The sequence below is a fragment of the Budorcas taxicolor genome, chromosome 16 (genome assembly GCF_023091745.1).
Source record: "Budorcas taxicolor isolate Tak-1 chromosome 16, Takin1.1, whole genome shotgun sequence".
Taxonomy (NCBI): Eukaryota; Metazoa; Chordata; class Mammalia; order Artiodactyla; family Bovidae; genus Budorcas; species Budorcas taxicolor.
Genome location: NC_068925.1, coordinates 25,198,239 through 25,342,417, shown reverse-complemented (window position 1 = coordinate 25,342,417; position 144,179 = coordinate 25,198,239). Strand labels below are relative to the sequence as shown.

The window sequence follows — 144,179 nt, the reverse complement described above, 5'->3', positions numbered from 1 at the left end:
TTTTCCCTCTGAGGTTCCAAGTCTCCAAAGCACTGGGGATCAAATCAAGAAGTAGAAAGAAACACGCAAAGTGAAATTCAAGATGCTGGAAAAGATGGAAAGGCCTCTTCTCCCTGGAGTCTCCCCTTCTCCTCTCCTTCCGGCAGGCAGGAAAGGGAAGGCTGTTCCAGGCGGGGAGGAGAGGGCTTCAGAGGGTCTTCTGGGGCAACTCAATCAAAGAAATTATTTTCCCACAGACGAAGCCAAGAAAATCTTAATGGCTTTTTCCTGATTGAGGAATAAATCTATTAATTTATGGCCCAGCCCCAAACCAGTTGTGTCGACCCCACCCATCTCCTCAAAAAAAAATGCGAGAAATGCTTCAAACTTTATTTTCATGATTTCTATCTTCTTTCTCCTATTTCTTGTTCTTTGTTCACACACACTGTTCTTCCATACCCCACCCTGCTCCGCTCACTCCTGCCTATTCACCTATTTTCCAATAAATTGCCACCTTTGTCAATGCCGTGTTCCTATCCCAGGACGCACTAAATCTGAGGTGCTAAAGCTTCAGAGGTATGACCCTTCACATCCTCCAGGCAAAGTAAAGACACCACGGATAAGAATAATTAGTTGCCCTTGCAGAAACCTCAAGGTGCCTCATACCTAAATGGCCTTCCGCACCCTGGAGCATGCGTTGTAACCAAAACTGGGGTCCAGGAGAGTTTTAGGATACAGAGACCCGGCCCCAGAGAGTCTCAATTATTACTGCAATTAACACGCTGGGGGGGGGGGGAAAGGGGGGGAATGAGGGGCGAGTGGGGGTGGTAATTGCTAGATGGCTGGTGTTTACCACACTCTGCCACCCTGCTGGCCTGACCTTGAGAGCCCCAAGCTCTGAGAGCCAGGGTGAGTGTCCTACCCCTTCGCAGAAACACTAGGAATGGGGAACTCTGGCTTTCTGCGGCACTTCAGCGCCCTGGCGCCTGCATGACCCATTACTCTGCATAAGTATTTCTTTCAGTAGTACTATAGATGTCTTCCCTGGTGGCTCAGACAGTAAAGCGTCTGTCTACAATGGGCGAGACCCGGGTTCGATCCCTGGGTTGGGAAGATCCCCTGGCGAAGGAAATGGCAATCCACTCCAGTACTATTGCCTGGAAAATCCCATGGACAGAGGAGCCTGGTAGGCTACAGTCCATGGGGTCGCAAAGAGTCGGACACGACTGAGCGACTTCACTTTCACTTTCATAGATGATTTAGATAATGTAGGCTATGGCGAAAGGGAGATGTAAATTACTCCCGACTCCTGTTGCTAAGGGGTGTCCTTCGAAACGTCTATTAAATATACTTTGCCACAGTTTACTCATCTGTAAGATGGGGATAATATAAGACATCACCTAACCGGAGTTTGGTAAAAAGCAAATGAGTTAATACATAGGAAGTTTTTAGAACAGCGCCTGACACGGAAGCACGCCACAATTTTCTACGTGTTAATTGAAAAGTCGTTCCCAGTTTTATTGGTTGAACTATGTTAGGCTAAACCGCCCCTACAGGTGGCTGGTCACGCGGTTCCACTGCATGACCCCAGCCCTGATGACAACATGAATAAAGGGACCTGTCTTGCTCTGGCCCCGTGTTCACAGTTCATGAGGGCCAGTGTGACGAGACACTCTTGGTGCCAACGCAGTAAGAATGAAGTGTGAGCGCTCGGACCTCTACCGAGTCTCGCGCCCGGCTGGTCGCCCGCACCATCTTAGCACCTCCGTCGGTACCCAAGGCCCCAGTTTTCACCCAGTCTGGCTTTTTGATGCTCCCTTTAATCTGCCACCGGTCGAAGGGCCGAAGACTGAGTCTAGGCCCCTACGTGACGCCAGGAGGAAGCGACCCCAGGGACCCGTGAGCTGTTAGCACAGCGCATCGCCTAGCCTTACGCTGGGCTTGCAGTCCCACCCGCGCCCAGGGCGCGATTCCAAACCTCCAGTATAGACGCGCCCCCCGGCGCAGGCCTCGGGTGCGGGTGTCCTAGGTTCGAGCCCACCTCCCGCCGGACTGTCGTTTTCAGCCGCGCCTTCGGGGGAGGTTCGTGGCCTGAGCGAGACGGAAAGGAGACTCGTGGGTACCGTACATGGCCCGCTGCCTGCCGCCCCAGTTCGCGACCTCGGCTCACAGGGCCTCATCCTGCTGGTGCACTGGCCTCTGGAGCCAGAAAGTGTACACAGACCATAAATTTCCCGCCCCGCCCGGCGCGGCTCTCGGAAGCCGGGGTCCGCCCGCCTCTCGCCGACTCCCCGCGCCGGGCCCCTCACTCGGGCCGGGGGGGACTGCGGCGGGCAGCAGAGCGCTGCTGGGAGCCGCGGCGGCGCCTGCCCGGGTCGCCTCGCCGCTCTGCGGCCGCAAGGGCCGCACAGCAGCGCTAGGCGCCGGGCCACAGCTTCCAGGAGTCTCCTCTACGCAGCCAGGGAGGTTGGGTTGGAGAGATGGAGCGGAGCGGGAGACGGAAAAGACTTGGGGGAGGCCAGCAGAGGATGGAACGAGGAAGAGGTGACTCGGAGCGCCGAGGGGAAAGCGTCTTTGACTTCAAGACCACCTCTCACTGGAGGTGAAGGAGAACCGTGCACGTGGGCATCGGTCGCTTAGCGTTGTTTTTGTGGTAGGCCCTCCCCTCCTGTGGTGGTCGTCCGCTACCCACCTGGCATGCGCTCTCCCAGGAGGTGAAGTGACTGGAACCTTAACAGATTTCTACGTGGTTGCGGCGATGTTTACAATTTAAGGTGGATATTGGATAGAAGGATCCCAAAAGTTCATCATAAAAGAGAACAAAGCTTTTCTTTGAACGTTTGCTTTGTAGAGAGACTCCCAGAAGCCCACCAGCTCAGTAATTGGATCAAGGAACTTGTGAGTTTCAAGGTCAGAGGCTCGGCCACGCCCCCTGCTAGTCGAGTACCTACCTGGATCAAATTACCCCTTCTCTACGTCTTACCCTATTTAAAAAAAGATAAAGGAAGAACAGTGTCTTCCCGCCCAGTGTTGCTAAGAAGGGTAAATGAGATGCGAGATTATCAATTCCCGCTTAAAGAGTGGACGAGGATCGCATCTGCTTCCTCCATTTTCACTTGCACGCCCGGACTGTGGATGATTGCAAACCGTGAATTAACGAGGCATCTCCTGCCAGAAGAGATTAGCGGTACAATAATGGTATAGTGATGATCATTTAATAACAATCCTCACTTGTAGAGATCGGTCTCCCCAAGACTATTCTTCTGCGATAGGAAAACCGAAAAGGGTGAAACAAAGGTGAGAAAGGAAGGTTCTGGCTTCTAAAACTTTGGGTTCGGAGGACATACCTCCGGGAGCCTTCAGATCGCTGCAGCCTGCGCGGGTGCCAGTCCCTAAACCAGAACCCGCCCAGCACGTAGTCAGGGCTCACATCGCAGGCGCGGGCGATGATGGATGACCAGGAGGCTACGGACGGCCCGTGGGTCGCAGGCACATCGTCCTCGGCTCCTAAACAATGTCTCTGGGAAGGAAGTCACCCTTGAGGGTCTTTTATTTTGTTTTTAGGAACCGATTCCTTTTTTAAAATCATAAAGTAAATCACTGTCTTTCGTTATATTTTGGTTCATAGACGAGGCTGGAGCCACCACCTATGCAGGCATATCGCTCCTGTAATGTCACATACCCTGCCGCTCACCTTGTCTCCCATAATGGCCCCGGAACCAAGCCAGCGTGGCCCAGCTCCCTTCAGGTCCTGAGCGGAGCCTTGAACCATCTCAGGAACAACGGAAGGTCGAAGCACAGGGAGAAGTGGGGGGAGTGGGGGGGAATGGGAAGGGGTGGGGATGTCCAAAGCGCAGAGGAGGATAAGGGAGCGTGAATCCTAAGGAAATGGGAAAGCTTAAATCATACTCTTCATTCAATTTTTAAACTGTGTATCTGACTCCTTTTTCTCCCCTAGTTTTTCATCCCATTTGTTCAACCACAAAACTGAGCTCTTGGCGCGCAGGACAGAAGCTAGCACAGGCAGCGGGGACTCTGCGGGAGGCATTGTCCAGTCGATCTGGTTTACTTCGCTGCGGAGAACCCGGAGGCAGCCTTACAAGGACGAGCTCCCCGGCGCTGACGACCCGCCCGGGGCAGATGTCTGGACCAACCTAGGCGACTTCGAGGCCTGAGGGCCCTGACCTTGGCCTCGGGGCTTGGCCGGCAGGTTGAGTATCCAAGAAGATAGAGGACTGGGGACCCTCCACTAGACCCAAAAGAGTGGTGAACGGGGCGGAGTCAGGCGACTCCCCGAAGCCTGAGTCTTTGAGCGGGATCTGCTTGCGGGGAGGGGAGGAGGGGGCTGGGAGGGCAAGGCGGAGGATTGGCCCGAGGGTCGCCTCGTGGACACTCCCTTGGAAGGCGTGCATGGCCTGTGATTCTCTCCACGGAGGGATCCAGAAAATAGCTGGATGCAGCGACCCTTGCCTGTAGGGATCGCTAGAGGCGCAGTCTTATTTACGAATTATTTTTGCTCGTGCATTTCTTCATCTGCTCACTTCTTGATCTCCCATCACGTGTTAGGAACTATGCGGTGTGCACTCTTCACCCCGATCCTGACAAATACAAATAAACAGCCCTGACAAATCAAAGTGAGGCTGAAATTCACTGACCCGAAAATCGTCCGAAGCGAGCAAGGGGGTGGTGAGGGTAGCTCCGCAATCCCTCGAAATAGCCAAGCGCTGCTTCCCAGCAGACGGAAAGGTGCAGATTCACTGAAGTCATCTCATCACCCCGTCTTTCTTGTTCTGCGCTACCTTTCCTTGATCCCAGAGATGCTCCCGTAGCGCCAGCGCCCTGCTCCGCGAGGCCCGAGTGGGGTCCGAAGGAATCACAGAAAGCCTCGATGGCTTCAGTTTTGATCCTTCTGCCGACCGCTAGCAACATGACTGTGGACGAGTCATTCAGCTTACGAGATGCGGCCAACGGTGTCCATCTCTGCGCAACTGCCGGGATGACCTGGAGCTAACAGCTGTGTTGAGCGCTGCTCGTGAATTCGTTTTCTCGCTGCTCTGTGACGGCCTTAGTATCGCGGACCCTTGTGTATACTCAGCCAGATGATTGAGGGCTTCCAAGTCCACTCCTCCCGGGGTCACCGCTCGGTAACTCCGCACTTTGTTCTTAGCTTCCTCCTGTGTTTTCAGTGCTAAGGAGGCGATCACATTGTATAGAATCTACTGAGTCTATAAATAATCACAAGGACAGCAGTAATTGTGTTATTCGTTTATTCAATAAACACTTTCTGAGGAGCCTTCCCTCTACCAAGCTCTGCCATAGCTGTAGAATTTCTCCAACCGCGCAGCAGAGCCCAGCCAGGCGCTCAAGTGCCTTTCCCTGTTTAAAAGGAGAATTGATGTCCGGTTTCCGTTTTGAACACCCTCTCTGTATGCAGTTAGTTAACATAAAAAAAAATTCCTGAAGTTCCTTGTGTCCTGACATGATCTCAGCAGCGGGCACATATTTTTCCCTCCTTGGGCCCCTGACACTTCCCTTAAAGCCAAAGTGTCAGAAAACTCTAGCTTCTTTCCCTTCCAACTCCCAAAGGAAAGTCCCAGCCACACCCACAAGAGTCTATGGGGCTCCTGCTGTGTGCACACAGCACAGTGCCAGGAGTACCAAGAGGAAGAAATGTCAGTGGGCATCTTACAAGGCAATCCCTGCTGTCATCTAGCAGTGCATCCAAACACTCTGGGCTACTCCTTAAAGGATTTCCCCAGGGACACTGTGTCTGCACCACATTAAAGATCCACCTATGCATTTAATTTTCTGGAAAATAGGGATTGTCATACATTTTTTTCCAACTGTGCAAATACCTCCAAAGACCTCAAATACTGCAATGGATAAACGAATGAATGAATATAATAACATCTAAGCCTAGAGCATTGATTTGACGCTGTTCACTATTCTCATTTCACATTTGATAATGCAATTAATTGTCAGTGACTTATCAGTTAGGTTACTTTGATTATCTCCTCAGGTAATTTCATTTCCTGCTGTACAGATGAGGAAACTGCAAGTCAAATGATTAATTTCCCAAAGTCTCACCGTTAGTTATTGGTGAATGAATCAATGTTTCTTGGGCTAGTTTGGCTTCCCCTATTCGGGCTTGGGATCAGGTGTGTGTCCTCCTTTTGACATACACGACTTGGTGCCTCACCCGCCAGCCTCTTCCCATACCAGATTCCCAGAAAGTGTTCGTTGGGGTCACCCAAGCTGCCAGCTCTGAGTGCACCTCAGGTGGTGCTCAAAAGAGGGATGATCAATATCTGCCCCGGCTGGGACCAGGTCTAAGAGCAGGGAAGAGAGAAGGAGTCGGTGTGGCTGGGCAGCCACCATCGAACCCTGCTCTGCCCAGAATCCCAACCATCAGCAACGATCGACGGAAGCGGAAAAGCACCAAAGATGAGGAGGTATTCTGTGAACAGGGCGCGGTAGGGGGTCTTAGACACTATTAGCAAAGCTAAGCCTAGGGGGTGCAGGCTGAAGGGCAGGGGTGTCAATCCCCGGGGAAATTCAGACCTGCGGCTCTTGAAGGACCCCTCTCCTTTGGCACCTTAAGAAGCACTCATCCCACGGCCAGAACGAGGGCTGGCACTCACTCTCTAGAGGAATTGGGCAAACGTCAAGACTCCTGGCCTCCGTGGCCTCATCCTTTAAAATGAAGTAATCGCACCTGCGGGGACTTTTCATCTTCGTTCCCAAAGTGAAGGAGGGCAAGGCAGCTAAGGAACCCAGGGGCCTATGGCTTCTCTAAACTCGGAGGCCCCCAGCTGGCCTCGCAGAACATGTTCTCCGTTAGAACCGCGTGAGATGGGAGACTGTTATCTGAGAAAGTGCACCCGGTGTGAATAGTTGGGAATCCCAGGGGGCGCTACAGGTTTTGATACTCCAGTGTGTGAGAAGCCGCCGCGGAGAAGGCGGCTTTGGCACGCCGGCCAATCCCACCGCAACCTCGAAGGTGAGGCTGTGGGCCAGATATGAGCACACTAAACCGGGGTGTATCTCCCCCCACCACCCCACCCGCGACCATCTGCAGTTAAAGTCCTGCTTAAAACCCAGTAGTTACATCATCACAAAGACCACGGAGTGTGCAACCCCCTTACCCCCACTCCACCCCAGACTAAACTGGAGGGGATCCGAGAGCCCTGAGCATTTAGGGTCCTCTCCGGCATTTTTCATGCATTGGAGAAAGAAATGGCAACCCACTCCAGTGTTCTTGCCTGGAGAATCCCAGGGACGGGGGAGCCTGGTGGGCTGCCGTCTATGGGGTCGCACAGAGTCGGACACGACTGAAGCGACTTAGCAGCAGCAGCAGCAGCAGCCGGCATCTTGAAGTAACATCACTGCGTCGTAAGGGAAGGCCTGAGCTCTCAGCACTTCTACCCGCTCTTCCTTCTTCAGAAAGGACGAAGGTGGAGGGAATCTAGGGCGCGCTCAAACCTGAGGAGGGTGCGAGAACCTCAGCCTCTGACTTCTCCCCACTTCGTGCTTCAGAGTCGCGCAAGGCGAATCCTGCACTCCGAACTCCGAGAGTCTGAGGTCTTCGGTGGGGTCAGATCCTGGAACAGGTGAAATCTCAACAAGCTAGAGCTCAAGACTCAAACGCCCGCAGAAAATCCCCTGCTGCAGGGAACCCCAAAGTTCCCGGACATGGTGGTTACAGGAGAACCCGGGGTCAGCTTCCCGTTAGCTAACTTCGGCTTCTGCTACCTAGAGCAGGAGCGACCAGCAGGCCGAGCACTCAGCGCTCACCTGCCGCAAGCTGGCCGCGCACTGGAACTCTTGCCAAACCCCAATGTAGACCCTAGTTAAAGGGAGCAGGGTAGATCGTAGAGCCACTGGGACCCTCTGAGGTGCGCAAGGATTTGTGACAACGGGAGCCTGAGCTACTGCCCCCACACCCATCATACGCGCAAATTCTAGCTGGAGGAGGGGGAGAGGGGGAGATCAGGGGGATCTTCTGGTCGGGTATGCGGGCCACAGCTTCAAGACCCCCCTTGAAGTGCGACAGGGTCAGACAGTGTTAACCTCGGTGGGGACAGAACGGCGACTCTACACGCTCCCAACACCTCCCAGCGTCGCGGTCCTGCCCACCCTCGGCTGAGGCTGGCAAACGCAGCGGAACGCGGCGCCTGCTTTCTGGGGCTTAGTCGGCGAATCTTGGCGCAAGAAAACTTTTCTAAAGACAAGCGCTCCACCCATCCAAACTGGCAGAGAAAGGTGGTGTGAGGCTCCTGACTTGGCTTGGCCATTTAGAGGAAAACGCGGAACTTGATTTGCGTGGTTTACTCACGAAGCCCTGAACTAGCCAGTAGACGGTCCCTCGTGCTCGTCTGCGTCTATGTTTCTGGGTGCTTCGGAGGGCCTGTGCATTTGTATTTGACCTCCGTTTGTAAAAAGTGGTGTGTGTGTGCGCGCACGTGCGTGCAGCCGAAAGGAGTAGCAGATCCCCCTCGCGTCCCAGAGAGGCGCGCGCAGGTCGCCAGCTCTCTGAGCGCCCTGAGCTGTGCCTTGGAAACCTTGCTCGGAGGGCTTGGCGCCGCCAGGACTCCGGGGCTGGCAAGGCAGGGCCCTGCTCTGGGCAAAGAGTTATAACTGCTTTGAGCAAAGGGCGAGGCCTGGGGGGCGCGCGGGTAGGGGCAGGGGTCGCGGCTCTGCTCAGCTCCAGGGCCCGCGCGCACCACCTCACGCCACGCCCCAGCCCGGAGGATCTCGGCAGGCCTCGGGTCCGCGAACTTTGCGCGCTCTTCCTTCTCTTCCATGCCTGAGAAATCTCGGTCTTAGTTCAACAATTTCTAGCCGCCCTATCCACTCTTGTTAGCATCGAGCGCCACCGGGAAAATCCCCGTATCCCGGGCCAAGCGAGCAGTCCCAGGATGAGGCGGCCTGGCCCAAAATGCGGGTTTTCCATCCAGCCACTCGGCCCGCCTAGAGAGACCCTCCGAAAGGGCAGCTTTTCTTTAAAACGAAAAGCTTCTTCTCAACTTCTTCTCCCGGGCTTATGATACTCCCTTCTTGATGAAAATATGGAAGAACTCCGCGGCCCAGAGTACGGATCCGCCAGATTTTCATGTGCAAAATACTCAGGAATGAGAGGTGGGGGTGGTTGCGGAGGGGGCGCCTCCTATGACACTCTCCCCCACTCCCCGCCCCGCCCCAAGAGCATCCCGACTCCCACTGCTGGCTCATTTTCTTCCCAGCCCCCCAGCTCCATCATGCCTTCTAGTCTGGCAGGGACCTGGCCAGAATGACGAATTCTACCTGAAATCACACCACTGCAGTCCCTGGGCGATGTTTTCCTTCCGTTTCAAAAGCTGGCGATGCAGGCGGAGAAACGCGGCGCGGGTTTGGGAGCCTGCAGCATCCCGCCGGCCTCAGGAGGGGCGGGGCGGCTGCGGTGTGCAGAAAGCACCACCCCCGCCTCAGCTCGCCTTCCCAGCCAGAACTGCATTTAAGTGCCTCAAAATTCAACGTTCCTGGGACGTCCCGGGTTCAGTATTTCGGGAATAGGAAGAAATGAATCTGGCTACTGACGGCAAAATAGAGGCACAGAGACAATCCTACAGTTCAGTCAGCAGAGCCTGTGCCTGAAGGTGTGAAGCAATCAACCTAGCTCAGGGTTGGGACTCACAGTAAGTGGTGAGACTGCCGTCACCCCCCGAAACAAGTGGCCCATTTAGGGATAACAGCTGGATGATGTCCCCATTTACCTTGAGGTCCCTTCCAGGGCACCCTACCTTTCTCTTATCTTTCCTAGGCCAGACCACCCCAGCGGTTCCCTCTCCCCACTGTGAACATTCCTCCAGGAACTCAGCTCCACGCTCCACTGGGGGTACTGAGTGGCTGACTGAGGCAAGGAATGGTCAGCCTTGCATCCCTGGGCTGCACTCTGGGACTTGTCCAGGCAACCAGCCGAGCCAGGCCAAAGGGAGCTAAATCTGGGGGCTCCACTGTGTCCTGGGCCCAGAAGTCTAGAACAGAAGTCTTTGTGCTCAAGCAAATGGGTCAAAATGGGGAGGCAGCTAAGCCAGACCAGGGAGCCTCTTGGAGCTCCAACCAGGGCTGGGTCTAGGGGCATCCTAGGTTCACTGCCCTCAGCATCTCTTCAGGGGCAACATTCTCCCTCCCAATGGACCCCATGGGATAACTGGCTTCCTGTGATGGATGGTGGGTCTGTAAGAGGGCTATGCCCTCGTCCCAGCTCAGTGTCAAACAGACCGGGGTGATCAGGTTTTGTCCACAAGGCCTATTTGTTCTAAACTGTCCTGAAATAACATTTTATCAACTCCAGACATTTCGTAGTTTCGAGGGAAAGGGGTGTGGCTGTCTTGGAGAGAGATTTGACTCTTCAAGGTTTCAAAAAAAAGAGAGGAAAAAATTGAATGGCCCATCCCAGAAGCAACGTGGAGGCAAAAATAAATTTGCTATATTCCATTTACAGTATGAGGGGAAAACTGCCTTTCATCCCACCTCAGCTTGGTGATGGTCGCCTGCAGTGACCCATCTATTGGAAGATCCTGTGTGTGGGTGTGGGTGTGTGTGTATGTGCGCACATGCTGATGGGGGAGGTACAGATGGTGTGCAGTGTTTCAGGCCCTTCACTGACCAAATGTGAGCCAGAAGGTCCAAGTTCTGGTTTGGGCTCCTCAATCTGGGACAGGGAAGTGACCTTGAACAAACCACCATTCTGCCATGCAATACTTTGGCAGCTTTAAAATCATCACAGGCTCAGTCTTCCAGCCCTAACCACTGGCGGATAGTGTGTGGTCCTTTTCTCTGGACACTGCGAACCTGCCCAGTCCCCCTACTCCATCCACAAGCAAGGGGTGGGTTTGCCCTGGAATTGCCTCTCTAGACTCCAGTACCAGCGCTGGAGAGGTTAACCTTGTCCCCCACTACCCTCTTCTCCACCAACCCTGCTTACACTCTGCTTACAGCTGCTGTGGAAAGCTGGTGCACACACTGCTGGTGAAGCCGTCTGCGGGACAGGCCTGAGTCTGTGGCCGACAGGGCTCCCAGGTCAGACTCTGGTGCATGGATCGCTGGATCATGGCAGCTGTCGTGGGCTATGGACTGATGGAACCTTGGCTCCAGGGTTGCAGTATGCTCCCCCCAAGCTCTAGTCCCCCACCTCCAGCGGCTGCACCCCGCAGTGCCTGGGGCTAAAGTCCAGGTCGGAGATCCCAGACCCTAAGGACCGCCTCGCCCCAGCAAGCCAAGTGGCCTTTACAAACCAGAGTAAACATTTTATTTACAAGTTTGTGGTATCCTAAGTGCATCACGTCTTTGCACCGTGACCCCTAGTGCGGGGAAAACTGTTTAGTCCAACACCTCACAGTGTGAGCTGCTTGTATCCGGGCAGGAGTGTTCGTCTGGCGCTGGGAGCTTGGCGGTGGCGGTTGGGGGTGGGCCGGGGGGGGGGGGGGGGGCACTCTAACTCCCCTCGGCTCTGTGCCGGGTGGGCTGCACCGGACCAGGGCGGCGATGCGCGAAATTCCGCCGCTGCGTCTGGAACCCCGGGGCCCCGCCGCCACTGGAGAGTAGGCACAGAATCCAGGCCACACTGGAAGGCTGGGGGTCTGCACGCAGGGCTTCTCCAATCTCGTCCAGTCTAGAGGCCGCCGAGGGGCGCTGGGACGGGCTCGGGGCTTTTGGGGGCGCTGCTGAGGGCGGGCTGGGGTGCGGGGAGCAGCTCTGAGGCGCCGCCGCTGCTGTGACTGCCGGAGCTCCCGGCGCTGGTGGTGCTGCCGCTACTCAGGCCGCCGAAGTTGAAGCCGCCGCCGCCGCCGCCGCCGCCGCCACTGCCTCCACTGCCTCCGCTGCTGGCGGCCAGGAGGGCGCCTGCCGCTGAGGCCTTGATGACCGTCGTTTGGTGCAGAGACCGCTCGGCCCCTTCAGTCCGCTCCGTGTCGCTGGGGGCCATGTCCAGTGACTCGGGGTCGCTGCTCTCGCTCTCCGCCTCGCCCTCGGAGCGGCTAGGGCTCTGCTCCTCCGGCTCGCCGTCAGCGGCCGGGGCTCCGCCCGACGGCTTCTCGCCCGCCTCCTTGTCTTTGTCCTTCTGGGCCTGAGCCTCCTTGGAGTGCCGCCACTTCATCCGCCGGTTCTGGAACCACACTTTCACCTGCGCCGCGCCGCGCCGCGCCGCACCGGGAGACAAAAAGGGACATGGAGATGAGAGGCAGGCTCGCTCCAATCCGACTCTCGCGCATCCCAGACCCTCTCCCAAAGGCGGGAAAGCATCACTGATAGTCCCCAGCACCTCTACCACAGGCCAGGTACTGGGTTAGGAGCAGGGACCCAGAGGCAGCCGAGGGAAACCACGGGGACCACCAGGGATCTTGGCTTAGGGCTGTTTCTCAAAATGTGGCCCTCCGACCTGTAGCCTGAAGTCACCTGGATGCTTGTTGGAAAAGCAAGTCCTTGCACCTTGCCCTCAAACTAGGGGCATCAATACTCTAAGTCGATGCTTCTTAACCCCCTGTGAGCCAGGACCACCCCCTGCCACGAATCTGATTAATCTATGGACCCCTGGCACAGAAAAATGCACATATACCCAAGATTTTGCACACAATTTCAAGGGTTTGGTGGCCCACTGTTAAGAATCCTTGCTAAGTCTGCGATCCTCTACCGCCATTACAGAAGGCAAGTCAGTACAAAAGTATTTCTTTTTAAGGAGGAACCCTGAGAAACAAGGGGAAGGGGATTCAAAGAGTTAATCCTAGTGGCATGGGAGCACCAATGGACCTTCAGTAAAAGAGCATTTTCTTGGTGTGTGTGTACTCAGAGACTGATAAGGACCCTGCCCCTGCCTGAGATAAACTAATCCTTCTGAGGGCTCAGAAAACTCTGGCATTAAACCTGTGCAACGTGGAGGAAGGGGGTAGGGATGGTTCGGAGAATCTATATAAATATATAATCCCCTGGGGGACCCAATGCTTTCACACAAGTCCCAGCTTCCCTTTTAAAAATAACATCCACAGCTGGTGGAAAACGGCTGGGCTCCTCCAGTGTGTGTGCTGGGGAAGGGAGTTGTGTAATGAAGGACAGAAGGAGGGGGTGGGCTAAGGGAGCTGTGAAAAAATGCCTTTGGCTTCTGCCCTGTTCAGAATATTCAGCACCCAGGAAGCAAGGGCTACTGCTGTGAGGTAAGGAAGAACTGTGACTCTTTATTTTCAAAACTTAAAAAATAAAAATCCAGGTCTTGAACTTGAGAAAAGGAAAAAATTGAATTCAGGCACAATAGATTTGCTATTTGAAAATTTTTCTTAAAAAACAAACCAAACAAACAAACGAACAAAAAAACTCAAGCAGGCAGAACCTGGTGTAATGCTCTTGGGCGCTCTAAGAAAATCTTTTTTTTTCTTTCTCTTCCTCACTGGCCCCCTCCCATCAGGCCATTAGAAAATGGGACTGACTGTGGCCGCTCCAAGTGGACTTCTCACCCTACTGGGGCTAAGTAATTCCGTTTGAAATGATGTTTTCACTTCCTCACAACTGGGGATTTCACAATCCAGCAGTAGCAGAAGGAGGAGGAGGGAGGATAAGAGGAGGGGAAAAAACAACAACAATCTCTTGACGTTGGATTTTTATCTCTTCTGAAACTGCCCCCTACAGCCAACTGCGCCACACTGGAGTACATAGTTATTATCTCCGGAGGCCTATTTGCTTTCTCAGCAACAGGCTTTCCCTTGTTGGCCAAAGTAAACATGCGGCAGCTTGTGACATATATCTTTAGGGTGGGCTATTCTTTCTGCCCTTCTCCCCCTACCCTCTTCCTCTCTCCCTCTCAAGTTGAGAAGTCCACGAAGCCTCGTGAAATTCAAGATTTAGTGTTTCCACCGCAAAAGGAGAGTCAGGCCGGGCGGAGGGGTCTTGAGGCTAGGCCGGGAGCTGCTGCCCCACCAAAGGGCTGTGCGGCGGGGCCGGAGCGGGCTTACCTGCGCATCCGTGAGACCCAGCATCGCGGCCAGCTGCTTTCGGTCCGGCTTGGTCACGTACTTCTGAATCTCAAACCTTTTCTCCAGACCTTTTCTCTGCAGGTTAGAGAAGACTGCCCGAGACCACGAGCGCTTTCTCTTGTACGTCTGAGGCATGGTGTCCTTCGTGAGCACGGCGTAGGGACCTGCGAGCAGAGGGGAGCCGGAACAGGAGAGAGACAGAAGGGCCCAGTTAGTGCTCTGTCGCGGCCTGCGCGCCTGGGGCTCACACGATGCTTGAAATTGTTTTGCCTCAACAGTCGGCTCTGAAAGCCCTTTCACGCAGGCACGGAATGGCCTCTCTAAAGAGGAAACTTAGGGCTCATAAGACCATAGGCGGAAGGCCTAACGGGAGTGTGGAGTGGACAAGCCCGGGGCTTCGTCGGTTAATTCCAAAGGAAAGACATAAACCGAATGCGTGACCATCAGTCATTCTCAGAGTGGGCGAAAATAACCCTTGGGCCTAAAGGATCCAAAGATGACAGCCTCGATTCTCTACTCGTGTGTGTCTGTGCACTCGCATCCGTGCCCAGGTGCGCAAAAGTGTTTGAGGTCATTCCAAAATGTGTGTATGTTAACAAGCAACACCACTTGCTGCACTTTGAAACCACCCTCTAGGGAGAAATGACTAGGGAAAGCCCTTTCCCCATCACCCCACCTGCCCCCCACACACTTTCTTGACTCCCCAAGCTCCCCCATCCCCCAGGCTACAAAAGACTGAGCTAGCTTCCTGGGAAATCTGTCGCTTTCTCTCCGGACGCGGTAGCCTCCCGAGTCAACTCCGTCAACTCCAGGATTCCTAAACCGCAGCGTGCACGTGAAACTCCAGGAGGTGTGGGCGTCGACCTAAGCGTGAGGCGGGCGCTTGGGAGGGTTTCCGTACCTGGAAATGTGTCTTGAAACTGATGTTGAACTGAATTTCTCGGGTTCGAACTTAAGGGACTCAGGATGGCAGAGGCCTCATTAATGGGATCTAGAGACGCGAAGAACTGGCCGGCGGAGGGCTGCAGGCCGGAAAGATGCACCCCCGCGGGCCGCCCGCCGGTGAGCAGCGACGTGAGATCTGGGGACAAGGGAAAAGAAGGGGTGTTATCCCTCCACAGACCCACACTCACACTCTCTGGAATTTGCTTCTCTCTGCCCCCCAACACCCCCTCCATTCCGCTTTCCTGGAGCGAAGTCGTGAGAGACCTCTGTCTCCAGTCCTCGAGACGCCTCTCTCCGTACACTGGCCAAAGGGCAGGGCACGAAATGTTCCTGTGTGTGCCCTGTAGGTCCACATCCATGCGTGTAACTAGGGAGGGCTTTTGGCAAAGAGGCCTAAACAAGACACCTTCAGGTGTCTTCCAAGAATTCCATAGAACTAAACCGTCCCCCCTCAAAGAAGCCCTCTGCTCTCTCCTCTTGGGAGTTCAGTCAGTATTGTTCATCTACAGTTCTTGGGTGGAATTGCACCAGAAATCAGACCAAAGGAAGCAAAACTGTTCCCCAAAAGGGCTTTTCCTCTCCAATAATGTAGTTCTCTCTCCAGATATGTGATTAAAGAGACACACATATGATAATCCTTTGAGCAAATATTTACTCCAACAATTTTTATCAATATTGATTCTGTGACTGTGTTTTTAAAGCATCCCTGGGTTCTTCGTGGTTTTTATTTTTTATTTTTTTTTTTAAAAAAAACGTAGAGCAAGTGAGTTTCAAACCTAATGCTTCACAGTCTCCTTACAATTCATTTCCTTTTCCCTCATTCTACCAACTTGTTCTTAATCCTAAAAACACTCAAAGGCATCCCAAACGGCCCCAGGGATCCGCGAGTGCGTCAGTTCCCTGATCAGAGGCCTGCAGCCTCTCTCCCAAGACCTACCTCTCAGTGTGTTGCCTTCCTTGACTTTGGGGTCAAATTCTGCAGACAAAATGCGGTCAATTCCAAACTTGAGGTCCTTGCTGGAGGGGGCCGGGGCGGAGCCGCTATGGTGGGGGTTAGGGACCACCCGCGACCCAGAGGCCGGGGGCTGCAAGGCGCCAGCCCGGGGTGGAGGCGGAGGCTGTTGCTGCTGCGGTTGTTGCTGCTGCTGTTGTTGCTGTGGGTGATGGTGGTGGTAGGCGGCTGAGAGCGGGGACAGTCGCTGAGGGAAGCCAGCAGGGACTTCGGAGGGCGCCACCACCGGGGTGGGTCGAAGCGGGGATCTGGCGGCAGCTTGGAAAGAGGCGTGCGGGTGAGTCGATCCCAAGTGCGCGGTGAGGGCAGCAGCCGAGGCCCCCGCCAGACCCTCCGGGGTCGCCCCGGGCTCCCCAACACCCGCGTGCAGGATGTCCGCGATGCAGAAGGAGGGTTTCTTGACGGCAGCGGGGTCCAGAGGGAAGGAGCAGCCGCCAGGGCCGGCAGAGGAGCAATAGGCGGCCGACCACAGGCTGAAGTTGGACGCGTAGAAGGGAGCCAGCCCGGCGGCGAACATTCTGGCGGGGTGCGCCGAGAGGCCGCCGCGGCCTGGCTCGGCCGGGTAGATGGGTGGGTGCGCGGGGAGAGGAACGCTAAATCCGGGGGAAGGCAGCAGCCCCTCCGGGGACGCTCCGCTTACTCGTCTCCGTCCGAACTGCAAACAGGCCAGGGAGCCCTAGCGCCACGGAGGGAGGAGGCGAGGGCCGGATCCCGGCCGGCCGGCCACAGCCTCTGCCCCTGGCCTCACTTTAAAGGCGGCGCGGCGCCCGCGCTCCCCGCGGGCTGGAAGGCGAACCAGGGGCGCTGGAGCGGCTAGGCGGGCGGGGGCCGCGACTGCACGAACGCCAGGGAAGCCGGGGAGACGGGAATCGGGCACCGAAAGAAACACCCAAACAGCTAAGCCTTAAGAGCTAAATTTAAAACAACAACAATAATAATCCGTTAGTTTGAAAAAAAAAAAAATAAGAGAGGGGGGAAAAAAAAACTCCTCTCTAAAAACTCCCAAAGTTTTGGCAGGAGCTTTCGAGTCAGACCCGGGGTAGGACCTCGATCCGAGCGCTCATTGGCCACGCTGGCAACCAATGGGGAGTGGGAAACGGAGGGGAACTGGGAAAGGGGGCGTGTCTCGTCCTCTCGGCCACGCCCCGGCCACGCCAAACTGTTTGCTGCTGCCGCGTGGGCTGAGCTGCGTTAGGCGCGCACTCTGCAAAGAGCAGGGGGCCGAACTGCTGCTCCAGGGAGTCCTAACCTCCCACTAACTTCTACGGCTCCGAATCAGCACCTGGCGCGGAAAGTTGGCCACAGCGCTCCTGGAGCGCTCTCTCAAGGAAACTGGTGCTCCTGCCTATTTTCGAGGGTACAAAGCCGGCCTGCTAGAACTCTGACGGAGCCCAAGGTTCCCTCCTCTCTTTACTTCTCTCGGCCCGATTTTTCTCCAGTCGGCCTCTATCCCCGAGAGTAGGTGTCCTCTACCAAGCTCAGTCTTTCGTAGGTCCCGGCCCACACGCGGCCCTGCCCTGGGCTATCGCGCGCGAGTGCAGAGGCACTGAGCACCCCCTTCCCCCGCCCCCCGCAAATGAGCACGTCGTCTGCTTCCCGGCCGCGGAGATCCTCAGGGAAGAGAGGAGGGACGCTCGCAAATGAGCTTTATTCTGAGCTGTCACACACTGACAACTTGAACGAGTAACTTTTCAAACAAAATAAAACCGATGTCTCCGAACGCCTCCCTTGGAAGCAGCCAAACCTTCTCCCCTCCCCACCCCTCGAGCCTCAGGGACAACAAAACAGGCCGCCGTCCGAAACCTGGGAGCGCGGCACGCGCGTCCCCTCCTCTGCTGCACCTTGTAGGAAATGTCACCCTCCCTCCTCCGCCACATCCCCGATCACGTGGCGTCCGTTGTTTTGCAAGTGCCCACAAGAGTCGATTTCCTTGGGGTTAAATGCTGCTTTCATTGCTGCGACTGTTTCCCCAGGGAACCCCTTAGGCCTGGTCGCAGGAAAAGCTGCAGTGGGAGCGGACGCTTCTATTCGCACTTGGGGTCTTTGGAGCACAGAGTCGGTGTAGTGGGGGTTTTCTGCAACATCAACATCTCTATTTTAAGAATTCGTTCTCTTTTAAATTAGAGTCAGAATGGATTTCCCCACCCCTCTCCCAAATAAACCACAGGCCACCCACATGAGTTCTTGCACATTTTCAGGAAGAAAATAAAATGATATTAATAATGAAGCCACGAAATCTTTTGTTTTCGATTGTCCTAACAGGCATCTTCTAATAGAACTTCCGCGCTTCTGTGGCATTTTCCTGCCCAAACTTTCAGTATCGTTGCCATAAAGTTTCTGTGGCATTTTAAAATTTCACTTCAGTACTAACAGGTCTTTACCAAAGAAACCCAGGAAGACAACTGAATTTGCCATGCCTATCTCGAGTTCGGGGTTTGGGCTAGTGGTTTCTGGTCACTGGTTGCAGATGCTGTCATTTTAAGCTTTTGGCTCTCTCCAGGAATGTAACAATCACTAATCAATTACTTGTGACCAGTCAGCTTTGAGAACAACACCGCCCCGCCCCTCTCCCCAACCAGCTACTGTCTCTCTCTGTCCTCTGTCTCTCCCTCCCTCTCTTACTCAAGAGGGTTTCTTGCCCTGCTCCGTGGAGCCGGGAAAGAGATCTTATGTCCAGAGACTGAAAGGGGGTAGGAGTGGGGTGATCTGCTAAGGTCATGGGCACCTGGGGCAAGAGAAATGCAGGAAGACCAGCCCTTTAGTTTCTAGCCAGAGACGAAGAGGTAGACGAGTATAAAGCCACTTGAGATGTTGGACCCTCCTTAAAGGGCTCCAGTGCAGGCTTCGCAGGAATACGCCGAGGATTCCGGGGAGACTCTAGAGGGAGGGCGCGGCCTCTGTATAACTTCGCTGCCCTCGGAGAAAGACACTAGCGCCAGCGTGTGTAGGGGCGGCCTGGAGCCCTCTCTTCCTCCCTTTTTTTCTGGTGTCACTTCCAATTCCGCTGCAAGCACTGAAGCCACGGCCTAAGCACAAACTCACAGTTCGAAAAGAGGAGCATTTAGGCCTCACCCCAGGCAGTCCGCCCGCAAATGCGAAGCGACCCTCGGGAACCCGCGCGGGATGCATGCGGGGCGGAACGTGGGCTCTGCGGGTTTCCAGCGGAGCCCACTACCCGCATCTGCAGCATTTCAAGGCCCGGAGCAGAAGGGGCGAGGATGGGGCCACAGCGCGCATTTTCCCCGCAGACTCCTAACCCTGCCTCCCACTTCTCTCTGTCCGCCAAACCCGCACGGCCTGATTGAAAATTGCAACCGGACCAGCGTGCCCTTCATTACTCTCGGTTTCATTGCAACCGCATCAGCGCCTCTCAGACCCACCAGGAGCTCCCGGAGGGAAACGCGAAAAAGGAAACCTTTGGAACCCCTTTCTGCCTCCCCTCCACATGCCTTTGGCCCAGGCTCCGACTCTGCGAGCCCCTCGCCCTCTTTTGAGTGCTCAGAATCTCCTCCTCCTCCCTACTCCCTCCACCCTCTCAGAACCAAGAAAGCCAGCAGGAAACCCTGGACTCGCCAGAGTTCAGGTCATCTCCTGTTTTTTGATGGGCTCAAACTCCGGCTAAATGAGCGGATGTGCCTGCGAGATTGGGCTCAAAATAGAAGCGGCCTTAGTATTTTAGGATACTGCAGAAATCCTTATTTCTTCCGGAGAAAAACTCTATAATGACTCCTAGCACTTCCCCTTTCAATATTTGTGCAACTTTATCTCCACCGACAAGTTGCTCGGGTGACGCAAATCCGCCCTTGTGTATTACAACTACCAAAATAAATGCGCGGAAATCAATTCCCTTCTAGCAATGAAAATATAAATATACAGCTGCGACTTTCCCCTTTAATCTTTGCTTTCCGAGCGGCTCCGGGCTGTGGCGAAATGAACCGGTCCAGAGCAATTGAGACAGGCCGAGGCCCTGGGGGCAGAGGCGAGGGCTCCGGGGGCCTGGTAGCCACGGATTCCGGGTTCTAGCAGAAGTGAAGAGGGCCAGACTGAACCAAATTAACTTGAGCTTAAATTTGGCAGCGCTGTCTTTTGAGGAAGCTCAGACGAAAGACGTTTGCATAGCTACACTGGGCAAACTGCAATTGACAGTAGAGCAACAGCGGTAGTGGTTTATACTAAAAGGTTTAACAACTTTGGGTGGTGGGGGACAGGGAGGAGGGACGCTAGAGGGGGAGATGCCACAATGGCATCGAATCAATTCCAAGAGCTGTCTTTAATGCATACGACCCTTCCCGTCTAAATCAGAGGTTTATGCATTGACTGAAGCAGGAGATGGGTCCCATTGCCCTCTGGTTGTGTGTATTCCAAGTCTCCATCCTTAAACCACCAATGCAAATTATTGTCCTAAACTTGGGGACACAGATACACACCCACTGAGCATAAAAACTCAAGGAGAGTAAATGTTGAGCTTTGCTTATTACATAACATAACTCTTCAAGGGCTTCAGCTGTCCAGATGTGCTTTCTGCTTTTGTTCTTGCTTTTGGATTCTGAGCAGAATAACGCACAAGTTAATTGCTCTGTGGATTTGGGACCCCTTTACACACAATCTTAATTTTAAATACTTTTTCAAACAAAGGAAAGGATGGAAATAATTAAATATTCACAGTCAAAATAAGAAGAAAACTTAGCTTACCCAGTTCGCAGGATGTGAGAGGTTTGCAGCAATGTAGGAATCTGAGTATATTCTGCCTGTCATTCTGCCAGCCCGAGATTTACAGACTGCTGGGCCAGTGCTTGCATTTAGAAGTGGGTGCGGGCCTTCTGTTCCTTACGGATACTATGTACTAGAGTTTAGGACTCTAGACACACACACATCCCTTGAATTATTCTAAATAGGCCATAATGCCCTTGTTCTGGAGACCTTAATATTCCAGAAGTTAATATAGTTCCTGAGTTTTAAAAGATAGTTAGACTTTGATAGGGGTTAGGAAAGGTGATTAACAATGTGTTAGGACCACAAAGTCCATAGCCACTTGATTTATTCCTTTTCTCATTTCCCAGGTGAGGCAGACTCACAGGTGGCCATCTCTTTATGTGGCCATAGCCCTGCCCTGACCTCTTGCCAACAGGACTGGTTTTGGAGCTGCAGACAGCCTTTTGGGTCTGGTCTCACTTAGCTTTTCTTCTCATAGAGTTTCTCACATATTTCTTTTATCCCATGAATAAGATATACCACTTCACATACATGTACTTCCCCTCTCCCTCTTTCTCTCTTTCTCTCCCTCTCTCTTTCTTACACACACACACACACACACACACACACACACAAATCACTGGGGATCTTAGAGACTGGGGAGAAGGGCAGGACAGGCAGTTTGTGGTTTTCTCCAGGCAGTTTGGAGCTTTCTGCTGTTGTAAAACGCAGTATCTCTGTCTCTCCAAGTCATTTCTCCACACTCAGCCAAGAAAGACCTCAGACCTCATAAGGCATAATGATAGAACCCATTTCCACGTGGCATTTATAACATAGACTCACATATATGTGCAGTGAAGTCATATCCTCGTAAGAGTAAGTTAACAGAGATCATCTTAACATGGAAACAATTTAGTACTTCATTCAACAAGTTTCTGTGTGGTAGCCGGAACCAGTCTCACTTCTTCTCCACATATTAGTCACTTGCCTTGTAGAAGCTGGATTTGCTGCTTGAGTTATTGAATCTGAATAGCTGAGATTTGACATCTAGGGAGTGAGTTGAATGTTAAGGTAGGAGAAGCAGGTGTAGGTGAAAATTGTATGTTAAAAGACAACTCTGGTGTTGAGAGGGAGAGAGAAAAGGCATTCCCAGAAGAACATTTATCTAGACAAACGAAGCTTTCCTTTCCTTTGAGATAATATTCCCAAGTTATAGAATGGGTTCTAAGAACAGAGGGACTTAATTACTCCCAGATTAAGAGGCAGGAGTGAGAAAGAATCCTCTGAAGGGAAAGGATTCTCAGTTTAATGTAGACAGAGCCCAAGGGCTGTCCCCATCTCAGTGGTGCCAGTTCTGCTCTTCCAGAATTGAGACAGCTCTGAATTTAAGGGTGGAATCCTGCCAGTCCTATTACAGCTCAAGTCCCTGCATCACCTCATCCCCTCAATGAGCCCGCTTCTTACCAAAAGTTGGTTCTCTACTGACACCTGCTGGGCCATCTCTGCATCGTCGTCTAGTAGCGCTCGTCCTTTGCCAGCAACATTGCTGTGATGAGAGCTGACTCTTCCTTTTGCAAAAATGCAGGTTTCTAAAATTGGCTTGGACCAGCAGCTGCTTCCTTCCATATTGCGGACAATATGGAAAGATCTTGTAGGATGTCTTTGAAATCACCAGATGGGGTGAGGGAAGTTGTCAGCCTTCAGTTCTAATACCTTACATTTTACAGATCTCAAGGCCAGCTCACATTTATTATTTTACTTATTTTTTAAAATAACCCATTGTAAGAATGAAGAGGAGGTATTATTATCCCTCCTCATGTGAGTTTAGGCAGTTGCCCCTCAGAGAGGTTAAGTGGCTTGTCTAAGGTTACATGGTTAGGAAATGGTGTTGCAGGGAGCAAAGGCTACATTTTCTGACTCATCAGCCAGAGCTATGCCCCTTGGCCAATTTCTTTAGGGGAAATGGTTTATTCAGAGGAAAAACTCTCTGCCCTCCATCTGAATGTGCATCAGTTTCAGGCGAGGGGCTAGAGTGTAGAACTGTGTCTAACACAGGGATTGTCACAGGAACACTGTTAAACAAGAACAGATTGGTGATCACACCACTAAATTGTGATTAGAGGTGTTTGGAAGACCCTAGGTTCATATTGTTTTTCTCCCCCTCTCCTCAAGGTAGCTGAAATCCTACTCTTGGAGGATTTTCCTCTTTGGAGATGAGGCATCTTACTGTAAATTCATGTATCTGATCCTTTTCATTGTGCACCAATCTGAGGGCAAAGAGCCTTTGCAGGGGGAGGACAGAAGGATATTGTGAGCATGACAAGCAGACAAGGGCTCAGGCCTTAGTGGAACAGAGGGAGGAGCGTGAGAGCACTGGGCATGGGCTCCTTGCAGGAAACTAAAGAGGGAAATTGCAGAATGGATTTTTTTTTTAATTTTTATTGGCATATGATTGCTTTACAATTTTGTGTTAGTTTCTGCTGTACAACAAAGTAAACCATCTACAGGTATACATGTATACACCCTACCCCACCCCACCTGCTCTAGGACATCACAGAGTACCAGGCTGAGCTCCATGTGCTATATAGCACCTTCCCACTAGCTATCTATTTTACACAGGGCAGTGTACATATGTCAGCCCTAATCTCTCAACTCATCTCGCCCTTCCCTTCTCCCCCTGTGTCTACATGTCCTTTCTCTATGTCTGCATCTCTATTCCTGCCCTAGAAATTGGTTCATCTATACCAGTTTTCTAGATCCCTATATGCATTAATATTAGAGATCTGCTTTTCTCTTTCTGACTTACTTCACTCTGTATGACAGACACTAGGTCCATCCACATCTCTACAAATGGCATTTTAGAGTTCTTCTAGGGGCTGTCCTCTGTCTACAAGTTCTCTAAATAGTAAGAACGAAGCAAAGATGGGTACTTCAAACCCCAGAGCTCTGCCATTCATTTTCCCCCATCAGCACCAAATAGTTTTATAGGATTTCAATGCCCAACTGAAATACACACAAAAAAAGATAACCTTTCACTTTTGAATCCCAGAGATAGAGCAGTATAGCTGTATTCTAGTTATTTCAGGTTCTTTTATCTGAATCTTGGGTATTAAAAAGTGACTATAATACTCTCTTCATGGGTCTTAAAAGAGAATCAGAATCATAAAGAAGTAGAAAGGCAAGTCCAGGGTCACAAAGACCCCAGTGGAAATGGGATCTTCCTGCTAACCACTATCCACCTACCTCAGCCTGATTACGGAAACTTTGTTCCTGAGAGAAATAGGGGTGGCCTGAAGTGTAGATGGAGGTAAAGGTGGGGAGAGAGGATGAATTCAAGAAGTTTAGAAGATAGAGTAGGCAGGATACTCAGTGACTTCATTTAAACAGTCCCTGTTAGAACACATACTGTATAATCACATTCAATCACAAATTCGAAGATGGGGTGCTTGATGAGAATTTAACATTCAGCTTTATGGTTTGCATTTTCTTGTGTGGCTGCTTCCTCCCTTGGGAGATGCTGACAAAATTTTCATGTCTCTTCCAAGTGATCAGTTGTGCTTGAATTTATACTTTTGAACTCAGGGCTCACTGTCTGTTTGTAATCAGACTCAGATGAATAAGCTGATGGGTTCAAAACAGAAGTATTTACAAAAGCCCAATTTGATCATTTGGGGTGGCCATGAGCCTGTTGGGGAAGGCAAGGTTTGTAACATAATTGTATTTCAGTACCCTCATTTTGTAGAGAATAGAATACAATTAGTGTTGACTTCCCAGGTGGCTCAATGGTAAAGAATCTGCCTACTAATGCAGGAGATGCAGGAGATGTGGGTTCGATCCCTCGGTCAGGAAGACCTCCTGGAGGAAGGCATGGCAAGTCACTCCAGTATACTTGCTTGGAAAATCCCATGGTCAGAGGAGCCTGGTAGGCTACAGTCTATGGGGTAGCAAAGAGTTGAACACGACTGTGTGCTCCCTGTCCACCGCCACCAGGGATTTAATCTTCAGGAGGTTTATCTTATTGTTCATTTAGTTGTTAGCCTTAACAGTGCTTTACCAGCAAAGTGAGAAATCCCAACACTCAGACTATATGAGGTCTCTTGGTGATGGAGAAGAAACCATTCCAGAACCAACTGCCACATTAGAGCATAGTTCTTCCCTTGATGGGCCCCACTGTGTTGTTTGTTCGTTGTGTTTTTCTTTTTTTTTTTTCAGAATCCACAAAGGGAAGAAGTTTTCCTTCAAGAACACTAACATTTAAACCTCTTTGATAGTCCAGTGGTTGAAAATCCACCTGCCAATGCAGGGAACGTGGGTTGGATCCCTGCTCCGGGAAGATCCCACATGCCCCCGGGGCAACTAAGCCCATTCACCACAACTACTGAGCCCACGTGCCGCAACTACTGACGACTGTGCTCTGAGACAAGAGAAGCCACTAAAATGAGAAGCCCAAGCCCCACAGCAGAGAGTAGCCCGTGTTGGCTGCAACTAGAGAAAGGCTGCACGCAGCAATGAAGATCCAGCGCAACCATAAAGAAATATTTTTTAATTCCTTAAAACATTTCAGATGCTCCCTGATATCACTAAATGGGAAACCATGTGAGCAGAAAATGAATACAAAGATGAAGCTGGCCTGCACAGGTTACACACACAGGTTGACTCTTCTTTCCCACATGGAAGAGGGTGAATGGTTGACAGTTCTCCACCTAATTCAGGGGCAAGTGCTCCTAAAACGTTGGCTTGGCATTGAGTTCATATGAATAACTCCCTGACTCTTCTGTGTATATGGAGCCCCCCCTACTCAAACTCCCTACTTGTTTGTCTCACTTGTACCTCACACACGACACATCCCACACTGAGCTCATCATTTATCTTCACAAACTCTTTTGCCTCCGAGGTTCTTGGTAAAGGCACCACAGCCTGTTTAGCCTGACCCCCACCTCAGTCCAGCCCGCATCCATCCTCCCCTAAACTATTATGGAGCCTCCTACTGGCCTTCCTGCAGCCATCCTTGTCCCCCTCCAGTCTGCTCTCTATTCCACAAATCAAGGGATCTTCTAACAACTCATTTTTAATCATATCCTTCCTCTCGCCAAAGCCCAAGAGTGGCTTTCCACTGCCCTTAGCATACAGTCTCTAATCCTGCACATCTCCTCCAATGCTCTGCATGCTCTGGTCACTGGCCCAGACCCATCTGGTTCCACCATCTTTTCCCTCTGGATGAAACTGAGTCAGCCTTCTCTAGGTCCTGTGAGCACACCATGCCTTCTCTGCTGTGGGGTCTTTGCAGGACCTTTTCCTGACTAAATCTCTGTGTAGCCCACTCATTTACCTTTCAGCTGTCAGTGTAAAGGACACTTCCTCAAGGAAGCCTCCCCTGATTTCCCAGCTAAGTTAGATCTGCCCCTCCTTTGGTCCAGCCTGTAGGTCTAAGAACCTCTTGGAAGTGGTCCTCATCACATTTGTAATCATTTGTCTTCTACCTGTCCTCTGCCTCTCCTCCAAGGACAGGGCCTATGTTTATGTACCTAGCAAAGTGCCAGATACATATCAGGTGTTCAAGAAACATTGGTGGACAAGTTTATGGTTGAAATAATGAGTTGGCTCCTTGATTCCATATCTCAATTGATCCATCTTAGTCTCTCGCTTCTACTGCCGCCCACCTATTCTCTTGCCTTTGTTCCCTTTCTGTGTATGGAACTAAGTCAATAGACAGAGAGGTGGGAAGCAATGCTCCCTTCACTCCTTTTATTCATAACTTGACAGTTTCCTTTGTTCTTGCCACTGAATGGGGCTGTTGAATTAGTGGGAGAGTCTGCTTCCTCACATGTGGGTCTTCCCCTTACCCAAAATATTTGGCTTTATACAGCAGTACCAATAGAATGCAGAAATATGAAAGGCAAGAGGTGAAGTAAGTCCCCTTCTCTCTTTGCAATCAATTTCATAGAGAATTGAAGGTTATGAAAAGTTTTCAGTAGTATAGGAAAAGGCACTACATGTTCAAGTATTTTTATTAGCATTATGAGCTGAACTCTACTAATACATGCATATGCATAGAGAAAAGATAGGTGGGTATCATAGTGAACATCTGTTACCTTTTTATTTGTCTATTTTATTTATTTGCTTGTTTGGCTGCACCAGATCTTGGTTGCGGCACACAGGATCTTCGTTGCAGCATGTGGAATCTGGTTTCGTGACCTGGGATCGAACCCAGATCCTCTGCATGGGAGCTCAGAGTCTTAGCCACTGAACCACCAGGGAAGTCCCCATCTGTTACTTTTTTGATCAGTCTAGCATGCTCCCATTTGGAAACAACCCAGCTTCTTCCCCAGAGTTTGAGTTGTAAATTATGGGACCCTGCACGGGACAAGTATATGACAAGTTTATAAGAGTGGGACCAATCAGAGTCCTTTTCCAAGATGGATGGAGATGATGAAAAACAGGATATCTCTGTTTCCCCAGAATTACCAGTTCAGAGAAAAATACATGTCTGGATGCCCAGCTTGCCATTAGGAGAAGAAAACTTATCCGAGACAAAACCCAAGAAGAACTGAGAGAGAGAGGCTCGAATGTCAGCATCTAACGTTCTTTGTGCTGCTGGGTGGGATTCATGGCCTTCCTTTGTGAACTACACTATTTCCAGGGCTTTGGTGCTCCTGTTGAAAATCGCGGGATTTAATTTGATTTTTCTTCTGTTTCTCATTGCTTTTGATTTGGATAACATTCTGTAATGTGAATGTGTGATAATATATCATCCCTGTATTGATGGGCACTGACTAGGTTTCTAGTTGTTTCTCCACTATGATCACAATCAATTCTGCAAGAAGCACCATTGTGTATTGGTTCTTATATACTGACTGCTCTATTTCTGTAAAAAAAAAAAAAAGATTCCCCAAAGTAAGGTTGCTGGGTCAAAGGGGACATAAATATATAATTATATTTTAATTAGTTTTCTATGTAATTAATTAAATACTGTTATATATAGTTTATCTGAATATATATATACACATATTAAGTAGACATTGTCAGATTGCTTTCTAAAGCAGTTGTAACAATTCACATTTCCACTGTTAATTATAACATTATCTTTCTTCCCCACAGCTCTGCCAGCAATAGACATTTTTGGTCCTTTTAAACTTCTGCCAATCTGATGGATATGAATTGATATCTCATTATTATTTCAATTCACATGACCCCACCTTCTCACAGGGGTGCCCATTCTCCTATTCTCTTGTTCCATAGATGTTTACAGACTTTAATAATTGCAGCTCTGATTGGTAAAAACACATAACTCTTCAAGCACCCCATTTTCAACTTCCTCTTGTCAAGAGGAATCCCAGTCCACAAGCCCTTACACTAGCCTGAAACCTCTTTCTCTCTCTAGCATTCAGAGCACATGCTTTTCCTTGCCTCCCGCTTTTGGTATCAGGCTGCCCATGGTCAGAATTCAATGAGAGCAAAAGCCTGTGTCTGATTCACGAGCGAAATGAAATCCCTCAGTTTATACTCAGGTGTTGGTGCACTACTAAAAATGAATCGCCCTGAATACTTAAAGTATTTGACCAACTAGGTACGGTTTGGAAACAGGCCTAGGAAGGCCTTGATCCAAACCATCTCACCCTCCACTCCTGCCCTCAGTCTGAACATCCAGGTCACCTTTTTCCACTGCAACTTGAGAGTGGAGTCTATTTTGGTGGCCGGCAGAGCCCCAACTCCACCTCGATGACTCTGGCTCTGAGCATGCCTCTCAGCTTCAAATTTGTGCCTGTGTGTGTCTCTCTCTAACATCTACCCCTCCTCCCTCCACCCCACCCTCCTCTCCCCAGCAGCCAGGTGTGATGGAGAATTCACAGGAAATGTACAATCTGAGGTGATCAAAGGCTTCCCTGGTGGCTCAGCTGATAAGGAATTCACCTGCAATGCGGGAGACCTGGCTTTGATCCCAGAAGCCCAGGAAGCCTGGGAGTGGGTTTTAAGACACTCTCCTGCAGGAGCCCAGAAGCCAGCATCTCAGACGGCAGTGAACTTCAAGCTTTGATGCCGGCACGGAATGGACAGTCACCCCAATCTGTGGGAAGGTTAAAAAGGTTTCAACTATCCTCTCTCTTCCTTTGCCCTTCTCTCCCTTCTCCCATCAACTGTCCAATTTAATCATCAAAGTCATGGAGAATCTTCTGAAATTTCTCACAAAATGATCCAAAGTGAAAGTGAAAGTCACTCAGTCGTGTCCAACTCTTTGCAACCCCATGGACCACACAGTCCATGGAATTCTCCAGGCCAGAATACTGGAGTGGGTAGCCTTTCCCTTCTCCAGGGTATTTTCCCAACCCAGGGATCGAACCCAGGTTTCCTGCACTGCAGGTGGATTCTTTACCAGCTGAGTTATCAGGAAGCCCAAAACCTATCGCCAATGGCCCTGGGTCAGATAGACACAAATAATGAGTGCTAGTCCCCAAAAACAAACTAGGCACTTACAGACATCCTCTCACTTGATTCAGAAAACAAGCCCAGGAAGGAGCTGTCCTGTGTTGCCATTGCACTTGGGGAAGCAGAGTTTTAAACGCTTAAGTAACTTCCCTAAGGTCACAGGTAGTAAGCAGTGTACCCTGGATTTGAACTTGCTTTTTTGGCCACTATGGCCCATTCTCGTCTCTTCTCCAGCCTTTCTTCTTTTTGTTGTTGTTCTTTCTATAGATAATAAATCAGGAATTTCTCTCCTAGGCACCATTGCCTCCTGAACTGTAGCCCCCTGCTCAGGAATCCTCTCCAAGGGGGGACTTCCCTGGTGGTCCAGTGGCTAAGAATCCACCTGCCAATGCAGGGGACATGGGTTTAATCACTGGGAAACTAAGATCCCATATGTCATGGAGCAAATAAGCCCATGCGCCACAGCTAGAGAGTCTGTGCGCCATAACTAGAGAGTCCACACGCTGTAGCAAAAGATCCCACGTGACACAATGTGCTGCAGCTAAGACCGAGACAGCCAAAAGAATAAATAAAAATGTTTTAAGTTTTTTAAAAAAAGAGAAAATCTTTTTCCTGCATTTCATATCTGAAATTCTCCGTCTCCATCGACTCAGCCAGATTCCCTTCACCAAATCAAGTGTGTTCTCTTTTCCTACCTGGCCCTCGGCTTTCCCCTCCTTTCATCCTCCCTTATTCCCTGGGCTTCAGCCTCTCTGCCATTTCTGTCCCTACAACAGGCTAAGCTCAGTGACTTTGCATTTCCTGTTCTTTCTGCTTAGGACACTCTTCCTTGACTTTTGCATGACTTGTGCATTTTGTGTCACTCAGAACTGAACTCAACTCTTCTTATAAAAGAGCATCCTTTCGACTCCCCTGATGGTCCAGTGGTTAAGACTCCATGCTTCCAAGGCAGGGGCGTGGGTTTGGTCCCTGGTCAGGGAACTAAGATCCCACATGCTATATGGTGTCGCCTAGCCAGGAGAAATATCAATAACCTCAGATATGCAGATCACACCACCCTTATGGAAGAAAGTGAAGAGGAACTAGAAGGCCTCTTAATGAAAGTGAAGGAGGAGAGTGAAAAAGTTGGCTTAAAGCTCAGCATTCAGAAAACGAAGATCATGACATCTGGTCCCGTCACTTCATGGGATATAGATGGGGAAACAGTGGAAACAGTGGCAGATTTTATTTTGGGGGGATCCAAAATCACTGCAGATGGTGATTGCAGCCATGAAATTAAAAGACGCTTACTCCTTGGAAGGAAAGTTATGACCAACCTAGATAGCATATTCAAAAGCAGAGACATTACTTTGCCAACAAAGGTCCATCTAGTCAAGGCTATGGTTTTTCCAGTGGTCATGTATGGATGTGAGAGTTGGACTGTGAAGAAAGCTGAGCGCTGAAGAATTGATGCTTTTGAACTGTGGTGTTGGAGAAGACTCTTGAGAGTCCCTTGGACTGCAAGGAGATCCAACCAAACCATTCTAAAGGAGATCAGTCCTGGGTGTTCTTTGGAAGGACTGATGCTAAAGCTGAAACTCCAATACTTTGGCCACCTCATGCAAAGAGTTGACTCATTGGAAAAGACCCTGATGCTGGGAGGGATTAGGGGCAGGAGGAGAAGGGGATGACAGAGGATGAGATGGCTGGATGGCATCACTGACTCGATGCACATGAGTTTGAGTGAACTCCGGAAGTTGGTGATGGACAGGGAGGCCTGGCGTGCTGCCAATTCATGGGGTCGCAAAGAGTCGGACATGACTGAGCAACTGAACTGAACTGAACTGAAAGATTAAAAAAAAAAAAGAGGTCATCCCTGAAGCCTGCTTGTTACTATCACACTATCTTATTTTCTTTTCTTTTTTTTTAAATTTCTTTCCATTCATAAACAACTGGAACTGTTTTATTGTTTTTCACACATGTTGATTGTTTATCTGTCTCCACTCAGCTGTAAACTCCATGAGAATAAGCCTTTATCTGCCGGGTCACCAATGTTTCTCTTTTAAAATGCACCAAGCACTTAGAATATGTTCAACAGCTTTTGTTGGTTGACTGATAACCAGAATGCACCATAGTATCTTGCTCATTCTAACATCTCCACTGAAAAGCGTTCATCCTCTCAAATCTATATCCACCATTTCGTTCACAATTCAGACTAAGCTCACTTGTGAAGATCATCTTGATGAGTCCCTCCTGGTGACACCTGTTCAATGTCCCTTCTGTAAAAATCTACAGAAGCTCTGATTCCAGTCTCACCACTTTCTCATGTGTCCCTTTTCAGATGCCTTGCCATTTTCAGATGTCTTATGCCTCCTATTTCTCAGGGGTGCTCTTTCTCTAAATATTCCCAGAAGATGAAACATACTAGGTAGTTTTAAAGGAAAATATAGATGTAGCTATCAAAACAGCTTATTTATAGCTTTGAATGCTCTCATTTGCAATGTTTTAGTTTTCTATATGACATCACAAATTCCTACCAATTTATTGGTTTAAAACAAAACATCTCTTATTAGGCTACCATGGTTCTCAAGGCCACTCTCTTAATTCTGTAATTGGTCTTCCATGGACTTAACACTTTCACATGGTTTTCAGTTGTTTTCTGTTTTCTTTACTTAAGCTGTTCTTTCTTGATGTTCACTCATTTTTTCCTGATGACATTTTAACATTTTTCTATTGGTAGTCATGAACTTTTCCTTATTGAAGATGCCTTATGACTTTTTGTCATAGTTCCTTATCCCAGTTATGTGACTTGCCTTTATTTGCTTTATCCCTGTCCCTTAACCTCCATGAGAGCTTGGGACCTTGCTGTACACGCCCAGGTGTGAAAGGGTCCACATCCTCCTCCCGGCCTCTGCCACACTCCCTACACTTGGGGAACAACCCCTCCCTCCTTGTCAGACTTGTCCAGTGATGTCTGATTTCCTGTGCTGCCTCCTATGGTCTAAGGTTACCTCTTCTGTATATGCCAGTAGCCTGCGGTGTCTACTTGCAGACCTAGTTTCCTGGCAACTGAGACTTCAGTCTGCTTAGTTTCAGTTGCAGCTATTCACAGTTAACCTCTCAAGGCTGAACTGAACACATCAAATATGTAAAACAAGGGGAGGGGACAGTGACCCTTAATCTATCCCCAGCCAAAAATCTATGGCCAGTCATTTGATGAGTTTGGTGGTCACAACTCATTACAGACAGCCTTGAAATATGTTTAGTACAATTGTTTAACAAATCTGATTGTTGTTTAACAAATTAAATAATTGTTTAACAAATAAACACAATGTTATTCTTGTGTCTATTGAACTATTTTAAGTAATTCTTTTTAATGCTTTCAATAGAGTTTCACTATGAAGGCTGTTTGTTTCTTTGAAGCCGGTATGTCTCAGTACTTTTTTAATATAGACATTATCTAATAACTATAGAAAATGTAGGTTTTATGGAAATATCACAGGAAACGATATAACTTCACTCTTATGAACAGAGACTGTAAAGGGGGGAGTATATCTCAGAAGAGAGGGATGTAAGATTCTCAAAACAAACTCCACACTTAACAATTGTATTTACATAACTCCAGTGAAAGAAAGGAAGACCCCAACATGGTTATATGGGGAGGGGGGATGCTCTGCAATAGGTGTCAATTTTTAAAGCATCATGTACCAAAGCTTAAAGTTACCAAGATCAAGACCAAAAGAGTGGTAGGCACTCTAAATGTAGTTGCAGAATGGCTAGAGCCCACGGTGAAATTAGATTTCTAAGAAAGAAAGAAAAAAAAAAATAGGACTTCTAAGTCTGTGTCTAAAAAGGATGAAAAAACAGCAGGCTTCAGTGAAAATCATGTGATATCAGCTGATATCAAAGAGAAATCATAATTATTCAACTCATTTTATTCACTTCTTCTTCAGGGAGAATGATTTTCAAATTTCTTAGTAGCTAATGTAAAGTTGGAGTTCCAATACAGCATACTCTTCTATGACCTCTTCTTCCTTGGAGGTACTAAAAAAAGTAGCTACCTTAAATCAGTTCAGTTCTTGAGCCTAGAAATATTATATCCCAAAGTGCTAAAAAACATTCAGATATGATATTAAACAGTTGCTAACTATATCGTTGGGAATGTGTGAGGAATGGGAGAGATACCAAAATCTAGAGACAAAACTTAGCCCAAATTATAAAGATTTTTAAGTGTTAGACTGGTAAAGATGATGATGTTTTCTAGGCAAGTTGATGATTTGTCTGATTTTGAAAAACATGATTCCACTGAAACAATATGGATTTTTAAAAGAACAAGTCATGTCAAACTCATAACATTTTTCCCTAAAAAATTATTAACTTGATAGAATAATTCATTCATTTCATTCACAAATATTTATTGAGCCAGGTATTACATACCAAGAATTCTTCTAGGCAACCTAGCAGAACAAAACAGATAAATCCTTGCTTTAAAAAGCATGCATTCTACTGGTGTAGAAGACAAAAACTGAATTGGTATGTCATATCTATTAATGATGATAAATGCTATGGAGAAAAATAAAGCTGGGTAAGGGGTTAAACATAAAAGAAAGTGAAAGTTGCTCAGTCTTTACGACCCCATGGACTGTAGCCTGCCAGGCTCCTCAGTCCATGGAATTTTTCCGGCCAGAATACTGGAGTGGGTAGCCATTCCCTTATCCAGGGGATTTTCCCAATATGAGAACTGCATTTTGATAAAAGCAAAACATTCAAACAGTGGCTCATAATATAGTTTAGGACAAGATGGTGAAATGTGGATTAATGATGTGATGCTCCTGGTTGAAGTTTTCAACCAATCTTGTCACACAGTCATTGACATAGACAAAGAGGGATTGGTTAAAGAATATGCCTCAGATCATTTCTGGTCCAGTCCTGATCAACACTGCTATCTATGATTTGGATGGAGATATAGAAGGAGCTTTATCAATGTGCAATGCAACAAAGCTAGGAAGAAAATTGAACAAAACCAAGGGCAAATAATTTTGCCAAAAAAAGGGCAAAATAATTGTATAAGACCTCTAAAATTCACTCCCTTATAAGAACAGCAAGAATACAGGCAAAAATGGTCAAAATAAAAATTTTCAGAACTCTAGAAATTAACCAAAACCTTGCAATAATTTGAGAAATATTTGAGAAAAATAGTTGAATCTTAGTGTGCTTTGTGGCACTTTACCTTGCCATATACTGAACCCCTTCTCCCCATTTATGCAATAGCCATGAAAACCAATAACTTTGCAATCATACTACAATGAAAACCAGCAGCCTAGCAGCCATTTGACTAAGTTAAATAATTTTGGACTTCGCCAAAGTCCTATCTCCAGATAAATGTCACTATTTGACCTCTCTGGCAGTTTACTGGAAACCTCCACTAACAGGAGGAGAAGGCAATGGCAACCCACTCCAGTACTCTTGCCTGGAAAATCCCATGGATGGAGGAGCCTGGTAGGCTGCAGTCCATGGGGTTGCTAAGAGTTGGACACGACTGAGTGACTTCACTTTCACTTTTCACTTTCCTGCATTGGAGAAGGAAATGGCAACCCACTCCAGTGTTCTTGCCTGGAGAATCCCAGGGACGGGGAAGCCTGGTGAGCTGCCGTTTATGGGGTTGCACAGAGTTGGACACGACTGAAGTGACTTAGGAGCAGCAGCAGCCACTCACAGGACTGACCTTTTTTTCCCTAATATTTTCTCTTTTTAAAAAATTATATAAGTTTTAGGTGTAAAGCATTATAGTCCTTCATCTATATACACTACAGAGTGATCACCACTACAAGTCTAGTTAACATGTGTCATCATAGAGTTGACCCCTTTCACCCATTTTGTCAACCCCCTCACCCCCTTCCCTCCTGGTAACCACTAACCTGCTTTCTGTGTCTATGAGTATGTTTTGGTTTTATTTCATTTGTTCGTTGGCTTTACAGGTTGTTTTTTGTTTTTAGGTTCTACATATGAGTGAAATCATGTGATATTTGTCTTTCTCCACTGGACTTGTTTCACAGAGCATAATAATCTCAAGGTCTATCTATGTAGTCATAGGCAGTATTTCATTCATTTTTATGTTTGAGAAGTGAAGGGTGAAAGTCGCTCAGTCGTGTCCCACTCTTTGTGACCCCATGTACTGTATGGTCCACAGAATTCTCCAGGCCAGAATAGTGGAGTGGGTAGCCTTTCCTCTTCTTCAAGGGATCTTTCCAACCCAGGGATTGAACCCAGGTCTCCTGCATTGCGGGTGGATTCTTTACCAACTGAGCCAAGAGGGTAGGTATTTAATCTTCTTTGAATGCATTGTAGAATTTGCCACTGAAGCTATGAAGGCCTGGATTTTTGTTTGTTGGTAGTTTTTTGATGTGCTCCAATCTCCTTATTCCTGGAGGAGGAAGTGGCAATTCACTCCAGTATTCTTGCCTGGAAAATCCTATGGACAGAGGAGCCTGGCAGAGTACAGGCCATAAGGTCACAGAGCTGGACACAAATGAGCATGAGCAATTGCCTCTTTAGTAACCAGATTTTCGGTTTTCTATCCAGATTTTCTATTTGTTCATGATTCAGTCTTGGAAGATTGTATGTTTCCAGAAATTTATCCATTTTTTCTAGGTTGTCCAATTTGTTGACATATAATTGTACTAGTCTCTTATGATTTTTTTGTATTTCTGTGGATTCAGTTGTAATTTTCTCTCTTTCACTTTTGATGTTAATTACTTGAGCTCTCTTGTTTTTTTCTCTTGTTAACATATTTTTTTTTAATCAGTTTTGTTTCTCTTTTCAAAAAACAACTCCATTTCATTGATCTTGTCTATTTTTTTAACCTGTCATTGATTTTATTTTTTTCTTTTTACTTTGATCTTTATTATTTCCTTCCTCCTACTAACTTTGGACTCAGAGTTTTTTCAAGTTCTTTAAGGTGTAAAATTAGATTGCTTATTTGGGATTTTTCTTTCTTCTTGAGGTATGCCTGTTTGCTATGAACTTTCCTCTCTGAACCACTTTGCCATACATTTTAGTACGTCATGTTTCTGGTCTCACTTGCCTCTTATTTCTCCTTTGGTTTCTTTGAGGAACATTGTTTATTCAATAGCGTGTTGTTTAATCTCCATGTTTTTATGAGTTTTCCCTTTTTTTCCTTGTGGTTGATTTCTAGTCATAACATCATGGTTGGAAAAGATGTTTGATGTAATTTCAGTCTTCTTAAATTTATTGAGACTTATTTTGTGACCTAACTTGTGATCTATTCTGGAGAATGTTCCATGTGCTCTTGAAAAGAATGTGCATTCTGTCATTTTTTGGATAGTTCTGCATATAAACCTAAGTTTATTTGGTTAGTGTGATTGATGCACATCTTTATTATATATTTATCTTATCCAATGAAATGTTTATTTATTTTTTATTATAAATTGGTGCTACTTCTTTTCAGGTTAAGGAAATCCCTTACTATCTCTTGTAGGGTTATTTTGATTTTGGTACACTCCTTTAGCTTTTGCTTATATAGGTAACTCTCAGTTTTTTTGTGGATTCTGAATAACAACCTTACTGTGTAGAGAATTATTGGTTGGAAACTTTCTCCTCACAGCACTTTGAATATGTCATGCCCCTCTCTTCTGGTATGTAAATTTCCTGCTGAAAAATCTGCTGTAGCTGTATGGGGTCTTTCTTATATGTAACCACTTGTTTTTTCTCTTACTGCTTTCAGGTTTCTCTTTTTATCCTTAAATTTTGCCATTTCAATTATAATGTGTCTTGGTGTATCTCTTGGGTTCATCTTATTCAGAAAGCCAGAAACCAGTAGGATGCCATATTTATCATGTAGAAACAAAAAAAAAAAGATTTTCAAGAAAGAACTCTGTGTCAAGCAAAAATATCATTTAAAATTAAGTAGAAATTAAGCTATTTCTAGATACATGAGAGAATCATTGCTATCAAGCATGCCTTACAAAAAGTACTAACGGAGATCCTTCAGAATAAAATGAAAGTTTTTTTCATGTATGTTAAAAATGCACGTGAAGAAATAAAGAGCACTGGTAAAAGCAGCTACATGCTGCTGCTGCTAAGTCACTTCAGTCGTGTCCAGCTCTGTGTGACCCCTTAGACAGCAGCCCACCAGGCTCCCCTGTCCCTGCAATTCTCCAGGCAAGAACACTGGAGTGGGTTGCCATTTCCTTCTCCAATGCATGAAAGTGAAAGTGAAGTTGCTCAGTTGTGTCTGACTCTTCTCGACCCCATGGACTGCAGCCTACCAGGCTCTTCCATCCATGGGATTTTCCAGGCAAGAGTACTGGAGTGGGGTGCCATTGCCTTCTCCAAAAAGCAACTACATAAATAAATATAAAAGACAGTATAAGTATAATTTTGGTTTGTAACTTTTTCCTTTAACTTATTTAAAAGATACCTGCATAGACCAATAATTAGAAAGCTATGTTGCAGGTTTACAATGTTAAGACATAATCTGCATGACAATGATACCACAAAGGACAGCTATTTAAGATCAAAGTTTAGGTATATTATTGAAAGTTAAGTCTGTAATAATTCAAATTAGGTTACTAGATTGTTATAAATTAAGATGCTAATTGTAATCCTGAAGGTAACCAGTAAGAAAATAACAACTGTAAATATATGAAATATATGTATATACAAGAGAATTAAATGGTGTAGTAGAAAATGTCTAATAAAAAATAAGAAAAAAAAATAAAGCATCAGTGGAGGAATAGAGGAACAGAAAAAACTCATGACATGTGTAAAACAAAAACAAAAAGGAGATGTAAATCTTGCCATATCAGTAATTATATTAAATAGAAATGGATTAAATACTCCAATAACATGGCAGAAATTGGAAGAACAGATTTTTTAGAAACATCATTTACCCATGCTGTCTATAGAAGACACATTCAAGATTCAAAGACACAAACAGGTTGAAGGTTTAAAAGCTGAAAAAGATACACTTGAACAGCACCAAAATGATATGGAATGCCTATCAGCCAAAACAGATGTTAAGGAAAAAGTTATTACTAGAGCTAAAGAGAGACTTTTTACAATGATAAAGTGTCAATCTATCAAGACATACTTATAATCACGTATGCAGTTAGCAATAGAGCTCCAAAATATGTGAAGCAAAAACTGACAGAATTGAAGGAAGAAATAAATAATTCAACAGTAATAGGTGGGGCTTCAATCCCACTTTTAACAATGGATAAAACTAGACAGAAGATCATTGAGAAAACTGAAGACTTGAATAACACTATAAATCAACCAGGCCTAACAGACATTTATAAAACACTCAAGCCAACAACAGAAGAATATACATTCTTCTTAAGTGCGCATGGAACATTCTCCAAGATAGATAATGATAGGCCATAAAACAAGTCTCAATACATTTAAAAGGATACAAGTCATAAAAAGTATGTTCTCAAACCACATGAAACTAGAATTCTATAACAGAAAGAAATTTGGGGGATTCACTAACATGTGATAATTAATTAAACAATACACTCGTAAATAACCAATGGATTTAAAAAATAATAAATCACAAGGGAAAATAAAGAATATTCTGAGATGAATGAAATGAAAATACAACATACCAAAATTTATGTGTGCATGCTCAGTCACAGAATCATGTTTGATTCTTTGAGTCCCCATGGACTATAGCCCGCTAGGCTCCTCTGTCCAGGGGATTCTCCAGGCAAGAATTATGGAGTGAGTTGCGGTTTTCTCTTCCATGGAATCTTTCTGAACCAGGGATCAAACCTGCATTTTTGCATTGGTAGGCAGATTCTTTACCATTGAGTCACCTGGGAAGCCCACCAAAATTTATAAGATATAGCAAAAGTGGTGCTTAGAGAGAACTATATAGCTATAAACATCTATTCTTTTAAAAATGTAAGATCTCAAGTCAAAAAACTTTAATGAAAAGGAAAAAGAAGAACAACTAAATCCAAAGCTAGCAGAAGGAAGGAAATAATAAAGATTAAAGCAGAAATAAATAAAATAAAGACTAGAAAAATAATAAAGAAAATCACTGAACTAAAAGCTGACTCTTTGAAAAGATTAATAAAAATTGCCAAACTTTCAGCTAGACTGAACAAGAAAAAAAAGTCTCAAATTACTAAAATCAGGAATGAAAGAAGTGACATTATTACTTACCTTATAGAAATAAAAAATACAAAGGAATATTATGAACAATTATATACCAACAAATTAGATAAAATAGCTAGCATCCTAGAATGACATGACTACCAAAACTGATTCAAGAAGAAACAGAAATTTTCAAGCAACAAAGACCCAGAACAGCCAAAAGTAAATAAATATTTTTAAAAGAATATATAAAGAACTCTTACAATCAACAATAAAAGACAAACAATCCAATTAAAATGAACAAAGGATTTGAAGAGATGATTCTCCTAAATAAACATATAGCCAATAAGCAGATGAAAAAATATTCAATATCATTAGTCATTTCAGAAATGCAAATCAAAACCACAGTTATCACTTCACATCTACCAGAATGACTAAAATTTTTTAAAAGACGATAACAAGGATTGTTGAGGATGTGGAGAAATTGCAACCTTCGTATGTTGCTAATGGGTTATACAGTGGGAAGGCCACTTCGGAAAACAACGTAACAGCTATCAAAATGTTACAAACAGTTATATGACCTAGCAATTCCACTCTTAGGTATTTACTCAAGAATACTGAAAACATATGCCCACACAAAAAAGTTTACATAAGTGTTCACAGCACATTACTCATAATAGCTAAAAAGTGGAAACAGCACAAATGCCCATCAACTGATGACGGATAGTCAAACTGTGGTATATCCATTCAATGAAGTATTGCTTAGTCATAAAAAGAAGGGAAGAAACCTGATTGTGGTAATGATTGCACAATTTTGTGAATAACAGGGCATTCATTTTAAAAACTGCTTGCACAGATACAGATTAGGGCAATCTGCTTTAGCAGAAGTTTATATGAGGAAATTCTGTGAGCTAACCGCTTAACACCCTTGAAACAAGATGTTTCCCCTCATTTTATTGCATTTACACATGCTATTTTTCTCTCTGAAGCATTCTTCATCCCCACCCCATACTCCATGTTTTTGGCGAACTGTTGCTTGTCCTCCGGAACTCATCCTACAAGACAGCTCTTCCTGAAAGTGTTCCCTGACCTCACCTCCATTCATTATTTGACGAATATTGGGAATTTTCCTCTGGAGTTCCAAAGCAGTTTGCATTTACCCTGGCCACAGCCCCTGTCCCCCTCACAGTACCATTGCTCCTATACACGCACACCTTGCATAGGATCCCTTCCGAGCAGGGACTGCCTTATTCATTCTGTATGCGCCATTCCTAGCACATGGACTGACAAATAGTAGTTTTCCAGTAAATGGTTTTCAATGACTTACTGAGCCAACAGTGCTACTGAAACAATAAAGGCAGGCGTTAACAAAACAAACTGATTGCATTTACAATATTAAGTGAAGGTGTAGTTCTCTGAACTCACTGTGCATTGACCAAACCATCAGATAGATTCCTACAAAAGAGAAGGGCAATGGCAAATAATGGAGGGCTCAAGGAATAACATATAGAAGGTAAAACACAGGATTCTATCTCACATAAGGAAAAGATAAATAATTGGCATGTTGAGTCCAATAACAGAAGCAAGGACTATGCACAGGCATGATGCCTGTCTTACTTGGCCATATATTTGGAAAAGTGTTGGTGTAAAAGAGTTGATTGATTCTAGGTTTTGAGACTGGGGGAACCGGCACAGGGAGTTGAGGCAGTCATTAATAGAACCAGAGAGAAACATTATTTCAAAGCAAATTTCAGTTCAATAAATCAAAAGAAGATTTTTAAAAATTCCAAACGATCTTCTTTGCAACTTCCCTGTCAGGCACACATAAAATTAATAGTAATAATAGTTGTTAAATAGTATTTATTCTGGAAGGCTTCCCAGGTGGCACAGTGGTAAAGAATTTGCCTGCCAGCCTGCCAGTCCTGGAGTCATGGGTTTGATCCCTGGGTCAGAAAGATCCCCTGGAGGAGGAAATGGTAACCCACTCCAGTATTCTTGCCTGGGAAATCCCACAGACAGAGGAGCCTGGTGGGTGGCCGTCCATAGGGCAGCAAAGAATCAGATGCAACTGACCACACACATTTATTCTGGTACCAGGCTCTGCATCAAATCCTTTACTTGTGTTATATCATTTAATTCTAACAATTTGAGCAAAGTACAACAGAAATCGTTCTTACTGCTACTTTCTTTAAATAGATATTCGACAACATCCATTTTAATGTATTCTATAGAAGAAATCCCCCCAGAGGACAATAGTTTATTTTTTAAATGGTTGAATATGCATGCACATTAATATTTTTCTAGTTTTTTATTTTTTATATTGATTAGCTTTTTTGTTATTGTTATTATTCCTGAATTGAAAGCTTGGGTTATTTTTTAATCTTTCATTTTCTGAAAAATAAATGCAAGTTAAAACTACAAAATCTCCTTTGAGTATGCATGCTTGCTTAGTCATTCAGTCATGTTTGACTCTTTGTGAGCCTTTGAACAGTAGCCCACCAGGCTCCTCTGTCCATGGGATTCTCCAGGCAGGAATACTAGAGTGGGTCGCCATGCCCTCCTCCAAGGGAATCTTCCCAACCCAGGGATCAAACCTGCAGCTCCTGCATTGCAGGTGGATTCTTTACCCACTAAGCCATCAGGGCTTTGGTCATATCTCACTTGTTTTGATAACTGACCTTCTTATACTTTATTTATAAGTAGTTTTGATTTACTTTCAAACTCAAGAACTTAGAAGGATATTTAAAATTTTTCAAATAGTGAGATTTCTATGCATGGATGTGACAATCATTTCTGATTATTTTTATTTTTAATGCATTGCACACAGAGAATGCAACTGGTATGATTTCATTCACTTTGCAATTTGTTTCTATTTTCTCTGGGGCTCAGTATATGTTCTAATTGTTTTTAATATTCTTAAAAATAATATGTGTTCTCTATTGAATATCAAGTTTTACACAGATCTATTAACTCTGTGTGTAATTTAAAATGGTACTATATTATTACTTATTTTATATTTTTCACCTTATTTTTTGTCTATCTCAGTTTCTTCTTGAATTTTTATTGGTTTTCTCTTGTATATTTTGATGTTGTTAGATGTTGATGCTAATGTCTTGTTTGCTTTTTAACACTTTTGGCCCTAAATGTCATTTTGTTTCATACTGATATTCTAATATTATCTTACTTAAATTTAATTTAAAATTTTTGAATAGTGTTATATATTCCAGACTTGAAAAGAAAAAAAAGTATTTTCAGAGAAGTTGCCTTTTCACTTGAACTTTCCTCAGCTGCAGAATTTCCCTCCCCAGACACAAGTGTTATCAGTGTGTTTAATGTAAGTCAGTATTTGGGGAGGGTCTGGGAAGACATCAGTTTCCATCTTGATTCAGTCTCTGAATATTGTTCCAGTGGGGGAAATGCAGCTAGAATATGTTCTCTTGCATCAGTCTAGAGTTGCAAATCCTCCTGTGAGGCCCAAAGAGAATATATTGTGATCTATACACTTTGGGCCTTGTGGTTAGGGAAGCCCTTCCATATTGCTGGCCCTAGACTATTTTCTTCAATATTTGTTGGTCAGGTGGGAGAAAAGGGTGGTAGATGCAAAAGTGTTGCCATAGGTTTGAGCCGTGATTTACCTTGTCTTGAAGTTTTCAATTTTTCAATTTTTTTGGCTACGCTGGGTCCTCGTTGCTACATGCAGACTTTGTCTTGCTGCAGCAGGCAGGGGGTCCTCTCTAGTTTCAGTTCTCAGCTTCTCATTGCAGTGTTTTCTCTCATTGCAGAGCACAGGCTTAGAGCACGTGGGCTTCTGTAGCTGTGGTGCACAGGCTTAGTTGCCCTGCAGCATGTGGGATCTTCCAGGCCCAGGGATTGAACCTGTGTACCCTGCATTGGCAGGTGGATTCTTAACACTGGATCACCAGAGAAGACCCAATTTTTATATCTTAAAACACCCATGCATGCAGATCTTCTGACATTTTAAGACAATATGATTCAATCAATTGATAGATCAATCAATCAATCACCAGTGTTGGCTGATGCTTTTCTTAATGTGGATAACCATTAGATACACAGCCAGTTCTTACCCTAGGGAGCTTAAAATTTAATTGGAGCTAAAAGTACTTATGAAACAAGGAACAACACGAAGAACATAAAACTGAGTGTATGCCTCAGGGTGATCCTGTTGGTGATCCTCTTATGACAGTTTGTAGGATAGCTAGCTAACTAGAAAGCTAGACAGACATGTGCATGGATGCTCAGTCACTCACTTGTATCCTGCTCTTTGTGATCCCATGGACAGCAGTCTGCCAGGCTCCTCTGTCCATAGGATTCTCCAGGCAAGAATATTGGAGTAGGTAGCCATTTCCTTCTCCAGGGGATCTTCCCGACCCAGGGATCAAACTGCCATCTCTTGCGTTTTCTACACTGTAGGCAGATTCTTTACCACTGTACCACCAGGCACGTCCTTGAAACAGACATAGATATAGTTATATATATTCTTTATATATCTTATAATTTATAGTGCTATAGAACTCATATGTGTGCATATTTCTACATATATCTATTTCATAGAACTCTGATATATCTTTTTTCTTATATGAAATTCAAATTTTCTTTTTCTTGTATATATTTCAACATTTATTAATACTGGGGAAGTATAAATTTATGTTAATGAAGAACATTTAAGAAATGGGATTAGCACATTATATTTTAAATAGAACCACTATTTTTAAATGGAGCATTTATATCTTTAAATAGAGCATTATTTCCTGCTGGCCATTTCTTACACATAGCATTTGAAAAACAACCCTCTGATGGTAATGGGACTCACACCCAAAGCACGATCTATGTTAACCAATCATGTACAGTTGCTGAATATTTTGTGCCACAGATGGAGAGTTAACGCTTCTCCCTTTCATTTAGCACTCTTAATCCCTCCCCCCTCAACCCTACCCCTGTCCTTTCTTAATCTTGTCCTGTCTTTTCTTTCTCTCTCTCACCCCACTATCCTTCTCCCACCAGGTCTGATGAATTCTTCCCAGCAAGCACTCTGCACAAACCCTCCTCTGTGGGCCTCCCTCCTGAGAAGTTAGGTGGCTGTGTCAGTGCCTCTGATGCCTATTTTTACACTCGTGTTTGTCCGGAGTCTGACGTGGTTTATCACAGTCTCTCCAAAGACCCATTGTTCAGCACTTCAAGAAGAATGTTGTTATATTGACTGTTAGTGCGTCAGCCCGGCTCTCTCTGGAGGAGCTCTTGGATGAAATTAGATAATTTCCATTAGAAGACCGTGCATTATTAGTCCCTGGTGCCAAACCGGAGAAGGAGCCAAGATGACTATTTCTGGCCAGGCTCACCTCAGGAAGGAACCTTCTCAGCTTTAATGGGATTTTGCTATTGTTGGTTGCCTTCTGTTTGACACCAGGCCAGACCAGGGTTGGAAATTGTTTAGAAAGCTGCATGAAATATAATAGAACCCCAGCCATTTGCTGAGGCACATTCCTGCACAGTGTTTATTTTGAAGAAGGGAAAAAAATATATTGTCCTTGGCAGACAACAATTAAAAAAAAAAAAAAAGCAGTAACTTGAATCTCTGACCATATGCTTCTTGTTGCCAGTTGTGTTTAAAAACTCCCTGCCGGTATCGGAGAATTTCACACTGAAGTGGTAAATCTCTTGTAATATTTATAAGCATCTTCATTACAGACCCAGGAAGATATTTAAAGTCATCAAGGCCTTCAAGGCTGAAGCTATTTGAAACGGGTGGGTGCTGAAGAGAAGATGGAAACTGAAAGAATATTCCAGACTCACTCTGGTCCCAGTCTGGCCCCAGATGTGGAGTCCCCCAAAAAATCCCTCTGCCCTCCTATCTAGCCAAAACTTTTCACATCCAACAGCTGTAGGAGCTGAGCCTTTCTGAACTGCTTGTGTTCTGAGCAGACTTAATCACTGAAGCAGTAGAGGACAGAAGGAATAAATGCCTCTTTAGTCTTGAGGACATTGTAAAAATCAACCTTTGATCACAATGGTAGGGAGTTTTGTTTGGCTTTATTTTTGTTCCCGTTCTCAAAAAACTAGCTCACCATCAGAGTCGAGTTTGGAGAAAAATTTGTCTTTGTTTTGGCAGAACTTTGCCATGAACTGTCTAACGATATTAAAGGTTGGACATTTTTAAATGAGATTGAAATCCCTAAACTGCTTTCTTACAAATTTGCTTAGTGTCACACACTTAGCTTTCTTTGATGGTTCAGTTCCTTTTGGGGCTGTGTGCGTGAAAATCGTAAACAGAACAAAACAAAAGAAAGGAAAAAAAACCTAAGGTGGGGTTTCAATAGACAATTCTTGAAAAAGCAATTCCTTGGTTGAGTTAAAATGCAGCTTCCCAAGATAGCTTAAAGATAAAATCTTTAAGTCTAGGAGCTGATTCCATCAAATGACATTTAGATGTCCTCAGACACGTTGCTTCCTTTCAAGTATTTGGCCTTAACCTTGACCTTTCCCTCTTTAACTCATTTAATAAATAATACGTCCAACAACATCTTGACTGTCAACAACAATGGGAGAGATTGGAAGCAGAGCTAATTAAAAAATACTCACCAAAGCTGATCACCAACTCAACTTCTGCATAAATGTCACCCCTTTCCCACGAAATCTTTCATCGGAAATGCTGACCCATGGCCAAAACTGACTGAGGGGTGACAGATGGGCCCTTCACAAGGGAGAACTGGAGAGAAAAATTTCGAAGTACATGCAGCCAATAAACAGACTGTGCTCTGGCCCTGCCTAGACAACGAGGTCCTGATTTCACCTGAGGGAAGTGGGTGAACCCATGGGTACCAGCAATGAGTTTCAAGCGGCAGGTAGAATTCTAAGACAACCCCCAAATTCCAGCCCCCAAGTGTGTATGTCCCATGCAATCCCCTCCCCTTGAGGAGGGACAGAACCTATAAACGGGATGGGATGTCACTCTTTGACTAGTGTCCCTTATATAGAAAAGATGAAGAGACTTTGCTGTTGTAACTGAGATCTCAAATCAGGTAAAAGTGAAAGTCACTCAGTCATATCCGACTTTTTGCGACTCCTTGGACTATAGAGTCCATGGAATTCTCCAGGCCAGAATACTGGAGTGAGTAGCCTTTCCCTTCTCCAGGGGATCTTCCCAACCCAGGGATCGAACTCAGGTCTCCCACATTGCAGGCAGATTCTTTACCAGCTGAGCCACAAGGGAAGCCCAAAAATACTGGAGTGGGTAGCCTTTCCCTTCTCGAGGGGATCTTCTCAACCCAGGGATTGAACCCAGGTTTCCAGCATTGCAGGTGGATTTTTTACCAGCTGAGCCACAAGGGAAGCCCAAAAATACTGGAGTGGGTAGTCTATCCCTTCTCCAGAGGATCTTCCCAACCCAGAAATTGAACCAGGGTGTCCTGCATTGCAGGCAGATTCTTTACCAACTGAGCTATGAGGGAAAGGAAGATTATCTTGAGTGGATCTGACTTACAAGGGGGATTGGGTCCTTCCCCAGGAGACATTCTCTTTCTGCCCTTGAAGCAGCAAACAGCTCTATTGTGAACTCCAGTGGCAAGGGGGCATTGTCCAGGCGCTGAAGAGCCCTACACCTGCACAGAATTGAATGCTCCCAACAATCTGAATGAGACTGGAAGTGGATCTTCAGCTCCACAGGAGAATGCAGCAGGCTGACAGTCTGATTGTAGCCTTGTGAGAGTCTGGGCGGAGGACACAGCTAAGCTGTGTGCAAGCTCCTGACACACAGAAACTGTGAGATCATAATGGTATTGGTTTAAGCCACTATATTTGTAGTAATTTCCTATGAAACCATAGATGACTAATACAAAAGCTCTACAGACAGTCTGACCAGTTTGGAAATGCTGGTCACTCTACCTGACATCTGCTATTGCTACAGATGTCATTGCTACAGGCAGGTCATCTATACACGTGTCCCTACAATGGTCTGGAGGCTTTTCAGGATCCATGCCTGAGATCTCCCAGTACCTTCAGTTGGATATGACTGCCTTCCTGTAGTTCCAGAGGCTCTAGGGAACCATTCACTGGCCATTTCTTTTACTTAAGGCAATATCACGGACACTGGGGGGAAATAACATAATTTGAGACCATACTAGCCTAGGTTTGAGTGCCTCTTTTGACATGTTTTAAGCCAGTTAACTCAGTCAAGTCATTTACACTTTTTTGAGTCTCAGATTTCTAAAATGGGGATGATAATATAACTTCCAGAGTTCTCATGAGAAGTAAATGAATTACCTGTATGAAACACCTGGCCCAGAGATTGGACTCTGCTGCTGCTGCTGCTGCTAAGTCACTTCAGTCGTGTCCGACTCTGTGCGACCCCACAGACGGCAGCCCACCAGGCTCTGCCGTCCCTGGGATCTCCAGGCAAGAACACTGGAGTGGGTTGCCATTTCCTTCTCCAATGCATGAAAGTGAAAGTGAAGTTGCTCAGTTGTGTCTGACTCTTCGCAATCCCATGGACTACAGCCCATCAGGCACCTCCATCCATGGGATTTTCCAGGCAAGAGTACTCTAGCGTGTGCTAAATATGTCCATTTTCTTCAAGACTTAGCTTAAGATCTACCAGAAAGCTAGCTTTGATTTTGCCTCTGCTCCCTGCTAGTAAGTCACTTAACTTTACTCTGCTTCCACATTATCATGAATAAAATGAAAATAGCATTAGTACTTATTGGATACCATTATTGTAAGGATGTAAATAAAATAATCCATAAACAAACCACTTATCACCTGCATGGTACACAGTAATGTAAGTATTTTTAATTATCATTCTTCTTCCACTTACCAAACTGGAATGCATCACTTCCTTCTCCATGGTCTCATGAGCTTTGATTGGATTTATAAGATAGCACTTCTCTTATTCTCAGATATGGGTATTGTAAGAAACTGTATGTATTTCTTTCTCTCCCAATCTACCTTTTGCTTTTGGGGGACAGGAGCCATGACTAATTCACCTCTGTAAGCCACTCAAAGCCTCGCCTCTTGCCTTCCAAATAGTAGATGGTCAAGAAGTATTGACTTGGGACTTCTATGGTGGTCCAGAGGTTAAAACTTCGTCTTTCAATGCAGAGGTGTGGATTCAAACCCTGGTCGGGAAGCTAAGATCCCAAGTGTCTCATGGCCAAAAAACCAAACATAAAACAGAAGCAATATTGTAACAAATTCAATAAAGACTTTAAAAATGGTCCACATCAAAAAAAAATCTTTTAAAAAAGTACTGACTTGACCAAATTTTCAATTGACTTGGACAGAGCCAATACTAGATAAAAGCTAATTACAGAACCCAAGCAAAGTAGTGACCTTGTAGGCTCATTTGGTCCCTCCTGCTTGGAAGATCAAGTCAGCCAAGATGAATGTGTCTCAAGCTTAGTGGAAAGATCCTTATGTAAAGAGTTGGTATTATCGTTTATTAATTAATCACTTGAACATTAATTTTCTGGGAATGTGTGTATCTAGTAGACGCTGTATGCTCAGACACTGAGTTGCATCCAACTCTTTGTGACCCCATGCAGAAGACCCGCCAGGTTCCTTTGTCTATGGGCATTCTCCAGGCAAGAATACTGGAGTGGGTTGCCATGCCCTCCTCCAGGGGATCTGCCCAACCCAGGGATCGAACACAGGTCTCCTGCATTGCAGGCGGATTCTTTACCATCTGAGTCACCAGGGAAGATACAGTGGTACAAACCAAGAAATAGAAGATAGATTCCTTCTCTCAGAAAAGCTTCCTGATCTGGCAGCCAACACTATCCCCCTTGGCTTTGTAGGTGGCACTAGGGGTAAAGAACCTTCTGGCCAATGCAGGAGAATAAGAGATGTGGTTCAATCCCTGGGGAGTACAATAAGTACTAATGCACTATCCCCCTAGACTGGGAGCTCTCTCTCACTCTAATATCCATCTCTCCTTGCTGAAATTCTGCCCACAGTCTCCGCTCTGAACTCAGGAGAGGGTCCAGAGGACAGCTGTTCCCCATCCTCAGCCACGTGACCCTCACATAGTTAAAGCCCATTACTGAGTCACCCCTCAGCTCTTGCCTCACTTAAGCTGTGCCTCTAAAGCAGGGATATTGATGACGACCTGACTGGTAGGGCGACTGTGAGAAATAACTCATTAAAATGGCTGCAGGGTGCAATGAAAAGGCCAGAGAACAGGGCCAAGCGGCTTCCCCCAGCACTCCATTCATTTTCAAGGGAAAACAATTCTGGATCGGAGCTATAAAAAGAATGCTGAAGATAAAGTGTACCTCTCTCCCCACCTCGCTATTTGTCTTCTATGAGGAACCGGGCACTTGCCAGGCCTCCTTTTCAGCCTTTATCACAGAACATTTCTCATCTGTTCTTTTATTCATGCTGGGCCCTTTTCATTGTCTCCTGCTCAGAAATGTGAGATAAGGATCTGGCTGACTGGCATTAGGAAACTCAGCTGTTCAACAAAGGAACCTGTCATTGTGCCCCAGGCACTTCAAAGCTCTCACAATATCTTATTTTAATTATTTGTTGTTGTTTTTTTTTAAAAGTTTGAACAATGTGTTTTGCATCCTAGATTGTCTGTGGGAAAACATATTTCTCATTAGTTGGAGCCAGAGCTGCTGACAACTGCAAAAATGACTACACAGTAATTCATGCTAAAATTTGTGAAAATACTTGAAATTCTTTTTTAAAGAATTAGAAGTATGCTTCTAATTGTGTACCATAGTACTGATTTGACCTCACTGTGGGCATCAGTAGAAGCTAAGGATCAGGATGGTGCAACTAGATTATCCAGACTCAACATTAGCACATTTTTGCTAATATTAATTTAATGTGACTGTGTAGTATTATTCTAGAGGTAAAGGCAGTGGAAAGAGCTTTCATTCTCATAAGAAGGGCCTGACGTGTCTACCAGACACTACAGTAACAAGGGCCTGATGAATGGGATGGACAGTGAGTGTAAAGTTCAAGTGAATTTTAGACTTGAATTCCCAACTCAGGCCTCACGTTTCTACGCTTGACACTACAAAGGGCTATTTAACAGATTGAGTTAATCAAAACAAAACTGATAATACACTATGGACACCAGGAATTAGGAGGGAATACTGCAAATGGCAAGGAAGTATAAATTGAGAAGAAATGATAAAGTGGTTTATTGTGATCCATTCATAGAAGCAGAAGCAATAGCGCAAACTCAGCAAAAATGGTTATTCTGGACTTTTCTTCATCTCAAACACCACTCGTGGCCTTCTCCAGCAGCATATGATTAAGACTCACTCTTCTAGGTCAGGTCCTGAACTGTAGAGAACAAGAGAGGTTCATATCTTATTCAGACTGCTTACCAAGCATCTAACAAGGCGCTTTCATACTCAGTCACTATGTGTTGCATGAATGAATCAACAAATAAAAACCTAAGTCTAAGAGGCATCTTGAAAGGGACTCAGCATTGTTTTGTTTTGGACACCAGTAGCAGATATTTGATCCGATTTCTCTGTCCATGGCGTACCATCATCATCAGTCCTTGCAAGTCTCCTCTCTTATTTTACTTCTACTTTATTATTATTTCTTTCTTCTGCTCCTTCAGCCTGAATCCATTTTTCTCTCTACCATAAGTACCCACCCCAGAGTATCTAATTTATGTTCTTAGTTATGTGCATATTTATAAATATCATATTATTGTGTGTGTTTAATTTACACATAGTATTAGCTGTGTTATCTCGTTTTATTTCTTACTCTTGTCATGCAACAGTATCTTTTAAAGATCTACACATGTTGTTTTATGTATATTCATGTTTTTAATTTTGACTGCTGCATTATATACCATTATTTTTGTATATCATCTTACATTTATACATTCCCTTAGGAATGGATATATGATTGCTTTTAACCCCTTTGATTTTAATCACTCTTCAGTTCAGTTCAGTGCAGTCCAGTCACTCAGTCGTGTCCGATTCTTTGCGACCCCGTGAATCGCAGCACACCAGACCTCCCTGTCCATCACCAGCTCCCGGAGTTTACTCAAACTCATGTCCATCGAGTCGGTGATGCCATCCAGCCATCTCATCCTCTGTCGTCCCCTTCTCCTCCTGCCCACAATCCTCTTAGTAATAATCAATCCTTTCCCCATTTATTTTGTTGATAACTTATAATTTTAATATAATTCAAAACAAAGAAAAGTTAAAAGAATAGTGCACAGAACTCCCATCAGTCTACCCAAATTTACCAGTTACATTTTGTCCCATTTGCTTTCTCATTATCAATTTATCTATATTTATAAGTGTACTTTTTTGATCATTTAAGAGTAAGTTAGAGATATGATCAAGTCCACCTATCACTAAATTTATCTACTAAAAAGTCAAAAAATAAATCAAAGAGAATATCATGAAATACCTTAAGACAAATGAAAACTGAAAACACAGCACTCCAAATCTATGGAAGACACCAAAAGTAGTTCTAAAAAGGAAGTTTGGTGATACAAGCCTACCTCAATAAAGAAAAACCTCAAATAAACAATCTTATCTACCATCTAAAGGAGTTTAAAAAAAAAAACAAAGTTCAAAGTCAATAGAAGGAAAGAAATAATAAAGATCAGAGAGGAAATAAATAGAAATTTTTAAAAAACTATAAAAGATCAGTGAAATTAAAAACTGGGTTTTGGCAAAGATAAACAAAATTGATAAATCTTTTGCCATTTTATTGTTATGAAGTGCCTCTCTTATCTCTGACACTATGACTTGCTTTGAAGTTTATTTTGCCTAATTTTAATATAGCCATTCAAACTTTCTTATACTTTCATTTGCCTCATATGTCATTGTCCATTCTTTAACTTTCAATCCATTTTCTTATACTTAAGGTACCTCTCTTGAAGATAACAGATACTTTTGGTCTTGCTTTTTTTTTTAATTTTTATTTTTACTTTATTTTACTTTACAATACTGTATTGGTTTTGCCATACATTGAGATGAATCCACCACGGGTGTACATGCGATCCCAAACATGATGGTCTTGCTTTTTTATCCACTCTTACAAACTTTGCCTATTTAGTTGGCCTATGCACATTTAGTTTAATTATTGCTGTGTAGGATTGAGGTCTACCATTTGTTCTTTGCTTTCTGTTTCTCCCATTTGTTGTTTTTTTTCCTCAATTTTATTTATTTTAATTGGAGGCTAATTACTTTACAATATTGTGGTGTTTTCTGCCATACATCGACATGAATCAGCCACAGGTGTACATGTGTTCCCCCATCCAGAATCTTCCTCCCACCTCCCTTCCCACCCCATCCCTCTGGATTGTTCCAGAGCACCAGCTTTGAGTCCCCTGCTTCATGCTTTGAACTCGCACTGGTCATGTGTTTTACATATGGTAATATACATGTTTCAATGCTATTCTCTCAAATCATCCCAACCTCACCTTCTCCTACATAGTCCAAGAGTTTTTTCTTTATACCTGTGTCTCTTTACATCTGTGTCATCTCTGCTGTCTTGCATATAGGGTCATCATTATTGTCTTTCTAAATTCCATATATATGTGTTAATATACTATACTGGTGTTTCTCTTTCTGACTTACTTCACTCTGTACAATAGGCTCCAGTTTCATCCACCTCATTAGAACTGACTCAAATGTGTTCTTTTTATAGCTGAGTAATAGTCCATTATGTATATCTCCCATTTGTTTTTTATTTCTCTGTGCTCTCCCTTCTTTTGGTTAATTAAATATTTTTTACCATTCCATTCTTCTACTGGTTTTCCTCCTTGCACTTTTTGTTTTGCTTTTGTTTTTGTTTAGTAGTTGTTTTAGGAATTCTTAACTAGTTACTTAGACCTAATATTGTATGAAGTATAAAAAAACATCCTTGCAACAGTATAGTTCCATTCATCCACTCACCTTCAACCTTTATGCTATTATTTCATACGTATTACAAGTCTACACCTTATAACCCCCATATATATTTTAAATTAAGAGAGAAAAAGTACTTTTAACCCACCTGCTGAATTCTTTATTTTTACTGCTAGATTTTTCATACTAAGACCTAGGAGAGCTGATATGTAGTTCTAGCCCAAGTCCAAAGGCCCAAGGACCTGGAGAACCAATAGTCTAAGTTCCAGTCCAAAAGCTGGCAGGCTCAAGACCCCAAGTTTCAGTTTCAGTATGGAAAAGGCTGATGTCCCATTTGAGCAGTCAGGCAGAGGAATTCCTTCTTAGCCTTTTTTGTTCTATTCAGGTGTTTAATTGGATGTGGCTCACCCACATTAGGGTGGGTAATCTGCTACTCAGTCTACCAATTCAAACATTAATCTAATTCAGAGACATCATCACAGATATATTCAGGATAATGTTTGACCAAATTTTTGGGTACTGCATGGCTTGTCAAGCTGACACAAAAAATTAGTCATCACATCCTGTTTGTCCTACAGTTTCTCTCTTAGCTTCTGACATCCATCAACTTCCTCTCACTTCTCCAAGATTCAGCTCTAAATGGAAGCTGGCACCCTTTGCTAGTTGATCATCTTTTGTGGAAAAGAAAGCTTCCGAAGTCTTATTTAAAAATAGTCAACTTATTTAGGAAACTCCAAATTTTAGGATTGTTCCAAGACATTTCTTTAAAAAGCATGGAAATCTCCTTAGCAACTTAGTTTTTTTTTTTTTTTAACATTTCTCTGATCTTAAAGAAATTTAAGAGGAAAACGTGGGCTTACTATTTACCAAATTTTGTTTGATTAGCAATTTTATTTGTGTTTTGTTTTTAATAAACAAGTGCTAATGGTTGAAATTCAATATATTAGCCGTATAAGAAATATGACAAGTTATGGGCCAAAAGAAGTCAACTATAGGAAGTGGAAGTTCTGAATAAGACAGTTAATGAGACTCACTGCGTGATAAATATAGTACATTAAGCGAACTTTGAATCCCAGAGGAAAATGATATTATAGACTGAATGTTCTTGATGGTGCCTGATTTCCCCTTCCCCCGAGGAAGCATTCTTCAGCTCTTTTTCCTAGTGGATATCTCCAAAGCCCCAGTTAGAGAATGCTGCAGGGTCAGTGGAGAGGCGCAGAGTTTAAGCCTTCAAATACTGAAATCGAGATAAATATGCCAAGCATCCAAGTGCTGTTAAAACCTCAAGAAGGGCTCTGGAGTGGTCTGTTTATTTCCCAGTATTTTTGAGCCAGTCCCTTAGTTCTCAAGGAAGAGGGAAGGACATGAGAATTCCACTGCAGTATTATTAATTCCTCTGTCCTGTGGGGAGCAAGGCTCTGATCATTCTTGGAGAGGGAGGCAGATGTAGGCTGGCTCACAGATTTTTTTATTTATTTTACTTTTTACTGCCAGGCTAGGTGATCTCAGAAGAGGCAACTGGTTGCCAGGAATCACAGACTGTGTGAAAGCCAAAAGTCACACTGGAAATACTCTGATCACCTCTCAATTTACAGGAGAAAGAAACAGGCCCAGATGCAGTCAGTAGGTTGCCCCAGATCTTACAGTGGGAAAGGTGGACAAAAAGCCAAATGATCTGACTCCTGAATCAATGATTTTCCCATGACACTGAGACTTCACATGAATACCAATTTTCAAAATCTGCTTTCTTTAATGGTCTCATCTCTTCAATGGAGTATGGTACTGACCTTGACATTTTTTGAATGAATGAGTGACTTTAACTCTCAGAGATAATACTTTCGTTCTTATTGATTTCTATGGTTTTGCTTCTTTACATTATTTTAGCCTGTGTGTGTGCTTAGTCGTGTCCAACTCCTTGCGACCCTATGGACTGTAGCCTGACAGGCTCCTCTGTCCATGGGATTGTCCAGGCAAGAGTACTGGAGTGGGCTGCCATTTCTTTTTCCAGAGGATCTTCCCAACCCAGGGATCAAACCCACGACTCTTGCATCTCCTGGATTGGCAGGCAAGTTTTTGGCCACTAGTGCCACCTGGGAAGCCCTTATTATGGCCTATTTTAGAACAATTAGCATTTGCTTTTTTCTTGACAAGAGTTTGAAAAGCTGGGGTTGAAGGCGGGAATAGAAGCTGGACACAGGGAGACCCTTCTTTGTTTTCACTGCCCTGAATGACACGTAATTAGTGAGTGGGCTGCCTACTCACTTGTCAGTCCTTATGCTTTTCCAAAACCACTACAATGTATTAGGTCCGGTGTCAGGTTAGAAGCTGGGGGTACAGAACTGAAGTATATGGTTCAGGTAGCAGGTAAGTAGGATGTCACAGAGCTAGGAAGACACAGCCCAGCAAAATGTGAGTTTCCAGCCAGTGTGTTCAGTGCGCAGGTGCTATGGGAGCAGGGGAGAGGTTGATCCAGCTGGGCACAGATCACGTCACACTGACATTCCTTATGTAGGGATATATTGCATCTTAGTTATGTGCTTTCCCTAACTCCCTGTGTAGTACCAGCTCAGGAGAGATGAAGAGAATTATCAAATGAATGAATGCATAGACAAGTATTTCAGGTTTTGTAAATGTAGAAGGTGCAAAGAATCCACTACTTTGCCTACACATACAGGGAGCAAAGCAGCCACAGGTAAATCTGACCCAGACTTTTGTTTTGGCCCATGTTGTGATTTTGAGAAACTTGAACCACACTGTGCTTTAAAATATTGATGTCTGACTTCTTTTCAAAAATCAGCAAAATATCTGACAACACTGTGCACTTCTTCCAGAATGACTGGCTGGTTGGCGCTGGGTAGAACTTATATTTTCCTACTGAGCACAAAGCCTTGAGGTGGCCGTGTCCCCATCAGTCTTACTGTGTGGGCCTGTGCCCGTCACCCAGACATCCACTCTCGCATTCTGGATCTGGACATCCACAGAAGTGGAGATCAGTGTGGGGAACAGCAGGTGTACCCGAGGGAACCAGGGAAGGATTTCTGGAGTTCCAGGGGCTCTCAGAAGTGCAGCATGTGAAGCTGGAAAGAGCGGGCTAGCCTGAGGGGAGGCGATCCTTTCTGATACTCAAGGTGGGCGCTCCACCAAGGGGATGGCTGAAGACAAGGAGACCATGCCTCCAGTTTCCCTCCTGAAAAAGCAGATATTTTCTTTTGAGAAATTAAAAAATAAATTTAGTTAGTCTTTTAAAAAGCAATAATCAGCTCACTACATGTTAGCATGAATACCATATTTTTAAAACTGATTATATCTCCCCTCCAAAATTTTAGTGATAAGTGGCATTATTTTATATTTTTGCAAATGTCTTTATGTTTAGCTTAATAGAAGACAGCTGGTGTTCATTTTTATATTCAGTCTACAGTGGTATACTGCTTTCATTGAAGCATATGAAGAAAATAAACACACAGAGATGAAATCAGAAAAGAGGAAAGTATTTTAGTAGTCTTTTCATATAACTGTACAGGCTGTCCTTCTATAAAGGGAATATATGGCATCATGTCCTTTCCCAGGGAAGAATATGTTAATATGTAGATTCCTTTTGCTGGGAAAGTGTCTCCCCACATCTAATCCTAACCACCACCACACCCTGCATTGTATGAGGCAGTTATCCTTCAGGGCTAGGCTGAAATGTTCTCTTGGGACCCTGAACTTCCCCTTGGTAATGTTCGTCACACTTGCAATTAGTTATTCCTGTCGTTAGCTGTTTCATGCCAGGCTTTCCCACTGTAGAGGAAGCTCCATTAATGACTGCAGTGCAGTGTCTGTTTTGTGGATGACTAACTGTATGGATGCCCATAGTAGGCACTCAATAAGCATTTTATGAATGTCTTTAAGATGTCTCCCATGGAACTTCCCTGGTGGTCCAGTGGTTAAGACTTCACCTTCCAATGCAGGGGTGAGGGTTCGATACCTGGTCAGGGAGCTAAGGTTCCACGTGCCTCATGGCCAATAAACCAGGACATTAAGAAAAAAAAAAAAAAGCAATATTGTAAAAACTTCAATAAAGACTTTAAAATGGTCCACATCAGTAAATTGACACAACCACTATTGAGAACAGTAAAAAACTAAGACTAAAACTACCACATGGGCCAGCAGTCCCACTGCTGGGCATATACCCTGAGGGAACCAGAATACAGAAAGACACATGTACCTCAATGTTTATTGCAGCACTATTTACAGTAGTCAAAACATAGATGCAACCTAGGTGTCCTTTGACAGATGACTGAATAAAGAAATTCTGGTACATATATACAACGAAATATTAATCACCCATAAAAGGAATGAATTTGAGTCAGTTCTAGAGGATGGAGGAGCCTGGTAGGCTGTCGTCTACAGAGTCGCACAGAGTCGGACACAACTGAAGCGACTTAGCAGCAGCAGCAGCAGCTAGTGAGGTGGATGAACCTGGAGCCTGTTTTTACAGAGTGAAGTAAGTCACAAAGAGAAAAACAAATATCATATATTTACGCATATATATGGGGAAACAGTGGAAACAATGTCAGACTTTATTTTGGGGGGCTCCAAAATCACTGCAGATGGTGACTGCAGCCATGAAATTAAAAGACGCTTACTCCTTGGAAGAAAAGTTATGACCAACCTAGATAGCATATTCAAAAGCAGAGACATTACTTTGCCGACTAAGGTCCGTCTAGTGAAGGCTATGGTTTTTCCTGTGGTCATGTATGGATGTGAGAGTTGGACTGTGAAGAAGGCTGAGCGCTGAAGAATTGATGCTTTTGAACTGTGGTGTTGGAGAAGACTCTTGAGAGTCCCTTGGACTGCAAGCAGATCCAACCAGTCCATTCTGAAGGAGATCAGCCCTGGGATTTCTTTGGAAGGACTGATGCTAAAGCTGAAACTCCAGTACTTTGGCCACCTCATCCGAAGAGTTGACTCATTGGAAAAGATTCTGATGCTGGGAGGGATTGGGGGCAGGAGGAGAAGGGGATGACAGAGGATGAGATGGCTGGATGGCATCACCAACTCGATGGACATGAGTTTAAGTGAACTCCGGGAGTTGGTAATGGACAGGGAGGCCTGGCGTGCTGCAATTCATGGGGTCGCAAAGAGTCGGATACAACTGAGCGACTGAACTGAACTGATGGAATCTAGAAAAACTGTATTGATGAACCTATTTGCAGGGTAAGAATAGAGACACAAACATAGAAAGCAGCCTTTTGGAGAGGGTGGGATGAATTGAGAGAGTAGCCTTGAAACATATACATTATCATATGTAAAATAGATAGCTAGTGGGAAGTTACTGTATAACACAGGAAGCTCAACCCAGTGGTCTGTGACAACCTAGAGGGGTGGGATGGGGTGGGAGGTGGAAGGGAGGTTCAAGAGGGAGGGGACATATGTAGACTTATGACTGACTCACGTTGTTGTATGGCAGAAGCAACACTGTATAGCAATTATCCTCCAATTAAAAAAATATTTAGTGGCCCAAATTTAAAAAAAAAACACCTCTCCCCGGCCTCTAACGCCTCATCATCTTTAGGGAGCCTATTCAGTGGGCAGCTAAGCAGGAGAAAAGCTTTCAATAAGCTGCTCCTAGCCTGCCCTCTCTCTAGATAACTACCTGGCACTTCACATTTTCAAACTGCTTAGAGAGACAGGCCTCACAGACAAGGAACTCATTGTACTGGGCCCAAACAAGCAATGCAGAAAGAATGGCTACGTATAGCTGAGGCATTTTGCTGTGCAGCAGAAACTAACACATTGAAAGCAACCATACTCCAATAAAAATTAATTTTTTTAAAAAAGAAAGAACTTATAAAGGCATTGACTGCTGTGCAAGAGGTGAGTTGAGGGTGGGAATCTGCTCCCTGGTGCAGACATGTGTCTGAGCAGGAGAGAAAGGCCCCAGGGGTGGACTGAGAACAAAGTGATTTCAGATGTGACACCAAAATGCCATCCCAAGGACTTGGTTTTCTATTGAGGTGCTTCTCTCATTTATTTATTTATTGGCCATGGCCCCACAGGATTTTGGATCTTAGTTCCAAGACCAGGGATGGAACCCACGGCCACTACAGTGGAAGCATAGACTCTTAACCACTGGATTGCCAGGAAAGTCTCAAGCAGCTTTTCTCTTAAGTAACAAGCATTGAGGGTTAGCTAATTTTATCAGGATATTGATTTTCCTTAAAGATGCTCTAACGTAAAAGTAAAACATTTGCAAACTGGAGTTCAGTGCATTCTCTGTAATAATTTTCTGCCCACACACCCTAGCACACCACTCTGATAACCCCTGCCAGAAAGTTCCCAGGGAGGTGCTCTGCAGTTTACAAAGTACTTTTACACATCTGCTATCAGATCCTCGGGTATACATGAGGCCTCAGTAGTATCATATGATGGATGGTGCATTAGCATACTCATTCCTATTTTACGGCTGTTTCAGTGAAGACCCACAAAGGTTAGGAAGCCTGGCCCTGGGTCACCTAACCAGCACAGCCACAGCTGAGGTCTGGACAGGCGGTTTTCCTGGCCACCTTCCAGTTCCCTCTCGCCTGTCTTATGAGGCTGAAGTTTTTCCAAGAGAACCAGTTGACTTCCAGCAGGCTGGCGTACCTGAACATTAGCACTTCAGTGTAAGGCCACATCTGATCATTTCTGGTTGTGATCCAAAGAAAGGAAAACCTCTTTGAGGGTCAACAACATTGTCATGAACCTCCCCTGAACCAGTTCCCTTGACAAGGACAGCTGGACACATCTCCTTGGGCACTTTGCACTTGTACAGGTGGGGAAAGGGAGGCGGGGGGTCCGGGGGCGGGTGCTTGTAGGAATCCTGCCGCAGGCTGGTTTTGGGGGGCAATGTCACTGCGAGAAATTGGCTATGGGGGAAGGAGGCAGGAGCCAGGCCTCAGGCCCCGTTTACAAAATCAGCCTCCAGGCGTTGTCTGCAGCAGAGGAGATCTCAGGGGCGACCTCATCCAGGCACAAAACAAAAGGGTGGAGGGGAGGAAGCAAGTGAGTTTGCTAATCTCAGTTGTTTATTTTTCCTCCCTCATTTCCTCCTGTGTTCCTCCAACCCAAATCCCCCGGCCTCTGGTTTCCCGCCCCTATCTGGTTAATAACCTCCCAGGGCAGCCTCCTCAGCGGCCCCCCTTGGCTCCCCCCTCTGTAATCTCTTCTCCAGGCTTTGCTGAGGCTGTATTTACCACCACACAGGATTTCCGTAGGTGATAACTGCAGAGCCTGCTGGCTCCGGGGCAGTTCCCCCTCCCCTCACGGGGGTCTATTTACAGCAGGGGAAGAATTCCAATCTCTCCCAAGAATGTGACTGTCCTGAGGGGTCCTACACCAGTGGCTGAGCCCGCCTCTTGCTAAGTCACTCATGCTCACACCCCTCCCTCCCTGACCTTCAAGTATGTGGGGCCCCCAAACGCAGAGACAGGAGAGAAGCTACAAAGGCGAATTGTCTGAGGTGAGTCGCTCACTCACAAAGCTCACAGGCGGAGGGTCTTGGGGCGGGGCCTCCGAAAGTCTCCACCTCTTCCTCCTGGACTGGCCTTGTCAATCCAGGTCCCACCGGAAGTGGGTACGCGCCAGCCACCCCGCGTTCACTCATTCCAGGGCTGGTCGCTCAACACTCAGCGAAGTATCCACCTCCCAGGGTGGTTTGTTTTTAAGCTTGGTATTGATGAGGAATGCACATGGGGTCGCCAATTCAATGGTTTCACCACATGGACTTACTGAAGGAAGGAGCACCCAGATCAGAATGTTGGCCACACTCACAAGCCCTTCGCGATGCCCCAACAGGGGCACTGCCACCTCCTCTCACTTCCAGCCCCCAGGACCACTGTCCTGACTCCTGACACCACAGATCCATTTTGTCTCCTGAGGTGTACACTGAAGAAGCTGGATTCCAGAGATGCAGAGATAAGACTTTCAGTTTTCTCAGTCAACAGTATTTGGGAGGCCGGAGGGTTGTGGAGCCTGGTCTGAGTATTCTATTTTCAACTGTCAAGATCCCTAATTCCTTAACACCACATAACTGTGAGGAATTTTAGGGAAGGAGTTATCTTTAGTGAGAAACCCTGCAATGGGCAGCATGCCAAGTGTGGAGGAAAAGTGGAATAAGACAAGTTAGACGAAGGCGTTGCAAAGAGATAGGGACTGCGTGAAGCCGAGGCCTCCAGGGGCTTCATGAAATGTGTTAACGTTTTCACCAAAGGGAGAGAGAAAAGAGTTCTAAAGTCTCTCAGCCACCTTCAGTCCATCCTTGCCTCTTTCCACTTTTTCCTTTTTCTTGTTGTTCAGTCACTAAGTCATTTCTGACTCTTTGCAACCCCATTGACTGTAGCCCACCAGGCTCCCTTATCCGTGGGATTTCCCAGGCAAGATAACCATAGCTGGTTGCCATTTCCTTCTCCTGGGGATCTTCCCAACCCAGGGATTAAACCCATGTCCCTGGCATTGGCAAGTGGATTCTTTACCACCAAGTCACCAGGGAAGACCTCTATATTTCTAGAGACACTATTTTAAGCAAAGCCATACCCCCTACCTCTTTACTTTAAACATGTGAAAACAGAAGGATAATATAACCCACATATGTAATTGTGTGTGTGTGTGTGTGATAAAACACACATGACATAAAATTTACCATTAGTGATATTTAGTACATTCACAATATTATGCAGCCATCACCACTACCTGGATCCAGAACCTTTGTATCATCCTAAAAGGACACCTCACACTCATTAAGCTATCGCTCTCCTTTCTCAAAACCATGTTCAGATGTTACCAAATAGGTAGCAATGTCTTAACTATATGTGTGTTGTCCAGGCCCTCCCCGACTCTTGTCAAAAAGAATGCTAATCTCTCTTCATACAAGACCCACATATGTCATTTTAAATTTTCTGATAGTCATGCCAAAAAGGTAAAAAAAAAAAAAAGTGAAAATAATTTTACTAATTTATTAATAGCTAATCCATTTTTATGGATGAGTAGTATTCCATTGTAGTGAAGTGAAAGTGAAGTCACTCAGTCATGTCCAACTCTTTGCGACCCCATGGATTGTAGCCCGCCAGGCTCCTCTGTCCATGGGATTCTCCAGGCAAGAATACTGGGTTGCCATTTCCTTCTCCAGGGGATCTTCCCAACTCAGGGATCGAACCTGGGTCTCTTGCATTGCAGGCAGATGCTTTATCCTCTGAGCCCCTACATCTTCTTAATCCGTTCATCTGTTGATGGACATTTAGGTTGCTTCTGTTTGCAGAAACATGGATGAACCTAGAGATGATCATACTAAGTAAGTTAGAAAGAGAAAGACTAATATCATATGATATCACTTATATGTGGAATCTAAAATATGACACAGAAGAATGTATCTATGAAACACAAACAGACTCACAGACATAGAGAACAGACTTGTGGTTGCCAAAGGGAGAGGGTGGGGAAGGATGGCTTGTGAGCTTGGAATTAGCAGACGCAAACTATTATATACAGATGGATAAACAATAGGTCCTACTGTATAGAATAGGAAATGCCACTCAATATCCTGTAATAACCATAATAAACCATTTAGCATATGAAAAAGATTATATATGTATATATATACATGTATAACTGAATCACTTTGCTATACAGCAGAAATTAACACGTTATAAAATAGCTATGCTTCAATAAAATAAATTTTTAAAAATAATTAATTTAATCCAATATTTCCAAACTGTTATCATTTCAATGCATCATCATTATAAAAATGATTGCTCTTCTATCTTGCACTCTTTTATTTGCACTATGTATTTGAAATTGGGTGTGTATCTCTCACATATTGTACATCTCTGGGGGGACCAGCCATATTTCAGGAACCCCACATGGCTAATGGCTACCATGTTGGACAATGTGGCTCTAAGCAATTTGTAGAATGCTATCAAAATACCAAATCATCTTTCTTAAAGGTGATTGTTAAATACTCAAACGTTTTCAAGGCTATAGTTATGTTTTGAATATCAATTTCTTTTCTCCCATTATGAAAAATAATACACCTGAAAACTAAGGAAATAAAAATTACCACTAAGTGCCAAAACAAGAAAAACTATAATTGCTCTTTGGCACTCTGTATGTCATGATTTCTTTGTAGTTTTTTTCTCATCATTTTGTGCACCACACAGCAGCATTACCACCACTTTGAGGTAGAAGCTCAAGGCCAACATAACCACTTCCCAGAGGCAATTGTGCCGCTCTCTCCAGGGTCATGAGGAGGCTGGTGAACTAGCTTGTGTCTAAGATTCCCTCCAACCCAGACATGCCAGGGTAGTAGGATGCCATTCATCCCTTCCATTTAATAGACACACACGGACACACAAACACACACACGTACATACATCCCAGGCCTTTCCTTCTACCCCATAGAACAGCCTGCAAAGGAGCAAGAACATCATTAGTCAGCCTTGCTAACTTGCTGGGAAAACACAAAGATCTAAACAGAAGCACTTTTATTTAGCATTCATGCTCAGAAAGAAGAAAACCAAGCAGAAACCAGACTCGGTATGCAAGAATGTAAAAACATTTTTTTTTTTGAGGTTCCCAGAAGCTTCATGCCACAATGCCCCAAGCTGGGAAAAAACGTGCCATTTCATATGTTTATAACAACATCTGATTTAATATTATACAATTTTGCTTAGTCACAAACCAGAACAAATACCTTCAGATTTATTACATCCTTCTATTCAGTAACTTAAGTTATGATAGTTAATAATGCAACCATTCCACAGCCCAAGAAAAAAGCTTTCTAATTCTTTGGGATGAAAGATTCTGGAGATGCAGGTTTTTTTCATGGAGGATTTAAGGTTTTCAAGCTCTCAATGAAGCTTGAAATTCATCTTTTCCAGTTCACATGAAAAGAGTTTCCTCTGAAGCTTGGCTAGGAGGTAGGAAGAGAGGAAAAGCAGTTGACAGACAGAATCTCCGTGGGCTTTTAGAGAATGTGGCAATTTCTCACCAGCATCTCTAACTCTTACCTTGTCTGGAAAAATAAGATAAACACAAAGCTAACAAACACACAGAAAATCCATACCAATGGCCCCCATGTTCTTTACATTGTTAATGCTGTATTTTGGACTTCCTTCTTACTTGTTGATTCATTAAAAGGCACCAATTGATTTTTGCTTCAATTTGTTTTATTCAAACAGCTTGTAGGATCTTAGTTCCCTGACCAGGGATCAAACCTAGGCCAACTGTAGTGGAAATGCAGAGTCTTAACCACTGGACCACCAGGGAAGTCCCACCAATTGATTTTAAAAAAGAAGCAAATGCTACTCTCTCAAATCATCCTACCCTCGCCTTCACCCATGGTGTCTGCAAGGCCATTCCCTATGTCTGCTTCTCCATTCCTTCTCTGCAAATAGGTTTATCAGTACTATTTTTCTAGATTCCATGTATGTATTAACAGATGTATTAATACACAATATTTGGGCTTTCCTGGTGGCTCAGACAGTAAAGAATCTCCCTGCAATGCAGGAGACCCAGGTTCAATTCCTGGGACAGGAAGATCCTCGGGAGAATGGAATGGCAACCTGCTCCAGTATTCCTGCCTGGAGAATTCAATGGACAGAGGAGCCTGGCAGGCTATAGTCCATGGGGTCGCGAAGAGCTGGACACGAATGAGCGACTATCACTTTCACTGCTACTTTATTCTGACTGTAAGGCCCACACATCAATTACCTTCCAATTAAAAATAAATTTAAAATAAAATAAGAAGCAAATATGCTTACAAAGCGCTCTTTCTCATTATTTCCTCATGCATACATTCTCACACAGGCATTTGTTACACAATTTGTGCACAATTGTTCGGCCCCAATCATTGCCCCTTCCTGCCCAATTGAAATGAACTGAGCTGAATGATGTGGGAGTTAACCCAGTTGCCTGGTGGTCCATCCAAGTTTTGCCTTCAGAGCTCCACTCTCTTCCAGGACACAGGTGGTCTCCCACTGCCTCTAGATGTGGGTGTTAGGGTCCTCAGAGAGCTGGGAGACGCGTGTTTGGATCAGCATGAACCGGTCACCCGATGTGGACATATCCATGTTTAACCACAATGTATGCTAGTGAGTCCAATTTCTCAAAGAAAGCCAGCATTTCTTTACACACCATTAGAGAGAATGCCAACATTAGAGTGGGGAGAGAGAGGACTCAGTAATGAGGTAAGAGATTAGAACAATTTGAGGCCTTCCTAAAAAGGAGGATTCCTAGGTCTCACTGCAGACCCATCACAAGGGGATATCAGAGCATCAGATACAGGAATAGCCACTTTGAACAAAATCGTCAAGTGATTCACAAACCCACTGCAGTCTCCACACAACAGTCTTAAAGTTCCCTTCATAAAGTCACAAGTGAATGTTTCAAATGTAGGAATAAACCAGATTCCACTTGAAGATACTTTGAATTCTTGCTAACAGATTTTAAAAATTTTTATTGGAGTATAGTTGATTTACAATGTTGTGTTAGTTTCAGGGATATAGTGAAGTGAATCAGTTATACACATATACTGCCAACAGATTTTTAGCAGCAAGTTGCCAGAAGTCAAAAGCTCTGAGTTCTGTTCTAGCCCACCACCTATAACGTGGGCGAGTTATTTAACCTTTTCAAACCTCCTTGACATGAGTTATGCAACTAAGGGCAAGTGTGATTATAATACTGAAACAGCTTACGGAAGGCTTTCCCATCCATCCACCTCACTGGATCATCAGGAGGATCAAGTGGCATGCAGTGGATGAACTTGTTCTTCAGACTTCTTGGCACCTGGCAAAGGCAGAACACAATTTGTGTGTGGACATAGTTTTAGATCAAACATCTGATTTTTTTTGAGGTCAAATAAATCAGTCAATCCCAAAGGAAATCAAGCCTGAATATTCATTGAAAGGACTGATGCTGAAGCTGAAGTTCCAGTACTTTGGCCACCTGATGTGAAGAGCTGACTCATTGGAAAAGACACTGATGCTGGAAAACATTGAGGGCAGGGGAAGAAGGGGGTGACAGATATTGAGATGGTTGGATGGCATCATCCAATCCATGGACATGAGTTTGAGCAAACTCCAGGAGATAGTGAGGGAGAGGGAAGCCTGGCATGCTGTAGCCTATGGGGTCGAAAAGAGTTGTACATGAATGAGAGACTGAACCACAAATATCTGCTTTATTACTGAACAAAAAACAAAGCTAGGCTGGAGGATGTGCTTGAGGAATATAATATAGAAGTAATTAGACAACGATTTCTAATACAGAATCTCAGTAGAAAATTTATTCACCCAGCCTCAGGAAGCACTGGACAACTACAGGCCTCTCCCATCTAGGGCAAGGTTTTTCTGCCAAGTTTACCACTGGGACCAAGGAGACTTCCCAGCAGTTTGAAGGTGGGCTGAGCGCAGGAAGAGGAAGGAGGAGGAGCAGAGTTCAGTTGCTACTCCCAAGTTTACCAGTCATTTTTCTCCTAAGAAGGATGAGAGGAAATGGGGAGGGGCCAAGACTAATTAATGCCTCGTCATTGGATTCATAAGAAATAAATATGAATACTCAAGCAGCCTGAGAGAAATTACTCTATCTGTCCCCAGATTCCTACCTGCCAATGCAGGAGATCCTGGTCAGGAAGATCCCCTGGAGGAGGAACCAGCAACCCACTCTAGTATTCTTGCCTGGGAAATCCCACGGACAGAGCAGCCTGGTGGGCTACAATCCATGGGGTCACAAAAGAGTCAAACATAACTTAGGGACTAAACAACAACAGTGGTCAACCAGAAGGGGCACAGCACCTTCAGAGAGGGAATCAGCTCCCTACCACCACCACCAAACCAGCCACTGCTCCACTAGAGACCTTCCCCTGCAGGCAGTGTGGAGTTTTCCCCCATAAGTTTTTGAGAAGGGTCAGTAAAGTACATTGTGTTTCTCAAGGCCTTTCTATATTCAAGATGAAAAATGTAGCTCTTCTTCAGTTTTCCGTCTCAAATTATTTCAAGCTACATTGACCAACATAGCCCATCAGAAGTTATGCAATAAAACCAACATATCTTAATTTATATCATAAAAGCATCCCAACAATAAGATGTGCTACACTTGAACTTACCCTTCCCAGTATCAAGTTACCAGCGAGTCCCAAGACCAAATTTAATCCTCTTACAAGATCCAAAGAAGTTAAAGCCTGAAATTAAATTATCCCACTCTCAGTCAAGTTCAAAGACATTACACGTCAAATTCTTATTCTCTTTAGCTTCAGTAAGAAGAGTTCTTGATGTCCTGGGGTGTGGGGAGGAGAAGGTTGGGGCTCTGACAGCAGCTGTAGCCTGCACTGGCTTTCCAGTAAGAGGCCTTAGAGTTTGGATTAATTCAACTCTAAGCCTCTGTTGTGCCTCACTTTTTTTTAAATATTATTTTTTATTTGTTGTAGAATACACATAAAACTTATGTTCTTAACCATTTTCAAGTGTAACAATTCAGTAGTAGTACATATTTTCACATTGTTGTATAACCATCACCACCATTCCTCTCCAGAACTCTTGCCATCTTGCAAACCTGAAGCCCTCACACCCATTAAACAATAACCACCATCCGCTATCCTCCAGCCCCTGGCAATCACAGCTCTTCTATTTCTGTGCATTTGATTATACTAGATACCTCTTATGAGTAGAATCATACAGCGTCTGTTAAACCATAACCACCATCCTCTCCTCCAGCCCCTGGCAATCACAACTCTTCTATTTCTGTACATTTGATTATGCTAGATACCTCTTATGAGTAGAATCATACAGCATCTGTCATTTTGTGACTGGCCTTTTTCACTTAGCATAATGCCCTTAAGGTTCATCTGCGCTGTACCACATGTCAGAATCATCTTCCTCTCTGAGGCTGAATCACCTTCCATTGTATGGATACAATTTGTTTATCCATTCGTCTGTTGGTAGACATTTCATCTGTTTTCCACTCTTGGCTGCTATGAACATGGGTGTACATGCCTCAGTTTCTGTTGTTGGATTGACACATATACACTATTGATACTATACTATACTAATAAACAATTGATGGGAACCTGCTGTATAGCACAGGGAACTCTACTCATTCCTCTGGGGTATGCTAAATGGGAGGGAAATCCAAAAGGGAGGGAATATATGTATATGTATGACTGATTCATTTTACTGTGCAGAAGAAGCTAGCACAACACTGTAAAGCAACTGTGTGTGTGTGCGCTAAGTCGCTTTAGTCATGTCTGACTCTTTGCAACCCCATGGACTGTAGCCTGCCACACTCCTCTGCCCATAGCATTCTCCAGGCAGGAATACTGGAGTGGGTTGCCATCTCCTCCAGGGGATCTTCCCAACCCAGAGATTGAACCTAAGTCTCTTAGGTCTCCTGCATGGCAGGTGGGTTCTTTACCACTAGCACCACCTGGTAAACAACTATACTGCAATAAAAATTATTTTGTTAAAAGTGCCCCATGTGTGTTTTGCCAAAGGCTATAGCAAATTGAGAAGGAAAGATTCTTCTCAAAGGACTCCTTTAAAGGAAGAAGGGTAAATGGTTTTATTTGAGATGCTCATCAATCATTGCCAGGTGACTTTAATCCACAAAGAGGTTAATGATGGCACCATGTTTACCGTATCTGGGGGAGATGAACTCATCCTTATAAACAGTCTGCTCTCTCGGGGGTAGCATGTGAGACATTACCACCTTAAACACATTTTCATGGTTCAGTATAAAAACATAATGAGAAAGGGCTTCTTAGAACAAGTATTTATTTTCTGCCTGAGAAGCTTGAAATGTGGATACTACTAATAAAGACCCACAATTCTAAACGTAGCGTAACAAAGAGGAAAAGTATTGGACACTTCCGACAGCTCATGTCCAGAACATTATCTGCAAACATACTCGTTGCCAACTGAGATGATGCAAAACATCAGAAACGCATCTGTGGGAAGGCACCTCCTCCCACAGGAAGCAAGATGTTGGGGCAAGTGAGATTAATACAATTAAAACTTTAAAACACAGTCTGAAACAGGGAAATATGGTTGAGCAACACAAGGCTGAGACTTGAGATCTGTATCTCCTTTCCTTTCAAAAGCCCTGGGAGCATAATGAGAGTACAGCTTTAAGAACTAAGATTCACCCCACCAGGCATTAATGGTGTCCAGAAACTATGTGAACAATCTTATTCGACATCCCCAAGACGTTAATATCTGTCCAACGCCAAACCCGAGGGGGAAACATGTTAATTTTCTCAACCTTCTGATAGCACGTATACAAGATCTCTGAGTCCCACAAAAGGCTCCAAATATATTCTCTAGGACTTCGACTGTCTTAAAATATAGGCTTGCATTTATCTTGGCCACATTAACGAGATCTGTTTGACCAATACATTTATATTTATGATGACTGAGGGCAGATTATGGTTGTTAAAATTTGTCCTTGGGACATGAAAACACTCCTCTGTCATTAATACATTCTGTAATATAAACTATGATGTCAGGTCAACGTAAAGGGTAAAAACGTTCCGAAAGTATGCACACATCATTTTTTAAAGCAATTGAGCCTAATGGAATAACAAAGGTCATCATAACAAACCATTACAGCCTTGGTCTTGGCAACTCTGGCCACAGAAGAATCTCCAAGAAACGATCATCATTCCTCCAATGTTATGGCATCCAGACGACAGGAATGGCTCGCAAATGAGTCATACGGGCTCAGATCCTCGGTAGCTATGTGAGCGCAGGACAATCAATTATTCATGTGTTTACAAAGAGCTTTCCCGGTTGATGTTAACCAGAGCTGCTTGCAAAGAAGAGCTCTCCAGCTGTCCTTGGTCGTCCTGGGCCTCCGACTAACAAGCCACTTTAATTGCTGGCAAGTCATCTGGAAGAGGGTCCTCCCCTAGACCAAGTACACGCCACCGCTTTGAGACTTTATTAGGTGTAAAAATATTAATCAGAAATAATTATGACACCAATACCTTATTTACAATACTCCCAGCAAAGCCCATAGGGGTTTGAACTTGACTTAGATCCCACTAAGCTACATATGGACTAGAACCTTGACCGTTGAAGACACAGGCAGGGAGAAGAGGGGCTTCCAAGGATGAAGAAGAATCAAGGGCTGTGGGCCTCATGAGGGAGGCAGAGGGAAGAACCATTTAGAATGCTCTAGGAGGGGGCTTCCCTGGTGACCCACTGGTTAAGACTCCACACTTCCACTGCAGGGAGCGTGGGTTCGAGCCTTGGTCAGGGAACTAAGATCCCACGTGTTGCAAAGGATGGCCAAATAAATAATTTTTAAAAATTAAACACAAAAATTTTTCAAAGCTAGTATAGTATTAAAAGTAAATACAATAAAATAAAATGCTCTCTAAAGGTAAAGGAACATGACAGAGGACCACCAAGGGTAAAGAGATGAGATTTATCAATAATCAAATATGGATGAACTTGACCCATCTAATAAAACTAGCCTTGGAAGAAGTCAAATGGGAAGTCACTTCTCAGGTCCCTTTCTTCCTCAATACAGCTGACTGTCTGTCCAGGAAGACTAATAATGTGATTAAGGCAACTCCTCCTTCTGAGCTAGACCGTGGAGCGTGGGACCAGTGGCCCCCTCGGTCCCCTGTCAGCTGTGTTTTGAGGGAGAGCAGGATCAGAGTCAAGGCTGTGGCCTGAGCCTTCTCCTCTGAAGACAATGCAGTCCAAGCCGACAAAGGAAGGCCTCAGGTACATTTTTATTATCCCAGTTCTAAGAACATCATGGGACTGAGCCAGATCCTTCCCCTTTCTTGAAACTGGGTAACTTGAGACGCTATCCTAACTCACTCGTCCATTTCTAAGAAAGCGGTAGAAGCAAATAATGCCTGTTCTTGCTGGTATGAGATCACAGTATAAAGTGAATGTGTATGTAAAGTCGGTGGCACTAACACCCCTGGGGTAATTCTGCTTAATGTGGTGGGAGGCTCAACTTTGGTTGAGCATAGTTGCCATAGAAAGTTGAAGCTGGCCGACAAGGGATGGGGCCTCCCTGGCCCGTGAAGCATGCTGGAGCCTTTGTGTTACATACTACTGTAAGACCAGGACTGGAGAGCCTGGGTTTCCGCCTCTCACTCTGATCCACTCCATCTAACCACAAAACAGGTCTGGAAAATGAGTCCAAAGAAAGAAACTGCCTCTTCCTAAGGTCTTTGGCAGGAGAGCTGGTCTAAGACACCCTCTCCACTCCTCCCTTTAGCCTTTCAGTCCAGTCCCATCCTTCTGGTCCAGTGAGAGAGGCCTCTTCCACGTGGCAGGGGCCCTTTATCGTCTTCCCTCTTCTCATGAACAACCTCTCTGGCTCAGCACGGAGCTCATTTCTGGCTGGTCCTCCCTCTAGAAATCAGTGCAAAGCTTCCCAAAAGGTGACCAGAAATAGACCTCTGGGGAGGGCAGTGTTAAACCCCAACAGAATTCTTCACTACAGTTCTCTCTGGCGCCCTGTACTGGCTGCTGGACCTTTGGAAGAGGAGTGAGGCATGCCAGGCTTCCCAAAGTTATTAGTCCAGGGAATTCATTTTTTAGTAGCTTCCCTGCAAGCTCGGACAGTAAAGAATCCGCTTGCAATGCAAGAGGCCTGGGTTCGATCTCTGAGTCGGGAAGATCCCCTGGAGAAGGGAATGGCTACCAACTCCAGTATTCTTGCCTGGAGAATTCCATGGACAGAGGAGCCTCGAGGGCTGCAGTCCATGGGGTCGCAGAGTTGGGACACAACTGAGTGTCTAACACTGCAAGCAAACGTTCAGAACATCCCAGACCCAGTCAAACTTAGTGATGTGTGGTGTTAAGGTATCAACAGGTCTGAGAGTCACTCTGGCATCTTTGAGTGGCTCCACAATATCTGTTCTTGGCCACCATGGATTGCTTTGATTTGTCACTGAGTTCTGGGGGGTACCTGCCTACTGTTACTGCTGGTGACAGCCTCACAGATGGTTTTCCAAAGTCACACGTGGCTAAGTCAAGCTCGCCTGACCTTTTCACACAGTTCTAGCAAACTGGCAGCCCTCCCCCAAGGGCATCTCCTCATCCCGTACCACTATAGGCAGAAGGAGATGAGGAGTTTTTCCCATTGTCCGGCCTAATTTCCATCAGGCCCACCCTGATTTCTTTCTGCCCTTGTGTGTAAGTTGCTGTTTCTCGCTCCTATTTGTGATGATCTGACATTTTCTGGGGAATAGCTGGCAATGTGGCCCTTTAAGCAGCCTGCCTAGGCTTTTCCCCACACAGTCCTTTGCAGGGTCTCCAGCTGTTCCATAATTCTCAGCCTGCACAAGACAGTGCGGCTGCAGAAGACATTGCCACCCAGAATGAAACACACACTGACAGTGGCTGTTTTTGTCTGACCATGGAAGCCCATCGGCCACAGCTTTAAGGAGACCTCTCTGAGGGTCCGCAATGGTCTCTGTTCCTGACCCTCTACTTCAAGTGGAATTGTGTGCAAAGGTTCAGCCTCCAAAATAAACCAGACTTCAGTCCTGCCTTTGGCATTAACCAACTCATTAAATATAAAATAAACACAAGTAAATGGTTTTTAAATCTCACTGACAGAAAGCTTGGCAACGACTCTGAGATTCTAGAGGTCACTGGAACCTCTGTCTTAAAACTGGAATCTTCCTCACACTCTGAGGAGCAGAAGGAGACTCTGCACAAGTGAGGAGGGGGTTCGGGTACCCCTTCGATTGGAAGGCTGCCCTGCAATGCACAGGACAGGGTCTGCATGCGTGTGGCCTCTGGCACAGACTGTGTCCCTCGGGAAGTGGCTGTTACTATCGAAAAGGGGTTAGAAGTTCCCATCTAAGGCATTCACCTTGCCCTGAATACTATCTAGAGCCAGCCACCAAACCAACCTTGAGTTTCTCATCACTGTCTAAGTACTGGCTGCTCTCAACAGAACTGATAATCACATGGTTTCCTAAATCCTGTGTGCATTCTGCCATGGATTTCCAAGGTCCAATTAGTAATACTACTTGCTGAATTCTTACTGGGTTGGCCAGAAAGTTTGTTTGGGTTTTTCCATTGTATTGGCCAACCCAATATTTTTACTTTATCTGTAGTTTCAGCATAAAATGAATTTATTTGGGAAGGTGATGGGCCAAGGGTGACTGATTTATTATTCTAATTCCACTTCACTTTGAGCGTGGGGAAAACAAATTTCAATAATTCACCAACCAGAAAACATATATACGTGCACCTGTTACCTTATAACTTAACCTCAGAGCTAGGCTAGGTTCCAACCATTACTAACCACTTTTATGAAACCAAAGTGAAACATGCACAGCTTTAGGTAAAAAAGTATGTTTACATGACAGCGCTTCAAAGACGAGAGTATGCCTGAGGGGGTGTGTGTGTGTGTGTGTGTGTGTGTGTGTGTGTGTGTGAGGTGACAGAATGATTGGTTTTGCCCATTCACATCTGTCAGCTTCAAAGTCTGACTTCTTGCCAAGAAGTGAGTACAACCTGAAACTAGTCAAAGCAGCTTCCATTTATTTACAGTTTTGAAACACATTTTTCATGACTTAGCTTCCTAATACAAAGAGCAAAATGGCAATGAAAGATTAACAGCATCAGATACTAGAGTTATATGATTTGATGAGGAGAAAAATTACATACTGGTTGTTAAGTGAATTGACTTATGTTTTCCTTTTCTCCTTTGAAAGATTTCATTCAAAACCTGAAATAAAGTGGTTTATGTCAAATCACACAATCACATTTCTTCTCATCCATGGGTCTCAGAACTTTTTCATCCTGGTTTTGAGGAGAAGCAACCAGTCTTGAGTTGATGGGACCAGCAAGATCCAGAAGGACCCCGTGATAGCACAGCCATGCTTTTAGGGCCAAATTCCCACAGCAGATGGAGAAGGCAATGGCAGCCCACCCCAGTACTCTTGCCTGGAAAATCCCATGGGCGGAGGAGCCTGGTAGGCTGCAGTCCACGGGGTTGCTAAGAGTCGGATACGACTGAGCGACTTCCCTTTCACTTTTCACTTTTATGCCTTGGAGAAGGAAATGGCAACCCACTCCAGTGTTCCTGCCTGGAGAATCCCAGGGACGACGGAGCCTGGTGGGCTGCCGTCTATGGGGTTGCACAGAGTAAGTGACAGCAGCTCCCACAGCAGAGAAGCAGAGAATACCTAGAGGTTACCTCAGTTTCTTTCAAAAATTTTTTCTATGATAGAAAACTAAAACCCATCCGTTTCCCTCTTTTCAACAGCATGGCTGAGCTGTGACAATGCCACTAGGTGGCATCATGTCCTCTCCGGACCATTTCTTTGGGCATCGTTTCCCAGGGCAATATCAACAGCATCTCAGACAACAGGAGACAAGGGTGCCTCGCCTACTTAGTGTGACTGTTCTCTCTTGTATACTGGGAAAAGTTTGGTCTCACCAATGGGATATAGTTGATATTCTGTTTCATGGCAAGGAAGATTTTGTCTTCTGTTCTGTATCAGAGCCTGACAGCAATGCTGCTCTTGTGAGTGGATTTTCTTCCCTGACATCTCTGCTGTCCTGCCGCCCAGAGGCACAGTGTGCTGTGAAGGATCCATCAAATGCCTATGGACACTAAGAGATAATAGGGCCAGATCCAAAATGATCTAGGGGAAACCAACGTCTAAGTGTTTACTGAAGGCCAGACTCATTATACCCTTTTAAAAGCCTATCTAGGACTTGAGGGGGAAAAGTGAAGTGACAGTCCACCCTTATTTGGAGTGCTATTTAATTTCCATTGCATGCTGCGGAACAGGGTAAGAAAATATTCTAGAACATTCCTCTCGATCCCCCACCCTTTCTCTTCTCTCCTTTTCCCTAAGGCATAGCAGTGAGATGATGGAGGTTATGAGTAGGTGAATGGAGAAGAAGGAGAAAACATTATTCCACAATCACAATTGAACAAGTGATTTTTAGAATCCTGCCTTATCATTTAGGTGACTTACTTAAGTCCTATTAAGTTATCAAACCTTTCTTTGCTTTGTAGGCTGGGATGCTGGAAGCACTGGGACACGAGGAAGAAGTCCAGAGAAAGATGAAAAACTTGGAGATCACAGTTCTAAAGAAAATGCCGAGGAGTCAAATGCCCCATTCCAAAATACTGTGTTTCAAACGTTGTCAGTTTTGAAGACATTTTTTTAAAGGCATCTGCTATTCCAGGGCATATGATTCCTATTCCTGGCCGAGCAGGTACACAGGGTCTCCCACGTGGATGGTCCCTGGGTTTTCCAGAACAAAATATTGTCCAAAGAGGGGTGATTTTCCATATAACTTTCGTTCAGAAGGGTCACACAGGCGATAACTGCAACAGGAAAAAGACCATAATGAGTCATAGCCAATCCGAAGGAAGAGCTCAAACCGTATGTGATTTCTTCTCAGCAGACGGATCCACCCCACACAGGGCCGACATGCTGCCCCACTCCAGCGAGCCCCATTCCCTTCAAGAGTTCAAAACAGCACCTCCTGGGGTTGTGCCCAGTGCACAAACTACCAAAGTGTTACCAATGGCCACGTTCCCACCTCTTTTCTGTTTGGAATGTTCCCTTTTTCGGCATTAAGGAAGTAGGGACTCAATATGTGTAGACATTACTTTATCACTTCCCTTGGCATCTCTCCTCCTGACTCCACATCATGCTCAGAACCACAGCCTGAGCAGTCCGTCAGGCTGAGAGGCCTGGAGTCATTCTTTACACCATCCCCTCACTTTCCAGTGTGTTCATAGCTGCCAGGTCCTACCTAAGGTTTTTCCTGTACCACGTCTTTTGAATTTTCTCACTTTTTCTTCCACTGTCAACAATCTCACTTCGTGCATCCTCAGACAACTCTAATAACTCTTTTCTACCCTCCCGGCTTGGTGGCTCCTCTGTGGGCCCCCCTCCCCCAGTTCCCAAAGTACTAGAATTCTACCTTTTCTTCGAGGCCCAACTCCAAAGCCACATGTCCTAGGAAAGAAACTCAGGATCCCCCGGCTAGGAGCGGTCTCCCCACCCTGGATTTTCTCTGCTGCCCCTTGAACACGCACGTGCTATCTCCTGCGCTGTTAGAGTACGTCTGTCTGTTCTACAAGACAGAGAGTCTGTGGACAGCAGGAAGCGTGACTAACTCCACTGTATCACTCACATCCAAGGCTGGGCCCTGTATGTCACCGGTGACCCACAATCGTTTGTTGAACAAATTGAACGCGTTGGTGTAAAACCCTCTGTTAGGAGCAATATTCCTATCTTTGGAGCTTCCCCAGGGGCTCAACAGCACAGAATCTGCCTGCAAGGCAGGAGACAGGTTGGATCCCTGGGTTGGAAAGATCCCCTGGAGGAGGAAATGGCAACCCACTCCAGTATTCTTGCCTGGGAAATCCCATGGCCAGAGGAGCCTGGCAGGCTACAGCCCATGGGATCACAAAAGAGTCGGACACGAATAAACAACTAAACAGCGACAACAAATTCACATCTTTTTCAGGCAAAAAATGCAAGAATCACCAGGAAAAGTGTACGAGGGATGTGCATGAATAACATGGCAAGATTTTCCCCTCCCCCACCTCCACCAGGAGAAAGCTTTCCTTCTGTCTCTCATTTACTCTAACTCCAACTTTAATCATTTTTATATCATTTTTGATGGAAAGCATTTTTTCATTCTACTGTGTTCTGAGAAAAAAAAACTATTGCAACAACTCAGGCCTAATTATTTTGTTCTGCATATCAGAGGTGGCTAATGAGAAAATGGGGAGGGTGAAACCTCTAGCCTCTGCCCCCAGCTGCAGGCACTATGTCTGTTCTGGTCATTGTTGTATGCCAGCAGTCTGGTATGGCACCTGGTACATTGAAGCCACTCGAAATGAGGTTGGTTGAGCCAACGAATAAATCAACAAGTGGATGGGAACCATGAGCCGCTGATCCAGCCGGTCCTGCCTGGCCAACAACATTCCCCTGCTCTGCAGTCAGGTCTGCAACGATGCTGGACCCTGGGAACCAGGCATGTCTCCTAGCCTGCCTCTCCTTTCTCAGCCTGCAATACCAGGGACATTTGGAGATGTGTCTGTTGGAGGGTGACTTCTTCAGGAGGCAGATCAGGCACTTTATGACTCAGGACTTCTGTTTCTTGCAAGATGGGTAGCCTGAGGCTCTGATTATCTCAGTGAGGGGATTGAGAGTCAGTTCTGTGCAAACACTGACAGTTTAAAAAGAACATCACACAGATTATCTGTTAATCCCTACAACATGCCTATGTGGGAATATGTATTGCCCTCACTTCACAGGGAGGTCTCAGAGGAGTAACAGACTTGCCCAGGATCTAAGTGGTCAGGCTTGGGCCAGAACTGAGGTCTGGCTCACTTCAGAGTCAGGACATTTCCCACCAGGGATGTGACCTCTGGTCATCTTTGTACCTCTTGGGTACTACACACACATACGTGAGAAGAGGTGGGGGGGGGGGTTAATATTTATTCTGCACAAACATTCAACTATGCACGGGTTTCCTTGCCCCTTGACATCATCACCCACACACACAGGTACTCCCCCTCCAGGTAACTTAGGAAGGGAGGACCCACAGGGGCGGCCACCCCTCCCAGCCCAGCCCCTTAACCTGCTCAGGGTTGGGCCAAGGAGTTGGTTTGTAGGCGCGGGACTGCCAAAAGCCCCCAGCTCTGTCCCACTTGTGCTCCTGCTGACATTGTCGCCACTAGGCAATGGGGAGACTCGACAAACGAGATCAACAGCGACCCCTTGTGGGACTGAGGCGATATTGTCCACTGTCTGTGAATTCACATCCACACCAAGCTTTTTGTTCAAGAGACTGAAAACAAGGCATGATCTCATACATGGATCTTCTTTGATTTTTTTCTTCCAAATATACAAAATTTGCTTTTGCAGCTGATGATAGGATTGTGGTGCTGGTGACCCCATGGACTGTAGCCCACCAAGCTCCTCTGTCCATGGGATTCTACAGGCAAGAATACTAAAGTGGGTAGCCATTCCCTTCTCCAGGGGATCTTCCCGACCCAGGGATGGAACCCAGGTCTCCTATTTTGCAGGCAGATTCTTTACCATCTGAGCCACCAGGGAAGCCTTGATGATGGGGTTGATAAATTGCAAATCCATGTAAAATCACCTTTCTTGGGCTTCCCTGGTGGCTCAGTGGTAAAGAATCCACCTGCCAATGCAGGAGACACGGGTTTGATCCCTGGTCTGTGACGATCCCACATGCCACAGGGCAATTAAGCCCATGTGCCACAACTACTGAGCCTGTGCTCGAGAACCCAGGAGCTGCAGCTACTGGAGCCCGATGCCCCGGAGCCTGCGGTCTGCAACAAGAGGAGCCCCCACAGTGACAAGCCCGAGCAGGGCAGCTATAGAGCAGCCCCACTCACCATAACCAGAGAAATACCCTCATAGCGATGAAGACCCAGCACAGCGCAAAAATACATAGAATCGCCTTAGTGAAGTTTCTCTTCCAGTGAATATGAAACACACTACCACACTAATGGGAGACACACTTTTTGTTTCACTTAAACAGAGGTTCCGTCCTTAAGGGGGTGGTGTGAGTGGAGACTGTTACCTACAAAGTGCTGTGGACTGGTGAGAGCTGCTTCCTTTACTCACTTACTGGCCAATGCCCTGACCACGGTTTGCAAGCAGGGTCTCTGATCACCACTGGGTCCCCACCGAGGGCACAGGACACTTCTGGGAACTCCCAACTTGCTCTGTGTATGATCAGGTCAGGAATAAAACAGCACTGTGAAGACACCACAGACAAAAGGGACTGAAGGCCAAGCAGGTTGGGCTGCCGTGCATTTAATGCAGACTCAGAAAATGGAAAGTGTCTTCAGGATTTTCCTTCTCTCAGCATGTGCCAAGCTCATAAGCAGAGACTATCAATAACCACCGTCTAGATGGTCATTATGTATTTTATCATCTAGTTTTAAAAGTAGCATTTATTGCTTTATTCTAACCAAGGGGGAGTGTAAACCAGGAGAGGTATTATTAGTCCATGCGTGTATGCTCACTCTCAGTCGTGTCCAACTCTTTGGCACCCCGTGGACTGTAGCCCTCCAGGCTCCTCTGTCCATGGGATTCTGCAGGCAAGAATACTGGAGTGGGTAGCTATTCCCTTCTCCAGGGGATCTTCCTGACCCAGGGATTGAACCCTGGTCTCCTGTGTGTCCTGCACTGGCAGGTGGATTCTTTACCACTAAGCCACTTACTCTTTTTAGGTCCGTTTTTACAAATAAACTGAAACATCAAGCACGGAACTGACTTGCCAAAGTCACACAATTACAGGGGCCGGGGAGGAAGAGCCTGGTGGGTGGGGGGAGCTGTCTCCTTCTATAGTATCACTCGCACCAAATCCTTCTGTCTTTACTTCAGCACAGCACAGCCTGACACAGGCAGAGAGCAGCAAATGTCACTGTCCAAGTCCCCCTGCATCTAACAAAACGTAAGTTTCGACAGAACGAACGAGGTGATTCTTCCTATTGAAAGGAACAATGACAGACCCATACCGCTCCTGTGGGATCAGCATGGGAGTCACTCTCCCTTCAGCAAGAAAAAAATAATTCCTTCTTCATATTTTCCTGCCAGCAGACCGGCCTCCACTGTGAGTATTTCACAGACAAAGATTCCTCTGGGCCTGCGATCAGCAGCCATTCAGCACTGGTCTCCCAGCTGAGAACCTGCCTTTCTGGAGCAGCACAGCCCTGGGGCACAGGGGACCCAGGAGGAGGGAAGGCAGAGCTCCCAGGTATCCTGCCCAGGAGGAAAGCCAGGGAGCAGAGAGGAGGCCCCCGAAACCACTTTGCTTGGCTTCTGTGATTTATGTCAGGCGGCCCAGGCCTTTCTCTTCCCGATTTATGGCCGTCTGTCCTGGGAGGGACATAAATTACGGCATCTATGGCAATTTAAATCTCAGTAAGATACAGGAGAAGACACCTAGGCTGGCTGTCCCATCTCCTGGGGTATTAAGAGCAATTAGGGTGGACTGGTTGGGCTGCTGAGAGGCTGCAGGAGATCCAAAAGGCTGGGCTGCTCCCAGGGGTCAATTTTCCTCCTTTTATAAACACAAGATCCCAATGGAAGGAGAGGCACCAAAGATTCAGAGGACTGGCCCCAAAGACACTTTCTGAATCCAGAAGGAAAGGTACCAGGCACCAAGCACTGTTGGGAGGAGAGAACAAGATGATGTATACAAATGGATAACAGCCAATTCTCCAAATCATTTGGCTGGCTTGTACACAGAACCCATGGAGGTCTGTTTTGCTCCACTGACTTCATAGGGAGGAATAGCCAGGGCCTGAGCTAGAGAGGAGCCTGCTGATCAGCTGGCAGAACCAGGACTGCTAACACCATGGCGGGGCGCTTTCCCCACCTGTCCTGCCCTCCCCCTCCACAGAGCTCCTCAGTGATCACAGCAAAGTGGGAAGATGGAAGAATTGCCAGTTTGTGCTCATAGTGAGTGAACCAGCACATTTGGAGGAATCACTAGTCCTTCGCTGCAGCTTCTCAGACTCGCTCCCCTCCAGAGTGTCTGGTCATGTCTAAGAAAGTCTCCTCCAACATGTCATTACGACCATCCTCAAACAAATGGGCTTCGCTGGTGGCTTGGACCATAAAGAATCTGTCTGCAATGCAGGAAAGGGAGTCTGTTTCATTCCATCTTTCACCAAGCTTATTAGTCCAAGCTCTTTGGACCGCCAGTCTCCTTTGATTAGCATCCATCCCTCTCTTGGGCTTCCCTGGTAGCTCAGATGGTAAAGAACCAGCCTGCGATGCAAGGGACCCAGGCTCGATTCCTGAGTAAGGAAGCTCCCCTGGAGGAGGGAATGGCCACCACTCCAGTATTCTTGCCTGGAGAACTCCATAGACAGAGAAGCCTGGTGAGCTACAGTCCATGGGGACACAAAGAGTCAGACATGACCAAGCGACTAACACTTTCATCGTCAAACAGGCAGACGAGTCCAAAGAACTTTACAGAGAACATCCAATTGTCAGTCATTTGACCCGACACATAACATTTTATTGTATTTCCTTTATCATATGTATTTATCCATCCATCAATCCATCGTCATTTTTTTTCCAAGTAAGTCACAGATGTCAGCAAATTTCACCTTGAAACAGTTCAACTGGAATATGATTTCCTAGGGTTAAAATTTCTTAACTATTTTTGAGGGGTGATAAAATTTACACGGAGTGAAATGTATAAATCTTTTTTTAATTTAAATTTATTTATTTTAATTGGAGGCTAATTACTTTACAGAAATGTATAAATCTTAAGTGGTCTATCTATTAACATTTTGTTGTTGTTCAGTTGCTAAGTCGTGTCCAACTCTTATTTTTCCTTCTTTTTTCTTTTTTTTAAATTGAAGCATAGCTGATGTATAATATTTATGTTGCAGGTGTAGTGATTCATGATTTTTAAAGATAACACTCCATTTACAGTTATTATAAAATATTGGCTATGCTCCCTGTGTTGTACAATATATCCTTGTAGCTTATTTTTTTAACTTTTTATTTTGTATTGAAATATAGCCAATTAATGGGACTTCTCTGGTGGCTCAGATGGTAAAGAATCTATCTGCAAAGCAGGAAACATGGGAGATTCAGGTTCGATCCCTGGGTTGGGAAGATCCCCTGGAGAAGGGAAGGCAATACACTCCAGTATTCTTGACTGAAGAGCCACATGGACAGAGGAGCCTGGCAGGCTACAGTCCATAGAGTTGCAAAGAGTCAGACACGACTGAGTGACTAAGCCACACACACACACAGTCGATTAACAATGTTGTGATAGTTTCAGGTGTACAGCAGAATGACTCAGCCATACATATACATGTATGATTTCTCCCCCAAACTCCCCTCCCATCCAGGTGTAGCCTCCTCTTTGAATGTTTCTGCAAATTTGCACTCAATGGTGGGGATCCAGAGAAAAAGCAGCCATTTGCCCTTCACCTCAGTAATTTTGAATCTCGCCTCCCAACCTCCCTCCAACCCACCTTGTTTGACTCTGCTCCTGACCTCCCTCTCTGCCATGTGGCCTGACTCCGGAATGACTGTCCACCTCGCTGTAGCCTGGTCTTGATGCAGAACACTGGTCTCCATGGACCGCAGGTATTGGCTTCATGCCTGGGGGCAACGTGCTCTCTGGGACAGAGGCCCCACCCCCAGGCTTCAGCCTGCCAGGTAGGGGCCCGATAGTCATTTCTGGGTCAGCAGGATCAGCAGAGAGGGATGTATGTGTACATGCTCAGCTGTGTCTGACTCTTTGCAACCCCATGGACTAAAGCCAACCAGGCTCCTCTGTCCATAGGATTCTCCAGGCAAGAATACTGGAGAGGGTAGCCATTCCCTTCTCCAGGCTATCTTCCTGACTCAGGGGTTGAACCCAGGTCTCTTGCATTGCAGGCGGATTCTTTGGGAAACCCAAGAGAGGGATAGGTGCTGATTAAAGGAGACTGGTGGTCCAGAGAGCTTAGACCAATGAGCTCGGTGAAAGATGGAACGAAACAGACACCCATTCCAGGGAAACAAATTTGGTCACACAAGTCCCAGTATAACCTCCTCTTAATGTGCTCTTCATGATGCCTTTTATGTCAGATGGCAAAAATTCCACTTCATTCCTTCCTCAAGTCTTCTGGGACTTTGACTAAAGCAGAAGTTACCACCACCACCACCACCACCACACCCCCGCCTTCTTCCCTCTCCTACTCTGCAATTAATACCCGAGATTGCATGTCAGGGTCCAAGCTGAGGGCCTCAGGGGCTGAAGAAATGAGACCTGACACCCAACCTGTGATCCTTCATTCAAAACGGAAGACCAGGGAAGATGAGCGTCACTTTGAGGGTTTCCACCATGTCCTGGCTCCAGATTTGGCAGAAAACAGCACAGAAGGGCATGGATCATGAATTGCTGTTTTAGCAAAAGTACCACAGCTTGCTTATAGAAAGTTTAGAGGCTACATATAAGAATATATATGTCCCCATAATTCCATTACCAAAAGAGCACCTCCATTAATGTTTCATTTTACAGACTTCCAGCCTTTTAGCTACTCAGATGCATTTATATATTTTAAAAAGGAAAATCAAATGAAAAAGTCAATGCTATATATGCAGTTTTATAATCAGCTTTTTAAAATGAATATTATTGTAAATATTGATCTATGGAATTTAAACTTATCTGTCACTGTCTTTCATTAAAAGAATTTTACTGTGAAACTTTTAACATAAAGAAAAAACTAGAAAAAAAAACAATGCAATGAATCCCCACCTAATTATCACCCAGATTCTATTTATCAAGATGTGACATATTGTTCCATGTGCGCTTTTGCTAAAATAACAGCACACCCCAGGTATCACTTCACTTCACTCCTGCATACTTCAACATGCTCCTCCAAAACAGTCGGGCCTTTCTTAAAGCACCAGAAAGTCCTTATCACACCTAATGAATTTGTGAGGTCACCTAAGGGGAAGCCCATCATAAAGTTGGTCAAAATATCTAAACCATGTATTGTTGCCTTTTAACCGGTGTGCTTGGATCACGAATTCTAAATGAAAAGTAAAATTAGTTGTGTAAGTAGGCATTCGGAGACCAAAGCACCCAGGAATATTTCCTAAATGATCCAGTCACTAGTACCCCCTTCTGCTTCAAGAATACTCCCGTGTGGTGTTCTCCCTGCTTCTCTGAAGAGATATTAAATTGCTTAGTCTTACCTCTTCAGCGTCTCCAGTGGCTCCTTCCTGCTCATGACGCCGGTGTCTGGGTCCACTGTGGTTAAAATGCACCTGGACACACACACAGGGTATCATACACCGGACAAGCAGACAGCCCTCCCCTTCTCCTCCCCTTCTCGAGCAGGAGCGCGTGTGTCTCACCTAGAGCAAGCCATCACCCTTTTCAGTTCCACGTCACCAATAAGAAGCTTATTCCATGAGTCCTGGGGCCAAAGCACATAAATCAGGTGAGCACTTCGGAGCCCCAGCCCCGACTCACCCCAGTAGCGGGGGACGTCACGGGATTCGACAGCTAAGCAGCCATTTCCATCAGGGACGGCTGGCTTTACATCATGCCTTCCTGTTTCCCGCCCTCTGCGTTTGAGCTGTCAGTTCTTTCCTGAAATGAAACGCTCCCCTTCCTCTCACTTGTAAAACCGGAACTGAAACTCATCTCTGAAGAATAAATACTGTATGGTATCACTCATATGTGGAATCTAGAAAAATGGTACAGACAAACTTATTTGCAAAGCAGAAAGATGCTGATGTAGAGAACACACATGGATACCAAGGGGGACGAGAGGGTGAAAGGAACTGGGAGATGGAGATGGACACATATACACTATTGATACTACGTATAAGATAGAGAGCTAATGAGAACCTGCACAGGGGACTCTACTCAATGCTCCTAAATTGGAAGGAAATCCAAAAAACAGAGGGGATATAGGTACAAATACTACTTTGCGACAAAGGTCCGTCTAGTCAAGGCTATGGTTTTTCCATTGGTCATGTATGGATGTGAGAGTTGGACTATAAAGAAAGCTGAGCACCGAAGAATTGATGCTTTTGAACTGTGGTTCTGGAGAAGACTCTTGAGAGTCCCTTGGACTGCAAGGAGATCCAACCAGTCCATCCGAAAGGAGATCAGTCCTGGGTGTTCACTGGAAGGACTGATGTTGAAGCTGAAACTCCAATACTTTGGCCACCTGATGCGAAGAGCTGACTCATTTGAAAAGACTCTGATGCTGGAAAAGATTGAAGGTGAGAGGAGAAGGGGATGACAGAGGATGAGATGGTTGGATGGCATCACCAACTCAATGAACATGAGTTTGAGTAAACTCTGGGAGTTGGTGATGGACAGGGAGGCCTGGAGTGCTGCAGTCCATGGGATCGCAAAGAGTCGGACACGACTGAGCAACTGAACTGAACAGATAGCTGATTCAATTTGGTATACAGAAGAAATTTACACAACATTGTAAAGCAACTATACTCCAATAAAAATTTAAAAATAAAAATGAAATTCATCTCCTTTAGGAAGCCTCCCTGCCTGATTGGAGGCGGTGGGGAAGGCAAGGGTGGGGGCTGAGGCAGGGACCAGGTGAAATAGAGGAGAGATTATGGAGAGGGGGGATTTTTCTAGGTTGTAGGTGAGCTTTTCCTGCTCGCCTAAAATGGATCAAAACATCTCCCCTGGCTGGACAGGAACAAATCTAGAGGAGGCCAGTAACCTTACTTCCCTTTGCATCTCCAGAGGAGCATTTATTAATACAAAGCTCTCCGGCCTAGACAGTTCCTCAGGCATTTGTGTACGGCCTGGGTCACTGGTGCCTACTTTAAGGACAAATCAAATCGATGGTCTGTGCCCCTCAAATCCAGCAGGGGAGAGAGCACACACACATAAGAAAAGTGAATGGTCCGTATTCCTTTTAAAAGGTCCAGAAAACCAGAGAGAAAGCATTACAAGACAGCACCCTTGCGCTGGTTGATCTGTGCAAGCAAGCCTGGGGCTGGTGGTTTAGAGAAGAGATTTTCAGGCTGTCCTACTCTGGTCAGGGGAGGTTTTAAGGAAAACATGGGATATGAATTAAGTCTTCCAGGGTGGAAACTTTGAGAGATACAAAAAAAAAAGGGTGAGAGACTCAAGGCAATAATAAGGGCATCTGATTGTGGTCCTGACCATCTTACCCTCACAAGGAAGGGGCTGAAGACAAAAATCCAGAGTTAAACTGCCCAGTCCTTTGTTGATCATAAGCCAGAGAGAAATTTCCAGACCCAGAATTTTAACTCTGATAGTGTGTATTATTCTTCATATGTATACTGTGGAGTTTCGTTTTTGCTTTTTAATCATAAAATGAGTCTCTTGTATACCCACTCCAATATTCTTGCCTGGAGAATCCCATGGGCAGAGGAGCCTTCAGGCTACAGTCCATGGGGTTGCTAGAGTCTGGCACGACTTAGCAACTAAATCGCTTGTATGTTTCACAACAGTCCAAAATGCTGGGCACCTCAGGTTAGAGTGCCCCAGCCTGTTCTGTGTACATTTCTCCACCAGGAGGCACTGTAGTCTTCCCCAAAAATATGCATCCTTCAGAATCACCTAATCAAGCATCAAAGACTCACATCTTAAAAAAAAAAAAAAAAAAAGTTAAGTCCAAGGAAAGGAGCAAGGAAGGCATAGTGTTACCTCTGCATAGACACCACAGCCTGAAATTACAATATTGGGCCTGAAGTTGGCTGTTTTAACTTTCTTCTCTAGCCTGGAGTTGAGATCTGCCAACGATGCCTCAGAAAGGATCAAGAAAGGGCTGGCATCTGAGTAGGGGATCTGATGAGGAAAGAAGAATTGTTAGAGCATGACACACACAAAAGCATTTCTCAGAGGTCACATGGGTCTGGTTCCTGGAACCTTCCACCCCTCCCTCACCCTACCTCCCCACGCAATCTTTCTAAGTATTTCTCTATTTTTTTTTTATAGCAAAGTCACAGCGATTCAGAAGCTTTAAATAGCCTTGCAGATAACAGGAACTGCATGATGGAGTGAAGAAAACGGAGTCTCAGAATCTTAGAGCTGCCCCCTTTCTCATCCTCCGAATTCTCACACGTTGATTTTAATAAGGTGGTTGGGTTTGATGACCTCATTAGGTATGATAAAAAATATTCACTGATTCCATGGGTATGTATTTTTCATGCAACCTGCAAATCAACATTTAACATGGCTGTGGCAATGGTGCCACAAAGCATTGTATGTTTCACTCTTAGGATGAATTCTTAAAGCCTTATTCCTTTAAGGGCCAGTCTGGTCATTTAAAATCTGTGGATCTCCATAACCACACTCATTCGCCCAACTGATATCTGACACACCATGGCAATCCCAGTGTAAAAAGGCTGGACTCTTCATGAAATTACAGAGGGACTGGGAAAGACGCTGACCTAGAAGAGTTTTGAAGCCATGTTGGCACCAGAAGCTTCTACAAATAGGAATTTTTGCTCTCGGGCAAAAATGCAAGAGTCCTCCAAATCAAGAAACACAGATGATGCTCCCAAGGGAAGGGCTTTATTTTTTTACCAATAGCTTATGGCAAAAGTAACAGCTTTTGTCATGAGAGATCACAAAAGATAAAACATGAGGTCTGAGCTCAGCAGACATGTGCCATGCCCTCCGCTTCCAAGGAAGCCTGCCTTCCTGACCTGGTCCGTAGGTGAGAATGCATCTTCTACTTGGTGAGAATTTCTCGGTTGCATGTGGGGTTCAAAGTGCACCAGCCGGTAGGGCTGTGTCTTCAGGAAGTTTGTTATCCACTGAGCCGCAGCCTCACCACAGTCTCTGCCCTCGATCTCCAAACCGTGCACTCTGCGAGGGATGGGGACAAAGAACAGGCATGACTTTGACAACCTGGACACCCTGCCACATCCTGCACAGATCCAAAAGGCTGCGCCTCGCTGTGACGTCGCTGTAATTCCTTCATTACCAGAAGATGTCATTTTAGCCTGGCCCTTACTCTGAACCACGTGGAAACCCAAATAAAAACAGAAGTTCAATCCCTCTTTTCTCCATTTTTTTTATAGTTGACTTACAATATTGGGTTAATTTCAGGTGCACAATATAGTGACTCAGCTTTTTTTGCAGGTTATACTCCATTATAGGTTTTTGTAAGATGTTGGATGTAATCCCCTGTGCTATAGAGTAAATCCTCATTGCTTATCTATTTTTATAAACCAGAGATGCAGATGCAGCCTTGTGATTCCTTGCCTGGAAGGAATGCAGGCAGAATGAAATGAGATCATGTGTTTGAAAAGAGAAGGAGTTTTTCAGAAGAAACCTAATGAATTAGTATAAAATAAAATTGCTGCAAAAATATGGTTCACCCAGTTGGACAGAAATCTTTATTAAAAGGCTGGTATAGTGATAATAGGGGCTTCCTACGTGGCTCAGTGGTAAAGAATCCACCTGCCAGTGCAGGAGATGGAGAAGACCTGGGTTGGATCCCTGAGTCGGGAAGATCCCCTGGAGAAAAGAATGACAACCTACTCCAGTATTCTTGCCTGGAGAATCCCATGGACAGAGGAGCCTGGTGGGGTACAGACCATGGGACTGCAGAGTCAGACAAAACTGAGCAACTAACACTTCCTTCCTTCCTTCCTTCCATATTTCACGTTTTGAAAAAGTTGAATCAATTTAAAGAAAAACATCAAGTAAGTAAGTAAGTGGTTTATAATTCAACATAAATCATGATCATGTTTTGAAAATGCTGAAGTTTGGGAAAGAGGACAGAGTCAAGGGACCTGTGTCTTCCATATGAAATGTCTACTTAGTTCCTCTGCCCATTTTTTAATTGGACTGTTTGAGTTTTTATCCTGTTGAGTTATTAACCCCTTACCAGATACATGTTTTACAAATATTTCTTCTCATTTTGCTGATAGTTCTCTTTTGTTGTGCAGAAGTTTTTTAGTTTGATGGAGTCCCATTTATTTATTTTTGCTTTTCTTGTTTGTGCTTCTCATGTCATATCTAAAAAAATCTCTGCCAACCAGGGAAGCCCTTTCATCCCATTGATTGATAGAAAATCTCTCCCAGATTTGGGAATTTCTTAGCTTTAAATAATCTTTCTGCCACCTTCTATCTCTTTTCTTCTATGGGTACTCCAATAATTCACAAATTGTTTCTTTTAATGATATCCCCATAGACCGCATAGGTTTTATTCACTCTTTTTTGTTTTTCTCTTCTGACTAGATAATTTCAAAGATCCTGTGTTTATTCTCACAGATTCTTTCCTTTGCTTGATCCATTCAGCTTTTGATGCACTCCCCTGCATTTTTAATTTCATTCATTTTATTTTTCCCCTCCAGAATTTCTGTTTGGTTCTTTTTTTTTTTTTTTATGATTTCTACCTCTTTAACTTTTCATTTTGTCCACTTATTGTTTCTGTGATTTAATCAAATTGTCTTTCTGTGTTTTTTTATATATCACTGAGTGTCTTTAAAACACCTATTTTCAGTTAATTGGGCACATCACAGATTACAGGTCAGGAAGCAACAGTTAGAACTGGACATGGAACAACAGACTGGTTCCAAACAGGAAAAGGAGTATGTCAAGGCTGTATATTGTCACCCTGCTTATTTAACATATGCAGAGTACATCATGAGAAATGCTGGACTGGAAGAAACACAAGCTGGAATCAAGATTGCCAGGAGAAATGTCAATCACCTCAGATATGCAGATGATACCCCCCTTATGGCAGAAAGTGAAGAGGAACTAAAAAGCCTCTTGATGAAAGTGAAAGTGGAGAGAGAAAAAGTTGGCTTAAAGCTCAACATTCAGAAAACAAAGATCATGGCATCCAGTCCCATCACTTCATGGGAAATAGATGGGAAAACAGTGGAAACAGTGTCAGACTTTATTTTGGGGGGCTCCAAAATCACTGCAGATGGTGACTGCAGCCATGAAATTAAAAGACGCTTACTCCTTGGAAGAAAAGTTATGACCAACCTAGACAGTATATTCAAAAGCAGAGACATTACTTTGCCGACTAAGGTCCATTTAGTCAAGGCTATGGTTTTTCCTGTGGTCATGTATGGATGTGAGAGTTGGACTGTGAAGAAGGCTGAGTGCCGAAGAATTGATGTTTTTGAACTGTGGTGTTGGAGAAGACTCTTGAGAGTCCCTTGGACTGCAAGGAGATACAACCAGTCCATCCTGAAGGAGATCAGCCCTGGGATTTCTTTGGAAGGAATGATGCTAAAGCTGAAACTCCAGTACTTTGGCCACCTCATGAGAAGAGTTGACTCATTGGAAAAGACTCTGATGCTGGGAGGGACTGGGGGCAGGAGGAGAAGGGGACGACAGAGGATGAGATGGCTGGGTGGCATCACGGACTCGATGGACGTGAGTCTGAGTGAACTCTGGGAGTTGATGATGGACAGGGAGGCCTGGCGTGCTGCGATTCATGGGATTGCAAAGAGTTGGACATGACTGAGCGACTGAACTGAACTCAACTGAACTGAAATAGATTAGTGAAAAATTACGATTCTTTGGTGATATAATTTTTAATGATTTTTTTTGCATTCCTTAGAGTTTTGTGTTGCTGGCTTTGCATCTGAAGTAGCAGTCACCTTCTTCAGTCTTTACCAACTGTTTTCCAGAGAGAAACACCTTGCATCAGTCCTGGTAGGGATTCCAAGGGTTTCTCAGGCCTTCTCTAGATACACCTACTCCATGCTTCTTGCTCTCTTATATGGCAGAATTCTTAAGCTTGTATGCTTTCTCTCACAGTCCTGAAACCCATCAGACCAAATGCTGTCAGATTCCCTTTCTCCCTTCAAAAGCGGCACTAAAGCTTAAGTCTGTGGTCTTTGCTGGGCCTGCAGACTTAGCTACCTCGCTGCACGTGCTCACTGTATGTGCTGTCTGCCAAAGTTTGTTGGAAGTGCATACCGGGAGCCAGCCAGAGTTGAGGGTGATGTGGGTGAGGTATGCTAAGAGCTGGGGGTACCTAGGGGGCCAATTGGGGGTGTCAACTGAAAAGATGCACAACATGAGAGCTGCGAGTTCAGTTTAATTTGGGGACTCACTGAGGACTATGGCCCAGGAGACAGCCTCTCAGATAACTCTGAGGAAATCTTCCATAGAGGTGGGAGGACGTCTGTTCCTTTGTGATTTTGGTGATGGAGCATTTGCGCGATCAAGCACACATCTTAGTAGAAGGTTGCTGCAAGTCACAAGGGGCAGATTTTATTGCTTTTTTAGGTATGAGAAGATACGAGAATTTGGGCTCATAAAATCTTCTGAAAACATCTATCTGAAAGCTGTGAAAACAAGTGTAGTGACTATGATCATGCACTTTTTAAAGTTTTGGCCTTACAAACACATCAGAAATCTTTAGGAAAGTGAGCTGAAGTTACAGCTCTTTCACAGGAGAATAGCCTGGGTTGCTAAATGAAATCTAAGTTCAAAGAATTTTTGGCATCTTTCATCTGTAACATGTCTAAGCTCCTTATTTTGCAGTTTCCCAACATGCCCTTGTCTAGTCTTTGGGGGAATGGACCAAAAGCCTGTATGGGACCAGGAAAAGCTTCCACATGATTCCAAGTGAAACAATAGTTACATGAAAAATTGTTAACCACAAGAAATTATGGGTGAATATCTCACCCTAGCAGGCAAGCAGGAACCAGAATATGCAGAAACAGGAAATACCCAGTGCAATAGGCATATTAAAAAATCTGCCTCAGACAATCAAAAATACAAATTAAATCAGTAAGAAATTACCGTTTTTTCTCACAAAAATGGCAAAAGATTTTTTAACATAATGGTCAAAAAGAAATGAGACACATATAAACTGCTGGTAAATATATACCTGGTATAACCACTCTGCAAAATGATTTAGCAGTATATACATATATATGTATGTGTGTATGTATATATATATATATATATATAATATATAGATATATCTATCAAGTGTCTACAGGAGGACTTCCCTGGCGACCCAATGGTAAAGAATCCAGCTGACAATGCAGAAGACACAGATCTGGGAAGATCTGATATGCTGCAGAGCAACTAAGTCCATGCACCACAACTACTGAGCCAGCCCTCTAGAGCTTGGGAGCTGCAGCTACGAAGCCCGCACGCCCTTGAGCCCATGCAACAACAGAAGCCACCGCAATGAAAAGCCCGCACACCACAACTAGAGTAGTCCCTGCTCACCGCAACTAGAGAAAGTCCAAGCAACAAAGACCTAGCACCACCAAATAAATAAAAAAAAGTCTACAGGAGTCATACTCTTGTTGTTGGTGAAACCACTGCTAAAATTTTTCCCCTAAGGGAATAATAAAAGTTATGAACAGAGATTTATGCCAAGTATTCATCACATTCTTCTTTATACCTAGGAAAAAGCTGAAAACAATCCAAATGTTTAATCTTGGGGACATGTCAAAAGGCATTCAAGACATTCATGGGATGAAATATCACACCAACATGAAAATGGTATGTTTGAAGACTTTTTTAACAATCTGAAAAATACTCAACATGTCCACTTAAGTATGTGAATCATATTCAAGACAGTCTTCTGTACTATTTCAATGGTTTTTAAAGTATTAGCGATTAGAGACAGAAAGAAGATATGTCAAAATATAAATTATAATTGTCTCAGAAGGGTTTTGTTTTCTTTTTTTTTTGGTATTTTCCAATTTTAAACAATGAATATGTATAACTTTTATAATCAGAAAAACCACCAAAATGTTGTTGAGTCACTAAGTCATGTCTGACTGTTTGCGAACCCATGGATTGTAGCCACCAGCCTCATTCTATCCATGGGATTTTCCAGGTGAGAATATGGGAGTGGGTTGCATTTTCTACTCCAGGGGATCTTCCTGACCCAGGGATTGAACTCGAGTCTCCTGTACTAGCAGGCAGATTCTTCACTGCTGAGCCACAAGGGAAGCCCCAAATTAAAATTGAACATTATATTTACAATTCTGATATTATGGAAATTATACTAATTTTGCATTTTATGAGTTTTGGGGGGGTCTTTAGAATTTTTTAGGTAACTTCATTTTTTTTCCAGTCAAGTAACTACATTATTTGATGTGATATTATTCTCTATAATAGGCTGTGGACTAATTTAGCATTCACTTGCATTTTACTTCAAAATGCATATTACAACAGTATAATTAGATCACATTTTGGCTTTCTCATAATAAGACTTTAAAAAACCCAACTCTAGACATGATTTCTTAAGACAGAGCCACTTTTCCTGGAATAATTGCCCCCTTGTCCTTCCAATGTTAAGGAAAGAGCCTCTGTACAGAGCAGCCTCCTGGCTGAATATAGGAACCCCTGCGCATCTGCAGGTCAGATCACTCTTCTGATCGCAGACATTCTTTTCTATTCTGGAAGTTCCTTTCATTAAGACTAAATATCATGGGTCATATAGCCATTTGTGACTCCTTCCATAACTCAGATTTGGAAAGGTCTCAGTCTTTCCAAGCAACACATGGATCTAACCTCACCTCTTCTAGGATCCTCTCTCCACTCCTTCTGCCCCAATTTGCATCCTTTATCCTCTGGTGATGTTATGTCAATATGCCTTTGTTCCCATAGTTTACTGCAAAAGACTTTTCTTTCTCTGCCCCACATCGACGCATATTTTTCTGAAGTTGTCCCCTTTCCCACCTTCTTTTGGATCACCACCATGTTGAGAACTTGACCCTACATATGGTACATTTGCAATCAATAGTCAATTATTGATAACATTTCTCTGAATTCCCTCCACAGCCCACAATTTGCCAAAACTGTAGGAAGAAATATTCACGTCAAGATTAAGGTCTATCCTTTTCTTACCTGCACTTGTGCACCACATTTGTGGTGGGTGTCTTGACGGGCAGCTGCAGGTCTTTGGTGTAGGCTGCACTGAGGGTCAGCATGTCACCCTCACAGGTCAGGGAAATCAGGACCAGGCGGGGCTCCTGTCGAGCTGTAACCATATTCCCCTCCTTGTTGATCACAAGCCAAAACCTGCCATTTTCGAAACACAAGATATTCATGGACCACCATGACGGACAGCCCGTCTCTGGGGGAGCTCCAGGGGTACACTGCCATTTCGATTTCCTCACTGTAAGCCTCATGTGTCTGTGCATCTGTCTGTCTGTCCTAAACATCAGTTCATCAGTCCAGCAAGACCGAATCTGTCAGTTCATTTCAGTGTTTAATGATCACTCATGCATCGAACAAAATATCTGCAGAACATTCTGAGCTCCTTGATGGCACAAAAAACAAAGAAGTTATATCTTCATCTTAATTGCCCTAAGTAGATGATATCTCAGAGAAAGATGAGGAAGCATGGTGCCTAGCACCAGGAGGCATTCCTGCTGATGGAAACAAGACACTGCTGTATTGTCCACAGATTGTGGAGTCGAGCTGAACAGCAATCAATGCCACTTATACTTTGCCAAATCCACTCCCACCTTTCAAAAAAGTTAGCTGTGACTTCTGCAATTTATCAAAAGGGCTATTGTTAATGTGGACAATATTCTTTTCTGGCTCAGTACTCAGGGTCTAGAGGTACTTCCCAGAACAGAGAGAAATAGAGAAAGAAGAGCAATAGAATGAACTGTTTCCAGGAAAAAAAAAAAAATGATGTATTTGCATAGAGAGCGGTTCAGCTACCCAGGAAGTTAGACACACAAACATTTTGGTCATTTCCATTCATACTGAATGGAAAGACCCTGATGCTGGGAAAGATTGAAGGCAGGAGGAAAAGGGGACAACAGAAGATGAGATGGTTGGATGGCATCACCGACTCAATGGACATGAGTTTGAGTAAACTCCTGGAGTTGGTGATAGACAGTGAGGCCTGGTGTGCTGCAGTCCATGGGGTCACAAAGAGTCAGACACGACTGAGTGACTGAACTGAACTGAAGATTCACACTGAGTAGAATGATTATAACAGGAGTCACTTTGTGTTTCTTTTTTCTTTTGCATGTATCCTTTTTTGGGCCATTCATAGTTTTTTATTTTTCATTTTCTTAATTTTTATAATGTTGTGCTGGTTTCTGCCATGTGAGTTAGTGAGTGAGTGAGTGAGTGAAGTCACTCAGTTGTATCCAACTCTTTGCAACCCCATGGACTGTAGCCCACCAGTCTCCTCCGTCCATGGGATTCTCCAGGCAGGAATACTGGAGTGGGTTGCCATTTCCTTCTCCAGGGGATCTTCCTGACCCAAGGATCGAACCCAGGTCTCCCGCACTGCAGGCAGACGCTTTAACCTCTGAGCCACCAGGGGTTTCTACCATACAACAATGCAAATCAGCTGTAATTATACAAACATCCCGTCCCTCCAGAACCTCCCTCCCCTCCTGCCATTCCATTGCTCCAGTTCATCACAGAGTGCCAGACTGGGTTCCCCATGTCACACAGCGACTTCTCACCAGCTATCCATCTGACACCTGATAGTGTATATACATTGATGCTACTTTCTCCATTTGTTCCACTCTCTCCCTCCTCTGAGATTCACAGACATAAGTAAAAAATATGGCAGATACTCAAGATCACCACTTCCAGCGGGTGGCTGAGTTGCTCAGCCCTGCTAAAAAATAAACTTAGTCCTGTCCTAAAGGAACTTCCTCTTAGTGGTTCTTCACCCTGGACACAGATAGTTCTATCCTGTCCCAGATCCCTGGTACCAGCATTTGAATATTCTTTCTGCTAATCCTTCCTTGTAACAGTGGTAGTTTTGTATTTCTAAAATACAAATCTAATCATGTCACCCTCATACAAAGTTCCCCATAGTTCCAGTTTTTAGAATAAAACCCTAACTCTTCTGCAAGACCCTTTACAATCCAGCTGCCCTCCCAGTCATTCTCACCATCTGTGATCTCACATATGCCAGCCTTTCTTTTCAATTTTTTCACTGTGGTAAAATACACACAGCATAAAATATCCAGCAAATTCTTAGGCATATACCCAGAAGAACTAAAAGCAGGGACTCCAATAGGTACTTGCGCGTTGAACTTGCAATATTCACTGCAGCTTTATTCATGATGCCAAAAGTAAACACAATGTAAATCTCCAACCTCAATGGACATGAAGAAAAAATAGGATCTTAGACACGACTGAGTGACTCCACTTTCACTTTTCGCTTTCATACATTGGAGAAGGAAATGGCAACCCACTCCAGTGTTCTTGCCTGGAGAATCACAGGGACAGGGGAGCCTGGTGGGCTGCCGTCTATGGGGTTGCACAGAATCGGACACGACTGAAGCGACTTAGCAGCAGCAGCAGCAACCATATTTAATCACACAATTCAGTGGCATTAAACAATTTCACAATGTGCAACCATCACCACTATCTATTTCCAGAACGTTTTCATCATCCCAAACAGACACTCTGTATCCATGAAGCAATAATTACCTATTTCATTCCCATCTGGCCCCTGCCCCTGGCTATCTCTAATTCACTTTCCCTCTCTGTGAATTTGCCTAATCTAGTTATTTCATATAACTGGAACAATATAGATAGAGTGTTTGTCTTTTTGTATCTGGCTTATTTCACTTAACATGGTGTTTTCAAGATCTGTGCTGTAGCATGGATCAGAACTTCATTCCTGGGTAAATAATAGAGTGTGAATAGACCACATTTTCAGTCCCAGCTAGGAAGTCCTTCCACCTGTTCCTTCCTCTGGCTTGCCTGGCACTTGTCACATTGAGTCGGTTATCATCTAGGACTGCAAGTCTGTGTTTGCTTCTCTTTATCACATTTTCTGATGCGATGATAACAAAGACAGCTCACCTTTCCACTACCTCATGAATTACCCTCTGGGCAGCCAGAAGAGGGAAATTTACAGCCTGCATCTGTCCTGCCTGTTCCCTGCAAAAACTGAGGGCTGGTCTGGGAAGGAGTCTGAAGTGCAGCCTTACAAGGAGGCTGAAGCCAGACCCAGAAGAGGACAAAGCTGCTTGCTCTGGGCCCTGGCCATCTTTGCTGAACCCCAGGAATTCACACAGGTCATGACCACCCAGGTAGAATAAAACCACTGTTTACAAAGCATCAGCATGCTAAAGGAAATAAGAACCATGATTCCACTCATGGTGGTGTGGCTCTGAATCTCAGTTGGTTTTTTTTTTACTCATAAAGGAGTGCATGAGAGAATTAGAGAAAATAACATAAGCAATAGCACTTTTTAAGCTGCAAGAAGCTCAAGCTTTAACTGCTGTTATTACGATTATGTGCTCCACCTCGGTACGCTCCTTGAAGGCTGGGCTCCATGGCACCTTGTGTCCTCAAGTTCTCAAGAGATAATTGCTAAAAATAGAGTGGCCAGGACTAAGCCTGTGAAGCTCTCGTTTCCCGCTAGACTAAGTTGAAGTTTGCTCGCGCAGCGGCAGACACCTGGGAACAGATGAGAAGATGCCGCGCTTACTCTGGAGCGCAAGCCGTGAGAGAGCCGGTGGGAGGTGGAAATACGGACCTTGGGTCTGCCGTTGGGAGGTGATGGCCCCCTTCTCTCTGTTTCCTTGCCCGCCCCCGTCACCCTCCTCGCCAGGTCCCATTTTGTAAGGGAAGGATCCTGCAGGCCTCCCCCGCTCCCGCTGGCGTTCCGAGCCCATCCCGCGCTGTTCCCGCGCCCGGCGCTACCTGTCCCGCAGGTGGCCGCTGCGCAGCCCCAGGGCCGTGCACTCGGCCGCGTCCACCGACACCCCCTTGCAGGACTTGACCGGGTAGATCCACAGCTCGCTCACCGTGCCCACCTGCTGCAGCCGCCGGCGCCGACCGGGCCGCGCGCGGCGCCAGGCGACGGCCCCCAGCGCCACCGCGGCCAGTCCCAGGGCGGCCACCCCCAGCCAGCGGGGCCCGGGCGGCGCGGGGAGGCCCAGGCGGGCCAGAGCCGAGGAGCCGGCGGCGCCCATGACCCAGCGATCGCGGGCGCGGCGGGGCCCACCAGGAACGTGCCAACCTGAGCCCGGCAGGAGCGCGCCCGCCGCCCGGGGCTACTGGGGGAGCTGCGGCCCTTGGCCGGGAGTCCAAAGGAAGGGCGACTTCTGAACCTCTTTCAGGCCGATCGGAACGTAGCGTCCTTCTGCCGAGGGGTGGCCCGGGGGAGCTGCGGGTGGGAGGTGGGAGCACCTCCCACCGCTTCCTCCACTTCCGCCGCCTAAGGCTGCAAAGCGAGGTATCCTCCCCCGTGATCGCTACAAGTGACCATTTTATTTACGTATTTGTGGGTTGTTTATTTAACCTAAATTTTTTTTTAAAGTTCGCAGGACGCATCAGGCAGCCGGCAGATCCCTCTCTTGGGAATAGGGAGCAACGGGCACCCGGTGGCCTTCGCAGGGTGCCCGGCTGCCTTCAGCCACTCTCCTCATCTGCGGGCTCTGGGGCCGGGGAGCTTTGGGCGGGTGGGAATCTGAGGGCAAGACCGGCTACCAGGGTCTCAGGACCTGCAAGCCCAGGTATTCAGGGCCGCAGCCGGCAGCTCCGAACAGCAAAGCCGAGCAGAGACTGCCCTCTATAGGACTGCACACTTGGTTGGCTCCTCCAGGCACAAAGCCTCAGAGATGCAGCTGCACTTGCCAGGAACCCCGGCTAGGACAGAGGATACCGGCACAAGGTCCCGAGGCTTCTTCAAGGCAGCAGGGGAGGTCCTCGATAATCCTTTCGAATTGTGGTGCAGAAGACTCTTGAGAGTCCCTTGGACAGCAAGAACAAACCAGTCAATCCCAAAGAAAATCAACCCTGAATATTCATTGGAAGGACTGATGCTGAAGCTGAAGTTCCAATACTTTGGCGACCTTTTACAGAAGACCTGACTCACTGGAAGAGACCCTGATGCTGGGAAAGATTTAAGGCAGGAGAAGGGGCAGCAGCGGATGAGATGGTTGGATGGCATCACTCACTCAGTGGACATGAGTTTGAGCAAACTCAGGGAGATGGTGAAGGATGGGGAAGCCTGGGGTGCTGCAGTCCATGGGGTCACAAAGAGTGGGACATGACTTAGCAACTGAACAATAACAACAAATCCTTGTAAGGCACTGACGTCAGGCTCTTGCCACAAAATCAGGCTATGTTTGAGACTTTCCTGGTGGCTCAGTGGTTGAGAATCCACCTGCTAGTGCAGGGGATATGGGTTTGATCCCTGGTATAGGGGAACTAAGATCCCACATGTAGCAGGGGCAACTAAGCCGGGGTGCTGCAGCTACAGAAAAGTCCACATTCTGGATGCTGAAACTAAGACCCAACACAGCCAAAAATAAATAAATAGATAGATAAGTATTTTTAAAAAGAAATACCAAAGAAAAAGTACAATTGAGAATCACATTTATTCAATATATTCAATGATATTCAGTTCAGTTCGGTTCAGTTCAGTCATAGGTGAGTTCATTCATTCGCATGTTACATCAGTGAGAATTCTTGTTTAGTTATACCAGAATAGTTCAAAAATTACTTGCATCTAAAAAAAAAAAAAAACAGGTTCATGATTCCTTCCTCCTGTTGTTATTCTCAAAATTCCTTTTGCTTTCAAATCCCCTTCTCTTCTTTATCATACCTGGAATTTGTACTGCTTGTCCCTGTCAGTTACAATTACTTTTACATGGCTTAACAGAGGCATAATCAAATAAAGAAACAAAGTCTGCAGAATAATTTCCATTTCAAATACAACACAATTCCATAATGGTGGGGACAAAACCACATGAGCAAAACTCAACAGGATTCAATGGCAATGTAAAACCCAATAAGATGGATTTGTGTGTTAATGTGTTAAGGCACACTGGCAACCTTTCGTTTCCCATTTTTCCTAAAATACACGACAATACACAATAAAATATAAACATTCAGAAGAAAATTGTAGCTTTTCAGTTGATTCTTTCAACTTTCTTTACTCATCAGTATTAATGTCAGAGACTGAAGAAGTGTAATAGCTACCATCACATTCCAAATAATCTTATGGACAATTGTATTTATTTTAAAAGTCTTCATTACCTAAAATCTGTATGCGTTCTTATTCCCAAATCACCTTTAATACTTTCCTTGTATAAACTCAGAACATTCGTAACTCCAAAAAGAGGTTCATTTCCAGGATGAAATTACCGGCTGGGTAATAAGGATTTGCCCAGAGAGCGGTGCTGCTGCGGCCATAAAAGTGCTGATCAATGCCTCTCAGCTGCTGAAATCTGAATAAATTGTAAGAATCTCTGATTATTTTTTTTCTCTTACCAGTCATAAATAATTCAAACATGCACAAACCAGTCACTTATTAAGGTTAAAATGCAGGAAATATAAAGTGTGTCCTGCACCAAATGACCCTGGCAAAGGCCAGGGCCAAGGATCTTTCTCACACAGCAAGTTGGGGGTGGGTGAGAAGAATCGTTTTAAATCAGTTGGTCAAAATGCTGAAAAAATGCCTATATTCCACAAGTCAATAATTCTGCTTTAGAAATCTGACTTATAGAAACATAATCTTACAATGCTCTGCATACAACAGTGTGTATGTACGCAGTCACTCAGTCCTATCTGAGTCTTTGCTACCCCAGGGACTGTAGCCCACCAGGCTCCTCAGTCCATGGGATTCTCCAGACAAGAATATTGGAGTGGGCTGCCATTCCCTTCTCCAGGGGATCTTCCCAACCCAGGGACTGAACCCACATCTTTGTGTCTCCTGCACTGGCAGGTAGATTCTTTGCCACAACTGTGTCTACTAGACTTTTACTGGTAACAAACTTGGATTACAGCCTGAGTGTCAAATAGTATAAAGTGGTCTTTACAAAGTGTCATGTAACATTTGGAAGCCATCAAAAATGACCTTTGAACAGGCTGGAGGACTATGAAAGTGCTTATGATACATGGTTTATAATTCCTAGATACATGTTTACAAGCTCATGCTGCTGACTCTGTGCGACCCCATAGACGGCAGCCCACCAGGCTCCCCTGTCCCTGGGATTCTCCAGGCAAGAACACTGGAGTGGGTTGCCATTTCCTTCTCCAATGCATGAAAGTGAAAAGTGAAAGTGAAGTAGCTCAGTCGTGTCTGACTCTTAGCAACCCCATGGACTGCAGGCCACCAGGCTTCTCCGTCCATGGGATTTTCCAGGCAAGAGTACTGGAGTGGGTTGCCATTGCCTTCTCCTTATAAGCTCATAGTTCACAGATATACATGTATATGTGTGACATGTGGTATGTGGACAGGAAATGCTGCCTGCCCTTTCAGTAAACAAAAAATGTTGCCCACCAACCCAGTTTTACAAGAATCAAGCCATCAGTCCTTGCAGCTGCCCAAGGAAGGTGTGCCCTGAGGGCAATTCAGGATGGAGAAAAAGAGCATTCTGTGCTTTAGACACTGGCCCTAGATAGTTACGATGCATATCTAAGGAATCATTTCAATGAACTCAGATTCCTGAATCTTCTCAAACATAGAAAAGTACTAAAATCATTAACTTGAGATTTCTATTCTTTGTGATTAGCAGTAACCCTTGGATTACTGACTCCTCCGCGTGTCCGACTCCTCCCTTACCTCTTTGGAGCAGTTCCTCAGAGCTATCTGAGAGGCTGTCTCCCAGGTTATAGCCCTCAGTAAGATCCTCCAATAAGGCTTCACTCACAACTTTTAGGCTGTGCATTTTTCTTTAGTCAACAGATACACATTTGTATATATAAATTATATACAATAAATACTTGCATTATATATGATATATATGATTCTATCATACAGATCATGATATATCATATAGATCATGGCTACCTTAAACAAACGACAAAAAAAAATAAAATAAAATTTACAAACAGTAACAATGGGCGATTCTTTCTTCTACATTTCTGATGTCTTCAACATTTGCTGTGATGATCATGAATTGCATTTATAATGGAACAGACAAACTTCTGTATAACTGCATTTTAAAAGGACCAAAAAAACCAACTCAAGTAACCCTTGTGCAAGTAGTAACAGCTATTTTTTTAACGGCTTTAATCAACCTGTTGGAAAAAGAAGACCCTCCAGAATCAGAAACCATAGTAGGCTCACCATCAAAGTAAAGGGGCAAGGTTATTGTTTTTAAAGCCCAACAGAAATGCCCACCAGAGAGGAAGCCCTTGGTGCCATTGAGGGGTAGGCAGTAGGGATGACTAGATACCATGTTCCCCAGGTGGGACTCAGGGGCTGACACTTAACCCTCTTGAAGTGAAAGCATGTTCAGAGCAAAGAAGCAGGAGACAGCCATCAGGAAGCACTCGGAGTTTGTGCAGGGGAGCAGTGATGAAAAAGCTAAAAGGGAACTTAGGACCAAAGGTCAAACAGCACCTGTGGCATGCTGACAACCTGGGCTCTCCACACTGCCTTCTGTACCTGTGACCTCCACCCTACTTAAGCCACATTCTGTCACACCTGCCTGACCTTTCCTCTCTTTCCCGCTTCCAGTCCGTCCCACACACAGCTCTCAGAAAGACCTTCCAGAAGCACCATTTGTTAACATATTTATTTGGCTGTCAGGCTTTAGTTGCGGCAGGCAGGATATTTCATCCGTGTAGCTCACGGATTCTGTAGTTGTGGCACGTGGGCTCAGTTCAGCTCTGCAGCTCGTGGGATCTTAGTTCCCTGACCAGGGATAGAACTCGAGTCCCCTGCATTGCACAGCAGATGTTTAACCACTGGACCACCAGGGAATTCCCTTAAAAGCCTTTAACAGGCTTCACGTGTCCTCTTAGTTGACCTGAGTCTTTGTTTATTGCCCTTTGAAATGCTGATTATCACATCTACCTTATGGAGACCCTACAAGGACTGGAAAAGGTAACATGTTATCTTAGGCTCACTAACACAAGGTCTCCTGGGAGTGGAGACAACTGGAAACAGCTGGGTGTGAGTAAAACATGGGTGTTCCTTGCTTCCAACCACTGCAACACAAAAGGATCTGATTTTGAAGGGATTTGAGCCTGAGCAATACAGTGGAGTATCCACCAGAGGGCAGATAGAATGGAAACCACAATTAGAGAAAACTAACCAAACTGACCACTTGGATCACAGGCTTGTCTAACTCAATGAAACTATGAGCCATGTCATGTAGGGCCACCCAAGCTGGACAGGTCATGGTGGAGAGTTCTGACAAAACATGGTCTACTGGAGAAGGGAATGGCAAACCACTTTAGTATTCTTGCCCCACGAACGGTATGAAAAGGCAAAAAGATACGACACAAAGATGAGCTGGCTGGGTCAGTAGGTACCTGATATGCTACTGAAGATCAGTGGAGAAATAACTTCAGAAAGAATGAAGAGATGGAGCCAAAGCAAAAACAACACCCAGCTGTGGATGTGACTGGTGATGGAAGTAAAGTCTCATGCTATAAGGAACAGTATTGCATAGGAACCTGGAATATTAGGGCCATGAATCAAGGTAAACTGGAAGTGGTCAAACAGGAGATGACAAGAGTGAACGTTGACATTTTAGGAATCAGTGACCTAAAATGGACTGGAATGGGTGAATTTAATTCAGATGACCATTATATCTACTACTGTGGGCAAGAAGAAATGGAGTAGCCCTCATAGTCAACAAGAGTCTGAAATTCAGTACTTGGGTGCAATCTCAAAAACGAAAGAATGATCTCTGTTCGTTTCCAAGCAAACCATTCAGTATTACAGCAATCCAAGTCTATACCCCACCCACTAATGCTGAAGAAACTGAAGCTGACGGTTCATTGAAGACCTTCAAGACCTTCTAGAACTAACACCAAAAAAGATGACCTTTTCATCACAGGGGACTGGAAAGGAAAAGTAGAAAGTCAAGAGATACCTGGAGTAGCAGGCAAATTTGGCCTTGGAATACAGAATGAAGCAGGGCCAAGGCTAACAGAGTTCTGCCAAGAGAACGCACTGGTCATAGCAAACACCCTCTTCCAACAACACAAGAGAAGACTCTACACATGGACATCACCAGATGGTCAACACCGAAATCAGATTGATTATATTCTTTGCAGCCAAAGATACAAAGAGACACTCTATACAGTCAGCAAAAACAAGACTGGGAGCTGACTGTGGCTCATATCATGAACTCCTTATTGCAAAACTCAGACTTGAATTGAAGAAAGTAGACCATTCAGGTATGACCTAAATCAAATCTTTTATGATTATACAGTGGCAATGACAAATAGGTTCAAGGGATTAGATCTGATAGATAGAATGTCTGAAGAACTATGGACAGAGGTTTTAACATTGTATAGGAAGCTGTGATCAAAACCATCCCCAAGAAGAAATGCAAAAAGGCAAAATGGTTGTCTGAGGAGGCCTTACAAATAGCTGAGAAAAGAAGAGAAGCGAAGCGCAAAGGAGAAAAGGAAAGATATACCATCTGAATGCAGAGTTCCAAAGAATAGCAAGGAGATATAAGAACGCCTTCCTCAGTGACCAATGCAGAGAAATAGAGGAAAACAACAGAATTGGAAAGACTCGAGATCTCTTCAAGAAAATTAGACACACCAAGGGAACATTTCATGCAAAGATGGGCACAATAAAGGAGAGAAACAGTATGGGCCTAACAGAAGCAGAAGATACTAAGAAGTGTGCTGTACGTAGTCGCTCAGTCATGTCCAAAACTCTTTGTGACCGCACGCACTGTAGCCCACAGGTTCCTCTATCCATGGGATTCTCCAGGCAAGAATACTGGAATAGGTTGCCATTTCCTCCTCCAGGGGATCTTCCCAACCCAGGGATCAAACCCAGGTCTTCCACATTGCAGGTGGCCTCTTTACCATCTGAGCCACTAGGGAAGTCAAATATTAAGAAGAGGTGGCAAGAATACAGAGAAGAACTATACAAAAAAGATCTTCATGACCCAGATAATCACGATGGTGTGATCACTCACCTAGAGCCAGACATCCTGCAGTGTGAAGTCAACTGGGCCTTACCATCACTAAAAACAAAGCTAGTGGAGGTGATGGAATTCTAGCTGAGCTATTACAAATCCTAAAAGATGATACTGCCAAAGTGCTGCACTCAATATGCCAGCAAATTTGGAAAACTCAGCAGTGGCCACAGGACTGGAAAAGGTCAGTTTTCATTTCAATCCCAAAGAAAGGCAATGCCAAAGAATGCTCAAACTGCCGCTCAGTTGCACTCATCTCACACGCTAGCAAAGTAATGCTCAAAATTCTCCGAGCCAGGCTTCAACAGTACATGAACCGTGAACTTCCACATGTTCAAGCTGGATTTAGAAAAGGTAGAGGAATCAGAGATCAAATTGCTAACATCCACTGTATCATAGAACAAGCAAGAGAATTACAGAAATACATCTACTTCTGCTTTATTGACTATGCCAAAGCCTTTGACTGTGGGGATCACAACAAATTGTGGAAAGTTCTTCAAGAGATGGGAATACCAGGCCATCTTACTTGCCTCCTGAGAAATCTGTATGCAGGTCAAGAAGCAACAGTTAGAACCTGACATGGAACAGTAGACTGGTTTCAAACTGGGAAAGAAGTACATCAGGCTGTGTATTTTCACCTTGCTTATTTAACTTATATGCAGAGTACATCATGCAAAATGTTAGACTGGATGAAGCCCAAGCTGGAATCAAGATTGCCAGGAGAAATATCAATAACCTCAGATATGCAGATGACACCACCCTTAGGACAGAAAGCGAACAGAAACTAAAGGTCCTCTTGATGAAAGTGAAAGAGGAGAGTAAAAAACGCTGGCTTAAAACTCAACATTCAAAAAACTAAGATCATGGCATCTGGTCCCATCACTTCTTGGCAAATAGGTAAACAATGAAAACAGTGACAGACTTTATTTTGGGGGGGCTCCAAAATCACTGCAGACGGTGACTGCAGCCATGAAATTAAATGATGCTTGATCCTTGGAAGAAAAGCTATGACAAACCTAGACAGCATATTAAAAAGCAGAGATACTCCTTTGCCAACAAGGTCCGTCTAGTCAAAGCTATGGTTTTTCCAGTAGTCATGTATGGATGTGAAAGTTGGACCATAAAGAAAGCTGAGTGCCGAAGATTTTATTCTTTTGAACTCTGGTGTTGGAGAAGGCTTTTGAGAGTCCCTTGGACTGCAAGGAGATCCAACCAGTCCATCTTAAAGGAAATCAGTCCTGAATATTCATTGGAAGGACTGATGCTGAAGCTGAAACTCCAATACTTTGGCCACCTGATGCAAAGAACTGACTCATTTGAAAAGACCCTGATGCTGGGAAAGACTGAAGGCAGGCGGAAGAAGGGGACAACAGAGGATGAGATGGTTGGATGGCATCACTGACTCAATGGACATGAGTTTGAGCCAAGTCCAGGTGTTTGTGATGGACAGGAAAGCCTGGCGTGCTGCAGTCCATGGGGTTGCAAAGAGTTGGACACGACTGAGTGACTGAACTGAACTGAATACAGTGGACCCCTGTTTGCTAAGGTACCTCTGAGACCATTGGTTTCGTCAAATGCAGACAACATGTGAACGATGTTGGCTCAGACATCAATCCGGGTCCAGTCAATGGTGGCCTGACCAGCAGGGACACAGAATCAGGTCAAGTTAGATAACTCAGGCTTGAGTCCACTTTCCCCAGATGCCTTTAGAAATGGTAAGAACTTGGGAATTTCACAAGCTCTTCTGTAGTATTTACTATACTTGATCAAATCCAAGATACGTCAATCCCTGGTCAGGGAACTAATTCCCACATGCCACAACTAAAGATCCTGCATGCTGCAACTAAGATCTGGTACAGCCAAATAAATAAATAAATATTTTTAAAAAGAACATTTGTTCAAAACAAATAAATAAAGGGCATTTTCCAGCTCCAAAGATAAGAACAGAAACTGCTCATTCTCCCAGGAGTTATAGCAGTAGAACAGAAAAACATCTCCATACAAGAAAATGTGGCCCTTGCTCCAAGGCACTGCACTCCAGAAGCAAAGACTGCCCTTTACCTGGTGGTTCTGTCACGGCACCATCTGGTACACGGGGTCACCAACTTTCAGGCTTCCAATTTTTTCCACCAAATAATAGATTCCAAACAGTGGGGACGACTTGTAAATTGACTTCTCAGAAGGATCACACAGGCGGTAACTGAAAGAAGCAAAAATTCACCCTCAGGCACAAGAAGGGAATAATCTAGGTGCTCTCAATGGAATTCAGCTTTCATGCTCAGCTTCTCTATAAATAACTAGCAAACCTTTTCTAAAATGTGGACAGAGAAGTCTGGGTAAGTCAAACTTCAAATATACCTGGTTTTTCTAGAATATCCTGAGAGTCTAAACAATTTTTCTATGGCTTTGGTTTGAAGTCCCAATGAAAAACTTGTACGTGTCACTTAAAATACTTTGTTTGCATGTGAACAAATATAAGAAATCAGTGTTCATGCAGTCTCACAGTGGACCTGCCCTGAACTCCAGGCTTTCTGCCCCTCCACGGTTATAAGTCCAAACCTGGGATCTTTGATAAAACTGAAGACAGAGGTGCTGTTGGCAGGTGGGCTGGGCTGTTACTGAGGTTAATTTTTTTTAAGGCTTGTCTAAAGATAAAATAATCATTTCACTGGGTCTTAAAAAATAAAAAAACAAAATAGAATTCCCAATCTGAAGGCTTTAAGAAGTAATCTCCTCTGGAACTTAAATCCATTAGAAACACACAAAAAAAAAACAGAGGAAAGGGAAACAGAACAGAATACAACTTCCAGAAAAAATTAATTTAAGTTTAAAAACACATTCTATATTGAGAACGAAAGTCGGCCAAAATTCTATAAGTAACAAAACACCCTAACTCAAAAGAAGCTCTTGAATAAACAAACTCAGACAACTCATTTCATTCCCCTTTTCAACTATTTCATTATACAACTCAATTATTCTCATCCTCCTGCCACTGATTCTAAGAAATAAATGAGAGTTGCAAACAAGGTCTTAATTTGGAAATAGATGTATAAAGCTTATTAAAAACTGAAGTCAGAGAGATGAAAATTTCAAAGTGTGGAATCATACAATTGAACATTTATCCAAAACTCTACAAGAGTCATCCAGGAAAAACAAAGGAAGCAACAAATACTCACTGACATTAATAACAGACACAAAGAACCAGAAGGCACAAAGGTGCCCGGACAGGGCACCTGTAGCCACAAGTAGTTCGAGGCTGGGGATAATATGAAATACCCCAGACACATTGATGTTCTACCTCTTCAGGGTTTCGAGTGGCTCCTTCCTGTCAATCACTCCAGTATCTGGGTCCACCGTGGTCATAATGCACCTGTCACACAATAACGAAGGGTCAGAGGACAGTTAAGAACCGGTGACCCTGCCACACCCCAGAGGTCCAGTCTCACAAGACTCCTTACCTGGGGCAAGCCAAAATCTTTTTCATTTCTACATTGCCAATGAGAAGTTCATCCCAAGTGTCCTAGGAGAAAAGGAGACAGTATCTTTTAAATTAAGGCTCCATCCAGCCTTATTCCAGCCTTATTCGGCTGGTCCTATGAAGCTAGCAGAAGAACAGAGTACACGAGGATGCTACAAAGTACCCCAGAAAGGACGCAAAGGAAGGAGGGTGTGGGATGCAGAGGTTTTTTTTTTGGCTGCATCACACAGCACAGAAAATCTTAGTTCCCCAACCAGGGATCAAGCCCTCACCCCCTGCACTGGAAGCATGGGGTGTTAACCACTGGACGGACAAGGAAGTTCCAGGACACAGTTCTTGGCTGGGCCTCAGAAGCCTGCCTCTGTCAGCACAACAAAATGCATCTTCTCCAGGGGCCAGGTTGCCATGAGAACCATCAAGCAACTCCAGGTCAAGTTAATGATGTATAATGAGAAGAGGAAAGCTTGCATGACTGCCCACTCTTTCCTTTTGCTAAGCTGCAATGGAAGCCAAGTTACAATCTGAGGGTTCTTTGATGAGTGGGACATGGCCCAAGAGAAGTCGGTTCTAAGATGCACCCATTCAGCACTACCGCTGGTCCTGACCAGCCTCAGCCAATTGCCACGCCTGTTTTACCGATCTTAAACCATGTGGTAGGTCTAGCCAATGTCTGCCTTGGGATTTCCTTCAAATCTCATGACTGGGGGAGGAATTAATATGGTCCCATTTTTACACAAAGCTACAGAGGCAGAGAAAGTTTACAAAATATTTTCAGGGTCACAGTGGCTAGGTTTGAAAACTTTTCTTATTCTGAAGCAGGGCTTTTAACCACCCAGATTTTAACTAACCCCATGTCTATACCACTTGGTATAGGTCTGTCTAGTCAAAGCTATGGTTTTTCTAGTAGTCGTGTATGGATGTGAGAGTTGGACTATAAAGAAAGATGAGCACCAAAGAATCGATGCTTTTGAACTGTGGTGTTGGAGAAGAGTCTTGAGAGTCCCTCGGACAGCAAGGAGATCCAACCAGTCCATCCTAAAGGAGATCAGTCCTGAATATTCATTGGAAGGACTGATGCTGAAGCTGAAACTCGAATACTTTGGTCACCCAATGCAAAGAACAGACTCACTGGAAAAGACCCTGATGCTGGCAAAGATTGAAGGCCAGAGGAGAAGGGGACGACAGAGGATGAGATGGTTGGATGGCATCACTGACTCAACGGACATGAGTCTGAGTAAACTCTGGGAGTTGGTGATGGACAGGGAAGCCTGGGGTGTTGCAGTCCATGGGGTCGCCAAGTTTAACACAACTGAGCGACTGAACTGAACTGAAGATTCAAACTGAGTGGAATGATTATGACAGGAGTCAGCTTGTGTTTCTTTTTTCTTTTGCATGTATCATTTTTTTGGCCATTCATATTTGGGAGTTGGTGATGGACAGGGAGGCCTGACATGCTGCAGTCCACGGGGTCGCAAAGAGTTGGACACAACTGACCGACTGAACTGAACTGAACTGATACCACCTGGAGTAGAAAATGGTTAGCTACTCCAGTATTCCTGCATGGAGAATTTTCCATGGACAGAGGAGCCTGGCGGACTACAGATCACAGGACTGCAGAATCAGACACGACTGGGCACGCACATACATCTATATACCTATCTATCTGTACACACGTACACAATATACATACATACATATAAACACATAAATATGGAGGTTGTATTAATTACAGTATATATACATATATGAAAGTGAAAGTCGCTCAGTCGTGTCTGACTCTTTGCAAGCCCATGGACTATACACAGTCCTTGGAATTCTCCAGGCCAGAATACTGGAGTGGGTAGTCTTTCCTTTCTCCAGGGGATCTTCCCAACCCAGGGATCGAACCCAGGTTTCCCAAATTGCAGGCGGATTCTTTACCAGCTGAGCCACAAGGTAAGCCCATAAACAAATACATATACACACATACATACACGCATTCACATACACACACACACACACACACACACACACACACACACATATATGAGGAGGATATGTTACAGGCCTCTCTTGCTAACAGGAAAGCCATCTGTAAAGCCTGAATTTCACAAGCCAACCCTTTGTCCAGGCCCCAAGGGAGGCAAGGGAGGCATCAGGGGATAGGGCCTCACTCTAGGCTCCATACACCAATAGTGTCTATAACTAGATGTGTTAGGGGTAGCACACTGGCTGAAATCGCCCACCCTGGCCAGGCACCATAGTAACCATTTGCATGAGTTGTTTTACGACAGGAGGTCCTGGTAAGGATCACGAAACTAAGAAGCCACCACCAACAGGAAGAGTTCAGGAAAGGTCAAAAGGAGACACCACATGTCCAACCACCTCCCAGAATCCTTCTCTCTGCATCCATCTTGGCTGAACAAGGCGTGCACCACCAGGAAGGACTCTGAGTCAGAATGACTGGCTAAAGACAACCCGGAAACTAATTCCATCACCATAAAACTGTGAGCCCTGTGCAACGTGCCTTGAAAATTTGGTTCCTGATCTCAACCCCAGTGAGCTTTTGGAGATCATGGGTCTGAGGATTTGGTGAGAAATCCAGCCTCCAAGTGAGGCGGTGGGGCATCCAGTCCTCTCAGCTGGTGGCTCACTGCCCCGGAGACAGGAGAGGAGACTAGTCCTTCCCTGCAGGAGGCAGGGCAGAGAGGCGAATGGGGCCTCGCAGCTAATGTCCCCCCTTCCCTGCTGATGACCAGGCTGTGATCATGCTAGGGACCTCTTTCAGGGAACACTAGACCACCCCTTCCCCACCCCGGGCCTATTGGGGAGACTTAGCAAATGCGCTGGCAACCCACTCCAGCGTTCTTGCCTGGAGAATCCCAGGGACAGGGGAGCCTGGTGGGCTGCCATCTGTGGGGTCACACAGAGTCAGACACGACTGAAGCGACTTAGCAGCAGCAGCAGCAGCAGCAGCAAATGCACAAAAGGAAGTCCAGTGCCTACTGGGTCTTCCCAGCTGGGAAATCTCTGCGGGATATGACTGACTAAGGGGGTTTCTGTGGATGCCTTGGGTTCCCAACTGCCATTTATGGAACTCTATGATGTAAGAAATGAAGTGTTTCCTGCCATATCAACGAACAAGGATGTCATAGCCATCAGCCCTCCAAATGTGAATTCCTGAGCCCAGAGGGCGCCCAGGAGAAACAATACCTGCTATCAGGCAGCCATCAGCCACTCCCCATGGTCAGCATTAAGGAGCTGAGAAGAGTGAGGGGGTGCGGAAAGGGGGAGGGGGTTAGGATGGGAGACTGGGAGGAGAGAAACGCAGGATACTGGCCCCGGAGAGCTGAGATGCATTTGAAAGGAATGATGTCAGTGAGCCCAGAGTCTTGTAATTTCCCATATGCAGAAAAAGGGCTAAATTCCTTAACTTGAGATATCTCTGTGTGTGTGTGTGCGCGCATGTATGTGTTAGTCGCTCAGTCAAGTCCGACTCTTTGCAACCCCATGGACTGTAGCCCACCAAGCTTCTCTGTCCATGGGATTCTCCAGGCAAGGATACTGGAGTGGGTTGCCATTTCCTCCTGCAGGGAATCTTCCCAACCCAGGGATCGAACCCACGTCACTTATGTCCCCTGCACTGGCAGGTGGGTTCTTTACTGCTAGGGCCACCTGAGATACCCGGTCTCCCTTAATTAACAATAATTTTTCAATGTTCAGACCACCTGACATTTATCGAAAACTTCTATACAACCTGAACACACACCTCCCCCGACCCCCACCCCTGTCTCCTAGGAGCAGTTCCCTCAGGGTCACTTGAGATGCTGTCTCTGGGGTCTGAAGTCCTAAAAATTCCCACCGAATAAAACATAATTCTCTGCCTCTAGGTTGTGACTGTTTTTTAAGGCAACAGTGGAAATAAGCTCTGAGTTTCAAACAACTCATTGAGGAGTGAACTATGTAATAACTCTTGTAAAAGGCAAGGCCACATCATATAAAATCCTTTGTTCCTGTTCAGTCGCTAAGTCAAGTCACGTAAAATGGAACCTCTAGAGTCTAGCCGCGACTTTTGATGAGCAATGTTCAAATGCAACACTGCAAGACGGTCATAGCGCCTGGCTCGCCTCCTGAAGAACCGTGACCTCCCAGTGGGTGTGACCAATAATACAGCTCCTGTATCTGGAAGTGACCGGTCTCTGGCGCCCGGGCCTGGAAGGAGCTAACAAGACTAGACGCACTTCGCCACACGAGGGCGCTGCGGGCACAGGCATGCAAGCCCATCGGGCAGCCAGTGCAGAACCCTGCCAGCTTCCCCAGTACCTCTCCGTTCCATTTCTTTTTACAAGTGCTGATGAATTTCATATATCAAAGCCACATAGCTGTGTAAAGCCGACCTCGTGATTATCATAGAAAGCGAGAAGCCTGGAAAGTTCAGTTAGATTTCCTAGTTTACAAGACATTTAATCTGCTCTTAACGCGCTTCCCAGGTGACTCAGTGGTAAAGAGACACAGGTTCAGTCCCTGGATGCGGAAGATCCCCTGGAAAAAGAAATGGCAGCCCACTCCAGTATTCTTGCCTGGGGAAATCCCATGGACAGAGGAGCCCAGCGGGCTACAGTCCATGGAGTCGCAAAGAATTGGACACGACTGAGTGACTACAACGGAAAAGGCAATGGCAACCCACTCCAGTGCTCTTGCCTGGAAAATCCCATGGATGGAGGAGCCTGGTAGGCTGCAGTCCATAGGGTTGCGAAGTCGGACACGACTGAGCGACTTCACTCTCACTTTTCACTTTCATGCATTGGAGAAGGAAATGGCAACCCACTCCAGTGTTCTTGCCTGGAGAATCCCAGGGACAGGGGAGCCTGGTGGGCTGCCGTCTCTCGGGTCGCACAGAGTTGGACATGACTGAACCGACTTGGCAGCAGCAGCAGCAGCAGAGTGGCTACACAGCAGCAAAAGGGGAGCTGAAGCTCTCTAGGCTCCAGCTCACATACTTCCCCTCTTTCTCAGCCCCTGAAAGTCTCTGTGGCAAATAGTTCAAGTTACTGAGATGCAATCAAAAAACAAAGGTATAGGAGCTCTCCTTAAGTAAAGGCAGTAGCCCCATCGACAGCTTCTTGAGGACCGTGAATGTCTGGCTGCTCCTCCACCCAGAACTTGGGTCTCCCTCGCGCTCATCATGTTGGCTTTTCTAAATCAAGACTAACTTCCCTGAGGTCCTTCGAGGTCCCCTCGCAAAGTGGGGGTGTCATAAAAGCTCCCTGGAGGAGAACAGAGACCCCTATTTGCAAGGCATGCCATAAAGTGATGAGGGGAGCCCCTATAGTCGACCATATGCATACAATGCCGAGAGTGAACCCTAAGGCCAGCTATGGACTTTGGGTGATTATGATGTCAGTATAGATTCATGCTGGTTAAAAAATGCCAAGTGAGTGATGCTGATACCAGGGGAGGCTACATATGGGGGGCTAGGAATAGATGGGAAATGGTCACTGAGATAAGAAGCACTGGTCAATTTTATCACTTTGTTTAAATATTTATTTGTATGTTCATTTATTTGGCTGTGCAGGGTCCCAGCTGCAGCATCAAGATCTTCTTTGTATCATGGGAGATCTTTCGTTGCGGCTCACAGACGCTCTCGTTGTGGCACGGGCTCAGTTGTTCCAGGGCATGTAAGAATCTTAGTTCCCCAACCAGGGATCCAACCCATGTCCCCTGCATTGCAAGGCGGATTCCTAACCACTGGACCACTAGGGAAGTCCCAACTCTATTATTTTTTAAACTTCATTGCTCCACATTTCCAGAATTCAAGCATACCACACCGGCCCAAAGGAAACTGCTTTAAAAATAACTGCTTAATGTTCTGAATTACATGGAAAAAGTACAAAGTGCTTTGGGTTCCAAAGAGTAAATGTTGCACAATGCATCCTCCTACCGCTCTATGATTTTGTAATAAATAATGGCCTGAATTTTTGCACTATGCTTAGGTTTGCTGTATGTTTATTATTAGTTGGTCTATGAAATATTTAGGTGCATTATAATTTTACATTAATATTTAACAAAGTCCTGCTAACTAAAAGGGTTATAGATGGTGCCAGGTAGACAGGTTACTGCATCAGGCCCTTAACTCTTGGGCTTCCTAATTTAAAGGAAAATAAATCAACTCCATTAGCATCATTTTATAGTAAAGATTTTTTAATATGCATTTCCAAAGGACTCTTCTATTCAAATAAGAATACTCTTCCTTATGTACTATTTCTGTAAGCCTATCATAAGGCAGGAAAAAAACAACAAATGGACTTGGGAGTACAAGGTCACTTAATGTTTTTTAAACTGAAAAAACAAGGCTCCACCCACTCAAATTGCCTAAGCAAATATAATTAGGCTTACATCAGCTGTCGGTTCAGTTTGACAAGTTAGAGGTGACCCAAAAAGTCTTAGTTGGCAAGTTACAGGAAAGCACAAATTCTTTAGCCAGGAATGGGAGTATCTTTTCTTCTTCCTCCTCTGGTTCAAGATCTTATACTAAAATTAATATCTTTAGTGGAGACAAATCAAGAAAAAATGTATTCCCTAGAAGAAAGTGTCTCAGCAAAGAATGGGCCAGTTTTACAGGAGTCCTGTGCAAGAATTTTTGCTTCATGGACTAATTTCTGATCAGTCTTCAGCATTATTAATACTGAGTCTCATTTCATTCTGTATTTAACAAGTATCTAATGACTCAACTTCTGCACCCTGTATTCATCAGCACAGGAAAACAGAACAGGGGAGAAATAGGCGGGTTTACTGGGAATGTCTCTGAAGAGGCTTGAGCCTCAAGCTCTGGACCCTTTTGAGACCCTGCACTTAATCTTAATTTCATTATTTTCTCCTCTTAAAGAGCCCCCTCAAATTGTATCCACTTCAGGTCACACCAAATCTGGGTTATTCCTGGGGAGAAAAACAAGTCTCTTCCATCAGGCAGCTAATGCCCAGAGAATGTCAGCACTCCTGTTTCTCCCACCCCCTAGGACACCCTTGCCCCTCACCCCTCCTAAATCAGCACTTTCCTGGGCACTGTTTGCACAAGAGTCACCTAGGATGGTGCTGCCAACACAGTCACAAGACTGATCGTAATTCTGACACAGGTTTCAGGTAAGGCGGGCTGATCTCCCTCTGGGGACGAAGCATGACACGGATGTTTCTGCCTCAGTTTCCCTAACTTTCCAAGCACTTTCTAGAGAGCTGCCAGGGTAAAATGCAGCTCGCAGTATCATGAAGTTTGGCCATATATGTTGGGTGCATGAAAACAATAATTACTTCCTCATTCAAAATCATTACCAACCCTTCCTTGTCCACAATATAACATCTAAACTCCTGGCACTTCCCTGGTAGTCTAGTGGTTAAGCGTCCACATTGTGATGCAGAGGACACGGGCTCAATCTCTGGTTCTGGGAACTAAGATCCACATGCTATGGGGTAACTAAGCCTGTGTGCTACAACTAGAGAAAGTCCTTTGCCACAGCGAAGATCTAGTGCCGCCAAAAAAAAAGATTTTTTTAATTTGTAAAAAATAAAATCCAACCTCCTCAGCATGGTGGCCTCTAGCAAGCTCCAGGTCCAGCCACCTCATGCCACTTCTCCTCTACCTGCAGCGTCCCTGTGATTCTGAAATGATCCCGGGCACCCTTGATGTAACAGCCTGTGCTGCTTTTAGGCCTTCTAACTGGTGGCCTCCTTTACCCACGGTGACCCTCACTCCCCCTCGCCAGCACACACAACATCACACTTCACAGCACAGCTCCTGGGTAGCTTGACCTGACCCCTCTCTGCTCCCACGCCTCTCTTCTCCAGGCAGGTGTAGGCACTTCTAAGCAACCTTGGCCCCTGATAAGTACGTGCATTAAAGCTTTCCTCTTGCTGGCCTGCCATTGCCTCCCAGCCATTCCTCTCCTATCAGGAAATTCTGAAGGGCAGCGTCTGTATCTTTTCATCTCTGTATCCAGGATTCTTATTAAGGGCCACAGTGCCAGTCAGTTGAAAAAAATCATTTTTAATTAAAAAATTTAATTAAAACCAATTTTAAAAAATTTTAACAAATGTAGAGAGGGATTCAAGATATTAGATAACAAACAACAGGATAATCTCACCAAGTAGACAACTTCTGTATACCCTAGTTATTGCTTTCATTATCAAATAAAATGAAGACTGTATGAGGATTTATACTAGCCTCCATGCAAAGGTTTATCCTAAAGAATAATATTTACCAGCAAATGGGGCACATTTTACTCACACAAAAAGATGCGGGGGTCAACCAAGGGAGGAAAGAATTGAGAAGGTATTTAAGATCCTCTAAAAATTAGCTTCTTGGGATCTCTCGATTGGAATGAAGATCTCCACTCCTCAGTCCTGGGTTCTAATCCAAAGCCACTACTTCCATGCCTAACAAGTTGCATAACACCTGCAAGCTTCATAAAAAGGAGAAAATAGTACAGACCTCACAGCACTGTCCTAAGGAACAAACAGAGAAATTTGCATGAAGCCACCCATTGATTCTGTGTCTGGCACCCAGTAACAATGAACGAATGGCTGCTGTAACTTCCAGTGCTTATAAAGTTAAGCTCTATAAGACAATCCCGACGTTTAATAGGATTCCTAGTACTTGTTATTACAGAGCAACATACAACTATATATATTTCACATACAGGTCGCAGCTACAAGGTACTGATGTGGTTGGTTGTCCTTTTAGGGCTAAAAGGGGCTGAGTCTTTGGAGGGTGAAAATCTCTAGTTTCAACCACATAGAAGAGCATATGAGTCCTCTGGGAGATAATTCAGGCCACAGAGTGACACGTCTCCAGGTCCAGGTTTACAAGTAATCTCCAGTATCCTCCTGGCCTCCACTTTGGGGTCTGGAGCTTTCAGAAGTCTCAAACCTTTCAGTGCTCCTGGATGGTACAGGTACAAAAATGGGCTGTTCTCTTCATCTTTTTTTCCCTGTAGCTATCTTTGAGCTATAACTATCAATACACTCTAGCCTAGTTCCATTGTTATTTAGTTGCTCAATCTGACTCTTTGCAACCCCATGGACTGTAGCCTACCAGGCTTCGCTGTCCAAATAATTTCCCAGGCAAGAATACTAGAGAGAGTTGCAACTTTTTTTCTCCAGGGAATCTTCCCCACCCAGAGATGAAACCTGCCTCTCCTGCGTTGCAGGCGAATTCTTTATCACTGACCCACAAGGAAAGTCCCAGTCTAGACCTAGACGTGCTACAATTTGGGAGTTCCAATTGCTGGCTTTGGGGCCTGAGCAGTAAAGGGTGAGCAGCGCCACACACACACACACCCCCCCCCGCCCCCCCCGCCGGGAGCACCTCTAGACATTGTGCATAAAAGCAGAGAGCCGCTTACCTCCTCAAAAGCACTGCAGCCTGTCACCACGATATTTGGCCTGAAATTGTCTATTTTCACTTTCTTCTCCATCCTGGTATTCAGATCAGCCAGGGAGGCTTCCGACAGGATCATGACGGGGCTGCAGTCCGGGTAGGCCACCTGCACCAAGGACACAGCACCGTCAGCCCTCGCTGCCCATGGAACAGGCTCAGCCCAGCTGCCAAGCTGGGTGAAGCCCAGAAGCCAACCCACCAGAATGCAGAAGGGGAGAGCTGAGTTCAGGAGGGAGAGGTGACTCCGTGGGCTTGGAAACGGCCAGCCAGATCAGCACTGGAGCAGGGTTCCTGACCCCAGCCCCCACCCCCACCCCAGGGCCGCAGATAGGGCTCCCTGTCCACACACAGAAAGCAGCAGGGCCAAGGCTACCCTGCAGCCCCATCTCTTGTTCCTCACTCCCGCCCAGCAGTGAGTGCCCTGCCGCATCACCACCACCATCACCAGACAGGGGAAGGGTCTGCTGCCAATCACCTCTGCTCTAGCCCTGGTTTCCTTTAGTTGCACCATTCACTCCCATGCATTTATTAAGTACCACCTATTGGAGAAGGAAATGGCAACCCACTCCAGTGTTCTTGCCTGGAGAATCCCAGGGACGGGGGAGCTTGGTGGGCTGCCGTCTATGGGGTTGCACAGAGTCAGACACAACTGAAGTGACTTAGCAGCTGCAGCATGCATCAGACACTGTTCTAGGAGGGGAAATAGCGTGAATACAGCAGATAAAACCCCCTGCATTCAAGGAACTTGTAGTTCAGGGATCGTGGGGAGAGACACCCGGAGATGGATTTTGAGCCTCATCTCACTGCACAAAGCCTTTGGTTTGGGGGCTGCAGCTGACTCAGTGGAGGTGAGGTGCCTTTTAAACACCAGAAATGATCACACACCACTGGCTGTGAAGGGTGGACTTGGGTAAACTCTGCTTCTGTGATTTTAGAAGACCTGGATTTAGAAAACCTCAGGGACAGAGGAGCCTGATGGGCTACAGTCCACGGGGTCACAAAGAGTCGGGCACGACTGAATGACTGAGCACACAAGCACATAAACTTCACTTTGGCCTGCCAGCTCATCTCCTCTGTCCTCACCTGTCCAGGTAGCACCCTCAGTAGCCCCCCCCCCACCCCGGGTCATCCCTTAGTTCAGTTCAGTTCAGTAGCTCAGTCGTGTCCTACTCCTTGCAACCTCAGGGACTGCAGCACACCAGGCTTCCCTGTCCCATCACCAACTCCCGGAGCTTGCTCAGACTCATGTCCAGAGAGTTGGTGATGCCATCCCACCATCTCATCCTCTGTCATCCCCTTCTCCTCCTGCCTTCAACCTTTCCCAGCATCAGGGTCTTTTCCAGTGAGTCAGTTCTTCTAATCAGATGGCCAAAGGATTGGAGCTTCAGCTTCAGCATCAGTCCTTCCTAACTGGGGCCCCAAGGGAGGCTCTCTGTGGGCCCAAAAGGAAGCCGGAAGGGAAGGGCAGCTCCCTCCAAGCTCACCTGGTACTTCTTGTCCAAAGAAGGGAAAATTTCATGTGACGCTCTTGCCTTCATGCTCTTTTCAAACTGAACCAGCCTGAAAGCGTCCGTTTTCAAGAAGCTGGTGAACCACTGAGCAGCCTCGTCGCCACAGTCCCTGCCCTGGATGTCAAGACCAAATACCCTGGAACGGTCACAGAGAGCAGGGGGGTTACATTCGCACCTCAACACACTGAGTGGTGGGGTCAAGGTGGAAGAGCTGGGCTGCTGGGATCTGACTATCCTGGGAGACCAGTGAGTGGTCAGTGGGCCAAACCTGGGCAGAAGCAGAGCGGGAGGGAGCAGGGAAGAACCCGTCAGGTGCTCATAACTCATGCAGTTACAAGCTGAAATACCGATTTTTTTTCAAGAGGCGGGGCTGGAGCCTGATGCTCTGCATTCCTAACAAGCTTCGGGATGCCTAGGCTGCTGGTCCATGGACCACACTTTGAGTCGCAAGGATTTAGGATGCTTCAGAAAGGGAGAGGGACCATGGTGTGGTAGAGGTGCCCTGAACTTGGAGTCTGGTAAACCTGGTTCAAACTGGAACTCTGCCCTCTCTAATCTTACGACTTTTAGCAAATCATTAAACTCCTCTGACCTTCTGTCTCAGTTACAAATCGGAAATAATAATATATTACCTGCTTCACAAGGTGGACACAGGTTCCACCTGATAATGAAGTGGTCTTCAAGGATTTTTTTGCTTGAGCGGCCTCAAAAGATAAAAGCTATATACTCTCTTCCCCCAAAAAAGCTATGTACCCCTCACAGAATTGCAAGTTGACATGTAAACTTTTCTTCTTTTTTTTTAACTGAAATATAGTTGATTGACAATATTGTGTTCATTTCAGATGTAAATGATTGAGTTATATATATACTTTTTCAGGTTATTTTCCACTACAACTCATATAAGATATTGAATATAGTTCCCTGTTTTATGGGCTTCCCAAGTAGCCATAAAGAGTCCACCTGTCAATCCCTGGGTAAGGATGATCCCCTAGAGGAGGAAATGGCAATGCAATTCAGTATTGTCATCTGGATAAGCCCACAGACAGAGAAGCCTGACAGGCTACAGTCCAGGGGGTCAGAGAGAGTCAGACATGACTGAGCAGGCATGCACTGTGTGTGTCCCTGTTTTATGTAGCAAATCCTTGTTGTTTATCTATTTTATGCATTGCTCATGTCTGTTCATCTCATGCTCTTAATTTTTCCCTCTCTCCCTCACTTTCCCCTTGGGAAACAATAAGTTTGTTTTCTATTTCTGTGATTCTGTTTCTGTTTTGTATATAGATTCATTTGTATTATTTTTTAGTTTTCATATATTTGTGATAGCATATAATATTTGTCTTCCTCTGTCTGCGGTTCAGGGAGTCACAAAGAGTCGGACACGACTGAGCAACTGAACTGGACTGTCTGACGTACTTAGCATGATTTTCTCTACGTCCATCTGTATTTTTTATAAGTTTAATTTGTTATGAAAGATTAAATTTCCATTGAACTGTAAATATTAACATTTAAAGTAAAATTATATCATAATTTATATGTTACACCTTAATATTATAAATACATATAAATTATATTAAAATAAAATAAAATTATGCTTTTAAAAGCATACAGTGGAATTCAAATGCCAGGGTAGTTTGACAGCTATTTTCAAGAACTATTTTTAATAATACATGATTAAGTCCTGGGTGTTCATCGGAAGGACTGATGTTGAAGCTGAAACTCCAATACTTTGGCCACCTGATGCAAAGAGCTGACTCATTTGAAAAGACCCTGATGCTGGGAAAGATTGAGGACAGGAGGAGACGGGGACGACAGAGGATGAGATGGTTGGATGGCATCACTGACTCAATGGATATGAGTCTGAGTGAACTCCAGGAGTTGGTGATGGACAGGGAAGCCTGGCGTGCTGCAGTTCATGGGGTCGCAGAGTCGGACACGACTGAGCAACTGAGCTGAACTGAACTGAAGGACTTCTTTTCTGGCCCACGTTTTAAAAACTATTTTCAATTTTTTTCTCAGTCTAGGACTCCCCCAGTGGTCCAGTGGTTAAGATGCCATGCTTCTGCTGTAGGAGGCATGGGTTCCAACTGCAGTTGAAGAAGTTTCACACGCCACCTGGGGCAGCCAAAGGGAAACAAAAATGTTTTCCTAGCTTTATTGAAACATAATTGACATACAGCACTGCATATGTTCAGGGTAGAAAGCATAACAACTTGACTTACATGCATTGTGAAATGATCACAAGTTTAGTTAGCAGTCCTCATCTCATATTTTTTTTAAGTTCCTTTTTTCTTACGATGAGAACTCAGGATTTACTGTCTTCACAGATGGAATGAAAGAAGTTGATTCATAATAATTCCACTCATCTTTTGAATCCTTCTGTGATCTTTGGCATCCATTAAAAGTGTTTTTAATAATTTATCAGCAACAATTTGACTAGACGTGCCTTCATTTTAGTGTAAGACAAAGACTGAATCACCATCTTGTGGAATGACTTTACTCCCGTCATTAGAAACATTCTCCTTTAGCAATACCAGTATTCTTTTATTGTCTGGGCCCCCTACAGGTTTTTCCCTCCCAGGGCAGTGCTCTCTACTAAGACAAGGGATGGGCAAGCCTTTCATCTGTACCAAGGAGAGGTGGAGAAGAGAATTTGCCCCCTGCAGGTAATATCACAGCTGGAGGGAGAACCTATAAGATTCAAGGATCTGGAAACTGACTCCCTTAAAGGGATCCTAGCCCTCAGCTATCACGGGAGGTGTTTGCACTTCCCGGTGGGTGCCTCCTCCAGTCTGAAGGCCCCTGGGGTGGTGGATGTGAGGGAATCCGAGGCAGACCAGAAGATGCTCCCTGAGGCCCACAGACCTTGTCTGATGGCTAGACTCACCCCACCTACTGTCAAATCTCCATGCAGTTCTGAAGTGTCTTGGACCTTTGCCTTCTCTCTAAACCCTCTTCTTGGAGCCACTGTTCGGCCTCTGACTAACCCCTGGCTGCAACCCCATGGTCCTCTCATGGTCCTCTCCCTCACTGCCTTCAGCCTTTCCCCTAAAACTCTCCTCCACCAGTCTACTAATCCATACAGATCTGCTCCCCGGGCTGAACGCTTCCTTCAACCCCTTCAGGACAGCCCTCCTGTGTAAGTGCACACACTTCCACCCACTCAGGTGAGCCTAGTGTGGGCTCTCTGAGAAGCAGAGAGCACCCAACGGGGCAGGGGAAGACTAATTATCCAGTGCCCCTGAAAGGTACCTCCCCACACACATTAATCCTTCCTCCCTCCACTCCCTGCTAAAGACTCTACCCTTCTGTCATTCCACCTCGTGCAATTCTCTCCAAATTTTATGAAAAGTTCACTTTCTTCCATGTTTCTAAATGAGATGTTCTATAATCACCACCTCACAGAAAAGAACCGCATCTCCCTGAGTGAGCATAACAGAACTACATTAGTTAGTAATCTAATTTAGTTCAGGATTGGAGGAAATCAACTCTGAATATTCATCGGAAGGACTGGTGCTGAAGCTGAACCCCCAGTACTTCGGTCACTTGATGCAAAGAGCCAACTCATTAGAAAAGACCCTGATGCTGGGAAAGATGGAAGGCAGGAGGAAAAGGGGGCAACAGAGGGTGAGATGGTTGGATGGCATCCTCGACTCAACGGACATGAGCTTGAGCAAACTCTGGGAGATGGTGAAAGACAGGAAAGCCTGGCGTGCTGCAGTCCATAGGGTCACAAAGAATCAGACATGGCTGAGCAACTGAACAACCAAGTTAGTGATCTACTAATTTATAAAGCGAAATAACTCACTAAAAATACTTGAGAAGACATAAGAGCTTGAATGGACTTTTACAAAGAAAATCTAGGCGGTTTTACTGGAAAGTTTCACCAATGATCGAAGAATAAAAACTATCAAATGTAAACAGAAAAAGAAATTTAATTCTCACTTAAAATAGGACAAAGAGATAAGATGTCTAGGACTCAATCTAACAAGAGATGTACAATTCTATTATAGAGAAAATTATGAAATTTTGTTAAAGAAATAAAATAAGACACAAATAAGCGAGAAAAGAGAACACATTCATGGATAGGGAGGCCACTGACACTAAAGATGTGAGACCTATCATTTATTTAAGGGCCTTTTATGAATCAAGCACTCTTGAAATAGATAAATAAATTCATTTCAATTTTCCCTAAATGGATCCTCAAATTCAATGCAATTCCAATAAAAATCCCAAAAGGATTTTACATGGAATTTGACAAGCTGATTCTAAAATCTGCAGGAAGAAAGTCCCTGGCAGTCCAGAGGTTGGGACTCTGCACTTCCACTACAGTGTGAATGGGTTCGATCCCTGGTTGCAGAACCAAGATCCTGCCTTCCACACAGTGAGACCAAAAAAATAAAAACAATAACAATGTCCCACTGGTTAAAAAATAAAAGTGTGAAGTCCAAGGATAGTCAAGACACTTGGAAGATAAAATAATGAGGAGACTCACCTTACTCGATATCAAGATAAAAAGTTAAAGAAATTAAGACAGTGATGGATAGGATCAGGAATGGATACAGAATCCAGTGCAAAGGAGAGAGAGCTCAGAAAATAACTGACACTTTCTAAAGAAGCAAGTGGCTCAGTGATAAAGAAGCAGGAGATGCAGGTTCAATCCGTGGCTCAGGAAGATCCCCTGGACACGGAAATGGCAACCCACTCCAGTATTCTTGCCTGGGAAATCCCATGGACAAAGGAGCCTGGCAGGCTGTAGTCCATGGGGTTGCAAGAGTTGGACATTACTTTACGACCAGACAACGACAACAAAGATCTTAAGATGCCACAATGCAGGTGGCACTATAGATCACTGGGAAACAGATGGATTGTTCAATAAAATACTGGAACACTTGATAACTGTATAAGAAAATCAAATTGAATTTCTACCTCAAATCACCATCAAAAATCAACTCTAAAAAACTAAATAAATAAACTTTAGATGCAGAAACATAAGTAAAAAGGCAAAACTTCAATAGTTTTAGAAAAAGAATAGTAGGAGAATTTTTTATAACTTTGGAATAGAGTATATTTCTTAAGACACAAAAAGGCTAATCCCCCCCCAAAAGGTTAATTACTTTGAATATCATAAAATTTAAAATGTCTATTTTTCAGAAGATACCATAAAAAAGATTTAAAAAACAAGTCACAAAGCAGGATTTTGCATCTCTTATAATTGACCAAATAGATCCAACCTAAAGAACTCCCCATCAATAGGGAAAACTTGGGCATGGAACATAAAAAATAATTTCATAGACAAAAAGAACAATAGGAACCAATAACTATAAAGAAAAAATATTTAGCTTCCAGATTTCAATGGAATGCCTAGAAATGCAAATTAAAACTGCAGATACCACCTAATTCATTTTAAAGATACTTGCAGAATTAAAAATATAAGAAAAGCCAGATGAGGAGGACTGGTAACAAATCTAACTGATGAGGACACGAGGCAATGAACCCTTACTCTGGTGAGGTATAAATTGGTACAATTTTGGGAACCGATTAGCCATTTCCTTATCAAAATTAACATGCAGATACCCAATGACTCAGTAATTCTACTCCTAAGCTCATGCTCTAAAGAATTAAAGATATGTAGAAAAATGTTCTTAGGACATTTTTCCTATTAGAAAAAACCCTGCAAAATGACATGAGTTAATGGAGAAGAGCATAAAGAGCACTGTAGCAAAGTCATACAGTGGAAACTACCCCACAGTGAAAAAACTCAACTACAGCTTCCAGCCACAAGCCACAGATGAATCTTACAGCATTGAAAAGAACAAGCAGCTACAGAAGAATATTGCGTAATGACATTTCATAAACTTGAAGCAAAACTTAACCATATATTATCTAGGAGCGCATCCATACATAAAAAGGAGAGTAGCAGGAACCAGGAGAAAAAGAAATTCAGGACCCTGGTTTCTCTGAGGGGCAGGACATCATGAAGGTACTTGAAATAAATCCATTCATGTTATATTTCCTAAGTTGGGTATGGCTCTACAGGTGTTTGTTTCAGTATTGTGTTTTATAACTTATAAATACTTTATGTGGGGCTTCCCTGATAGCTCAGTTGGTAAAGAATCCGCCTGCAATGCAGGAAGGAGACCCTGGTTCCATTTCTGGGTTGGGAAGATCCACTGGGGAAGGGATAGGCTACCCACTCCAGTATTCTTGGGCTTCCCTTGTGGCTCAGCTGGTAAAGAATCAGCCTGCAATGCTGGAGACCTGGGTTCAATCCCTGGGTTGGGAAGATCCCCTGGAGAAGGGAAAGGCTACCCACTCCAGTATTCAGGCCTGGAGAATTCCATGGACTGTGTAGTCCATGGGGTCACAAAGAGTCAGACATGACTGAGCGACTTTCATTTCCATACTTTATGTAGATTCCTCACATATCAAATATTTAATTATATGATCGTCAGTAGTCAGTATATCTCATAATGGAATGAAACCCAGCTGGAGAAATTTCTTCTTCAAAGGAAACTATTACTTCAGTTATAAAGAAAAAAAAAAAACTTCTGTTGGACTGTCCAGGTTTTAAGTCATTTCTTTCTCACACCTGAAAATATGTTTGGACTTTTTAGACATCAATCTTTCATAAATCCTTATGATAATTAAGAAGCCCTACTGCTCTACAGTCGCTCTCAAAAAATAAAACGACACCACATAGGGTGAATAGGGAAAGCTAGTTAAAGAAACTAACAATGAAAGTTAATCAAATTCATGACACTGCATCGCCGTCCCTACAGCTCTGTTAAGGAATCTCCTTTACTTTTTCTGAGCTTGGTCTCCTCATTTGTAAAGTGTACTGATATCTGCCTCGTAAACTTACTGAGATAATTAACTGAAATACTGTCGTCAATGACTGATTGCTTCAGGCTTTCAAAACTGTAGAACCTGGAGTGATGGGTTTCGGTTCAGACACTTTGCTAATAAAAGCACACCATGAGGGTACAGGGAGCATTCCGAGACTCTCCAATTTCCACATGGTGAGAATTCTCGGGTCGTTACAAAGGGAGCGCCCATGGCAAGTGTCTAAGCCTCTAGGACGCCCGGCTAGCACAGGACAAGACCTTGAAAAGCCATGCAACTGGATGGCCCTGCAAGGGTCCCACAGGCTGAAAGGAAGCCCAGGCTTGAGGTGCATGTCTGGCCAGAGGTCAAATCTCATACCTCCTGATGCAGTCTCAGTCTCAGACCTCAGGGGCCACAGAGTCAGCAGGAAAAGCCTCAGCATCCATATCATTCAACCCAGAGATACAGGCAGGAACGTCTCCACTACTGAACGCTCTTGTCTGCCTGGCAATTCTGAATAGAAGTCCATCCTACTTGAACAAAAGGAAACAAACCCTAAAGACTGGCCCTCTGTATCCTCTCTATATTTTTATTACTTATTCTGGTTTTCATGCTTTGATATCTTGGGACTTGGTGACGCTGAAGGAACTCCCCCTTCCAGGGCTAACCAACTGAGAGAGATAGTGAAACACTGGGCTTTCATATGCAAACCAGCCAATCCAAAGTCCTCATCCAACCACCTCCCCCACTGCGTTTCACACTCTGGCCACCTTCGCCTGCTCTGATCACCAGGGTCAGATACCAGACAACCAAGGACAACCCCTGTGCCCCAGGGCCAATTTTCCCAGAGCCTGCAGAAACCAGAATAGAGAGTCTTGCAGTTTCCTCTGCCCTCTCTGCCTCCTGGCAGACCCCGGTATTTCCCCATGTGGTCCTGCATGGCATGAGCCTCTGGTTTCTAGGCATGTGTGAATATATGTGTGAAAAAAAAACTTCTTTCTTCATGACAGTCTTTTGTGTCTGCATGTCTTGCCATATCTGATAAAAGCAAATCTAAATATCCTTAATGCAGTATTCTATTTCACCCACTCACACTTGACCACTGGCTTGATCCCAAAGTAGACTAGACTTCTCTTAAATATTTCCTTTACCAGTCTCATCATCTACTGTACAAAGTGTAGCAAGGTGGAGCACAGGGGAGAGCCTAAATGGAAATGAGTCTTGGCACAGGTCCCCGGAGCCCCAGAGGAGAGCACCTGCAATCATGGAGCTTGTTTGAAGAATGCAGTTTGGTCGGCAAAACCAGCTGGTCCATGCCTGGAGCCCTGAGGATCAGGCAATCGTCCTCATAGGTGATGGAGACCAGCACAAGGCGAGGTTCCTGCCGGCCAGTCACCATGTGTCCATCTTCCTTTATCACCAGCCAAAACCTGCCAAGAAACAAACAAGGGCACACTCAGAAAAGCCTTTGCCACCCACTCCAAAGCTCCCCTCTAGCTTTCTATTTCATCAAAACCCTCCCTCTCTGGGACTTCCCTGGTGGTCCAGAGGCTGAGACTTCAAGCTCCTAATGCAAAACACCTGGGTTCGATCCCTAGTCAGGGAACTAGATCCCACACGCTGCAACTAAGAGTTTGCATGCAGTAACTAAAGATCCCAGGTGCTGCAACTAAGACTCGGAGCAACCAAACAAACATTAAAAAAAAAAAAAAAAAAGGAAAAAAAACTCCCTCTGCCCTGACTCGGGACCCAGCAATTTCTAGACAATATCCAAGTCTAGCCAAATTCTTTTGGTCCAAGAGATGGTGCTACCCCACACCCCAAAAGGGTTTGTTTGGTACAAAGAACCCTGGGGAAGAGCATCTGACCAATGTATGAAAATCCCCAGTCCCCCAAATCCTGGTGAGGCTGGCGTAGGGATCTCCTCTACTGCTAGAGCTCATACATTGCTCACTTTGGGACTTTGTTTTGGTCAGAGACTTCCCTGGTTAAAGCAAAAGGTCTTCCAGGTCTTTCTGCTGTGGAACAAGAGAGGACTGACTAAATGGCTACTGGTGTAGGTGGACTGAAACTCTAGACGAAGGTCTTGAATGTGTGTGACTCCAGTGGATGCAAACGACCCTCTGCTGGGCTTAACTTGCTGGGACATGTGGACCTTGATCAGGAAACCTGTAAATAGCCTTTCTTCTTCATGCACACGTGAAAACTTATACAACGTTATAAACCAATGCCGCGTCTGTATGTGTGCACTCAATCACTCAGTTGTGTCCAATTCTTTGAGACCCCATGGACCATTTTTAAAAAGGAAGAAAATGTGGTGTATCTATATGGCAGAATATTATTTAGCCATAAAAAGAAGGAAATTCTGCAATTTTTAGACAACATGGGTGAAACTTGAGGGTATTAACAGTAAGTGAAGTAAGTCAGACAGAGAAAGATAAATACTGTATAATCTCACGTGTAAGTGAAATCTAATAAGCTGGGAATTGCTGGAAACAGAAAGTAGGGCACCTCCCTGGTGGTCCAGTGGCTAAGACTCCACGTTCCCCAGGTGAGAGGCCCAGGTTTGCTCACTGGTGGGGGAACCAGATCCCACATGCCGCAACTAAGACCTGGTGCAGCCAAATAAGCAAACATTTTACAAAGAAAGTAACAGAGAGCAGACTGGTGGTTGCCATGGGGTGAGGGTGGGGGAAATAAGTGACTGCCTTCAGGCGGTCAAAGGGTACAAACTTTGAGCTCTAAGGGGAAAAAAATGTCTGTAATGTACATTATGACATCTCAAGTTAATAATACTGTATTTACACTTGAAAATTGTTAAGAGAGAAAATCTCAAATGCTCTCACGATAACAACAGTGACAAAATGGAAATTATGTGCGGTGAAGGATGTGTTCATTAGCCTTATTATGGGAATCATTTCACAATATATGTGTGTATCTAATGATCACATTGTACACCTGAAACTTACTCAATGTTATATTTCAGTTATCTCAGTAAAGCTGGAGAAAAAAAAAATGACTTACGCAATTCACGTGTTAGATAAGAACTCATCTTCTAGACAGTCCCCACCCTCCACCCCACCCCCCGTTCTGGGCTCAGCTTTCACACTCAGTGTATCACATCCAGGGAGAGAGTGGGGTGCAGAGTGAGCTGAAGAATGGAATGTTAGGCTGGTTATGCTCTTATCTATAGTAATGCATATACTGACATTTTGGGTTATACCACACATATGATTTGATTCCTAAGTGTGCCGCCCCTAAGGAAAATGAGTTTCAGCGTCACTGTTTTAGACAGAACAAGAGCAGTGGGTGAGGAACTCTGCAGACTCAGATGAGTGAACCACCACTGAAAGCTGAAGCCTCCCACACGTGAGCACGAAAAAAAGACAGCCCCTGCTGGAATGAGGGAGACATTTCAAAATATGCCTAGAGCCAGATGGAATGGTGAGATAACCTGATGAGCCAGGTCTCTGGCAGGGAGTCTCCTCTCTGGAACCTCCCCTTCAGACAGCCCATTCCTGTCCAAGTGCTGGGTAACTTGCCTCCAAGCCAGCAGACACGGGCTGGGTCCTGAGCCCAGCTCCCTGGCATGCGTGCTGGTGCGCGGGTACCACAGTGGCCGTGGCAGTGGTGATAGAGCAAAGGCATTTTGGGAACTGCTGTGGCTACTCTCCCGGGAGCTGAGGATGCTGGGCAGTACTAGGTCCCCGACCCTCTGAGGGGGCCTCCTTTTTTTTCCCAGGCATCTTTGGCTTTCAGGGTTCCCTAGCCCTTCACCTGCGGGGTAAGAGTGGGTTCTGCGACCCAGGGCTTTCCTGCCTACCTTGTCATAGCCCTGTGATGCTGGGAAAGATGGAGGGCAGGAGGAGAAGGGGGCGACAGAGGCTGAAATGATTGGATGGCCTCACTGACTCAATGGACATGAGTTTGCGCTAACTCCAGGGGATGGTGAAAGACAGGGAAGCCTGGAGTGCTACAGTCCGTGGGGTTGCAAACAGTCGGGGACCATTTAGCAGCTGAACAACAACATTCCCTCAGGGCTGGGCCCTGTTCCTTATTTCCAGCTTCATCCTTGGGCACAGAGTCCTGGGTGGCCCTGCTCTAATGAACCCCACCAAAGCCTGCACCTGAACTTTCAACATGGCCCGTCCTGCTCTGAAACGAGCCTCCCTCTGAGAGCCCCACACGACCAGGCTTATCCAGACAGGAGTCACACACCCCTACAGATTATTATTTCTAAAAGTCAGCCCTGGGCCAAGTCTTTTCACCTCCCATCTTTCTCCCCACTTGAAACCCTGCACTCTGGTTCTCAAGCCTCACCCCTAGCTTATTGTATAATGACCTGGGTGTTAATCCCTGGGAGGAGGCAGAAGTGGTGGCTGGAAGTTCTGTGCTAACCTGCAATGGCAGGGGCAAGAGGCAGCTTGCAAGCAGCCTGACCTTGGGGCGGGACGATCACAACGGAGGATGCAAAGAGCCATTGGCAACGCACACCAGCCACCCCCGTTACCCTGTAACCGGAATGATGTTATTTTTCACCTCCTGCAGACAAATAATGCCCAGGAGTGAATAATGACCTCTGCTCTGCCAGACGAGAAAGAAAGGATCTGTCTGCAGTGTGGATTTGATCACGACCTACTTTTCCTCACCTGCAACCCTGAAAGCCAGCACCTCCGTTTTACACAGAAAACACTAGTGTGTGGCATGAAGAGCATTGCAGAGCCCAGAACTAAGTCTCCAAAGGAACAGCGATGCCCTGAACGACCCACAGCAGTGTTCAGGGAGCAGAGCGCAAGACAGATGGAAAGTGTCATTTCTAAACGGACAGACTGGCCTGGGAAGTGGGAAGGACTTGGCCAGCAAAGGGAGGAAAACAGGAGCCCCACCACAGAGAGCTGGAGGGTAAAGGAAGGAGGGAAGGACACTTGGGATAATAAACTTAGGGGACTCAGGTCTCCAAGAGGGAATAGTCTGTGCAGAAGAAATGAAGGGCTGGCTTCATAAACGGCTGGGGTGGATTTATCAATGGGTGAGACATACGGTCAAGGAGGACAGCCCAGAATCTGTGCCAAACAGCTAACGTCAGCATTTTGCTGGACAGTCTTGAAACCAGCTCAAAGCTCAGGGCACTCAGGGCCAGCGCTCACGGACACGTTAAGGCTTTGACTAGAACAGCTCTAGAAATTGAAGGCTCAGAGTGTTAGGACCAAACTGAAGCCAGGACAGGGTCTAAGGGGCAGGCTAGGCCTGAGAAAAGGTGAAGCACTGGGAACTCCCGCAGGCAGTGTAGCTAGACCAATCAGAAAAATCCCCGTAGACCCCGCCTGCGCCAGACCCGAGCCAATCCAGATAGGGATGCGAGGTTTAAAAGTCTCTTGTGCGCACGCGCGCGCGTACGGTTTAACCAATCAGCTATTGGTTACAGAAACAAAGACCCGTCTGTATAAAAGTATATGTGATTCAGAGCTCAGGGCTCTTGTCGGATTCTGCTGTGCTGGATAAGACCTGGGCCCTAACTCGAGCTAGCAATAAACCCCTTTATGCTTTTGCATTGCTGTGGACGTCTTATTCTCTCAGTTTTGGGGACTCGGACTCTGGGCATAACAAGAGCAATTAGAGAAGAAGTGCTCAGCATCGGAGAACAGTTCAAAAGACACGGGTTCGAAATGGAAATTAATCAAAGCGGCCTTTTCCTGCCTTCTAGACTCTTCGGAGTTTCACGATGGAAATCTCAAGTTGGGAGAATAAGAGCGTTATAGCAGAGTTCTTTCCAGTTTGTTTTCCAGTTTCAGTTATCGCTTAATAAATAAAATATAGATAGACAGGGACTTGGAGATCATCAAATTGAACCTCTTTAGCCAATGAAAAACAGGCTCGGAAGAGGTTAAGTGACTTCTCTGGAGGTCTCCTGAGACTTGCTGTGATCCCTGCCCTTGTAAATTACATACTGGCTTCACAGCAAGGGCATGAGTGTTGCCCTCAGAGATATCAGTTCAAATCCCTTCAGCATATTGTGGTCTTGTTGTTGTAGGAGATAGATGGGCTCCAGGTTAGATAGTTACAACTGGCCTCCTGTTTATGTTTCACAGGGGCCCAAAGAAGTGGGCTTCAGGCTGGATACTTAGAACTGTTAGCATTTTCTGAGACAAGAGATAGGTGGGCTCCTTCTCACTAAGAAGGCTGCCTACACCCTTTCTCTCCACATTGCTAATAATAAACTTTGTATCGGCATTTACAGTTTCTGCCTCTGTGATAAATGCGTTTTTCACTGGGGTCAAAGATCCAGGGGAAAAATAGCTTCTAGCCTCTAGCCCTTGCTGGCCTGGTGCCTAAGATTCCTGATTCTCATCCAGGCTACCCAGGTTCAATTCCTGGGCAGGGAATTAAGATCTCACTTCACTGCCGCCTCACCGAGATCACTGTGATCTCGGGTCAGATACTCATCCTTTCTGATACCATTTCCTTATTTGCAAAGTGGACACAATATCTAGCCCACAAGATTGCTATGAGGCTTAAATTATATTATCTGTTGAAAGGCCTTTGTTCAGTGTCTGCTGAGTATGAACCATCAAATAAAAGTATTCCATCGCTTTTCCCTGCCTCACCCCAGTCTCCACACCACACTATCCCATCTCAAGCATATATTGTTCAAAACAAGGGAACGCTCACACAGTTCCATCTATTTTCGGACGTCCACAGAGGCAGAAAAGCAAAGGAAAAATATTCTCTTTCCATGTAAGCCAGAGTCACAGCAAAGTAGTGGCAACATGCAGTGGGAAACAATAGTTCTTCCTGATGAAAAGCGGACACACAGGCAAGCACTGACTCTCTGTGCGTTAGTGCTTCACGTGTGCATCAGTGCTTCACGTGAAGAAGGGAGCACAACTGCCTTTTCTCTGGATGTGCACCATGAGAACGTATGTCTTCACTCTGGCTCAAGTCTTCCCAGCAATCAGGAGGCTTTTCTAATCCTTCACACTTGAATCAGCTCAGATTCTTCTTAATGGTCCCAGAGAAACCCTCCAATCATAGCATCAGAATCACCTAGGGAGACTTTAACACCTGAGAAATGGAGTATTTCCTGCCATATCAGCAAATAAGGATGCCAACAGGCGTGCTAAGTCGCTTCAGTCGTGTCCAACTCTTTGTGACCCTATGGACTGTAGCGCACCAAGCTCCTCTGTCCATGGGATTCTCCAGCCAAGAATATTAGTGTGGGTTGTCTGCCCTTTTCTAGAGGATCTTCCCAACCCAGGAATGGAACCCGTATTTCTTACATCCCCTGTGTTGGCAGGCGGGGGGGTTCTTTATCAGTCAGCAGCAATTTCAGCCCTCCATTGTGAGCTGGTGAGCCCTGAGGGAACTCAGGAAGAATACCTGCCATGCAGCTACTCCCTTTGTGAGCCCTGAGGAACTCAGGGTGTGAAAATAGGATGCTGGCCCCAGATAGGTGTAGTGCATATCAGAGGAATGATTTCAGTGAGCTCAGACTCTTGCATCTTCCCATAATAGAAAAGCGCTAAATTCCTTAACTTGGGATATCTAGTTTTTTTAAGTTACAAAAAACTTTTGACAATCAGACTGACTACCTGCCCTTTGTTGCAAAACTCCTCTATAACCTGGCTCCTCTCTTCTGCCTCTTCAGACCAGTTCTCTCAAGGTCACTTGAGATGTTGTCTCCGGGGTTTGAAGTCCTAAAAATTCCCACCAAACAGAACTCAACTTAGAACTCAACACAGTTCTCAACTTGTAGGTTGTGACTATTTTTTAGGTCGACACACCCCACACAAGCTTGTTTCACTCCTATTCCATAGGCCTCGGATGGAAAACTCAGGATATTACAGTCTTAAAAAACTTTCCAGGGACTTCCCTGGTGGTACAGTGGATAGGAATCCACCTCCCAATGCAGGGGCCAAGGGTTCGTTCCATCTTCGTCCAGGAAGATTCCACAGGGTTCAGAGCCACTGAAGTCCATGTGCCACAACTGCTAAGCCTGCACACCCAGAGCCTGTGCTCCTCAAGAGAAGACACTGCAAGCAGAACCCTACGTACAGCAAGGAAAAGCAGCCCCGCTCACCATCACTAGAGAAGGCGCGTGCAGGAATGAAGACCCAGCACAACCAAAAACAAGTAACTCTCCAGGATTAGAAATCTGGGGTGAAAGGGATGGAAAATTCCCTGTGAGCTTCACACAACACTTTTCTAAAACAACCTGAAGTTTTTCCATGCCATGGGAGCCCACATTTCTTTAAGGGGAGAGCAGTTTTCAGCGAAGAGAATACATGTGTCCCGGGAATGAACTCAGGGCAGCAGACACCCTCCGCTAGAAGGCTCCCGCAACGACCAATCTGCAAACCTCCCTCCTCTAGACATAGGACCACAGCTAATCTATCCCAGCCAGACAGCAAAGCATCTTCATCCTAAGGAAGCAAAAAAGGAGGTTCCGTTCTTCCTTGATGACTCTTTCTAGGGTCTGGAATCATTCCCTGTCTCAACTACCAATTGGCACATGCCAGGCATCTGGCCATCTACCTCTACAAGGATTAAACCATGTGTTGCTGCAGCTGCTGACTTTCAACACCTCCTGAAAGGAGTTCAGGGTGGAGAGAGAAAATGAAGCAGTCTGTGCTCTGGGAAAAACTGAGGAGACAGGTCCTCAGATGGTTAGACGTTTTCAGGAGCCAATTTTGTGAGCCCAATTTTTGTATCTCCTCATATTTGGAAAAGCACTAAAATCCTTGAAGGTGATGACTGTTCCTCATGACTAGCAAAGCTTCACGAGACTGGTAGAAATCTTCTGGAAAAATATGTGCTTGATTGCATGTATTCCCCCTTCCCCAAATTACATGCATACTGACCTTTCCCCCCTGCCTCTTTGGAACAGTTTCTCAGAGCTATCTGAGGTTCTGGCTCCTGGGCGGCAGTCCTCATTTTGCCCCAAGTAAAACTTAACACTCACGTTGTGCATGTTTTTTTTTAAGTTGACACCTGCCAAGATGGCCTTCCCCTTATGTAGCTGCACCATTCTGTGTCCATGAGTATGTCTGTGGGCTCACCTCTGACAGGAGAAAAATGACAGGGCACCTTTTTTGAGGGAGGAGGATGAAATTCTGATGTGTCAGGTCCTATGTAGGTAAGGACTTTACCTAAAGTTTTTCACTGAGGATCACTCTGCCTCTGGGGGAGGGGACACACCATTCCTTTAGTGGCAGGTATTATACGCATGGTCCCCCTGCCATATCCCTCCCCAACAGAAGACTGCCCTCTGCTCATTACGTATTACAGCGGGTCAGGACCCCAACCTCCAGCATGTCTCAGGAACCTTCCCCGGGTATTAGAAATGGTGAGGGACCAGCCCCAGCAAGGCCAAAGCCAGTGTGCTTGAACAAGACTTGGTTTCAGCATTGCTCCCATCTACCCACTAGTGCCAAGAACATTTTACTTTTCTACTATTGCGTTCATATGAAGAATCAGAAAATTTAGAACAGCAGCCTTGGAGATAAGCAGTCAGACCCCAAGTTTTTATAGAGCCTCTCCTCCAGGGAGGGACAGAGATTTTGCAAGCAAGCAGGACCCTGTGGGGCTTTCCCAGGACAATCCCTCCCCTATCTCTGCTTTAGGTTCTCTCTGAAGTACCTGCTTGTTTTTCAGTGGCTAAGTCCAGACTCTTTGCAAACCCACGGACTACAGCACACCTAAATAACAGTATTTGATACATATTTCCCAGGCTGTTTTATAGATATGAAAACCCTCACCAAATGGAAGATGGTAACTACTAGATGACCATGAGTACACAGTTCCAAGCCTCCTGGAGCCTAAGGAATGATAACACTAACTCCTGTGACACCCCCATGTTACTTCACTGTAAGCCAGTCAAGAAAATTGTGCAGGATCTTATTTCTGATCCTGCAATACCCCCTCACTTGGCTTTAAAAATGCTTTGTCAAGGGACTTCCCTGGTGGTTCAGTGGCTGGGACTCTACGATCCCAGTGCAGGGCCGGGGTTTGATCTCTGGTCAGGGAGCTGGATCCCATGTGCTGCAGCTAGTAGTTCACAGGTCACAACCAGAGATCCCACTGCAGACCAACAAATGAATAAAGATTTTAAAAAAGTTTGTCAAAACCTTTCCAGGAGAGGTTTGGGGGAGGCATGCGACACCAGTCTCCTTGCATGGCCCTGCAATAAAGATTTCTCTCCTCCAAACTCCAGCCTTGTGAGTTGTTTGGCTTCACTGAGCCCTCCAGGCACAAAAACTTGCAGCTAACAGCTTGCCTCCACTACCTTTCCAAATCTGAACCAGACACCAACTTGACCCTTCTATCTAAAACATCAGAGACAGCCCAGGAAACTCAAGCGGCAAACCTCCTTTCCTGGGACAAGCCCCAACTCCCCCAACCCACCCCCTCCCCGGCAGGTCCCGCGCTGTTCCCGCGCCCGGCGCTACCTGTCCCGCAGGTGGCCGCTGCGCAGCCCCAGGGCCGTGCACTCGGCCGCGTCCACCGACACCCCCTTGCAGGACTTGACCGGGTAGATCCACAGCTCGCTCACCGTGCCCACCTGCTGCAGCCGCCGGCGCCGACCGGGCCGCGCGCGGAGCCAGGCGACGGCCCCCAGAGCCACTGCGGCCAGTCCCAGGGCGGCCACCCCGAGCCAGCGGGGCCCGGGCGGCGCGGGGAGGCCCAGGCGGGCCAGAGCCGAGGAGCCGGCGGCGCCCATGACCCAGCGATCGCGGGCGAGGGCCTGAGCGCACACGGGGCAGCGTCTGGAGTGAGGAGGGCGCCTGGCGCTCAGGGCTCCGGCGAGAGGGCGGAGCCAGGGTCGGTCCGGTCACGCTCCCTGGCACCCTTTCCGCGCGCCGAGGCGGCGGGACTGGCTGTGCGCGAGGAGGGGACGCCTAACTGAGGGGCCGAGGATCCGGCGGTAACCGAGGGGCATGAGACAGAGAGCGGGCCGGGATGTTCAGACGCCCCTGGGATCGGGAAACCGAAGCCGCAGGCCTGGCTGGCCGTTCTCTCTCTGAGCGGTCACTTTCGCCTTATTGCTCCCTCTTCCTGGTGGCCGGCGACGCAACCCCTCACCCGCCCACACTCCACCCGCTCTCCACTGCCTCTTGGCTTCCTGCACGGCCCACTTAACTGCGTGACTGGAGCCCAGCGAACAGGGAAAGCGGACGTCGAAGGGACCACTTTAAACGTTTAGCAGCTCCTACTGGCAAATGGCTCTGAGAACTGCAGAACTTTGGGCCCATAACCCGCTCCGTGGAAACGTCTATGCTGTGGATAAACTCCACCATGGCTTCTTGCTGCATAAGGCTAAGCCCCGAGGATGACCCCAGCCTCTCCTTCAAATGCCTACCTGAGAAAACTCACTGTTGCCAGGAGGTTTCAGTGTTTTGTTCCTGCCAACATCTGAGGACTGGCCCCTCGATCCTCACCTCCCTTCCTTGTTACTGACCTTTGCTCTTGGCCTCCTTAATCAATAGAAACCAGTAAGAAGCAGAGGGGAGGCAACAAATTTAGGCAAGGCCATGTTGGAACTTGAGCTGCAGCACCAGGAAGCAAAAACAAGTAACAGATTCCCTCCCTTGCTCCCTGAGAGGGTGAGGGTGGGGGGTGGGGGGCTGCTGATTCCTTATGTGGGGTGAGGGCAGGGGTGGATCCAGGGGTAGGGCTGGAGGGGTAGCTTAAGTGGGTTGCCCACCCCTTGGTGGTCCTAGGTGCAGGGTGCATAAAGCAGGGTGCAAAAGCAGACCCCTTCTTTTGCTGGGTTTGGGGTCTTGTATCTTCTTGTCCATAATTTTCCCCCGCTGCACATGCACACAGCTATTTTTAGTCCCTGTAGTTTCTTTGTATTTTGTTGCTGCAGGAGACCTTTGTCCGGGTGCAAGCATTGCAGCAAAGGGTCCCAGGTCCCAACCTGTCTCACTTTTAGAGCCCTTACTCAAAAGGCTTCACCATTGCAAATCCTCCCTCTGTCCCTTCCATATGTGTATGAATCTCCTACAACTCAGAAGTGTCTTTCTCAAGGGCCTGAGAACCATTCCTTTGACCTGTAATCAGTACCTCTGGTCCAACTCCATCTCATTGCCCCCATCTTTGTCAGTTTCACTTGAGACACCCCCCCTCCCCCTTGCTCTCCTTCACCCTTTAAAACCCAGTCAACTCTGCATTCATGGGAATGGAGTTCCGTTCTTTCCCCCTCAGTTCAGTTCAGTTCAGTCACTCAGTCGTGTCCGACTTTTTGCAACCCCATAGACTGCAGCTCCCCAGGCCTCCCTGTCCATCACCAACTCCCAGAGTTTACTCAAACTCATGTCCATTGAGTCGGTGATGCCATCCAACCATCTCATTCTCTGTTCCCCTTCTCCTCCCATCTTCAGTCTTTCCCAGCATCAGGGTCTTTTCAAATCAGGCAGTTCTTCGCATGAGGTGGCCAAAGTGTTGGAGTTTCAGCTTCAGCATCAGTCCTTCCAATGAATATTCAGGACTGATCTCCTTTAGGATGGACTGGTTAGATCTCCTTGCTGTCCAAGGCATTCTCAAGAGTCTTCTCCAGCACCACAGTTCAAAAGCATCGATTCTTCGGCACTCAGCTTTCTTTATAGTCCAACTCTCACATGCATACATGACTACTGGAAAAATCATAGCTTTGACTAGATGGACCTTTGTTGGCAAAGTAATGTCTCTGCTTTTTAATATGCTGTCTAGGTTGGTCATAACTTTTCTTCCAAGGAGCAAACGTCTTTTAATTTCATGGCTGCAATCACTATCTGCAGTGATTCTGGAGCCCAGAAAAGTCTGTCAGTGTTTCCATTGTTTCCCCATCTATTTGCCATGAAGTGATGGGACCAGATGCCATGATCTTAGTTTTCTGAATGTTGAGTTTTAAGCCAGCTTTTTCACTCTCCTCTTTCACTTTCATCAAGAGGCTCTAGTTCTTTGCTTTCTGCCATAAGGGTGGTGTCATCTGCATATCTGAGGTTCTTCATTCCAGCTTGTGCTTCATCCAGCCCAGTGTTTCTCATGATGTACTCTGCATATAATTTAAATAAACAGGGTAACAATATATAGCCTTGACATATTCCTTTCCCGATTTGGAACCAGTCTGTTGTTCCATGTCCAGTTCTAACTATTGCTTCCTGACCTGCATACAGATTTCTCAAGAGGCAGGTCAGGTGGTCTGGTATTCCCATCTCTTTCAGAATTTTCCAGTTTGTGGTGATCCACACAGTCAAAGGCTTTGGCATAGTCAGTAAAGCAGAAGTAGATGTTTCCCTACTGGTTCCATAAAATTCCTTCTTACTGCTTTAACTGAAGTCCAGGTTTGTTACCCCTTACCAGCTCTATTCACACAGCTCTTGGGTAAACAGTGGATTTTCTTAGAGAAGTTAAGGTTTGAGGTCATTTGTTTATTTTTCAAAGATTGTCCTTTAACCTGCTGCCAGGTTCTGAAGAGTTACCAGCAGGCCACCTCCCACCATCAGGATTGGTCATTCACAGGAGAAAAGGGCTGCCCTCCAGGCTGGGAGGAGAGCAGAGGAGGGCAGGGTGCAGAGGAGCCAAGCTCCCTTCCAGGGTTCCTCCTGCAAAGCGAAAGTCAAAATCTCCCTATAAACAGACCCTGTTGGAAACTCCAGGCCAGTGCACTCTCTCTCTTCAAACAGCACATATTCTCATCATGCTCAGAGACCAGGACTTAGATGTCTTTTTCTAGTGTGGTGTTGTGAATGAGGTGTGTGTTTAAACTTGCACCTGGTCCCCTTCACTTCTCCAGATACCAGGCCCCACAAGTCTACCATCAGCACGAGGTCCTTATGAACCCATCCCCCACACTGCCCTTGAGCTCCAGGACATGAGAAACTGTCTTGTTGAGCATCTGTTCCTTTCCACACACAGTTATTGCTCATTCCCCCTAGACTGGCCCTGGGAATTTAATGTTTAGAAGAAGCTGCCCCACCGTCCAGGAGCTTACAGAGCCCCTGGAAGACAGACTGGGAGGATATTGTCAGAGGGCAGGCAAGGTCAGGGTGCAATGCAAGTGAGCAGAAGCAAGGAAATCTCAAGGCAAGTCATGTCTTCAGAGGAAGGCGCTTTTCAGCTGAGACTTGAACAAAAAGGAGGGCTTTGGAGAGTGACCCGAGAGGGGATTCTGGGCGAAAGGATCAGCCCCTGCAACGTGGAGAAACTGAAGGAACAAGAGCATATGGCATGTTTGAACAGCCACTAGAAATCCTACCTGTGTCTGCAGCCAGAGAGCTGAGGTAGGACAGGTGGGCGGGGCTAGACCACAATGCACCAGTCTCATCTTAACGTGGAGACGCCTCAGGATTCAGAACAACAGTGAGGCACGATCAGGCTCCGGTGTTTGAAGGTCACTCTGGCTTCTCTGGGAAGGAAAAGTGCCAAAGGTGGTTAAATGAGAGGCGCCCTAGTTCAGGCTGAAATAATCCCAAATCAGGGAAAAACAATAATGGAGATGAAGATGGGAGGTGGGGGAGCTCCTTGGCAGTCCTGTGGCTTAGGGTTCTGTGCTTCTACTGACAGGAGCCTGGATTCCACCCCCTCCTTAGGGAACTAAGATCCCACAAGCCTTGCTGTGTGCCAAAAAAAAAAAAAGTTTGCAATGGAGCTGGGGACAGGAGAGATAGACAGGTGGCAATTAGCAAGAGGTGGAGACAGATGGATCACTTGAGATTGAGGGAGAGAGGCCCATGGTGACTCCCAGCTCTCTGGCGTAGCTGTCTGGGTGTGGGTGGGAGATGACATTCTTCAAGATAAAGAATTCCAGACAAGCTCGTATGGGGAGAAAGATGATGAGCTCTGTTGGGAACAGTGAGTGTGAGTTATATGTGGAACATCAAAGGAGAAATAGTTCCCTGAACAGGTAACTTGACCTTTCTGTGCTTCCATCTCCTCATCTGTAAAATGGTGGCTCGAGATCTCTGAGATATCAGCTCAAAATTCTGTGTTTACTAGATCCATATTGGCTGGCATCAGTTCCAACAGCCAAATAAGTGAGGAACTTTGCCATGATGAGCAAGTCTCTGCTACCCTCACCCACCATCACCTGGCACCTAGGCTGCCCCATCTACCATTTCACCAGAACTCAGGGTTGGGGTGATTTCATGGACCAGGATATTCCTGGTAGTAATGTGTACACTCTTTTACACATTACATTATAGGGGACTGGAATGCAAAAGTAGGAAGTCAAGAAACACCTGGAGTAACAGGCAAATTTGGCCTTGGAATGCGGAATGAAGCAGGGCAAAGACTAATAGAGTTTTGCCAAGAAAATGCACTGGTCATAGCAAACACCCTCTTCCAACAACACAAGAGAAGACTCTACACATGGACATCATAAGATGGTCAACACCAAAATCAGACTGATTATATTCTTTGCAGCGAAAGATGGAGAAGTTCTATACAGTCAACGAAAACAAGACCAGGAGCTGACTGTGGCTCACATCATGAACTCCTTATTACCAAATTCAGACTTAAATTGAAGAAAGTAGGGAAAACCGCTAGACCATTCAGGTATGACCTAAATCTAATCCCTTATGATTATACAGTGGAAGTGAGAAATAGATTTAAGGGCCTAGATCTGATAGATAGAGTGCCTGATGAACTTTGGAATGAAGTTCATGACATTGAGCAGGAGATAGGGATCAAGACCATCCCCATGGAAAAGAAATACAAAAAAGCAAAATGGCTGCCTGGGGAGGCCTTACAAATAGCTGTGAAAAGAAGAGAGGCAAAAAGCAAAGGAGAAAAGGAAAGATATAGGCATCTAAATGCAGAGTTTCAAAGAATAGCAAGAAGAGATAAGAAAGCCTTCTTCAGTGATCAATGCAAAGAAATAGAGGAAAACAACAGATTGGGAAAGACTAGAGATCTCTTCAAAAAAATTAGAGATACCAAGGGAACATTTCATGCAAAGATGGGCTCAATAAAGGACAGAAATGGTATGGACCTAACAGAAGCAGAAGATATTAAGAAGAGGTGGCAAGAATACACGGAAGAACTGTACAAAAAAGATCTTCACAACCCAGATAGTCATGATGATGTGATCTCTAATCTAGAACCAGACATCTAGGAATGTGAAGTCAAGTGGGCCTTAGAAAGCAACACTACGAACAAAGCTAGTGGAGGTGATGGAATTCCAACTGAGCTGTTTCAAATCCTGAAAGATGATGCTGTGAAAGTGCTGCACTCAATATGCCAGCAAATTTGGAAAACTCAGCAGTGGCCACAGGACTTGAAAAGGTCAGTTTTCCTTCCAATTCCAAAGAAAGGCAATGCCAAAGAATACTCAAACTACCGCACAATTGCACTCATCTCACATGCTAGTAAAGTAATGCTCAAAATTCTCTAACCCAGGCTTCAGCAATACGTGAACTGTGAACTCCCTGATGTTCAAGCTGGTTTTAGAAAAGGCAGAGGAACCAAAGATCAAACTGCCAACATCCGCTGGATCATGGAAAAAGCAAGAGAGTTGCAGAAACACTATACCAAAGCCTTTGTGTGGATCACAATAAACTGTGGAAAATTCTGAGAGAGATGGGACTACCAGACCACCAGACCTGCCTCTTGAGAAATCTGTATGCAGGTCAGGAAGCAACAGTTAGACCTGGACATGGACCAACAGACTGGTTCCAAATAGGAAAAGGAGTACGTCAAGGCTGTATACTGTCACCCTGCTTATTTAACTTATATCCAGAGTACATAATGAGAAACGCTGGACTGGAAGAAACACAAGCTGGAATCAAGATTGCTGGAAGAAATATCAATAACCTCAGATATGCAGATGACACCACCCTTATGGCAGAAAGTGAAGAGGAGCTAAAAAGCCTCTTGATGAAAGTGAAAGAAGAGAGTGAAAAAGTTGGCTTAAAGCTCAATATTTAGAAAACGAAGATCATGGCATCTGGTCCCATCACTTCATGGGAAATAGATGGGGAAACAGTGGAAACAGTGTCAGACTTTATTTTGGGGGCTCCAGAATCACTGCAGATGGTGACTGCAGCCATGAAAGTAAAAGACGCTTACTCCTTGGAAGGAAAGTTATGACCAACCTAGATAGCATATTCAAAAGCAGAGACATTACTTTGCCGACTAAGGTCCATTTAGTCAAGGCTATGGTTTTTCCTGTGGTCATGTATGGATGTGAGAATTGGACTGTGAAGAAGGCTGAGCGCTGAAGAATTGATGCTTTTGAACTGTGGTGTTGGAGAAGACTCTTGAGAGTCCCTTGGACTGCAAGGAGATCCAATCAGTCCATTCTGAAGGAGATCAGCCCTGGGATTTCTTTGGAAGGAATGATGCTAAAGCTGAAACTCCAGTACTTTGGCCACCTCATGCGAAGAGTTGACTCATTGGAAAAGACTCTGATGCTGGGAGGGATTGGGGGCAGGAGAAGAAGGGGACGACCGAGGATGAGATGGCTGGATGGCATCACTGACTCGATGGAGTGAGTCTGAGTGAACTCCAGGAGATGGTGATGAACAGGGAGGCCTGGCATGCTGCGATCCATGGGGTCACAAAGAGTCGGACACGACTGAGTGACTGAACTGAACTGAACTGAATGTGTACACTAGCAGCCCTAGTATCTTCATTGCTATAATTTATGAGAAGCAATGGGAGGTTGAGCATCTATTCATCTTATTGGTTATTTGCTTTTCTTTTCCCTTTTGATTTGGAAGATTGCCTTGTCTATCTTTCTCTTGTTGATTTATAAGAGACTTTTTTAAATCTAGAAAAATACCCTTTTATCATATGTGACTCAGTTGTTGACTTTCCCCCTAATTTGTTAGTTTGGGGGCAACTTCTGCTTACTGATACATCACTGTCTGCCTCAAGGCGTTGATACATCTAAATAAAACTCAGTTGATTAGAGTACCAAGCCAGGAAACAGAGAAAAAGTCTAAAAGACAAATATTGCTCTTGCTTCAGTTCAGTTCAGTTCAGTCGCTCAGTCATGTCCGACTCTTTGTGACCCCATGAATCGCAGCACGCCAGGCCTCCCTGTCCATCACCACTCCCGGAGTTCACCCAAACTCATGTGCATCGAGTCGGTGATGCCATCCAGCCATCTGATCCCCTTCTCCTCCTGCCCCCAATCCCTCCCAGCATCAGGGTCTTTTCCAATGAGTCAACTCTTTGCATGAGGTGGCCAAAGTATTGGAGTTTCAGTCTCAGCATCAGTCCTTCCAATGAACACCCAGGACTGGTCTCCTTTAGGATGGACAGGTTGGATCTCCTTGCAGTCCAAGGGCCTCGCAAGAGTCTTCTCCAGCACCACAGTTCAAAAGCATCAATTCTTTGGCACTCAGCTTTCTTCACAGTCCAACTCTCACATCCATACATGACCACTGGAAAAACCATAGCCTTGACTAGATGGACCTTTGTTGGCAAAGTAATATCTCTGCTTTTTAATGTGCTGTCTAGGTTGGTCATAACTTTCCTTCCAAGGAGTAAGCATCTTTTATATCATGGCTGCAGTCACCATCTGCAGTGATTTTGGAGCCCAAAAAAATGAAGTCTGACACTGTTTGACACTGTTTCCACTGTTTCCCCATCTATTTCCCATGAAGTGATGGGACCAGATGCCATGATCTTAGTTGTC

The 144,179-nt window shown here is 45.3% G+C and overlaps 3 protein-coding genes, 1 non-coding gene and 1 pseudogene across 4 annotated transcripts; all 5 read right to left on the bottom strand.

Moving 5' to 3' along the window:
* Window positions 1-11,439: 11,439 nt before the first annotated feature.
* Window positions 11,440-16,923, bottom strand: HLX (H2.0 like homeobox). Its single transcript, XM_052653864.1, has 4 exons — window positions 15,862-16,923; window positions 14,881-15,060; window positions 13,959-14,143; window positions 11,440-12,142 (listed from the first exon to the last, which is right to left on the bottom strand). The coding sequence occupies exons 1-4, from the start codon at window positions 16,451-16,453 to the stop codon at window positions 11,633-11,635; spliced, it is 1,467 nt and encodes a 488-aa protein (XP_052509824.1). The 5' UTR covers window positions 16,454-16,923; the 3' UTR covers window positions 11,440-11,632.
* A 44,854-nt stretch (window positions 16,924-61,777) lies between these two features.
* Window positions 61,778-61,892, bottom strand: LOC128061905 (uncharacterized; annotated as a pseudogene).
* A 2,315-nt stretch (window positions 61,893-64,207) lies between these two features.
* TRNAG-UCC (transfer RNA glycine (anticodon UCC)) lies at window positions 64,208-64,280 on the bottom strand. The gene has a single exon. It is a non-coding gene; the product is annotated as a tRNA-Gly (tRNA).
* Window positions 64,281-75,202: 10,922 nt separating this feature from the next.
* On the bottom strand, window positions 75,203-97,401 carry MTARC1 (mitochondrial amidoxime reducing component 1). Its single transcript, XM_052653890.1, has 7 exons — window positions 97,130-97,401; window positions 93,338-93,511; window positions 87,190-87,352; window positions 86,186-86,326; window positions 83,884-83,945; window positions 83,722-83,793; window positions 75,203-75,332 (listed from the first exon to the last, which is right to left on the bottom strand). The coding sequence occupies exons 1-7, from the start codon at window positions 97,399-97,401 to the stop codon at window positions 75,203-75,205; spliced, it is 1,014 nt and encodes a 337-aa protein (XP_052509850.1).
* A 2,202-nt stretch (window positions 97,402-99,603) lies between these two features.
* Window positions 99,604-136,274, bottom strand: MTARC2 (mitochondrial amidoxime reducing component 2). The gene is made up of 8 exons (XM_052653889.1): window positions 136,003-136,274; window positions 126,814-126,987; window positions 118,706-118,868; window positions 117,187-117,327; window positions 107,793-107,854; window positions 107,633-107,704; window positions 106,396-106,534; window positions 99,604-99,663 (listed from the first exon to the last, which is right to left on the bottom strand). The coding sequence occupies exons 1-7, from the start codon at window positions 136,272-136,274 to the stop codon at window positions 106,408-106,410; spliced, it is 1,011 nt and encodes a 336-aa protein (XP_052509849.1). The 3' UTR covers window positions 99,604-99,663; window positions 106,396-106,407.
* Between the last annotated feature and the right edge of the window lie 7,905 nt (window positions 136,275-144,179).

What these genes read in the sequence shown, in the direction of transcription:
- MTARC2 (XM_052653889.1), bottom strand. Translation starts at nt 136,274, where the DNA reads ATGGGCGCCGCCGGCTCCTCGGCTCTGGCCCGCCTGGGCCTCCCCGCG. An exon ending in CTTTGGACAAGAAGTACCAG is followed by an intron (nt 117,328 to 118,705) that starts GTGAGCTTGGAG and finishes TCCTTGGTGCAG; the next exon opens with GTGGCCTACCCGGACTGCAG. An exon ending in CCACTCGAAACCCTGAAGAG is followed by an intron (nt 106,535 to 107,632) that starts GTAGAACATCAA and finishes TGCTTCTTTCAG; the next exon opens with TTACCGCCTGTGTGATCCTT.
- HLX (XM_052653864.1), bottom strand. Translation starts at nt 16,453, where the DNA reads ATGTTCGCCGCCGGGCTGGCTCCCTTCTACGCGTCCAACTTCAGCCTG. An exon ending in GTTTCAAGACACATTTCCAG is followed by an intron (nt 14,144 to 14,880) that starts GTACGGAAACCC and finishes CTCTGCTCGCAG; the next exon opens with GTCCCTACGCCGTGCTCACG. An exon ending in TGGGTCTCACGGATGCGCAG is followed by an intron (nt 12,143 to 13,958) that starts GTAAGCCCGCTC and finishes GGCGCGGCGCAG; the next exon opens with GTGAAAGTGTGGTTCCAGAA.
- MTARC1 (XM_052653890.1), bottom strand. Translation starts at nt 97,401, where the DNA reads ATGGGCGCCGCCGGCTCCTCGGCTCTGGCCCGCCTGGGCCTCCCCGCG. An exon ending in AGGGTGATGGCTTGCTCTAG is followed by an intron (nt 83,794 to 83,883) that starts GTGAGACACACG and finishes GTGTGTGTCCAG; the next exon opens with GTGCATTTTAACCACAGTGG. An exon ending in CCACTGGAGACGCTGAAGAG is followed by an intron (nt 75,333 to 83,721) that starts GTAAGACTAAGC and finishes TTCCTGTTGCAG; the next exon opens with TTATCGCCTGTGTGACCCTT.